This window comes from Mchenga conophoros, linkage group LG4, assembly GCF_057382185.1.
Source record: "Mchenga conophoros isolate Kocher_MC1m ecotype Shallow Benthic linkage group LG4, M_conophoros_male_GT1.1, whole genome shotgun sequence".
NCBI lineage: Eukaryota > Metazoa > Chordata > Actinopteri > Cichliformes > Cichlidae > Mchenga > Mchenga conophoros.
The window spans coordinates 34,158,265-34,284,700 of NC_140529.1; the positions used below are offsets into that span (position 1 = coordinate 34,158,265).

The 126,436-nt window shown below is 39.9% G+C and overlaps 8 protein-coding genes and 1 long non-coding RNA gene across 13 annotated transcripts; 6 read left to right on the plus strand and 3 right to left on the minus strand.

The window, feature by feature from the left end:
- The first annotated feature begins 548 nt into the window (after positions 1-548).
- On the plus strand, positions 549-11,766 carry ccdc47 (coiled-coil domain containing 47). The gene is made up of 13 exons (XM_085271988.1): positions 549-678; positions 3,153-3,445; positions 3,544-3,645; positions 7,125-7,299; positions 7,405-7,526; positions 7,611-7,676; positions 7,792-7,893; positions 8,074-8,184; positions 8,311-8,396; positions 8,470-8,528; positions 8,628-8,737; positions 8,811-8,978; positions 9,840-11,766. Exons 1-13 carry the CDS (start codon positions 627-629, stop codon positions 9,918-9,920), a joined length of 1,527 nt encoding a protein of 508 aa, XP_085128114.1. The 5' UTR covers positions 549-626; the 3' UTR covers positions 9,921-11,766.
- Positions 11,767-12,819: 1,053 nt separating this feature from the next.
- On the plus strand, positions 12,820-35,569 carry setd1a (SET domain containing 1A, histone lysine methyltransferase). 3 transcript variants are annotated; one of them, XM_085271990.1, is made up of 21 exons: positions 12,820-12,861; positions 13,894-14,038; positions 14,127-14,225; positions 14,317-14,587; positions 14,896-15,026; positions 15,136-15,386; positions 16,460-18,131; positions 18,450-19,442; positions 19,772-19,939; positions 20,732-20,816; positions 20,902-21,044; positions 22,567-22,603; positions 22,689-22,881; positions 22,970-23,010; positions 23,105-24,396; positions 25,845-26,199; positions 26,394-26,575; positions 30,587-30,697; positions 31,691-31,810; positions 32,072-32,209; positions 32,323-35,569. In XM_085271990.1, the coding sequence occupies exons 2-21, from the start codon at positions 13,901-13,903 to the stop codon at positions 32,494-32,496; spliced, it is 6,594 nt and encodes a 2,197-aa protein (XP_085128116.1). In that variant the 5' UTR covers positions 12,820-12,861; positions 13,894-13,900; the 3' UTR covers positions 32,497-35,569. The 3 variants fall into 3 exon arrangements, with proteins under 3 accessions (XP_085128116.1, XP_085128115.1, XP_085128117.1); XM_085271989.1 differs by lacking the exon at positions 12,820-12,861 and adding an exon at positions 12,884-13,202; XM_085271991.1 differs by lacking the exon at positions 12,820-12,861 and adding an exon at positions 13,321-13,372.
- A 2,260-nt stretch (positions 35,570-37,829) lies between these two features.
- hsd3b7 (hydroxy-delta-5-steroid dehydrogenase, 3 beta- and steroid delta-isomerase) lies at positions 37,830-46,629 on the plus strand. The gene is made up of 6 exons (XM_085271992.1): positions 37,830-38,023; positions 39,223-39,378; positions 42,214-42,322; positions 44,264-44,363; positions 44,819-44,981; positions 45,481-46,629. Exons 1-6 carry the CDS (start codon positions 37,864-37,866, stop codon positions 45,891-45,893), a joined length of 1,101 nt encoding a protein of 366 aa, XP_085128118.1. The 5' UTR covers positions 37,830-37,863; the 3' UTR covers positions 45,894-46,629.
- A 19,527-nt stretch (positions 46,630-66,156) lies between these two features.
- Positions 66,157-77,670, plus strand: tbc1d10b (TBC1 domain family, member 10b). The gene is made up of 10 exons (XM_085271993.1): positions 66,157-66,633; positions 67,545-68,460; positions 69,177-69,276; positions 69,550-69,657; positions 70,172-70,278; positions 70,966-71,080; positions 72,346-72,411; positions 72,496-72,685; positions 73,527-73,681; positions 73,831-77,670. The coding sequence occupies exons 2-10, from the start codon at positions 67,559-67,561 to the stop codon at positions 74,758-74,760; spliced, it is 2,673 nt and encodes an 890-aa protein (XP_085128119.1). The 5' UTR covers positions 66,157-66,633; positions 67,545-67,558; the 3' UTR covers positions 74,761-77,670.
- A 237-nt stretch (positions 77,671-77,907) lies between these two features.
- On the minus strand, positions 77,908-81,884 carry mylpfa (myosin light chain, phosphorylatable, fast skeletal muscle a). Its single transcript, XM_085271999.1, has 7 exons — positions 81,732-81,884; positions 81,030-81,128; positions 79,760-79,835; positions 79,560-79,664; positions 79,309-79,387; positions 79,168-79,216; positions 77,908-78,752 (listed from the first exon to the last, which is right to left on the minus strand). Exons 1-7 carry the CDS (start codon positions 81,732-81,734, stop codon positions 78,651-78,653), a joined length of 513 nt encoding a protein of 170 aa, XP_085128125.1. The 5' UTR covers positions 81,735-81,884; the 3' UTR covers positions 77,908-78,650.
- Positions 81,885-86,055: 4,171 nt separating this feature from the next.
- Positions 86,056-88,911, minus strand: pheta2 (PH domain containing endocytic trafficking adaptor 2). Of its 2 annotated transcripts, XM_085271997.1 has the most exons (4): positions 88,592-88,910; positions 87,525-87,613; positions 87,132-87,432; positions 86,056-86,842 (listed from the first exon to the last, which is right to left on the minus strand). In XM_085271997.1, exons 2-4 carry the CDS (start codon positions 87,603-87,605, stop codon positions 86,439-86,441), a joined length of 786 nt encoding a protein of 261 aa, XP_085128123.1. In that variant the 5' UTR covers positions 87,606-87,613; positions 88,592-88,910; the 3' UTR covers positions 86,056-86,438. The 2 variants fall into 2 exon arrangements, with proteins under 2 accessions (XP_085128123.1, XP_085128124.1); XM_085271998.1 differs by having other exon boundaries at positions 87,525-88,911.
- cd2bp2 (CD2 (cytoplasmic tail) binding protein 2) lies at positions 87,620-96,935 on the plus strand. Its single transcript, XM_085271996.1, has 7 exons — positions 87,620-90,096; positions 90,428-90,506; positions 91,483-91,612; positions 94,600-94,757; positions 94,955-95,519; positions 95,596-95,681; positions 96,395-96,935. Exons 2-7 carry the CDS (start codon positions 90,432-90,434, stop codon positions 96,503-96,505), a joined length of 1,125 nt encoding a protein of 374 aa, XP_085128122.1. The 5' UTR covers positions 87,620-90,096; positions 90,428-90,431; the 3' UTR covers positions 96,506-96,935.
- Positions 96,936-98,947: 2,012 nt separating this feature from the next.
- Positions 98,948-111,253, plus strand: prr14 (proline rich 14). 2 transcript variants are annotated; one of them, XM_085272000.1, is made up of 11 exons: positions 98,948-99,080; positions 100,169-100,197; positions 100,296-100,485; positions 101,910-102,072; positions 102,156-102,221; positions 102,889-102,929; positions 103,218-106,070; positions 106,150-106,291; positions 106,457-106,566; positions 107,548-107,616; positions 108,950-111,253. In XM_085272000.1, exons 3-11 carry the CDS (start codon positions 100,343-100,345, stop codon positions 109,242-109,244), a joined length of 3,882 nt encoding a protein of 1,293 aa, XP_085128126.1. In that variant the 5' UTR covers positions 98,948-99,080; positions 100,169-100,197; positions 100,296-100,342; the 3' UTR covers positions 109,245-111,253. The 2 variants fall into 2 exon arrangements, with proteins under 2 accessions (XP_085128126.1, XP_085128127.1); XM_085272001.1 differs by lacking the exon at positions 100,296-100,485 and having other exon boundaries at positions 108,950-111,252.
- A 3,954-nt stretch (positions 111,254-115,207) lies between these two features.
- On the minus strand, positions 115,208-118,178 carry LOC146576604 (uncharacterized). The gene is made up of 3 exons (XR_014892345.1): positions 117,899-118,178; positions 116,822-117,048; positions 115,208-116,266 (listed from the first exon to the last, which is right to left on the minus strand). It is a non-coding gene; the product is annotated as an uncharacterized LOC146576604 (long non-coding RNA).
- Between the last annotated feature and the right edge of the window lie 8,258 nt (positions 118,179-126,436).

Below are 126,436 nucleotides of genomic sequence, written 5' to 3' on the forward strand. Positions count from 1 at the left end.
CCATATGCAAAGAACAACTCGAGTAAAACAAAAGCCTCATTGTTATGTTGATTATACTTAACTGATAAGTATTGATATGTTGTAAGTTGTCACTTTAACACAAACTTTTACCAAAATAACTGAACGAATGGGACTGTGTTTCGACGACTGTAAATTAAAGGAGTATTTTTTTTAAACTAGTCTTTTTAGGTACAAAAGCCTGCATGCAAATATAAATTACGCTTGCCATATTATCTGAGGATCTGATGTTTTTATGTTTTATATTATATATTTTATGCTTATATATCTATTTGTTTATTTGATTTACTTTTTTATCGTTTAGAAATAAGAGCGTTTTATTGAATCCGTTAAGATTGACGGTAAACGAGAAATATCGTTAAGATTAACATGTGGTGTATGACAACTCAGGTTTTAAGTGTAACTGTAGTTGCGCGCTGTGTCCGCCAGGGAGCGGCAGTGTCGACAGACCTTAATGTAGACATGCAAACACTTCCGGTTTTAACAATCAAAATAAAAGTTTCATTTTGGAAATGTACAGAAACAAATCCACCACATCCGGTCGCGATACTTTAATTTTGAAAGGTTTTTCTTGATTTTCAGGTGTACCGTCACCACAAGGGCAGTTCATGCTATTTAATCTACACGAGCACTACTTTTACCGTCACAGGTCGACTTCAGGTGAGCTGTTTATTCACTAGTTTATGATAAGTGGGCTTATTTTAAACGTAAAGGAAGTTTTGTTTTCCTCAAATCGTAAGCGGTGTTGTTAGAAACGTGCTGTCATGCTAGTTAGCTACCGTTAGCATGCTAATGTCAGATTTGCTAGCGGTTAATGAGTGAGTGAAAGCTGGGCGGCGGGGGGGATGGGTTGGGTGATATTAATACTGTTTATGCTGTAATTATATAGCCATTACTAGATAAGGCCGCATTTATAGTTTTAACACAAATGTCACTAAAAAGTCAAAGACTTAAATCTCTGTTTTAGCTGTTAGCGAGTGTTTAGCAGAGATTGGGTCGGTGGCTAAAAGTTACTTGAGCTAAAGAAAGCTCATAGGATTGAAGCTGCTTAAGTTACTCCCGGCTGGCATGTGTGTCTACAGACGTCTGAAGGTGTAGTTTTATAAGTTTTCTTTAATGATAAAGCGGAGATGCGACAATTAAAGGTACTTTTTTTTCATTAGTCCTTTCTGGTTTCTCTCGCTATACTGGGAGCGCTTCCTCTTTGGGAATTTGTCACCTTAATATCCCACTGTGTGACGAGATTAAACTTCCTTAGAGTTTAATCTCAAAGAAAGATGGTGGTTTTAGATTAATACTTCAGTCTTTGGGTTAAAGATCTGCTAAACGTAAGACGCATATGTAAGTTCCTGTGGTCAAGTGTTGCTGAATCCTAGTAAGTTAGTGGATCTTTTTCTGCTTATCTTGTATTTTTGTTGTTGTTGGAGCTCTGTCTTTGGCATCATTAACTTGATGAACTATACACTCGTCAATAATTACTTTACCACACCTGTCCAAAAATATTGTTCTTTATAATGTTGTTATATGCAGTTATTAATTTTTAATGTACAGTACAACAACCACATAAATATTTAATGTCCGATCTCATCGATATAGTTCTCAAACACGCTGGTCATAAAGAATGACATTTCCATACCAGATTGGGGTGCCAGTGGAAACTGCGTTACTGTTGGCTGAAAACAAAGGAAGAGGAGAGAGGGAAGGAATATTAGGAGACTGCAAGAGAAGGAAAGGCAGGACTGTAGATGTGAGAGTAGGGACTTGACTGGTTCATAGATGTAGTGAAGGGGGCAGATGTCAACCCCTAAAGGGAGTAGCCAAAAGAAGTATGACCCTTGTCTCTTAGTGGGTGTGGATGGGGATGGTCCTAGGTGGTTATAATTAGTGTTATGGTTTTATTTTCTATGCTTCAGTATGTCTGTCTTTATATCTTAACTCTAAAGTTCTCAAGTAAGTGGCCTTATGTTCTTCTGTTGGGTGGAGTAAGAGAAAGAGAGAGTTAAAATTTTTAGTATCCGGTTGAGGATATGGTACACTTTGAGGTTGTAAAATTTCCCTAAAGCCACAGTTCAGTTTATTTCTCACAGAGAAAGAATTAAAAAAACAAAAACAAAATCAGGTTATCTCTTTTGTGTAAATCATTCACGGCGGGCAGAACTGTGCAAATGACTTATTTTATTTTGTTGTTGTTTGCTTGGAAACCTGCATATTTACATAGCAGTAGATATCAGGGGGAAGATTTCTTTCTTTTGCATGTTTCCACATGAAAAACCAAATCTGTCCTGAGAACCAGCTCCATGCATAACATCAAGCTATCCTTAAGAGTAAACCAGCATTATAACTTATAAGCGTATCACTAATAAAGCTCTGACACTGCATGTTAAAAGTATAGCACTGTAAGTGTAGTTAGTGATGTATGGAGCTTACAGTTTTTGGGTTTTGTGTTGATGCTAAACAGTCTTCTGCCTGAGTGGAGGGCAGGGTGTCATAACAGTTTATAGGCTGGGTCAGTGGGTGGGTGGGATCCCTCATAATACAGACCATGAAGGGGAGGGAGCTACAAATGATCTGGGCAGCTTCCACTATGCTCTGCAGCGGCTTCTTCTCAGCAGCATACCAGGTGGTGATGGGGTGTTGAGGCCAACCTGCCTCAGCCTCTTGAGGAAATGAAGTCACTGGTAGGCGTCCCTAATGATGCTGCAGGTGCTACTGTTCCACGTCAATTCCCTGGAAATGTGTTCTCAGATGTATTTGAAGCTGTGGACTGTTTCTACAGCTCCTCCTCTGATGAAAAGGGAGATGGAGTATTGCTCCTCTTCCTGAAGTCCAAGACCAACTTCCTTATCTTCCCCACATTGATGCAGAGGTTGTGCTTCCCACACCCATCTATTATATCTTTCACATCCTGCAGATATCATTCTTTTCTACATTAACAAAGGATTTTGCGTATAAAAGTTTGGCTTTTCACCAGAACTGGTTTTATAAAATGGACAATGATTAAAGAAAAATGCACAGATTTCTGTTAAATGAAGTTACACAATACTCTTTGAGTATTTACAAATAAGGTGACATAAGTGGCTTTAATGTTAACCCTTATTTTCCTGTTTGTCGCATCAACATTCTCTCTGATGCAGGTCCCACCATGCAAAGCCTCTATCTCCTCCTGATACCTGCTCTGCTGCTCCTCTTGGCCATCCCCGTCTCCAGGGGGCGTTACAATGATGATTTTGACGATGGAGAGGACCTAGCAGACTTCGATGACAATGACTTTGCCGAGTTTGAGGACATGACCGATGATTCAGCAGCTGAAGCAGAAACCGCCCCTCCGCCTCGGGCTTCACCATCCTTGCAGCCGGATGAGGATGAAGATGAAGCCACAGTGGAGCTGGAGGATGGACAGGATGGTTTTGAAGACCCAGACACACAGGTTCATTACCTTCTAACTCTTTACGTCTCAGTATTTGAACACAGTTTTCATACTAAATCATGTTTGTTTTGATTTATTTTGTTTTCGTATTTTACTAGGATCAAGATATATACAGCAAATATGACCAGGAGGAGTTTGAGGGGATTGGAGACATGGAGAAGACTGGACACTCCATGAAAGACCCCCTGATAATCCACACGGTAAGCCGGGCTTACTGCTGAAATCTCCTAAAAAGCAAGTCTGGCATAGTGAGTGGAGCATTCCTAATCTTTAAATATACTTTGCATGTTTGTGAGTCCACTTACTCCTGAGAAATAGGACTGTGAGTGCAAGGGTCCATGCAGATCACTAATTTGACCACACATAAATTCTCCATTTATATGTGGAGAGTTTACATTATTGTGCAACAGCTTGACATGCTCTCCAGTAGGGATGGGTACCGGTGTCCGGTGCCATGATGGCACCGGTTCTGACATAAACGGTAGTAACCAGACCGAAAAGCAGCGCACATTTCGGTGCTTTTTTTTCCTGAGCTGTGATACACTTCTAGCCAATCATTTTACGTTTCCGAGGATAGTAGGCGGGGCCAGGTACGTAAGTTCTGTTAGAGCAGAGCTACAGATTAAAAATGTCCAAGGCGAAGCGGTCAAAAGTCTGGCTGTACTTCACAGCAAAATATGCAAACTCAGCAGCCTGCAACAAGTGCTTTAAGCTGATACTGTGATACTGTCAAAGGAGGTAACACCAAGAATCCGATTAAACAGCTGGCGATGCATAGCGGTTTTTTTAAAAGCCGAGAAATGCGCCGTATTTGGTAGCTTGCTGCGAGACCTCACACCGTGCACGTCGGGTGGGTTGCCAGTTATCGGACCCGGAGCAACATCCCCCAAAAACCCGAAGAATAGAGTCCTGGCCCCTAGCCCTGCCAGTGTAGCAGAAATGATGACGGATGATGATGGCAGCAGCAGCCGTTCTTCTCTGCGTGAGTAGCTTAATTCGTGTGTAATTTACGTTGAGTAGGCTAACCACGTTATTACATTAATGCATGTAAGGTGAACTAGCTAACATCATCATAGCTACATGCGGCTGTCTTCTTGTTTGATGGCAGATACTCCCTTCACCCTGGCCAAAAAGGCTAAAATGACCAAAGAAAAAGTGGGAAACAGCTAAACATGAGAGGTTTAGGACAAAGTTTGTGTTTTTTTTCCATTGTTTAAGCACTGCTTCCAGCCAAGAGTGATGCCATATATGCCACATGGCTGCAGAAAAGGCACACATTGTTATCTTTTTACAAAAAAAAACAGCTGAACATGAGAGGTTTTTGGACAAAGTTTGTGTTCTCCATTCTTTAAGCACCGGTTCGAGCACCGTTTAAGCACCGGCACCGTTTCAAAAGTACCGATTTGGCACCGGTATCGGATAAAACCTAAACGATACCCATCCCTACTCTCCAGTCTGTGGACTTCAAGCAGACTTCAAACAAGTAAAATGGGGATGATGACTTGGATATCTATTGCTAGTCATATAAGTGAAGTGTCCAAATGAATGCATAGATGAAAGAGAACTCTGCCTAGATGTGGTGTAGCAAAACCTTCCACAGGGGAACTTGTTCTGCCATCAATACTAATCAATGATCATTATCATATGTTAAAAAACAAAAACACTAAACATGATGTATTATAATACAGAAAGATCAGCAGTTCAGAAAAGGTTTATGCCAGTCATAAAACTCGGTCAGTCCTAAAGACACAGACATCAACTTTAATAATCCCACACTGAGGGAATTTACATGATACAGCAGCACAAAGAAGAAAGAAAAATCAATATTATACGTTTAGAAATGGAAAGAAACGACTGTGTACAAATTAAAAAATAAAAAAAGCCAAAATACTGCACAAGAGTAATTTGTACTGTATATTAAAGGTTGCTTTATCCAGTAAAATACACTCAGATTTTATTTTTATGTGTACATAAAGTGCAGTGGGAGTGATGGTGTATACACTCATACAGTCCCGATCAAAAGTTTAAGGCCACTTGAAAAATGTGGAAAAAAAACATATTTTGTATTGTTGGATCTTAACAAGGTTCCAAGTAGAGCTTCAGCATCCAACACGAAGAAATGGGAGTGAGACTAAACTTTTTTTTTTCGAGAGTGCAATTTATTGAAAACAACTCTTAAACTGAAACAGGCTGTTTTACAGCTGATCAAAAGTTTAGGACCACATGCCTTTAAAAGGCCAAATCTGTGCAAAAAATGTGGATTCATTGTAATTTTCTGTCAGGTAGTCACTGTCATGACGTTCTGATGGCAAAGGCAAAAAACTTTACCTTTTGAATGTGGATTGTTTTTAAATTATTATTATTTTTTTACATTTTTCAAGTTGGTCTTAAACTTTTGATCTGGACTGAGTTTTAGCACACGTAACACACCCTATTATGTGTGTGAATTGTACCATCTAACTACTGTCAGGAGGAAGGAGCTATGGTGCTCTGTCCTACACAATGGCTGTAACCATTTAATGCTCAAGGAGCTGCTCAGGGCCTCCACATTCTCATGCAGGGGGAGAGAGAGGAGCTGTACATCGACCATAATCCTCCTCTCACCACCTCTATGGAGTCTGGGGGACTGGCCAGGACAGAGCTTGCCCTCCTCATCAGTCTATTGAGTAAAATAGTCTCAGAGTTGCACTGATTTGAGCTAGATTACTAAGTTAGTCAGACTGATACCCTGGCTGTTATTCACCTGTTTCATACACAGTAGTGTCTGTGTATGTCTGCAAAGGAATGACCGATCTCAGAAATGTCAAACCAGGTTTGGGGTTATTTAGAAACAGTACAGTCATTCCAGAACAAAAGTAGCAACCTGTAATATCCCTATTATGTTACAGTCAAAAAGAAATCAACCAAGTTTTCAACCTGAAGATTGTTTTTGTTTTTAAAAATTGCCATTGTTTAATAGTTCAGAACATCTTAAAAAAACAAACACAAACTTCAGTAATTCAGGGCAAAAATCACATTTAATCATTATTTTAATAAACAAGCCTCATGTAGTTATTGAACTAAAAAATTAAATTTAAAGTTTAAGGATAGATTAATTTAAATAAAACATGTACGGCTGAACAAGTGGATGTGTTGGAAGACACAAGGTCATTCTGTAATCATTAGGCTCAGACTAGCAAGTGTTTTTTGACTGTAAACCAGTCTTTCCAGGGCTGCAGTCAGTCCCCCGCTGGCCCACAGCATGCCTGTGGGTGTAGATGGGGGCAACAAGAGCCCCAGGCAGCAATGAACTAATCCACCTAGGGAAGAACAGCACAACATCACTGGGGAAACAAAAGCAACAACCAAATGGCACAATGTATTAGCAAACAGCTGCAGGCTAATAATGATCCTAAGGAAGGACCACCTGCAAAAACCTTTGACTCACTTCAAGATCAGTGAGGCTTCCAGGTACTTTTAGGAGTCATTTTGTAGTGAAGTGTAATAAACCTTTAATTTAAAATCTTCTAATTTTATTAAAGATGCTGTTAAATGTTTACATTAAAAACAAGGATAATAAAAACAGGCCTTAGAGTGAGAAATTATAAATTAATCTTTATTGTCTTTTTTTTTTTTTCTTTAAATTTAATCTTCATTCCTGACTGAGCTGCCATACTCTTGGCTGTTTGCTTCTCTGCAGGTTCCTGCACATCTCCAGAACAGCTGGGAGAGTTACTACATGGAGATCCTGATGGTGACGGGCCTGCTGGCCTATATCATGAACTACATCATTGGAAAGAACAAAAACAGTCGCCTGGCTCAGGCCTGGTTTAACTCGCACAGGGAGCTTCTTGAAAGCAACTTTGCACTAGTGGGTGAGTTCTTTCCACACTGCCAGAAAGATGACTCAACAGGCTAGATCTGCTTCCTTGTATTTAGTGTTAATGGTTAGCATGAGGTTAACTGTTGACACTTTGTAGGTGATGATGGCACCAGTAAAGAAGCGGTAAGCACTGGGAAGCTGAACCAGGAAAATGAGCACATCTACAACCTCTGGTGCTCTGGACGTGTGTGCTGTGAAGGCATGCTGATCCAACTCAAGGTGTGGGCAATGTGTTCTGATATACAAGTATGAGTATTAGATATATGTATGCTACATGTATCATGTTTTTATTGTCTTTTAAAGTTTCTTAAGAGGCAGGACCTGCTTAACGTTTTGGCCAGGATGATGAGGCCCGCCTGTGACCAAGTGGTACGTTTTCACTTTTTCTTTTCTCTCCGCTGTATATTGCTGCAGATACACTTTCTAACCAGCCGCATCTGTGGGTTGGTTTTTGTTGTTATTTTGTTTTGGGGTTTTTTTGCAGCAAGTCAAAGTGACTCTTAATGATGAGGACATGGATACTTTTGTATTTGCTGTGGGCACCAAGAAGGCCACGGCCCGGCTTCAGAAGGAGATGCAGGACTTGGTGAGTTTCCTCCTCAAATTGGACATGCAATTTTGAAATTCACTGTTTTTATGCAAATACTGACTTGTGTAGTCTGGATTTTTTGAATTTTTACCAGCTATGCATTAATATTAAAATAAAAGCCTTGTTTTTATGTATTCCTTTATTTTTTTATTTTATTTTTTATCTCTTTTATCTCAGAGTGAGTTCTGTGGTGATAAGCCAAAGTCTGGAGCCAAGTATGGGCTCCCAGACTCCCTGGCTATTCTTAGTGAGATGGGCGAGGTTACGGATGGTGTGATGGACAACAAGGTGAAGTCTGGCTCTCATATCAAAGCAGTGTCATAAAAGAGACTGAATATTCTGAGAATACTCTCTTTAAATCTGTTGCTGTCATTAAAACTCTGTGTTGCCTCCCTTTTTTTTTTGTCATTTAAGATGGTACATTATATCACCAATCATGCTGATAAGATTGAGTCCATCCATTTCTCGGACCAATTTTCTGGTCCAAAAATTATGCAAGAGTAAGTAATCATTTACTTTTTCAGATTATAGTTAAGAATTTCTGTCTACTGATGGATTTATTTGATGCTTCAGGGAGGGTCAGCCCTTAAAGCTGCCTGAGACCAAGAAGACACTGCTGTTTACATTTAATGGTGAGCATGTCATTTCTGCTACTGTCTTGGACATCGTCATTAAACCTAATTTGATTTCACTGGTGTTTATTTTAATATATTTTATGTTTTTATATTCAGTGCCTGGCATGGGCAACACCTCTCCCAAAGACATGGACGCTCTGCTTCCTCTCATGAACATGGTGATCTACAGCATCGATAAAGTCAAGAAGCTTCGTCTGAACAGAGAGGTGTGTACAGTGCACCCACTATTGCAGTGTTTTAATGTTTTAGCTTCTTTTTTAATCATTCTTGTATGTTTAGGGCAAACAGAAAGCTGATAAAAACCGTGCCCGTGTGGAAGAGAACTTCCTGAAGCAGACTCACGCTCAGCGTCAGGAGGCAGCCCAAACACGGCGGGAGGAGAAGAAGAGAGCAGAGAAGGAGAGGATCATGAATGAAGAGGACCCTGAGAGACAACGTCGTCTGGAGGTCTGCAACAAGAACTTTTCAGACTGAATACACTCAAAATGATATGATATGGTATGCAGTAAATGTGCTGATGGCTTTAGCTAAAAGAAAAAGAAAAACTGACCAAACATGGTAAAATCCACTAGTAAGTGAGTAACTAAAATATTTATATACCACTTTTCATAGACAAAAAACACACAAAGTGCCGGACACAATTAAAAGACAATATCAACAGAGAACCATGTTTTAAAAAAAGAACTTAAAAAACATAAATGAAGACCGTGAGAAGAAGACTCCACAGAGTCAGATAAACAGAGCTGGAGTGGTAATCTGCTCCAAAGCCTTGGTGGCACAGACGGAAAAAGCTCTGTACAAGGGAAAACTAATAGATTTTGCGCTTGGGAGCAAAGACAATAAGCAGCAGTGTGACAAGAAGTCTGGACCTTGTCCATTTGGTGTTCTGGTATGCAAGTGTGATTAAAAAGCATGACCTAATGACTGGTTGCAACATGTTTTCAAACTAACTGTCTGTTATTGTAAATCAGATTGGTGAAAGTTTGGAAATAACAGCAATCTGAGTGATTGCAGTTAGCCTGAGTTTGAGATGGGTTGCCTCCCATCAGGCAACATCTGCAATCAAAAGTGGCCAGAGGTTGAGGGAGTTTCATGATCAGCAATTGACTGCTGCAAGTCCATCTCTGAATGCAATCGGCTTTGAATATCTTTTAGATATCTTCAGTTCAAGTGACTAATATTATCAGTTATAATGTACATTGATGGTGTTGGGGTGTCACAACACTTTTAATTAAGACACTTATACCTTAGCAAGACAGCAAGTGTGCAAAATCTGCAAAATTCAACTCTCTCATGTGACATTTTCAGGAAGCTGCCCAGCGGCGTGAGCAGAAGAAGATTGAGAAGAAGCAGATGAAGATGAAGCAGATCAAAGTCAAAGCCATGTGAAACATCACCACAGGGATGAGGATACAAGCACACATAAAAGCAGTGCTCAGCTCAGACCGTTTTCTTCCAGCTTGTCTCACCACGTCCACAGCTCTTCCTTACAAGTCGCTCAAAGCTTCAAACAGACGTTCTGCACCTCTGGATGTGTCGAGCTTAGCTGTTTGTATCACCACCTGCTCCATGTCAGTGGCTAAATCTTAAAGACTGTGAGTGAATATGAGGACTTTTTTTCACCATTGAATCTGTCACCACTTCTCACGTCAAGATTTTTCCCTGAATTTCATGAACGTTGCGTAGCTCAGTGAGCTTTTTAACCTTAGTTTGCAGGGAAGGAATACGCTATTTGGTAATACTCAGACACATTTTTTTAAAGGAATAAAAGGATTGCTGTGGTTTCATTGGATATATATTAGCATTAATATAATAAATGATACTGTCAAGGACGTTTTAATTTATATATGCAATGTGGTTGATTTCTTGCAAGTTGTTTCTAATCTTTATCTGAGCAAAAAATAAAATGTACTGGAGTCTGTTGGAAAACTTTGTTTTTAATGGTAAATGACAAGGCAGCTGGTTATGGGTGTTAGTGTGGTGTGTGTGGGTAATAAAATAGTCTCTCAATATTAAATTGATATACTTCTTTGGGTGGTAGTTGTTGAAAGAGTGAAGGAATAAAATGGGCACCAGAATACGGGTGGGGCTTAGTGCTAAATTTAACTAGTAGACTCTGTCAGCAGTCTGAGCTACATTTGGTAACATCGGCATGGTCGTGTCTTAACAGGCTGAAATATTATAGTCCTGTGAGGCTGGAAGTCATTTGTAATCATGAAGGTGTTTAATAGTTTACTGAATCTGGAGAAATGAAGTGCAGAAATGGACTTGTCATTTTGTCAGCTAAAATAATTTAATCCTTGTCTTTGGTAAAATGTTAGTTCCTTTTTTTTTCTTTTTCTTTTTTAAAGTGTGACAGTCCCAGATGTTTGTTTAATGAACTCCCCTCTCTGGTTAAAGTAACAGAAGGCACTTGTTAGTATTATTGGCAGTTTATTGTTGCCCTTCTTTTAAAGGTGAACTAGAACTACATCAATTTACTAAATATACAATTCAGCAGCACAAACCAGTTCTTACATACTTTGACAGGTGAGTTCTTTTTCATCTCGAATAAATCAGAGAGATAATAGATACTCGTCACACTCTAACACAAAGTCGGTTAAACTTCAGGCAATTGATCTGTCCAGTTAGAAAGCTAGAACCAATATGAATCCATTTCACCTGCTTTGGGACATTAAAAGTGACAACTGATGCAATGGAGAGTCAACAACCTTTGTGTGACTCTGCCAACCTGGCACAGTCACACAAAGGTTCTGGTTCTTGTAGCAGTCTCAAGAGGTTAGAGGGGCATCAGCCCAGCAGCAGGAATAATATCTGCTCCTTTTTCCATAGAGAATCAGAGGGATCCCTACCAGAACTCTGGAAAATGCCCTCCAGCCTGGTTCATGTTTGTGACTGGACTCTGAACCTGGCTCCATGGTGGTGACATGAGGTCCTACTAAAAGATCCTGGTATCTTTTAGTAAGATCTGCAATCACAGTTGTGCCCCATGCAGCTTGATAGATTCACCACTGGCACCCTGTTCTTTACACAGATGAGAACAAGCTCATGCTAAGCACCTTGGTGTGTTCAAGTGACGGAGTCTAGGAACACCATGGCAAATGTTATGCTGTCCCCAACAACATGGATTTGCAACAGTTTATTCTTCATAACCGGACAGATTGATATCCCTGCAGTGTAACCAACTTGGTGTTAATCAACTTATTTAATAAATTATGGAATTTCCTATCCAAAATGTCTTAAGACCAACTTTATTGTCACACTATTCAACATTACAAGGCAGGTACTCCAGACAGAGCTTATAAGCATATTTTACATCTGGTTAATTATTGAACTAGGGACAAAAATCTTGAGTGCCCACCTTGAAGCTTTGGAGATTGTTTAGATCTTCTGTGCCTAAGGTCAGTCCGAATTATTTGAATTTCATGGTTTGTAGCTTATTTACAGCAAGTTGCAGCATCAATATTCCAAGTTGTGCCCACTGGCTGCTGTTCTATCAGAGATGACTTCATGATAAGGAAATCCCATCATTGCTTCTCCTACTTTAGATAACGAAAAAGGATTTCAAACTCCTGGCTGGGATGCTCAGGGACTTCTATTCTTACACTATAGAAAGCATCCTTAGTCGGAGCATCATGACGTTGATGGTGGCCCTCAGGAGTGTAGTTACTTCAGTCAAGAGAATGAGGCAGAACTTTTACCTTCAAGCCGCGAGACTGCTAAATGAGACTGCAACTCACACACTGCCTATCTGATACTCAGCTACTCAACTGATAGCTGTTAACCAGCTATCTAACACAATGGGGGGGTGCTGATTGGAATACTTCTCTATTTCTCTTTCTTTTGTACAGCCAGTCTGGCACTTAAGCACTTCACTACACATTATAGATGTGTAATTGTGTATGTGGCAAGTAATTAAATTCTTCAAGATGTAGCGGTATAAATACACTTAATATGTTGAAATAAATTCCTTTAAAGTGTTCACTACAAGTATAATATGAGCCTTGAAAGATTTTAATATACAATAAATTATATTTGACAGTAATTTTGAGGTAGGTTTGCTTATCAGCCGCTAGAGGGACCTTTGGCCATTTTTTATACTTGCGAATGTAGGAGCAGATTCAAACCAATTTTTAAAAATGCGTAAATTTCACGCTGAATAAAACAAATGACTTTATTTACATTAACAATTTTTAATGCTGTTGTGTGTACAGTGTTATGTGTCAATGTGAAAGTTCCCTGTATTTAGTTTCAGCTTTGACGAAAGTGCCGGTGAGTAATCGCAGGTTGCATTTTGAACACACTGATGGAGAACAGGCGAGGCTTTCAGGTTAGTTACGCGATGGCCGCTCTCTCAACAATGTCAGGATTTCGAAGCGAAAACAATGGCTCCGTTGCTCGAACAGGCGCGTTGCTGTTTTGACTAACTGTCGGAATGGTAGCGGTATCGTTTTAGCTCGTCGGTTTTGCGTTAAAGCCGGGCCGGAGGTGAGCCGTTTCTGTTAGGAACTCAGTGTTTTTCTTGTTCGTCTCCCGGGCCTGGCTGGAGCTGCCTACACTGTAGCGGCGGGTTGCTACTTTCGGATGAGCGGGCAGTAGGTGTCGAAGAGGAGAGGGGTCTGAATTTAATTAAACTGAAGGTGAAACGAGTCTACAGATCCTCGTAGTGAGGCACGTAACTGGTAACATTTTATCGCTGTGGGTTGAGGGACATGAAGAGCACAGTTTTAACTCCTAACGTGATGTTCTTGCTAACTAGCATTAGCTTACCGTACCGTTGACTTGCCCTAGCTAAAACGAGAAGGCATAACTAATTTACAATCACATCGCTCTGATCTGAGGTGAGAGAAACGGATAGGTGGGCGTTTTACTGAGTGTTTCTGAAGCCCGATTCAATGCGTGGAACGTGAAATCTGTCATGATGCCGGAAAGCAGCAGTTTGCATATTCTAGGTTAGCCGTTGCTAACAGCAGGTGGCTAGCTGAAGTATATGGTCAGTGACGTAACGGTGATCATTGTTTTGACAGCACACGGCATCATATCCGCGGCTAAGAGCGTCCCATTTGCTAGTCTGTTTAATTTACTTATTTTACCCATGCAAGAAGAACTACAACTGAAATATAGATGTCCGAAAAGTTGATCGTTAGCAGCTGATGTGACGCAGCTCGCTAGCCTGACAGGTTGCCATACAGAGTGCTCATAGTCTGTAATTACTGCAGCACTTTGTATCTGTTTGGCTTAATTCCGCAGGGATTTTTTAAAGCTTACTTCCCTGTGCTGATGCCCGGTCTTTTTTTTTTTTCTTCTTCTATCAGTAGCTTCTGCACTGTGTGTGTAATGGTGGTCTTTCTTTGTGTGACAGTTGTAGGATGGATCCAGACGGTGGGGCAGATTCACAAAAAGCTGTCAGTTTGCAGTGGAAAAGCTACAAACTCGTCCAGGACCCAGCCATTAGGCGTGTCACCCAGAAGATCTACAGATATGATGGAGTGCATTTCAGTGTGCCAGTGAGTTAATGTTCACATTTATTTATTTTATCTTCAATCATTTCGACTATTGTTTGTATGTTGCATGCTGTTTATTTTTCGTCCCCAGGACTCTGGATTTCCACCTGTGGGAGAACTGCGAGATCCAAGACCCCGGAGACTGTGGTCCAGATATACAGAGCTGTCTCTGCCAGTGCCAAAGTTTAAGGTGAGAATACTTGGATTAGTGTTCATTTGACACGTCTCGGGAGCTTTCTGTTTGATTATCTTTTCACTGATCCTTTAATTTGTTACCGCAGCTTGATGAGTTCTATGTGGGTCCCATACCTCTCAAGGAGGTGACCTTTGCTCGACTCAATGACAACATCAAGGAACCCTTCTTGGCAGAAATGTGTGCCAAGTTTGGTGAGGTGGAGGAGATGGAGATTCTGTTTCACCCCAAGACTAGAAAGCACCTAGGCCTGGCCCGAGTATTGTTCACCAGCACCAGAGGAGCCAAGGACACAGTCAAGCACCTGCACAACACCTCTGTCATGGGGAACATCATTCATGCTCAGTTGGATATAAAAGGTAAGTTAAAATGTCTCCTCTTTGCCATCTGATGCACATTGTTACAGTGATGCTTTGGGCAGTTTCTTTATATGCAGTTTGCAATTTTAAATCAAAAGACAAAGAGAGTCACTTTTTCATGTAATCTTTTGAGCAGTTCCTCAAAGGAAGAAGACTTGCTAACAAAACAGTCAAGTGACACAGAAAAAACTTAAGCTGCAGTTAAATCTAAAGTTTTTCATACAAACCATGTTAGATATAAATTGTTTGTCTGTTGATTCGGTTTGAGAGCTTGCATTTAAATAGCTGTGACTTTTATTTTTATACAGGTCAACAGAGGCAGAAATATTATGACCTGATAGTAAATGGGTCCTACACTCCTCAGACAGTGCCTCTAGGAGGCAAGGCTTTGACAGACAGGCTTCAGCCTCAGGCTACAACACAGCCACAGCCTGACACGGTATTGTGACTGCACAAACATCTCTTCACTTATTTAGTGATGTCATGCTTGAGTGGTAATCTGAATGAAGATGCATTTAATTTTATACATTTTTACTCTGTTTCCATAGCCATCAGAAATGAGGCGAAGGCTTTCCAGTGAGCTTGCAGTTTTGGCAGCAGGGGTCCAGGCCCTCACATCGGGAAATGTCACACCTTCTGTAGAGACTGGCTATGATCAGCGTCTAGACACGCCCCCCTCCTCCATGGCAGGTCCTTACACCCCAAGCTCCTCTGCGTCATCTCAGGGTGGGGGAGGAACACCTTACAGCTCAAGATCTGGGACCCCTTTTTCACAAGACTCGGGCTATGCTGGTGGAAGGTTAGTTTCTGATAATTAACTGGAACAAAGCATCTTGAATTAAATTTACCTTAAGTGGTCTTACTGTTGTGGTTTGGTTCAAAGTACTGTGGAAAAGACTGAGGCACCCCTTGTTTCGATATATTTTGCTAGGAAAATGAGAAATGGATGCAGCGATTTTTTTTAAACATGCAGTCATACATGAAAATACAGTATATGAGGCAAAAAAACAAGATTTGTACAATTCTAACAAGTTCGATAGTCTTGAAATATTTGTTTTGAAAACCTTTTATTTTTCCACATAGCCTGAACCTTCTGAGGCAAGCTTTCTTGTAATTTACTTAAGTAGTTTTCAGAAATAGTTCTCCAGACTTTTTGAAGGTCATATCTAAGCTCTTATTTGGATGTTGGCTGTCATTTGTTCCTTCTCTGTTTCCTCAGTAATGTTGAGGTTTGGGCATTGGAAAGACCAGTCCATGACTGATGGTGTCCATTTTTTGTTATTGCTTTTATTGTGTTTCTATGCTTTTACTGGATTGGCAGTATGCTTGAGATCATTGTCATGCTGAAAAATGAAGCTATTGCCAGACACTTTCTAGATGATACTGAGTGGTGGATCAAAATCTGATGGTACTTTTCTGCATTAATAATTATAAATACGGTCCCAAACCATAACCGAGCCTCCACCATATTTTACCATATACTTCTTTCCTGAACTTGTTGGTGCAAATGATATGAAGGGAAATTTTTGGTACAAAAGACCTGGTCTGGTCTTATCATCTTTCATCATTTTTTTTGTTTTTGTTTATTGTGTCCTTTGTTAGCTTGGCTTGCACAGAGGAGGGAAATGCTCTCAGGTTGTTTGTTTCAGTTGTGCGACATTGAGTTTCCAATAGTATTTGCCACAATTAGATTTCACTGTATGTATGTATTGTATGTCAACCTCAAAATCCTTCTCATGTCATCCCTTTTAAAACAAAAACATTTAAATGACGTTACAACACAAACCACATTTTACCTTTTCACATAAAGTCAAAAAGCATCATTGATTGACTTAGTGGTTCATATATAAATTCCTCATTTCTGCATTTTAGGCATCCTGGTTACAATACTGGCACAATGGGCAGCGGCTACCCTCCCCAGGACATGTTACCTTCCTCATCTTCGTCTTCTGCAGTCTCCTCGACGGTTGGAGGATACAAAGTGTCACGCTACTCTGATGATGCACAGGAACCTTCAGTGTATCACCGGGGTCGTCCTATGTACCCCCCAACAACATCATACCGTCCCAATGAGCCACCATGCTACCCCCCTTACCCTAATGTTGGAGGACCTGGGCCACACATGGCACACCACTCCTCAATGCCCCCACCACCTCTTGCCAACCAATATGATCAGCCCCTAATGTCAGAAAGGGAGAGGGAGCGTGAAAGAGACTCAGGGGGACGGTATGGGCCAGCGGGGATTGGTTCCAGGAGGTCATCTTATCATCACCAGCAAGACACAAACTCTTCCTCAAAGTACCATTCCCATCATTCCCACCACCATTCAGATCGCAGGGATGACAGGGGGTACAGGCGAGACAGCCTGGGCTCTCGGTCAGGTGACCACGGCCACCAGAGACACCGCAACCACCACCATTCTCACAACCACCATGGCAGCAGCAGCCGCAGAAGAAGCAGCCATGACCGGGACAGAGACAGAGACAGAGATCGAGATAGAGACAGGGACAGTGACTACTCTAACAGTTCGGATCCCAGGTACAATTCCAACTCGTACCGCTCTTCATCTAACAGCATGTCTCCTCCCCCATCATCTTACTCTACATACTCCTCCAAAGAGCCTGCCCCAGCCCCTCCTCAGGGATTGGACGTTTCCACTCGCCTAGGGAGCACAAGTCTCACAGAGAGGGGTTCTCTGCCTTCATTAGGTGCTGAAAAAGACTACCATGGTCACCACAGTGCTCTCCCTCCACCTCCTACACCTCCTCTCCCACCAGCTTCTGTTATTGCAGCAGCTGTAGCAGAAACACTTGGAACACTGGACTTCAACCAGGATAGTCCTGCTGGTGAAGAACAATGGACAAAACCCAAACGTCGTCCCAGCACCCCACCTGCCCCACCCAAGACACCCCCGCCTTCTTCTCCGCCCCACCCCACCATTGCTTCCTCTTCTAATTCTCCTTCTTCTACTTCCCTTCCCCACCATCTTTCATCTTCTTCTAGCTCCCCTCCACCCCCTCAAAGGGACTCGTCCTCCCCAGAGCCAGATTCCACCAATGAGAGTTTACCGTTTGTCTACCACAGCAGCAGTCTGGACTCTCGTATTGAGATGCTTTTGAAGGAACAAAAAGCTAAATTCTCTTTTCTTGCCTCTGATGAAGAAGATGAGGAGGATAGGAAAGAGGAGAAGCATGGAAGTGGAGCTGGAACAAGACGTGGGTCAAGTGATGCGAAAGGGGAGCGGGAACAGGTGGGGGACAATGGCGAGAAAGACCACAGGAGGAAAGGGGAAAGAGACAGAGATGGCCACAGAGGAAGAAAAAGGGGAAAAGGGGGAGAAGGCAGGAAGAGCCCCACAGTACTTACAGCATCTACACCACCCGTTTCTACTTATTCTCCCCACATCCCACCCCCAGAGGAAACTCAGGCCCAAGTCGGCCCAGCTGGTCCTGGAGTATTGCAGGAAGAGTCTTCACAGGCTGGATCTGCTGATGCACAGAGCCGGACAGGAGCGCACACACCACCTTTTAATGGACAGAGTCAGGTATGATCTGTCCTGATTCAATTTATTTTTATAAATAGAATCAGTTGTTTTGATAGTCACCCAGAAATACCTGTCTGTGGGCAGAGAAATAAATATTTGGTGGAAATGAATAAAAACCTCCTCAGTACCGACACAGTGATTAACATTCTGAGTGCTGTCAAACATAATGTTCATGTTTTGGTTTCTTGCTTTTAATGTGCCCGTTTCTATGTTAGAAAAGTGGGACAGAAAAATAATTCAGTAAGTGTTATTTTGAGAATTTGCTTCAATATGTGGGTGGTTTCTCAACTTAAGACAGTAAATTCTGTTTTCTTTCAGGCCTCTCCTCATTCCTCAGGAGAAGACATGGAGATCTCAGATGAGGAGGAGGAGACTACGACCATAACAACCGTGACCACCCACCAGCCATCAGTCACCTCAGGATCCTCACCTTCTTCATCTCAGGCTGCCATGACTTCACAAACAACAGACCCCTCATCTTCACCCCCACCCATCTCTGACTCTGCACAGCACTTTGGCACCTCCATGCACCCTCCCATACCATCCTACCCCCCTCATCTGCCCCCTCCACCACCCCCTGGTTACTCCCTACAACCCCCACCTCCACCAGGGATTCCTCCCCTTCCTCACATGGAGCTGCATCCTGAGTATCCTCCCCCCATGCCTCACCACATGTATGACTATGCCAGCTCCATGGAGCTGATGAACCAGTACAGTGGTGGAACCCCTATGTCTTTCCAAATGCAGACCCACATGTTAAGTCGCCTACACCAGCTGCGCATGTCCTCATCCAATGGCACCACAGGCCCGGGTGAGGCAGCTACTGCAGACTACAATTCCTACCATCTCCACTCTATTCCACAACATCACACACACCACCCCTACATGGACCAAGAGGGCAATGGGGCAGGCACTCATTATGACCAAGACCACCGATACATGCCACCCCACATGACCTATCCCTACCCCGATCCCCACAGCACTCAAATACCACCCCATCCACACCATGGTATCCCGCCTCCACACAGTGGCTGGCCTCCACATGTCTTACCGCCACACTACCCATCTTATATGCCCCCACCTGGCTATGGCACGATGCTGCCTGGGGATGGAGATGAGTACAGGGCTCCAGGGGAGGAGATGTCCATGCTGGCAGAGAATCCTCATGAAGCCACAGTGCAGATGGTCTTGGCCACTCTTATCCAAGAAATGAAGAACATCATGCAAAGGGACCTGAACCGCAAGATGGTGGAGAATGTAGCCTTTGCCACCTTTGACGAGTGGTGGGAGCGGAAAGAGACCAAGGCCAAGGTAAGGAAACCCAGCCTCAACAATAATGAAGGTCATCTTTCTAAGGTTGCAGTTAATTTTTGTGCATGTAAAATAAAATAAATAGGCCCACCCTGTTACTTAATAATTTTACTAGTTTATGTATGTGCTTCCTCCATTTAACTGTAATTGATTTTTTTTATAATTAGCATGTTTTTTTGTTTGTTTTTTTTAATGAAAGATGTCATTCCTGTTACTATTTCATCTCAGTTTAATGATGCTTTTATTAGTCAGTTAACTATATAAAAGAAAGACTGTTGTTACGAGGCCAGAAAAACGTAATATCTTCTGTAAATGTCTACTTTTTGTAGCCATTCCAGACGATGGTTAGGGGGGTTTCTGCGTTACGGGATGAAGAGAAAAAAGAGGAAAAGGTCAACCGTCCACGGGAGCCTCTCATGTCTCTTGTGGATTGGGCAAAGAGTGGTGGCATGGAGGGATTTTCTCTCCGTGGAGCACTACGACTGCCTTCTTTCAAGGTAACAGTACTTTATTGCTGCAGATTTTGGTTTCATCTCCATGTTACTGTATGGAATCTATACTGCCTTCATATTTTATGTTTGTTTGTTGGAGTGTCTCATTTGCCATTACACCACCAAAACACTAGGTGGCAGTGGTGCTTGTATGCCACCTTGTTGAGGCACTTTGTTGATGTCACTAAATGGTAACTGAAACTGTTCTCCATGTTGGACCTAATAAATACAGAATTTATTTAGTTGTACTGAACTCTGTTTTTACAAGGGAGACCTGTCCAGTGTCAGGAGTTAGAAAAGACAGTAATTTTGTTCATACATGAACTGAATGTGACATGAACATAATAAAACGGCATAAGTTTCACTGCATTATCATCATGCTGTTTTCCTGCTTATTGTTTCTCAGTCAATAGTGCAGTATTTACAGTGCATGTTAGTACCAAATGGACCAATAATAATGATTGTGTTGGTGCATTGTGTAGTTGGAATTCTTATTAGATACTCTTCAAGCTACATTTAAGGCTGTCACAGGTAAACCATACTGTATAAATGTTCAGCACAGTATATGTCAAGCTTAAGTCAATAAATGGTGTCAAGAGTAGTTTAAAATATCTGATATTGTCATTCTAATATTTTGAATTTTTATGTGGTACCACAATATTCAAAAAGTGCACAAGTGTTTGGTGTTGTCAGTTTGTGGTACTTCCTCTAGTTCTGAAAAATAGTCAGACTTTGTAAAGTCAATTTTGGGGTTTTTTGGGGGGGTTTTATTCTTAAAAAACACTTTGAACTATGCAGGTGAAACGGAAAGAACCTCTAGAGTTTGAAGAGGGCGACATGAAACGGCCACGGCCCTCAACACCACCGGACGAAGATGATGAAGGTTTGCTCAGCTGTAATTCAGGCTTTAAAAAAAGGTTGGATTACTTGATCTGCTCCATGTAAGTCTTAAATTATCCTGTTTTCAGCTGCTGACGAGAGATTACCAGAGGCAGACAGGCATGGAGCTGAAAGGGACAACAAGAGGAGGAAAAAGAAGCCAAGAAATCGGAAACCCTGGGAGCTTGACAGTGAGGGAGAAGAAACATCTGATGGTTCTTCTACTGAAAAGGTTTGTCTGTTTGTTTTAAAATTGTGATTCAAGATTAAAACACAATTTTTAAAAAATGACTTTAGATTATTAGAATATATGAATGTGATAACATGAGTTTATAATTCATGTTGTCATTTATTTTAGTTGGCTACAGATAAGAACAAAATTATTAGCCTCGTATGAAAATTAAAGTTGTTTTCAAAACTTTCCAAAGTAGTTTCTACCTCTCAGCTGTAAAAGGCTGATGGGATGTTGCTGTCACCCCATTGGGCAGGCAGGCGGGCATCCCAAGTTTGCGACGTCAACGAGGCAGCATAGGATTTTGAAATTCATACCACTGGTGCATCAACTAAAAATCTCACATGAGTTTGACTCCCGGTGACCTTGATCTTCTGAAACTCCTGTGAATACAATAACTCAAGAAGGAAGTCGCCTAGGATTTTCAAATTTATGCTATATGTGCATCTATTAGGAGGCTAAGGGGTAGAACTGGTGATCACCATTATTTTAAAACGTACAAGGGATTTTTAACATAGCACTTGTAAGGATACTATTTATTTAAATTTTTTTAGAAACCATAAGTTAGTTGTTTCTTGATTTGTTTTTACACACAATAACAATTTTTTGAGAAATCAAAAATTACCAGTGTCACCTTTATAAGTCGCCAGAAAATGAGACCTTTTTATTGAGCCATAGCACAAACCACTGCTGTGCAATGATGTGCTTTGACTTTGTGAAGGTTCAAACTGAAGGTTATTTTCCAATTTGCATGCAGTACTAAAACAAGCATGGGTTTGAGGTGTCTAAAGAGCCCATTAACAACTGCCAAGACACTAGTGAATGACTAAGCAAAGTTGGAACCAAAGAAATGTTTCCTTTGGTCAGATGAGACAAAAGTAGAGTTCTTTGGCCATGGAGACAATGCTTATGTTTGTAGAACATAAGCTTTGTTCTCCAACTCAACAACACCCAAGCATGGGTTGTTCCTGGTACAGAAAGCCAAGTTAACATTGAGCCTTGACTTGAGTCCCACTGAAAATCTGTGGGGTGAACTGTAGACTGAGGTCTGTGCCAGAAAACCCATTAAATCTCTGGAGGAGTTTGAGAGATTTGCCAAAGAAGAATGGGCTGCGATTGCTCAGTGTGTGTGTGTGTGTGTGTGTGTGTGTGTGTGTGTGTGTGTGTGTGTGTGTGACTTGATGAAAACTATAACAAACAACTGCAGGCTGTTATCCAGGAAAAGGATACGCAGTTGATTATTAATATCAAGGGGGGTAATAACCCTGGTAGTTTTTATGAAATCTGTGTGCAAAGTAAAATAATGTAAGCATCCAAAAAAAAACAATATGTTTGGAAAAGCTGTGTTTAAAAATTCCATGCTCTCTTTAACACCACTTAGGAAATAGTTCTGTAGTGAATTGAATGCAATAAAAAGAAATTTTCATAGCAGGGTTACAAATTCTGTCCTCACCTGTAGATGGCAGGATGTCACTGTGATTATATTGTTGTGATGACAACTTTTTTTCCCCCCCATGTTTAGGAGGATGAGGAAGACGAAAGTGGAAAAGAGTCTGATGGTAAACCACAAACAGGAATCTCATAACTTTGTTCTTATTTTCAGCTATCATGACTGTTTACATTGACTTTTTTTTATTTTTTTAGATGATGTCCTCAGTGCAGACAGTGATGACGAGAGCCTCTCATCCTCTTCTGAAGGCTCTTCATCTTCAGGATCTTCATCTTCATCCTCAGAAGAGGATGAAGATGAAGAGGAAGGAGAGCGGGCAGAGAGTGAAGGACCAGACAGCATGGATGAGTCAACTATGGATAGCACAACTGAGAAAGACAATGAGAGGTACATCACTTGTACTGCTGTAATCAGAATTATATAACAATGAATGTTGTACTTTTCAACACTCAAATGCTTGTTTTGTTTTTCTCAGGGAAAATAATGCAGCTGTTCCAAAGGCAGAGGTCAAAACAGGTTAGTCAGAAGTTGTTATAAATCACCAAAAAGCACCAGTAACATAATTGCTTCAGTTCGAGTTCAATCTTTGAAAACTTGTATCTTTTCTCAGGTGATACAAAAGATGGCAAGGCAGACACAACGGCGCCTACCAAACATCCCCCCTCACCACCATACCCACGCCCTACATCCCCTATCGTTCTTGTGCCCCCTCTCAAGAAGCGCAAAAAGACAGTCTCCTTCTCTACAGACGAGAACGAAAGCAAAATGCAATTGCCAGCTGCACCACCATCTCCGTCTCAAGTTTCGGGTGAATCTCCCCTCCTTTCAGGCAGGCTTCCAGACTCACCCATCATTGCAACCTCACCCAATTCATCTCGTCCCAGTCAGGGCATCCAGCTGCTTCCCTTTGCCTCTAAACCAGGCGAAGGGAATGCTCTCATTGTGCCCCCATCTGGACGAACCCAAGATACCGAGGAGACCAAGAGAGGACCCCTCATTTCTCCCCAGACTACCCCAGTCAAATCCCCTAGCAAACGCGGTGCAGGCAAAGAGTCTCCCAAATCTCCTGCTCCTCCTGTTATGGTGTGCCGCACTGTGCAGAACCTGCCTTTGGACCATGCCTCTATGTGTAGGATGGCCTTTGAGGAGGCCCCAGCACCACCATCTGTCAACAAAAGGTCCAGAGGCAGACCACGGACATCTAGCCTGTCTACTTCTTCCTGTCACTCTCTCAGAGAGGAAGATGAGGATGAGGAAGAAAGTGAGCAGAGGTTAAGACTAAGAGAACAGGTTGGGGCCTCCAGCCTCCTGCAGCTGGCCTCTGCTTCAACAACTGACCTTTCTGTGTTAGCTGATGTGGCTTTGAAAATGGACCCTGATCCTGGAGACTCAGAGGAGACAGAAACATCTGATGAAGCAGAGGAGCACAAGATGGAAGGAAATTACTTCGCCCCAGAGTCACTGGCCCTCCTTATGAGTCCAGGGGCTGTAATCGTCTTTATGGAGCACAACTACTGCAAACCCCCTGTTGTACCAGTACCAACTGGTGCCAAAAGGACTTCCTCCAGACAAGATTCTTCTGTTTTGCTCCCAGCTGACCTCAACTCTATTTCTGGCGTGCTGGAAGCCCCAGAGGAAGTCATTGGAGATCCACTTACGTCACGGGGAGATGCAGGAGAATTCTTTTCTGCAGTGGGAGAGATGTGTGACTCTGAGGATACGGGCCAGGTTACGCCGGTGTCTCCATCACCAAAGAAGAAGAACCTAATTGGCAAGGGTTTTGAAGCTGAAGAGGAAAAGAGCAAAAAGAGGAAGAGAAAAGATAAAGAAAACCTTGAGGTTCATCACACAAAAAAGCAGAAGGAGCAGCCAGGCAAGAAAAAGAGGAAGCGGAAATTAGAGGTATATTTGTCACGTTTGTTCCTGTAAATGTTTGAGATTGTCATAACCGTAAACATGCCACAGGCAACAATAGCACTGACTCATTACCAGTAAGCCCAAAGTTGGAATTTTGAAATTGGTACAGTTGAAGAGTTTTACATGTCTCGAAAGAATTTTCAGAATCAGAATCCGCTGGTAAACCTTTGGGCTCTCCAGACCAGGAATATATTTCCAGTGTAGACAGAAATGTAGTTTTTTTGCATTTACAGAACTGTGTGATACAGTTTTGTTTTTTTTATTCTTGGGTATGTTCTGGCTGAAAACAGATGGGGTAACAACAGGGTGTACCCTGTAGAAGCGCTCTGCTCTCAGTCTTACTGGTGCAATCACACTAGAATTACTGACATTTCCTTAGCATTGCTTAAAGCTAATGTCAGCCAGGTGCTTTGCATCATAAAAAACTTCTTTTACTTGCGCAGATGAGTTTTCATTAACCATAAACTTGCCACCTGCCAGTGACACGTCTAATGTCCGATGGCGCTTTTTGCAAATACAGCAGGTAACAGTCCAGAGACTTCGTCTGAATTAAACTGTCTCAACTCGTGCACTATATATGAAAAAGTACCAATTTGGATGAGTTTCTGATTTGTTTTTGAGTCTCTGCTGTTTTCACCCCCTGAACTTAGTCAGACGGATTCTGAGGCATCTCCTCTCTAATAGGTATTTGAAATACCAGATGGTGCTCCACACAATAGGTTACCTCAGGTTCAGGTTTGGTCTTTGCAAAAATTTCTGGCACAACTTCACCTGCTTCCAAAGTGTGTGGAGAGGATGAAAATAATCACAATGCAGGGACTCCAGCAACGCTTAAAGGGAAGATGAACAACTTTATTGACTGACCAACGCATTTTGGCTTGTGGCCTTCATCAGGGTCATAGTAACACATAGTAGAAGTGTGCTTCAATAAAAGGCAGGAAACAGAAAAAAATTCAAATTAACCAATCACATCTTCATAGGTAAACCAGCTGACACATAACAGGTTGGTATTGGTAAATTGGTTAAGGCATGCCCAAGTAAACACTGGACTAGATAATTAATTTAATTTATTTTATCAACAAAAGAAAGAGAAGCTTTCTAGACATCTCGTTTTAAGTCTACATTTTAGAGACATAATTGCGAAATGCGTTGGTCAGTCAATAAAGTTGATCCTCTTCCCGTTAAGTGTTGCTGGAGTCCCTGCATTGTAATCTTTGATCTTTACTGCATCTTGGCACAACACCTGTGCCTTTTTTCTAAGAACACTTATGTTCAACCAAAATGTCAATGACATTCAGTCACTGAATATAGTTATGAATATTGTTATGGATTAGATGACTTTAACTGGCCAGAGAAATGTCCAATGTGTCAGTCTGTATTAGTGTAAACACTGCATAGACTAGAAACTAAAAGACTGTTTTTCTTTCCTGCAGGACTCAGATTTGGACAAAGATGTGGATGTGGAGGAGCTTGAATCTGGGGAGCTGTCCAGCTCAGACACTGAGGAAGAGTTGGTTGAAGAAGTGAGAAAGAGTGAGCGGCTCTTTTTGCAAGAAGCAGGAGTAATAACATCCCAGAACTGGTCGAAACCTGTCCCAGCGCCTGAGCCATCAGCTGTGAAGTTTGACAACCGCAGTGAATTTGAGCAGATGACCATCTTGTATGACATCTGGAACTCTGGTCTGGATGGTGAAGACTTGTCGTTTTTGAAGAAGACTTATGAGAAGCTGCTGCAGGATGACCATAGCTCCGACTGGCTCAATGACACTCATTGGGTCAACCATACTAATATCCTTTTCAGTGATTATCTTTCACCTCAAAGATGTATGGGCACTAGGTTTGATTTACATGGAAGTGACACAATATCCAAAAAGTCTGACTGTTATGAATTTACTAAATTGTCTGCATAACGTGACGTTTTTAAATTGAGGAATGCTTTGATATTTGGTGCCCTGTTGTCAGCCTTGACCTTTGGGCTGCACTAACCAATTTGCCAAATCCTCGCCGCAAAAAGAAGAACACAGATGGGCAGCTTCGTGAGCATGTGACCGGTTGTGCCAGGAGCGAGGGGTACTACGCCATCAGCCGCAAGGAGAAGGATGTCTACCTGGACCTTGACCTACCCGAGCAGGTCATACGGGAGGTGGAGAATGTCGACACCTCGGTAGGCAGACTCCAAATCTTTTTGGATGCATCTTCTTTTATTTCTTTTCCATTTATTGAATCTGTTGTTCTCACATCAGTTTGATTTTGTCTGTTAAAGCAGTTGAGAAGCTTTGCTGAAATACTTGAGATATCTTGCGAAACTTGTAGGCCGACGCACTTGGACAGTTCAATGTTCATGTTCACTCGCTCACAGATAACGTTCACTCTCCTAATCTAATGTTTGTGAGATTGGAGATTCTGTTGTGCTTGATCCTTCATTCGTTGTTGAAAGAACAGGATAAAATGCCCGTGAAGTGAATCTGTGCGTGCAGCACAACCTAAAGTCAGTAAATCTGATTGGCAGTGGAGACGTTGGTGTGGACGTGCTTTCGATTGTGTGGAAAGTTGAAGCCGGGTTTAAATGGAATTTTAATGTGATATCCAGTTGAACCTTTTTTTTTTTCCAGGAAAAATATTTTGCTGGTCTCCACTGCCTCAGTAATCAATTATTAGGGGTTTGTAGCTGTTTCAGGGTATTATTATAAAGTCAACATTTGGCTAGATAGTGCCTCTCAGGCATTTGGAATGGAGGTGATTCATATTTGGCTTAGTTGAAGTGGTAATTTTAGGATTTGAGATGGAAAAAGGTGAGGGTTTTCAAATGACAGAGAAGTAAGATGATGAGTATGTGGACATTTACAATACAGAGGTTTTAGGCATTACATTTGTGCTGTCTGGTGGTTGAGACAGACTCATGCAGGAAAAACAAATTATATTTAATTTCAGTCACATCACTGCTCATATGTTTAAAGCATGGCATGTATTCTTTGTCAGTAAAAAGAACATTAAATTCAACAAAACAACAACAGTGCTATAAGGGCTGATAATAATCAGTAAATTATTGATTTATAATCATGCTTAAAAAAAAAAGAAGGACAATACAAACTGAAAAACTGTGTGAAAATAAGAGTCATGGAGAAACGTGCGAGATGCGTGTCGTTTCTAGTCGGGCTTCCTGATTTATCAGGCTTGTATGAGTCAGAATGTGGTCGTTCACAGGAATAATGTGATGTCTGAAAACATTAGGCTTTTGTTTTTCCTTGCAAGACTACTTGAAACAAAAATATTTCTTGCTGACTGACATTTTTTTTTCTTTTTTTTCTCATCATCTTTGCTGTTAGAAGTGGGTTTAGAGTGGGGATAGGGTGTGATGAATTTAACAACAGACGAAACAAGTGCGGCAACCTTGAATGTAAACGTGTAGTTTTCCCTTTGTTTTCCCGTTTTGTTGGCAGCCATAATTGTAACATACTTGAAATTGTATGTTGTGTCCACTGCTTTTGAGTTTAATGTTCATATCACGTATCTTATCGTCAGTATTCAAAAACAGTACAAATGTTATTGCATTTCGAGAATGTTGAAGAGTGAATTCTTCCTCTGGGCCAGTGGCAGGATGTTTCAGTCCAGGCGTTATTTCACGTAAAGCACAGTGATCATTCCCGTTTGTGACACAGGAAATCCATAATTCTTTTTTCCTGATGTAGATCCGGATTTGTCACATGTGAATTACTCCTTCCTGAACAAAAGATGATGAATCCAATTTACGTCAAAGGATCCTAACGATCACAAATTCTTATGAAGTTCCCTGAAAAGTTTGATCATAGTGAGTGTCACACCTTTAAAGTGTTTTGGAAAGAATAATCAGAGCAAATGTGCAACTCCAATTTTCGTCAAGCATGGTTGAACAGCTCTAGAAATTTGCACAGCACATGTATTCCCAATCCAGAATTAAACCAATTCTCCTTTCTTAAAAATAAAGGAGAAAATATCACACATTCAAAGATTGGAGGATTTGAATACATGTTTTATGTGTTTTTCATTAAAAAAGACTGGGTTCAGTCTGTAACTTCCATGAAATACTGCTGAATTGGGTGCCTCTTAGCTGGAAATACAAACAGGAAACATGAGCGCAGCATTTATTACACTAAACACACTAACCACTATGTCTTCATTAGAATTTACTTAGAAAAAACAAAAATAGTAAGGCTAGACCGGTTGTGCACTTATCACTTTGTATTCCAAGGCACGATTTGCTCAAGTATAGACATCTCCCAGCCTAAAGCAAACACAGACATGCAAAAATAATTTATTTTTTTTTTTTTAAGTCAGTTTTTTTTATTTACAGCCAATTAATTTCAAAGACCTGGGGCATGAAGCCACTGAAGGAGGCGTGTGGACAGAGAAAATAAAAATGTTTGAATGAATTTAGGGAAAATAAGTTGGAATTGCTGATTGTATTGCGCTAACCTTTAAATATAGTTCAGCTTGGATGATTTTTTTTATTTTTATTTGTTAGTAATGGCTGATTTAAAAAAAATGTGTGAGAACCATTTCCTGTGTGCCAGGAGTAATTACAGTTGCACTACATGCATATAGTCCTACTGCATATATGTTCGTGTGGTCAGCTTTAACCTACAGAGCTATGGTTGCCCGGTGCATAATGCTGGGCAGTAACATAGTATGTGTCCTGAATGCGTCACAGTATTTTTAACAGTTATTTTCAGCTCTTTGTGAGTATTACTTTGGTGTAAGTGCAGGGAAAGCTTTCTGATAAGTCTGCCTAGAGTCAAAAGCAGAAAAAAAAGGAGTAAGAGGGGTCACAGAGCCCCACACATTTATCATAGGCCTAAATATGGCTATTACTGTGATGATTCTATGATTTCATCATGCAACGTTCCTCTTTTATAATGCCTGCAAATAAGGTTTGGGTCACTTGGGGGTGATGATCTTGATGCTCGTCAGACACTCATATGATGCACCGTCATTGGTCCCATGTGCAGCCAGTTATCCTCCACACAATGCCAGATTGTCATGGAACGCAGGAACATTTGAAAAATCAGCTCACTTAGTGTTTGTGTGAGTTAAGAGTGGAAAATCCACGTTATCGTGTTGCTGTGCAAGGTTTATTCCTCCGTAATGTATTTCCCATTTAGCTGTTGTGCTTTCCCTTACTGCTTCCATGGACACAAGCATAGTTCCTTAGAATAATACACACAAATTATTATATTTTACTGTGGCATGTTTTATGCAGTCTTGCTGTTTCTAGAGTTACAGACTAATTCAGACTCCGCACAGAATGAGATGTAACTGGGGCACCACATCAGTCTGCGTCTTTTATTATCTGATCAAAGTGTCCCAATAACTGAGATATGTCTGCTGCTTTGAGGTTTTTATGTGCTTATATCAGGAACAAAGAGATGTGTCGTGATGAATAATCCCTGTTTATGTTTTCAAACCAAAGATTTGTGGCAGGCTTAAAGAGTTACTGATACTCAGGAGGATCTCTCCCCCCTCCCCCGCACACAGAGCAACACAGACACACATGATTTAACTTCATGGTGATACATTGAAACAGCTGTTTCACTTAGCTTTATAGGTGAAACATGAAATGTAATCTCATGGATTATTATCTTGATTGTAATATTGATCTGTTTAGTACTGAAAGCAAAGCATTAATTGGTTGTAAAAACACAGAAGTTGCATAGTCTGACAAAATCTAAAATGATGTTTGAGACGTAGCATGAGAACATGTCAGTTCATTTTGTTTCAGTTTGAAGTTTCTAAGGAAGTTTCAGCTGCTTCATTTTTTCCATAGATTCCTTTTCCTTGTTTTTGGAAATTTGTGCTACAGTTACACTGCTGGGCTCCCTTTAACACTCAAGTTTTTTTCACAGTAGTTATGAGAGTAATTTTTGATATGTATAAGGAACACAAGTTAACATCTGAAGAATTTAATTATTGAACCATAATAGAGGGAAGGCAGTAGTTGGGACTGAAGTATTCGAGGGCAGACTTGCTTCTATTCTTGCGTAATAACTTTTCCAGTCATATCTCTTTCGCAAATGAACCTCTGCTACAAGAGCAGGGGTATTGGAAATTGAGGTTCATGCTGTTACCCGTCAAGGCCATCTGATGAAGTCTTAGTGTAACCGTTGCACTCTCTGAAGCTCTTTTGTTTGTTTCCTGGCAGGGTGCTAACCGAGTGCTATCAGAGAGACGTTCAGAGCAGCGCCGCCTCCTCACTGTCATCGGCACCACTGCTGTCATGGACTCTGACCTGCTTAAACTCAACCAGCTTAAGGTACAAGCAGTACTATATTCATGTGGTCACTTACAAGCTAAAGGACAAAGTTAAACTGCAACCTGCGACTTGTCAACAGATTTAACTTTAAAAAAAAATCTTTGCTTAAAAAACAAAAACACTGTAAGTTATGCCACCTGACACAATAAATTAAATGGTTTACAGTTCACGAGTGTAATCAAAAGGTCATCTAAGGAATAAATTTCCAGAGCCTGAAACTGATTCCATGCTTTTAGAAGCGCATAGCTGAATTTAGTAGGATATATACCAACATGTTTTACAGTCTAAACACAATACAAACAAGACATCTGTGAAGGTTCTCAGTCATCCAGGTCATCGTAGCTTGGAAAGAAAAGCATCTGGACTTCTTTAAGTCCAGACTTAGACTACAAACAAGACCAATTTTGACACGAACTCTGTGGTTTATTAATCAAAACTCGCAAAAGGTTTTTTCCAAGCTTCACAAGATGAAACTCAGGGCTGAATGCAGAAATTTTACCTTCACAATGGTGGGTTTATCTTTTGGTTTCAAGATGAATTTGTTTATTTGTTAATGCAATGTCTGAATAGGCGTTTTTTTGGAAGGTGGCTCTTGTCTCGTTTTTTGTGTGCGTGTGTGTGTTTGGTTTTGAAAGAGGCTGTATCTCTGGCTTTCATTGTTACACAAATCCGGGGTCGAGGTCACAGATCTGCCTCTGTGCTAAACGTGCAGAAAATCTGCTCACTACAGTAGGTCAGTGGTCAAACTTTTGGGTGTGGGCCTTTTTTGCATGTTCTTATTCTAGTCAACAATTTATTTTTTTTCTGGTTTTCACACCAAATTATCAACTTGGATTAGTTTACCTTTTTGAATTGTTGAAGATCCAATTATAAAACAAAGATATAGCCTGTAAATACTTAAAGCTGTCTGTTAATTCAGGACAGGTTAGTTTATAAAAATATCTATTGCTAGTAAGGCTCCTCTTAAATTACATCCGCTCTGTCCTGATGCAGTTCCGAAAGAAGAGGCTTCGTTTCGGACGCAGCCGAATCCACGAATGGGGCCTGTTTGCGATGGAGCCCATTGCTGCTGATGAGATGGTCATTGAGTATGTGGGTCAAAACATAAGACAGGTATGACTTATAAGGAGTTTTGTGTTTAACCAGTGATGGTTTTTGAAACTTTTCAGCCATCTTGACATCTAAATGTTTTCATTATCCACTGTTGCCATCTAAACAAATCTGTAAAATACTTATACAAATAATAAATCTCTAAGAGTCCTGCTGTGTTGGACCCTTACTCTTGCATTGTAATATTGATATGACTGTATGTGAATTGCAGTTTTTCAGACACTTTGAGGGTGTGGTCAGTCAGAAAATGTTCTTTATGCGCAGATGGTGGCTGACAATCGAGAGAAGCGTTACGCACAGCAGGGCATCGGGAGCAGCTACTTGTTCAGAGTGGACCATGATACGATTATAGATGCCACCAAGTGTGGGAACCTGGCACGATTCATCAACCACTGCTGCACTGTAAGTCTGAAAACACTCAACAATGATCTGCCTCTTACATGCTTTAGATATGGACTGATGTTAAGTTCTGCAGCTGTCGCCCATCAGTCTGTCGATGCTTTCCCCCCTTGCAGCCAAACTGCTACGCCAAGGTCATCACCATAGAGTCCCAGAAAAAGATTGTGATCTACTCAAAGCAACCCATTGCCGTCAACGAAGAGATCACGTACGATTACAAGTTCCCACTGGAGGAGAACAAGATCCCTTGTCTGTGCGGAACGGAGAACTGTCGTGGGACGCTCAACTAGTCAACGCACTTCTCTACCACACTTACCAATGGCCAGCCATACCCGTAAACAACCTCCCTTTCCCCATGAGTTCGCTCTCCTAAATGTGTAACTTGAACCACCCCAGTACACTATGCTGCCCCTCCTCATGGCCTCATAGCCGGCCTCACAGTACCTAGGACGTAGACACGCACACACTTGGCACTTTTCACACGCAGTTTTCATTCTCTAGGCAGTTCCACAAGCTAGTGGGTGATGGATTGGCGTCATCTGGCTCTCGATGCATGACAAGGCCTTTAGCATCAGCTCGTTAGTGGCAGTATTACTGGACAAAACCGGGTGCTCCAAGGAAGTTGTTGCGTCAGTCAGGGCATGAAGGATTTGTCTGATTCCATGCCGGCATCCGTTTGAAAGGAGACAATGTGGAGAAAAAAATAGAAAAGGACAAATGTTTATTGGCACTCTCTCAGACATGGCTTCATTACTCTTTTAAAGTGACGGCATCAGTCAGACATGGGTCATTTTTATGTTCCTCATGACTTACTTTCAAAAGGATTATATTTTTGTAAATAACTATTGTTAGTAACGACTTTAGTCAAGTGAAACTACAATTTCGGTGTTCATTTCCTTTGCCATTATCTCTAAGAGCAGCACTTGTTCACGTGTTTGCATGCTGCTGTGGAAGTTGTATTGTGCGTCTCATAACCAGCCTCTGAAATATTGTTTTTTTCTTTATTGGGTGTAGCTGAAACAAATCGGTGGGGGACGCTTTGATCTTTAATAAAAGCAGTCGGTAGGAAAAATGCCGTCCAGAAGTTACTGCTGATTAGGGCACTTAATAATTCACAAACATGCACAAGACGTGCAAAAATAATATTGTGCATAACTATCTGTAGACTTGGCAGCAAGCAGAGTTGTGCCAGGCTCCTACTCTCTAAGATTTTCTTTGTGACAATTACAGAAGCCAGGGTGTTTATCCAGATGTGAAGCAGTGCATTTGGATGCCGTCACGTTAATGATAAGGAGGTCATGTCTGAAAGGGGCTTTCTTTTGTCGGCGTCGTCCAGGAGTCACTCCTCTAGTGTCGAATTCCTTCTGTAACCACGCACCCATACAAATCCGCACAGAGACGCACACGAATACCAGAAAAATTCAGGGTTTTTAGACTCGCTCACTAAGGGCGTAACTTTTAAGATAAATCACTTCAATCAATTTGGTCTTCAGTTATGCAAGATTTCCAAGCCTGAGGGTTGTTTTGGAGCTTTTTTTTAAATTTCATTTCATAGTATTATATTATATTACTATTGCTGTTATTAATGGTATTGTTACTTATTTGCATTAGCTGTAAGTATATTACAGTGAAATGAGCTTCAGTGTACCCATCCACTGTCCTCAGTGGCTTTGTGATCCACCAGCCCTATAAATCCTTTCTCCTCTCTCCACTGTGTGTTACTCTCCTGTTTTGCAACAGTCTGTATGAGAGTAAAGCCGTTTTAACCCACTGTGAAAATGTGTAATTTAGGTTTCAGCTTACAGTGTGCGTGTTTTTTTTTTTTGGTTTTTTTTGGTTTTTTTGGTTTTTTTGGTTTTTTTAAATGCCACTGCTAAACTTTTATATTCCCCTTTTTATGTTTTTTTTTTTTTTTTTTTTTTTTTTTGGTTTTTGTTTTTGTTCTTCTCCAAACTTATGGATACTGACATAGGTGCTTTTAACAAATTATTTGTGCGCTCTTTGTGGGTTCTTTATTCATCTACAATAATTAGGGCTGTGCTTGTGAAATGCAGTTGAGCACATGTCCAGTGGGGGTGGGATCAGAAATTGTCAATGACTGTTTCTATCACCAACACAATGGAGGGGGAGTGTATACGTTCATAACTCGAATCGCTTGTTTGTCAGCGATGATTTGGCACGCTATATCTGCTGTGTCAACAGAGAAGTCGCAAAAGTATGTTTCGTTGTCGACAAGGTCACGTCCCTGTTTGTGGGTGAATTCTAAAGATTCACAAAGGACGCAATCCTATTAGCAATGACGCTGGTTTCACAGCCGTTGCGTTTGTTGGTTAAAAGCACGTATGTCAGTGACGTAAGTCAAGAAAAGGTTTTGTTGCTGCTTACAATATATCACCCTGTTTCGTTTCAACACGCGCACAAATTCCTGTTTAAACAATTGACAAAAGCGTTTTCTGCAAATCCTTCTCCCTAGTTGCTTTGTTAAGTTCTGAATTACACAAGTGAGTTTGTGAACAATGCTGCTGGCTTTGCAGCCATTTGCTACAAGTTTGCATTTCTAGCAGAGCCCCAAGTCAAATAAAGTTATAATAAGAAGAAGAACTCCTTCGAGGTAAACTTGGCAGATCTGTTTGTAAGGCACATTTATTTGATTTGGTTTCTGTTCAAAGACTTAAAGTTCTTGTTTTCCCCTTGTGTTGCAGATCTTTGCAGAATTCATGAGAATGCATTATATTTTACTTCAGTCATCCCTTCTGAAAGATCGTAACTCAAAAAAAAAAAAAATCCTGCTTACAGTCTGTTTGCATTGTAGATAGGTGAAAGTGTCCGTGTCCCTGCGAGGTTAACAATCCTAGCCAGTTTCTGATACGTTGCAGACGGGGATTTCAGTGACCTTTTGTGTTGTCTTTTTTTTTTTTTCATGGCTATGGCCGTCCAAAGTTTAACTTTGATGTTGAACTTTTAACTAAACTCCTGTTTTTTGTTCTTTCCCAAACAGGAAAATGTGTAAGATATTTCTTGTTGCAATGAAAGCCTTTCAGTACAAACCAACCCTCTTTAATAAAGGAGAAAAAGATGAAAGGAAAAAACAAAAGCAAAAACAAAAAAACAAAGAAGTACATGTAAATATTGTAGAGGTGTTTGTTTCTTGTAGAAACACACTGATTCCAAGCTGTAAATATGTTGTTCCGTTTCCTTACTCAATGAGGAGGAAACATGTACATACCTTCCATTCATTTATTTTTTATTGTTTTTCCTTTTAATTTGATGATTATTTTAATATTATTTGCAATATTTCTCTTGTATTAATGCGTTGGACCCTTTATTAATGGTGCATTAAAATATTTTTTAAATAAATGAAAATCTTGGTGAGTGTGTTCAAGAGGCAAACATATTAAAAACATCAGCAGAAAAACATGGACCATTTTGTGTAAGTGATTACTTTTACATTCACAGGTCTCCTGATCCACTTTACTATAACAATATATTCATGACAGAAGGAAAGTAAAGGAAGCAAGATGAGGCCCCCGTAGCTCCCCTCATCACTTCTGAAGCCATTAGCTGCTGGTTAAAAGTTATTGAGGGCAATAAAGGCACCAGGTTCAGAAGACTCCTAGCCCTGTAACTCATCTGGAAGCAGTAAAAAAAAGAAAAGTTCTTAACCTTTAACCATCAAGTCATTCTTATCTGCTTCCTTTTGAAATGACACTATAGAAATGTGACCAGTTTTCTTCCCTTTTTTCTAATGACGTCCTCTGTTTAAGTATGGTGCATAAAGTGTGGTCTTAAAACTGTTAATACATTTTATGGTTCATGGTTGGGATCAATCCTAGCTCCCCTCAGGCACAAGGATGGGTATGCGGTGTTCCTTGGTCTATCACAACAGATCATTTTTATGTTCTTAAACATTAAACATCATTGGTCACCTTAAAATCATCAGTTAACCAAACAGGCATGCCTACAGACTACTGAATTTATTAGTACACAGTGGGTTCGAACACCCAAGTTGAAGAAGAGGGCTGTAACAGTGCTAACCACTTCAAAAGCCTTTTCTTAGTAAACTTGAGAAGCAGTTGTGCACTTAAAGGTAGATGTAATCAAGCAATGCAACATGCTAAAACAATTACAGAGCAGAAGATTTTCCAAAGTGTAGTCCGCTGTCCAGTGGAGATCCTTTGTAACATTTAATGAAGCATGGTGAACACAAGAAGGACCCGTTTCTGTCATAATGCAGCATAAATGCCTTGTTGTTGTTGACCCAAATTACCCTCACTAATGGTTGCCAACCAGCAAAAAATGGCAATGACTAAAATAAACCTATGGTTTGCAATATTGTATAATATAAACTAATATTTGTTTCCAAAATATAGTGAAATAGAAGCAAAATGTAGCATAATTCTTATATTTATTTTATAAACAAAAATATGGAACTGTCTCCATGTTTATTTAAAGCAACATGTTGAAAAAATATTTTTTAAATAAATGAAAATCTTGTGTTTTTCTTTACCAAGTCAGTGTCCTGCTGGATATGGATGTTCAGATTGGAAACAAGCGTGAGAGTCTGACTTCTAGTTGATCGCTCTCTTATGCCACTTTAAAGGCATGTTGGTTGAGCAGGAAGTTGTGTGCCGGAAATGAATGCATCTGCAACTGTCATAGACTGTAAGAGGAAGCAGTGAAATCTGATGAGAACAGATGGTGACCTGAGTTGACGAGGCTACAGCTGGCTAACATGTGCCCCTATATGCATTTCCAACTCCCATCTTTTTAGTGCTCTCCCTATAAGGCCAACTTTCTTCTGATCCACTGTTCCTCACAGTGAAAAGTAGGTGAGTGTGTTCAAGAGGCAAACATATTAAAAACATCAGCAGAAAAACATTGACCATTTTGTGTAAGGCATTACTTTTACATTCACAGGTCTCCTGATCCATTTTACTATGACAATATATCAATATATTCATGACAGAAGGAAAGTAAAGGAAGCAAGATGAGGCCCCCGTAGCTCCCCTCAAAACAAAGTTGGTTACATTACACAAAAAAATTGAAATCTTGGGTCAAAGTAACAGAACTCTACTCAAAGTTGACAAACAATACTTATAACTCAAACAAACTGACCTACCTAGAGAGACAAAGGGGAAACTTAAAATAGTGGCTGATCAACCCACAAAAACACAAAAAGGGGTCAATCAGAATCAGAATCAGAATACTTTATTGATCCCTAGGGGAAATTATGTTGGTTAGAGTGTGCCAGTACAAACAGTAACAAAAACAGACAATACAAGAAGTACAAGAAGTAGCACAATATATACATACAAATAATTCACTTACTGATAAATAAAGGAATGATTTCCTGTGTCGTGCAGTGGTGCTTTTTGATGTCAGTCTCTCACTGAACATGCTCCTGTGGCTAGCCAGCATGTCATGGAGTGGGTGGGAGGAATTATCCAACATTGTCTTTATCTTGGACAACATTCGCCTCTCCAACACCAAATTAAGAGAGTCCAGCTTCATCCCTAAAATAATGCTGGCCTTGCGGATCAGTTTATTGAGTCTGTTAGCATCAGTGTCAGTGTCTCTGTGGGCGGGAAGGGCGGGGCGAGTATAGGCAAAAGCTCCAGCTCGCCGCTGCAGAGCACAGAGTTCATTAGCGTAACACGATGTCGGAACACCAGCGGGGTCTTGTGTATCTGCTCACCGGTGCCTGTGGGTTTCTCGGCCAGCATTTACTGAGAATTCTCCTGGAAAAGGAGGACAGTCTAGAGGAGATACGGGTGTTTGACAAACGCGTAGATCCGACCTTGAATGATCTCAGCACAGGTAAGACGAGCAGAAGCGCTTCTTGACTGTTCGTGACTTATGTCATGCAATGCTGTTTCTGTTTATAATGCGGAACTTCGTTAGCTAATATACCGATTTAACGTTAAATCTTTCACCGGCAAACAGACATACGCGCAGATATATTGTCGTAAATCACTCGAGCTGTTTGTTTTATTCGGCAGCATTTTCCTTTTCATGGTAATTCTCCAGAGAAAACAAAACTGTCTTCATCACTTCGCCACCGCATTCCTGATAAGAATCGTAACTCAAACCTTTAGCGTGCCAGCTTTATGTCATCTTAATTAGAGTCTGTTTGAATGAAATACCTCGAGCAGGTACAGCATTACTTATAAGGAAAAAAATGGCATACCCTGATGTTTGTGTCTCAGATATGCTTTTAATCACCTTGGCAACGTAAAGAAAGCTGTGTTTTGAGCGCACCCTAATTTACCTGTCGTGTCTTGTTGTTGCACCTGCCGTGACTTTCAGCACCTTCTGAATAATTTGAATGCTAACCTGTTGGTTTACATAGAACCAGAAGTCGTGACCAAAGGTGGTTCACATGATGTGTTTGTTTTTGTTCCCTGCTTCCTGGGAAACATTACTGAAATCACTTGGAAGCCAAGATATGTTTTATTTCCTTGATTGCTGGTCTGCTTACAGTAAAATACAGAAGTTAAGCAAGACAAGACCCTCAAAGCTGTGACTAATGCCCCAACAAAAAGACTAGTGATCCATCTAAGAATCAAAACCCATAAAACAGAGTTTGAATTTCAGCAGAATCTCTGTGTGAAAGTCCAGGTGCAGAGCTATCAGCGTTTCAAGGACAAATGGTAGATAATTTATAGGTTCAAGGCCTTCATAATATTTTTGCCATGTCAGCGCAACAGTGGAGACTGATCTCTTATATTGTTTTAAACTTCTGTGGAATTTAAAAATAAGACATTATCACTTTGGATAAAATTGGACTTGCCTTGATGATTCGGAAAGATGCAAATCACACCTGGAAATAACACTGCTATTATGAAATCAGGGCGGGCTGGGAAAAGAATGAGGTTGTTTTGAAGTTGCTTGGTAAACAAACTGTTTGTTCCTCAGTGTATTTGTAACATCCTTGTGGAATTCTCGGGAGAATATGGACATTATTTTCAGGTTTATTTGTTTGTTTTTAACTTTGTGTTTTCATGTTTTTTACCCAGAGCGGACAAGAGTGGTTGTCATTCAAGGAGATATCACGGATTATGAATCTGTGTTGGAGGCCTCCCGTGGAACCGATGTTGTCATCCACACAGCCAGCTTGGTTGATGTTTGGTACAAAGTCCCAGAGCCCCTCATCTACTCTGTCAACGTAACAGGTGAGGCTTGGAAAGATCAAAGTGATAACAAGGAAAAGGGGTGGGGTGGAAACATCAATCAACAGTTAAACTTGAAAAACATTTTACCACAGAAAGATATTTAGAGGAGAACCTTGGCTACATTTACTTTGGATGACTTCCAAGGCTGAACGTTTCCCTTCAACCAAAAAATGGAAAAATAGTTATAGTTCACATATTCACATTTCTGGTCTGAGGTGTGGTTTCCTCTTGTTTCAGTCAAGGGTCATTTTGTGTGTTCAAAGTGTTGTTTCGTCTTTATGAAAGGATACTTTGTTTAAACACCAGAGGTCTCAGATTCTCTTAAACTTCAACTCTAATTGGCTGATGCTGTTAGTGTGGAATTTAGCGGTGAGTTTAAGTGTTACATGATGCTGAAGTTGTTATTGGAGATGGGTTTCCTTTGTGCAGACGAGAAGCGAACTGCTGGGGAAACCCATTTTCTTCCCCTCTACTTTTTTGGAACATGATGAGAGTAGTGTCACTATTCACTGACTGAAACTATGACTAAATAGAGTCGGTTGAATTATACATTTAGGTCAAGGTTTAACTGATCATATGTCACTGTAGAGCTCTATTTGCACATGAGAGCATCAGAGACAGACTCCAGATTTGTGTGTCAAGTGTCTCAGTTAAATAAAAACACCTTGTTCAAACCTGGAAAAGTTAGTGACTCATAAATGTATTGGATTGCCAAAAGCAGTCCAAAATAACAGTTAACCAATGAGTTTACTCTTGACTGGAAAACTATTTTAAATGCTTCCCAAAAGTATCGTTTCTTTGGGTCTGTGGAATTTACTGGGTTTATTTTACTATTGTTTCTAGGGGTTTTTGAAGGTGGGCAGGTTGTGTTCTTTAAAATCTGTCTAAACATTCCTTCTACTGTTTTATGTAGCAAAATGGCTCTCAAGAGATAAATTTGGCTCAAACACTGAAGCTTTTGCTATCATTAATCTCTATAATATTTTTGGTATTTGGACATTTAAAACAGTAGGTTGGCATCATGTTAGACAAACTCAAAAAATATTCAGCTAACTGAACCTTAAATCAAATGGTGTGTGGAAAACAGTGGAGCTCTGTGACGAAGAGGAATAAGCTATTCAGCCTTCTTTATACTTAAGAGGTATTTGTTTTCAGTGGACTTGTTGACTACAATAGGCTGCAGCATTTCCTGGCTGACAATTTTCCCCGAGTTCCTGAAATGTCTCTGGCGCTGACTTTCAAGTGACTAAAGAATTTTATTGACAGCAGCATGCCAGATGTGCTGCGATGAAGGAAAACACAAACATTTCATTGATCTGAATCTAAAACCAGATTGAAGACACTGATCACAGTAATAAAGAAGGGATGCAAATGTTGCTGGTGAGGCTTTGCTTTTAATATCTGTACCCCAAAAACAATCACTGCAGATTAAAGGCAGTTTTGTCTGTAGGCTCCCAAAGATCTCGTGCAGAGGTCAGCTTTTTTCCATATGGATGTTAATTATTTGGATTGCTAGAGTGTATATGAACAAACCACTACAGTTAAAGTTTTTCTTCTGTAAAAATCTGATAAGATCCAGTAGTTGCATCTGTCTGTTTTACTCGGTCCAAGGAGATTGTCCCATTTGGCCTCACGGACCTGAAAAATATTTCAAGAATTTTAATATTTCCCCTGTGTTGGCGTCAAGGGGTTTTCTTCAACACATTCTTGTTAGTTCCTCCTCCTCTAGTGTCTGGTTAAAATCTCTCTTCTTCTCATAACTGGTATAGATTTAAAATGCTAGTCTAACAGCAGTATATTGTAAACACTTATAGCCTGTGTATTTTAGGCTGTAGCTGCAATGTTTAACCTCCTTTCAGACCACATGTTGGCACAAAAGCTAGACAGCAGAGCTTGCAGAGGGTAAACATTACTGCATCAGGAAAAGCACAGATCAAACAAATTTAATTAGTGTTTCCTGTATTTAATTAGGTGTCCTAGAAATCATGCCAGTGAGCCACTATGCATAGAAGACTGTGGAACTGGTTTACCTAAATTGAATCTTAAATTATGGTCTGTTCCTCTGTCTTATCTGTGTCCTGTTCTATGTATTTTTGCCTTTAAAGTGAGATTAGTTTTAACTGTGCTAGCAGCAAAGCTGTAGGTTTGACAGTGCTGGTAATTTCAGTTCATCCCTTTTGCCAAGAATAGAGTATCACAACACATATTCAGCAAATTTACTGTTAGATTTTGTAGAGGTGTTTTTGGTCTGGCTTTTTCAGTTTTTCTGTAGCGCGTGAAACCTCTCGCTCTGTTCTAGTGAAATATGGCATACGTTCCTGATAATCTACTACCACATTGGTGCTGATAAGTCTGTCACTTTACAGGGAGTGGTATGGTTGTCTGTGCAGCTGTGCATGGTATTTGTGAACTCTGTGGGTTTCTTTTTTGTTTTGTTTTGCTCAGATGGCAAATTAAACACATCAGCACTTCTTTTTCTCATCAGCACTTTAACAAATGTTAACTATGCAGCTTGTCAAGTGTTTACTCCGTAGATTTTTGTTTTTAACTTTCAGATACGTAAACAATAGCCTCAATAGTGGAAGCCAGAAATATTCGTGGCATCCTCTCATACAAACAGAACACGCATGGGTCCCGTTTAAATTATTCACACGGAGATGTTTCATATAGTAATTTGAAGCAATCCATTAAAAAAATAAAAAATAGCAGCTTTCTTCAAATCTGCACTGATGGAATAAACTATTTCTGTGTCACAGTGTCCTTTGAGCTACAGTCTGCTCTATCAACACAAAAGTGAGCAGACTTGCTAAAAACGATGTTTTCTTTTCCTCTTAGGAACAAAGAATGTCATCAAAGCCTGTGTGGAGTGCGGCATAGAGTGCCTCCTCTATACCAGCAGCATGGAAGTGGTCGGTCCCAACATCAATGGAGATCACTTTAAGAGGTGAAATTCAAAAACTATAACATTGTTAGTTGTTTAAAATGTTGTTGTTGGTTTTTTTTAATTATTCTTATTTTTTTATGCTGACTGAGCCAACATAGTAGACATCTAAACCCATTTGAAGAAGTGCTTTAGCTCATCTAGTTCATTTTCTGTAGTTGCTGCCTTGTAACCACTCTTATCTTAAAAGCACCATCATTTAACACATGACTTGTGCAGCGCAAGATATGATGGGGTGGAGTCAAACGTCAATGACAAATGCAGTATTTAGTATTTTCTGTGTGTTATTCAACCAAGTGATCAAGGTAGTTTATTCTGATTAAAAGACATTAAATGGGAGCTACTGTCTGAGCTTTCTTTTGCCAGTGCTTTAATATTTTCCAGACTTATGTCACGCACTTGTTATGTAATGTTGCTGCAGTTAAACAGCTTTTAAATCTGGAGCTTAAAGTTCAAACTGTTTTGCAACCATCATTTGCATTGGCATGCTATTGACAGTTATGTCACTCAAGGTTGGTTGATACCAGAGGAATAGTTCTGAATTATTTAATAACAAATAAAAAATGTTATGTAATGTACATTTGCCAGGTTTTTTGCCTGTCATGAGAGGAAAAAGCAACACAATGTGATTTCTAAATATGGGCTGTCTCCGGGTTTTTCTGTGTATTCATCATTTTCAGTGACATCATTTGAGTGGCATGTCCATACCTGTGTAGCTATGGAATATTTTGGGTAAGAATGAGCAGAAACCAAAATAGAAATGACTCTTGAATCAAGACTGATGACAAATGGAAAGTTCACTCCTAAAGGCGTGAGTCAGATCCAGGTGTATAGTTCACCGTCATATTGTTTGAGTATAGGAATAGGAGACCCAGACAGACCATTTACTGGCATATGTCGGTTAGAGGGAACAGTTTTTGTGCTTTGGCTGAAAGCATTTCAAGGTAGGGTTTTTCCCATTGTCACCCATGACCGAAATGAAAAACCCTGGTGTGCAATGCTTGTATGCACTAAGGTTAAGGTGACGGTGCACAAGTGGGCATTCTTCAATATTTAAGTGTCTGGTTGGAAATTCCACCCAGTTCCTGAAGGTTTACGGTTAATCTATTCTGGCCAACCACTACCAAGGGTTAAAAACAAAAGAGTTTGCGCTGCAGAAACTCTGACCACATATTTAGCATGTGCACCCTTTACCCTCCAACCTGTACCAGTAAAATTCTGAGTGCTGCCTGCTAATCTCAGACTGGCTCCATGATCTTGAGATTAGGGCTTTACAGAGGCCAGCATCTGAGGCTGGACTCCTTGTTCTTTTTGTCTCTTTTGATGATTCTTTGGGATGTTTGATGCTACAGAAGGATCTGGGACCAATCAGGCACCTTCTTGTTGATGTGTGACGTAGAACACGTGCAAAGCTTTTTCACAGTACAATATGTTCTCAGATTGTTAGATGAAGATTCAAAAGAAAAATATTGATATAATCATTCCAAGTGGATGCCCTCTTATCTACTGAGATCTTTCTACGTCAGCCCATCTCCAGCCACTGAGACAGATTAGCTTTCTGGTATTTCCTAGTAGAATTAAAGTCGCAGCATATTACTATCAATATCAAAAATGGATTTAAAGTAACAAATGGATTTAAAGAATTCCACATAATGCCCTTGTCACATGAGGAAAATCACGCCCAGCAAACGTGCTTTTCCTTCTCTTGTTACAAATATTTGTTCTATTTAGACAGTAGATTTGGAAAAAAGATAAGAACAAACTTTGAAAAACTTGCAAATAAACATGGATATCAGGTTTGTTCTTCTTTGCCAAGGTTCATTTCAACACTTCTGTTTAGTACGCCATAAGCACATTCCTAACACACACAGCAAGGTCAAGAAAATACTAGGTGATTATCTTCTCCTGAGCACTTCTCTGAATGTTTAACTTCTTTCTTTGTAGGGGCAATGAAGACACACCTTATACAGTGAAACACAGCATGGCCTACCCCAAGAGCAAGTCAGAGGCAGAGAAAATTGTGCTTGATGCTAATGGCACCAAGGTAAGATATATTTCACAAATTAATGGTATGTTTACTTTGTGTAAAGAAAAGTGGTATACTGTTTGAACTACATCACAATGAAGCAGATTTAGTAAATGTACATTTGAACTGAACTATGATAATGCAGTGAAACCAGTAAAAGGATTAGTTTCTAAAAAGGCTTAACCTGGATAAACTCTGACTGGGCAGTTCCATGCAGAGGCTCGAGATATGCAGATGTTTTTGTTTTTTAGTCTCTTGCTGAGCTGGACTGGAGCCTTTAAAAAAACAAAGTCATAGTGTGTGTGGGGGGGGTGGTTTCTTGTGCAACTTTGCCACAGAATGTGAGAATTTCCCTTGTGGCTATGCGGTGGTACAATGGTGTAATTTTTGCTGTTTACAATTATATCTAAATCTTCTTTTATTTTATCTGCCTCCGGCCTGGAAACTAAAAGTTGTTTTTATTTCCTGTCCAGGTTAAGGGTGGTAAGCACTTATACACATGCTCACTGAGGCCAACGGGGATCTATGGCGAGGGGCACCAGCTAATGAAGGACTTCTATAAGCAGGGTGTTCAAAGGGGAGGCTTGATTGTTGGAGGCATCCCAGATCATGTTGAACACGGTCGAGTTTATGCAGGTAAAATTACCACTTCTGTGATGTTTCCTATGTGGCACTGAAAACTTGGTTAAAGGCGCCGTCATTTTTAAAGCAGATGTAGCATGTAGAAGCACTTCCTCTGCACTTCGCAGGAAGTTTACGGTTTTACACCTAACGCAATTCATAACATTAGAATTTCAGATGATAATATGATAAGAAACCCTGATGCTCTTAAACAACTTTTAATAGGTTTATAATAAATTCAATACCAGATGGTCATTATCGGTGAACATGTATACATGCATCCAATTCACACCACAAATCCTCTGATCTCCTAACAGAATATGATTGCATTTATGATATTAATACATTTTACAAATGCATGCATGTAAGGCATGCAGTATCAGCCACAACTGGATAGAAAGGATGTCACTTGGATGCAGATTAAATGACTAAAGTAGTATCTACAATTGATGTATTTTTGCACTCTTTACCATCACCATAATTAAATCCGTTACTTATCCACTTATCTACCTAGGCAATGTTGCCTGGATGCATCTCCTTGCAGCCCAAGCTTTGAGAGAGCGCCCAGAGAAAGTTGGAGGAGAAGTGTTCTACTGCTACGATGACTCACCCTACAAAAGCTACGAAGATTTCAACATGGTGTTGTTCTCAGAGTTTAACTTTCGAAAGGCACGGATACCCACAATGGTGTTATGGTTTCTGGCCATGTTTAATGATTTGATGCGCTGGTTACTAAAACCCATATACAACTACACGCCGCTGCTGAACAGTTACACCTTGGCCGTTGTTAGCACCACCTTCACAGTGCGCACCGACAAAGCTGAGCGTCATTTCGATTACCGCCCCTTGTACAGCTGGGATGAATGTCTGGCCCGCACAAAGAAATGGATTAGCACATTTCCTTCAGAAAACTCCAAAGACTGTTGATCTGAGCTCAACCACAGCAACATTTATTAGAAGCTGCTATGTAGACAGACGGGATCGCAATACGTAAATAATGCCTGTTGTCTATTAATGTTGTAGAGAAACAAGCAGTACTGTGCCTTACAGTAGGGACAGTGTAACAGAGCTTTTATACAGAGCATATAAACATAGTTTTATAAAAGATGTCTCAATAATTCTCGTCGTAGTAGATTAAAAGGTGCTTTCATAACATTTTTGAAACGGCATTCATTTCGACATTCAAGCTTTAAAAACTATGCAGTACCGATAAAGCAGTATTGTTCTTGGTCTTGTGTTGGTGTTTTCAGTTCTGCCAACATCCACAGAATGCCTTAATTCAAAGTTAAAATAAGCTTCATTATAAAATGTTGACCACTGATTCCATCAGAACCGTTAACTACATTTGTTAATGAACTAGTTCTAGATGGGGCAAATGGTGAAGACGACATAATTATTACGTTGTTGTTCTATCCATTTCTGTGGCATGTACTAATTTTAGATATGCATTTCACATTAAATATTATCAATATGCACAGTATTAATAGTGACAATGTAAACTCAATTTACATGCATTTACTACTCAGGTTACTAATATTTTATTGATTTAGCAGAGTTTATAAAATGTTTTATACTGTTTGAATAAATGTTTATTGTGACACAATTGGAATGTTTAATTTTTTTTTGTCATTACAAATAAAGATTTATTTAATCCTTTGTACAAGGCCTCGTGTGTTGTGCTTGGCATCAGGGCGGTGCCCTGATCTCATTGCCTGTCATCCCAGTCTTTGGTTGCATAACAACTCTGATACACATCACTACATCCCATCCCTGGAAACCACTTGCACAACTTTAAATCCTTGTTTTTGTTTCAGTATGCATATTTGCCCACACCATATCCCCATGGTTACATTGTGTCCTCCGGTTTCTATGTATCCAAGTGTTTACCCATTGCGGTAGGTAGAGAGAATCACTCCTTGAAGTCATGTGGAAACTTGTTGTCATGCTATATTAAAACCAGCTGGATTTGAACTTCTATGACTCAGAAGGAAAAGGGAGTTCCTTTAGAGTTTGCTAAATAGTGTTCCTGTAGACCTGGGTGTCCCCCATTTTGAGGTTTTGCATAGCAATCTCCAAAACACCACCATGCATGGTGCTAGGAAATACAAAGCAAAGACTAACAGTTTCCAAACAAACTCATAAATCCTTTTTTGCAAACAAAACCAAAAGATGTGGAAACAAGAATGTGGAAAAATTAAGTTGTGTGTGTGTGGTTTTTTTTGTTTTGTTTTGTTTTTTACATTTCCAGCAGATTGTAATATGGTCTGACACAAAGGCTAGGCTTTCTTATAAAATGTTTCTATGATGTAAGAGAAAGCATGTCTGTGGGAATACAGCAAAATATCTGTATGAGTTTAACTGATGTGTTTTGGTAGTTCACAACTGGAGTCTCTAGGTGTGTCAAACCTGTTTGAGTTCACAAGCCAACCAGGAGCTATATATAACAAATGGGGTGAACCAGTAAAACATAACCTATGTGAAAACAAACACCTATATCTTTTATGAGAAGTGAATAGATATTCTGAACATTTTTATATATACAAAAACATGAACAGCCTGAGATGTCTTAAAGTTTAATTTCAACTCTGTCTGAGAGTCTGCTGTCATAACAATCGACAGATCACATTGATTCTATAAAGAAAAAACAATATTATGCATCTTTGTGATTGAAACACCATTGTTGTAATACTGGCATCACATCCTTACTCCAGGAATAGCAGAAGACAAAAAATAATACAAATTTAAAAAAATTACAGTCTTTTGTCAGAAAAGCCACTCCGTAGACCTGTGGCAGGTGAGGGTCCTGTTCCAGGAAGCAGGAACTATGGAGACAGAGAAAACAGAGACCTCCACTCTGTGGACAGTAAGGGTCAGCCAGCTTCCTTGCACTGCAACATTTATTGTAGGTCACTGTAGCAATCATTGTTTAAATAAAAGACATCTGTTCTTTGTTTTGCAATCAGTCACACTAATGGAAACATTTTGTGTTACAGATGGAACCTTGGATATGATGTGGCTATTTGGGTAAGGAACAGAAATGATTTTTAAGACTAAGACTAAACTAAAGGAATTTAAAGGGGTGTTTTAAAAGCAGACAGACTGTCTGAATGTAATCTGATTACATGTAATGTTTGTCTTTGTTCAAAGATTGAGATTCACTTATTATGTCAAACAGCATTTGAAAGGTACAGTGTCTGTACCACTGAAAATCACATAAAGCAGACTCTGTGGGTCTGCCCAGAACTGGACCCAGCTGCAGGTATTAGAGGCTCCATAATGGATCAGCAAACCATGCCCTACAGAAAAAGATCAAGGACTCAAGGATGAGGTTCAGCATGGCCATTTTGCAGCTCATCCTGTCTAGACTGAATTTTTATGTTCATATTTCATTTATTTTGTTTGTATTCTGTTCCCCGGTCCTTATCTAAAATGGTTCATAACATGTTTGCCTTTACAGATAAAACTTACATTCAATAAAGACCTGTAAAGCTGCCCTGCCTTTTTTCAGTTAAATAGGAAACCATTACTATGCTCTAACTATGACTATTAACAATAACTCGATAAGACATCTCTCCTACGGCTACAAGAGAGGAAACAGTGAAGGCCGACATTAGATTAGATTAGGCAAGGCAAGTTTATGTATATAGCACAATTCAACAACAAGGTGATTCAAAGTGCTTTAGAGACATTAAAGAACAAAAACAAATAAAAAGCATGAGTTAAAATTGATTAAAAAACAGTAGATAAAATCAGGACAGTAGATAAAATCAGTAGTTAAAATGTAAGTTTTGAAATTTAAGCTTAACAGTGTGGATTTGGTGTTTTATTCAAATGTAGCTGAGAATAGGAGTCTTCAACCTGGATTTAAATAAACTGGGTGTTTCAGCTGATCTGAGGCTTTCTGGGAGTTTGTTCCAGATATATGAAGCATAAAAGCTGAATGCAGCTTCTCCGTGTCTGGTTCTGACTCTGGGAACTGATAAAAAACCGGATCCAAATGACCTGAGGGATCTGGAAGGTTCATACTGGGTCAGGAGGTCACTGATGTATTTTTGGTCCTAAACCATTCAGAGCTTTATAGGCCAGCATCAGAACTTTAAAGTCTATCCTCTGATGGACAGGCAGCCAGTGTAAAGACCTCAGAGCTGGACCGATGTGGTTCACTTTTTTGGTCTTAGTGAGGACTCGAGCAGCAGAGTTCTGAATGAGCTGTAGTTGTCTGACTGATTTTTTAGGTAGACCTGTAAAGATGCTGTTACAGTAATCAAGCCTACTAAAGATGAATGCAGGGACTAGTTTTTCCAGGTCCTGTTGAGACATCAGATCTTTTATCCTTGAAATATTCTTGAGGTGATAGTAAGCTGATTTTGTTATTGTCTTAATGTGTTTTTCTAAGTTTAGGTCTGCATCCATCACTACCCCCAAATTTCTCTCCGGGTTTGTGGTTTTTAGGTGTATAGATTGAAGTTCTCTGGTGACATGTAATTGTTTTTCTTTGGCACCAAAGACTATTACTTCAGTTTTTGTTTAGCTGGAGAAAATTGTGGCACAACCAGTCATTAATTTCCTCGATGCATTTACCAACAGCCTGTATAGGGCCTCGGTCTCCTGGTGACATTGTGATATATATTTGTGTGTCATCTGCATAGCTGTGGTAGTTTATTTTGTTGTTCTTTATAATCTGTGCCAGTGGGAGCATGTAAATGTTAAACAGAAGGGGTCCCAAGATGGAACCTTGGGGAACTCCACATGTGATACTTGTCTGCTCAGATGTGAAGTTACCTATTGATACAAAGTATTTCCTGTTTTCTAAGTATGTTTTGAACCAGTTTAGTACAGTTCCTGAAAGACCTGTCCAGTTCTCCAGTCGTTTGAGTAATATGTTGTGGTCAACTGTATCAAATGCTGCACTGAGATCCAGTAAAACTAAGACTGTGTTAAGAGATTTTCTACATTATACAATATTACCAAATCTCTATAATACAATATAATCAAGTGTGCCTTATATTCTGTGTGTTCATATATTTTCACATAACCAAGCTTATTGTTAAAGAGAACATAATGCATTCCTTACCTCAGTGTGTGATGTCAGATAAGCATGATATACTTCTGCATTGTTATTTTCAGTGTACTGTATGTGTGCAAGGTCAGATAAGCTGAGATAATGCCTGACCTCTCCCCTTTCAGTTAAAAGAGGAAGTACTATGTAACTTACTTTCACTATAAATAAAGAACCAAGCCTGCGCTCAGTGTGTGTGTCTTCTCAGAGACATTCACCCGTGTGCACGTTTTCTAATACTCTGAGTCGGTCTACAGTGTCTTATTTCTCTTACTTGTGTTTGAACAAATGTCAACCCCTGACAGACTGACATTTTTCCACTGTCTGTATTCAGACATATGTCATTAAACACTTTGGTCAGAGCGGTTTCAGTGCTGTGGTTCTGTCTAAAACCTGACTGGAAGGCATCATAGCAGTTATTCTGTTTTAAGAAGTAATTGAGCTGTTGAGAAACTGCTTTTTCAATGATCTTACTTAAAAATGGGAGATTTGAGATCGGCCTGTAGTTGTTCATTTGTGTCTTGTCAAGATTGTCCTTTTTCAGTATAGGTTTTATTACAGCAGTTTTTAGTGGTTCTGGAAACACACCTGACATTAAAGAAAAGTTGACGATCTGTAACAGGTCTGACTCCAAAGTCTTTGAGACCTTTTTGAAAAAACTTGTTGGCAGGACATCTAAACAGCAGGAGGAGTTCAGTTGACCTAAGATGTCTTCAGGTCTTTGCTGTTAATCGGGTGAAACTGTTTGATGGTGTTTAAACAGTTTTTCAGTGGACACAGTACATATCCTGAATATGCTGTTGATGTACCAATTGCTTATCTAATCTTTTGGATTTTTTCTGTGAAGAATTTGGCAAAGTCATTGCAGGCCATGGTCGAATGAAGTTCAGCTGCCACTGGCACAGGAGGGTTTGTTAGCCTGTCAACTGTAGAAAATAAGACCCGAGCATTATGACTGTTTTTGGTGATGATGTCAGAGAAGTAGGACCTCCTTGCACTCCTCAGTTGTAAATTATAATTGTGAAGTTTCTCTTTATAGATGTCATAATGAACCTGGAGGTTTGTTTTTCTCCATCTGCGCTCAGCTTTCCTACACTCTCTTTTTTCATTTTTCACCAGTGTGGAGTTTCTCCATGGAGACTTTTTCCTTCCAGAGATAACCTTCACCTTAATGGGAGCAATAGTGTCAATGACATTTAACATTTTAGCATTGAAGCTATTGACGAGCTCATTGACTGAACCTCTGGACAGGTCAGGTGTTAATGGGAAGACCTGGTTAAAGATCTCACTACTGTATTCAGTTATACACCGTTTTGTGATCACTGCTGTTGATTTGTGTGGGCTGAAATTAGATTAGAAATTACAAATGGCCACACTGGGGGACATTACAGCAGAGTTTTTCCGTAAATCTTATTAAGCAATACAGTCCATCCATCCATTTCCAGCCCCTTGGAGGCAGAAGTCTAACACAAAAGGGAGGACCTCCCTCTCCCCAGCCACCTCATCCAGCTCATCTGGGGGAAATCCTAGGCGTTTCCAGACCAGCTATAAAGATGTAATTTTTCCAGGCATGAGCAGCAAAATAAGGTTGTTAAATCCATCAGTATGCCGGCTTGTACACATACACGAGAGACACGAGAGTTCTTCTTTACTGATGTTTACTGTGCTTCTCTTAACGTACAGGTACACCGTAGAACTGGTGAATACAAATGTACAAGAAAATTATATTTCAGCATTAAAACATATTACAATATAAAATTCACAAAATATAAACAAACATACCACTTTGGCCTGCAAGTAGACAAACCGGTGTAACTGGAACTTAGGGCTTATTTCTTCTTTCTTAGCTTGACTTTTACACGGCTAGACCGTCACCATGCGCAGCTTCTCTGACTTTTTTCCAAAACAGGAAGTGACCTCTGCCCTTACCTTATATTTACAAAATTAACCGGCTATTTTCCATGTATCAAATTAACTGTACACCAATCCGGTAGGCAAAAAAGGAAAATGTTAACATGCTCAACACAAAAATAAAACATACAAAATAAAATGAGTTAGTTACATTATCATTACAAGAGCTCCGCCTAGTGGTCAAATACTAACATTTCACCAACTGTTACACTCCCACCATCACACTATCGCAACAGCATGTGTGATCCTAAAGGAATTTGACCCAACAATGAACTTAGCGAAGGTTAACCAATAAACATTATGTTGAGTCTTTACTCTGCTTCAAGTAAAAGTATAGTCTTATGTATGGGTCTCTCTAAAATCGTCTTAGTTGTGTGCTTCCCCTTATTGTCTCTAGTAGAGTCACCGATGAGAAGCTTAACTTGTCTGACTCTGCCGTCAGCTCCTGGAGTGACTTCCACAACTTTGGCGAGTTTCCATTGATTTCTTGGAAGACAGTCTTCTTGTAATAACACAATGTCATTTATTTTTGCATTTCTTCTGTTTTTATTCCATTTGCTTCTCTGTTGCAAGTTTAACAGATATTCCTTTCTCCACCTTGTCCAAAATACATTCGCCAAATATTGTACTCGTTTCCATCTTTTCTGGAGGTAGAGATCTTCTTTAGCGAATTCTCCAGGTGGTGGTGAGATCACTGCTGACTTCATCGTCAAAATATGGTTGGGTGTCAACGGCTCCAGTCCTACAGGGTCGTTGATAGACTCTACAGTTAGTGGTCGACTGTTTACTATTGCCATAGCTTCATACATGAACGTTCTCAATGATGAAGTGTCTGATCTTGAAGCTGACTGGTCAAGAATGGATTTCAGAACATTTCTTATTGTCCGAATCTGCCTCTCCCAGACTCCTCCCATGTGGCTAGAAGCAGGTGGGTTGAAAACGAAAGTTATTCCCAGCTCTTTGACTTTCTCTTGAGTTGCTTGCGTTAGAAGCTCGTTTCTTGCACCGATAAAATTGGTGCCTTGATCACAATGCAGCTGACCTACGTTGCCACGTATTGCTATGAAACAACGGAGTGCATTGAGAAAACAGTCTGCACTGAGATCATCTAGAACTTCTATATGTATAGCTCTCGAGCACATACATGTAAACAAGAGTCCATATCTCTTCAAGTCTTTCCTCCCTTCTTTTACACAGAATGGTCCGAAGCAGTCCATACCGCTGTATGTAAATGGAGGGGTAGCTTCCAGTCTTTCTGGTGGCAGGTCTCCCATCCTTTGTTCTTGATTGCCTTTCCTGTACTTTCTACATTTGACACATTTGTATATAAATGACGATACTTCAGTACTGCAGCCAATTACCCATATGCCATTGGACCGTATCTCATTTACTGTCATCCCTCGGCCTTGATGATGCGTCTTCTCATGAAAATGTTTGATGAGCAGGTGCGACACATGATGTTTCTTTGGCAGAATGGCTGGGTGTTTGATGTTGGGATGGATTGATGCTTTTGTAAGTCTTCCTCCTACCCTCAAGATATTGTGTTGATCAAGGAATGGACTTAACTGAAGTAGCTTTGAGTGAGATGGTCTGACTTCCTCCTTATCCTTTATGATCTTAATTTCCTTTCCAAATGCTTCTTGTTGAACTGTCTGTATGATGAACTCCTCGGCTTCTTTCCTTTCTTCCAACGTAGTACTTTCATTGGACATTTACTTTGAGTTCTTTGCATACTTTACACGTCGTCTTAATCTTGCTATTGCTTTCACAACTCTCGTCCAATCTGAGAATTTTTCCAGTCGTTCTAAAATGGATTTCTCTTCTTTTGCCTTAACTGCGAATACTGTTGTGACTTTGAGTTCTGGATCTTCGATACTGATCTCTTTCACTTTAGCATCTTCTTGTGGTAGTTCCTTTTGCCATAAAAAACTTGGTCCTGTGAACCAGTTGGACTGTACTAGTTCTTTTGTCATGACTCCACGTGATGCGTGATCTGCAGGATTTTGTTCAGAGGCAACATATCGCCATCGACTTGGTTCTGTACTTGATCTGATTCTCTGTATTCTGTTAGCAACGAATACATGAAAGCGCCTTGCGTCGTTGTTAATATAACCAAGGACAACTTTGGAATCAGTCCAGTAGTACACCTGAATATTTTGGATCTCCAATTCTCTCTTTAGAAAGTCAGCTGCTCTCGTAGCTACTACAGCCGCAGAAAGCTCCAATCTTGGGATGGTTGTCACTTTAGTAGGAGCGACTCTTGCTTTACCCATCACAAGAGTGCACTGTACTTCTCCAAACTTGGTCACTGTTCTCAAGTATGAGCACACACCATAACCGGTTACACTGGCATCAGAAAAGCTGTGTAACTCATACTGCTTCACTTGGTCAGATGTTGATGGGACATAACAACGTGATATCTTTATGGAGGACAGGTTCTGGAGGTCTCTGAGCCAAGCTTCCCATTGAGGCTTGAGATCTTCTGGAAGCGGCTCGTCCCAGTCCAGCTTTTCCTGACACATTCTTTGGAGGAGTTTCTTACCAACTAAAATGAACGGAGCGACGAATCCAAGTGGGTCGAATATTGAGGCCACTGTCGAGAGCACTCCTCTTCTAGTGAAGGGGTTATTCTTTACAATCACCCTGAATTGAAAGGTGTCTGAGCTTACACACCATTGGACCCCTAAGGCTCTTTCTATCTTTGGCTCTCCTAGTGCCAGATCCAGATCAGTTGCTCCTGCTACACATTCTTCCTTTGGGATAGCAGCAATCACTTCCTTGCTGTTGCTAATGAACTTGTGCAGGTGCAGCTTACCGGTGGCACACAGTTCTCTAGCTTCCTTTACAAGTTGAATAGCTTCTTGCACTGAATCCACACTCACCAAACCGTCGTCCACGTAGAAGTTGCGTTGCATGAACTTCACCGTGGCTTCACTGAACTTATTTTCACCTTGCGCAGCGACATGCTTGAATCCAAAGTTTGCGCATCCTGGTGAAGATGCTGCACCAAACAAGTGGACTCTCATGCGAAACACTGATGTGGACTTTTCCATGTTACCATCCTCCCACCATAGGAATCGGAGGTAATCTTGATCTTTTGGGGCAACATGAAACTGGTGAAACATGCGCTCCACGTCACACATGACAGCTACACGTCCTTTCCTGAAACGACACAGAACTCCAACAAGAGTATTTGTGAGGTCAGGTCCTGACAGGAGATGCTCGTTGAGCGATGTATTCTGGAACCTTGCAGAGCAATCAAAGACGACGCGGATCTTATTTGGCTTCTGCGGATGGTAGACGCCATGGTGAGGAATGTACCATGCTGGTTGATTATTTAGCTCAGCCTCTGGCACTTTCTCTGCGTCACCTCTCTTTATGATGTCTTGCATGAAAGTCACGTAGTCCTTGTAGTAGCGCTCGTCTTTTCTGAGACGCCTTTCTAAACACTTCAGTCTGTGTTCTGCCCAAAGTTTGTTGTTTGGCAAGTCAGGTCTTTCTTGTCTGAAGGGTAGTGGCATTTCAAAGTGGCCATCTTGCCTTTGTTTTATGCCTTCTTTTACTTTGGCTAGAAACAGTAGATCTTCTTGTGACATTGACTCTTCTTCAACACTTTTTTCAACAAAGTCCATCTCTAGCACATTAAGTATCTCGGCTGGAGTAAGTATTTCTTTGACTTTGTTTCTGCTTACAAAGTGAACTTCCGTTTTGAGCTTGTGAGCTGGTCCTACAGCTGGCAAGACTTGTCTAACAATAACACGATGGCTTACTCCTATTTCATCTTCACAATCACCTTCAGAGTCACTGTAGCCAATGATGCTCCAGCCAAGCAGAGATTTCTGTGCAAATGGCTGGTCTCGATCACCACTGACCACCGCTAGAGGGAGCAATGCTTGAGGACAGTTATATCCGATCAGTAGTCCAACTTCACAATCAAGCTTGGGAGCCATCTCCTTTGATAAATGTTTCAAATGTGACCAGTTCTCTGCTGTTTTGTTTGTGGGAATATGTGATCTGTTAGCAGGAATGTAGTCTCTGGTATAGCTTGTTGGTAGTTTGATTCTCGTTTCAGAGTAAATGCCTCTTACTTGTAAGTCCTTTAACTTGCTGCTTGAAACAACTTTTGTTTTGGACGTTATAGTGGAAATCTTGAGTTTAACTGGCTCTAACATGGCGTTGAGCGACTGAGCTGTGTCTTTCAAGATGAAAGTGGTGTCACTTTGAGTATCGAGCAAAGCATACACCAACTTTTCATTCTCTGGTTCATCCACAGTGGATACATAAACTGGGACAACTGAGGAAGTACAACCTTTTGACTTTTATTGCACAACTCTGTTGGATGTAACTTGGTTAGATACTTGCTCTTGTACTTCAGAAACCTCTGTTTCCTGGTTAGCCTTAAATTGTTGTTGGCTATTCTTTCTTTGTTCCTTGTCTCTTTTCTCTCTGTCTTGATGTAGACAAGTTGGGTGAGGCTTTTGGCATTTGTCACACACACTTCTGGAAGTGCAGTTCTTAGAGTTATGACCAGTCTTGAGGCAACCAAAGCACAGTTTTTCAGACTGCACAAACTTTACTCTCTCTTCAACTGACTTGTCCATTATCTTGCGACATTTCTGAAGCGTGTGACCAGGTTTCTTACAAAAGAGACATGTGACATTTGTCCTTTCACTAGAGCTTGTACTAAGTGACTTAGCATTCAGCATGTAGTTTCTTTTGGGCTTGTCTTTGAATGCATGCTTGTCTTGTTCAGTCGGCTTTATTGCAGGCAGAGAAGTGATAGGATTACATGCAATTCTTGCTTCTTTATTCAGGAATTTGACAAAATGACTAAAATCTGGGAACATTCTGTGTTCATCTTGAAACTGTCACCGTTCTGTTCCACCGTGCACTTAGCCAATCAGGCAGCTTTGCAGCTATCCTCTGATTTTCCACGCAGTCATGCAAAACTTGTAAACCTTGAACATAAGGTATGGCTGACTCAACACTGCTTAGAAAATCTGCAAACTCACGTAGATCTTTAGTGTCTTTGTTGTTAATTTTTGGCCATGACTGAATCTTGTCACGATATGATTTGCCTATCACAAAGGGATCTCCAAACCTGTCGTTGAGTATCTCCCAGGCAGCATGATAAGCGGTGTCTGTTCCAACCAGAAAATGTCCTTCAATAGCCTTCTTCGCTGAACCTCCAACATACTTTCTCAGGAAGAATAGCTTTTCTTGAATTGGCAGATTCTTGCGGTCAACTAATGTTTGAAAAGACAACTTCCAGTCATTATACTGCAGTGGATCACCTGTGAAGACTGGAGGCTCTGGGATTGGGATTCTGTTTGCAGTGATAGCTTCAGCGAGCATCCTTACAAGATCAGTGGAGGGCGTTTCATTTGCACTACGAATTGCTGTTTGAGGGACAGAGGCTCGGAGAGGTGCAATTTGTTGCGGAGCTCTAACTTGAGATGGGATGAATGGTTTCGAGTTCACATTTGGAAAGCTTGGTTGCGGGACGGAACTATCTTGTCTTTTTTTTTTTTTTTTTTTTTTTTTTTTTTTTATTTCTAAATGACATCAGAAACAGCAGTATGCGACATTACGTGATGGCAGAGCTTCAGTTCATCCTTTGTCTTTTTTTTTTTTTTTTTTTTTTTTTTTTTTAATAAATAGGACAGGGGGAATGAATGAGAGAGAGAGGGGGAGAGAAAGAAAGAAAACCAAAGGGGAGAAGAGACGGTGAGAAGGGGGGGGAAGAGAGACAAAAAAAAAAAAAAAAAACCTCCTGGGTCACCTGTATGGAGAAAAAACAAACAAACAAACAAACAAAAACAAACAGAGGAGACAGCAAACAACAAAGAGCAACATAATAATAGAGAAAACAAAGCACCATCACAATAAACTAGCTAGTCATAGATATCAGTATTTACTAAGTAATAAACGATATTGTGCAGCACGCAAGATAGACAGCGCACAGTGTGCTTTGAGGCAGCAGCCAAGAAAGCTTTAGTCCGCGTCTGTGAATACCCATGTGTGCATACCTGTGTGGATCAGCATGCTTGCATTCCAAAGGTTTCTCCATGTAATGATCTGCTAGGGAGTGTGGGGGGGCCACAGCCCCGTCCTCCAGGGTGTGAAGCGGGTATGGAGGAGATCAAAACTCCAGACATCCAGAGGCCCCCAGAACACAAGAGACCATGGAAGACCAACAGAGGGGCAGCCGCACCACTGTCCCAGTAAGAGCTGAGGAGAGTCCCAGATGAGGGCTCGCCCAGCAGCCGCGGAGCAGAAGTCAGGGGGAGTTGCAGTGACGCGCCCGTGAGCTCCGCTGGCCCCCAGCTGCGCCTGAGTGACCGAGCCCTAGGCCGAGAGGCCGGGGGCACCCCACCTCCAAAGGGGCCCGAGCGAGCCCCAGGCCCCAGGCCCCGACAAGCGGCCGCCAAGGAGTGAGCCGGTGTGTACCCGGACGCCCACCCCCAGACACAAAGAACCACCAACACACCGACACCTGAGGGAGTCCGCCACCGGCAGGGGAAGTGGTGGTGGGTGGAGATAGGCCTCCAAACCTTGGAGGGCCTGAGGTGTCCCCAGAGAGGTGGCGTCTGATACCCAACCTGACATATAGACACAGACATACAGGCACACACAGACACAAACATCCATTCCCACCCTCATGCTCTCATATGCACTCACTCCACACTCAACCAACGTGGAGACAGACATAAAGAGACGCTGTACACACAATCACACTCCCCAAGCGTACTCTACAAACCGGGTCTAGGTACCCTTGCCCCTGGAGGGGGGAATTGCACCCAGACCCAGGTGGTGTTACCCTTTTCCCTGCGGTGGGGAGAGGCAGACCACCCCGACTCCGCAGCAGCAGGGAGGCCCCACACCCCAGACCGCAGTCGGACGGCCAACTCCTCCTACTAGCCCTCCCGCTCCAGCAGGCCGCAGAGAATGGGGGTGGGAGAAGACTCCAAACCTCCCTCCACCCGCTCATTGTAGTGTTGATGCATATGTGTTCTAAGGTGCAATTAAAACCCAGGAGGGCATGGAGCTACCTGCCAAGGAGCAGCAGGTAAGCGCATAGTCCCTCCTGCTAACCCTCAATGACTAAGTGTATTTAAAATTGAGAGGTGGGCAACGACGTCAGGGGTGAGGTATACACCCTGATGGTGATTTGGACTCCGTGATTGTGCCCACCCCCAAGATCCTATATGTATGTGTAATGAGAGTGTGAATAATGTGAATGTCTAAGTTGTGGGATAAAATTGAGGCAGAGGCAGCCAGAAGGGGACGGGGGGGGGGGGGGGGGGGGGGGGGGTAGCCTCCTCTGCACCCTGGTGACATACCCCCACTCCAAGGCCCTGCATGTGTGGGTGGTTGTGGAGGAGCGGGAAGAGGGAGGCAGCTGGAGATGGGGAGGGAAGGAAGGGAGGGGCTATCTTGTCTTACTTGGGAATGAACAGGAGATTTGTCTTCATCCTCACTATTCACACTTTCAGCATACACTTTCAATCTTGCTTGTGCTGCATTACGCTTTTGCAATTCTCTCAAAAGTTCCACTTCCTTTCTCTTTTCATCTAACCTTGTCTTTATTGAGGTGCTCTCAGTTAGAAATTGAGCTCTTTTCCTTGCATCCTCAACTTCAAGTACTCTGATTTCTTCCTCACACTGATGCTGTGTTTTCATTATTTTAATGACTTCTTCTGTAGCTGCTACATCAGCTGCAGCTTCTTGTCTTTGTTGTAGTGTGACCAGATATGATTGCTTTGACATCCCAGAGATAGACCTTGACTTATATGTGATCCTTGAAGAAGCACTGGATGAACTGCTGTCATACACGGACTCTGAATCAGGCCAGGGTATACTATTTGGATCACCATCTTCTTCTAAAAGGCACCGAGCCTTTGCTCTGGCAGTTTCACTGATAGCCATGCACACATCACATCTTCTGCGCATTTCAATATCAGGACTTTGTATTTTTCTGATCTCATCATGAATGTTACAGATGTCAGTCATACTAGTGTCTATAACACTTACAGCTTCAGGTATTAACTCAATGTCTTTACTCTTCACCATTCTTTTAAATAAGTTTATGTGGTATTTCCACTTCTTGTAAACTCGCTCAAAATTGTTTGTCAAGTCATTTAACTTGGCTTCTTGTAAGGATTGTCCCTTTTCAGTGAGAGTGCGTGTGCGCTGGCTTCTGCGTAAGCTTTCTGACTGTGTGCCTTCAGTAAATACTGAGCACTGTGGAGTTTCTTCTCCATTTGTCTGCTCTTTACTTTCATCATTTTGAAAATTATCCTCAGCACTTTCTTCTTCAGTGGGCTGTATTGCATCTTCATTTTCATCTGCCATGTTGTCTTAATAGTATTTTCACTTGACTTTAACATTTACTTGATAAATCTTGATTTTAGCTGCTCCTTAATATGAAAGGTCACTTTGAATTTCAAATGGAACTGAGGCTTGATAACAATTTACAAGTGCTTTGTTACTTCCAAGACACGGACTTTTGTGCTTGCTTGACTATCTTTCACTTGTTAGCTTGCTTCTTTACGTATTCAATGCATTTGCTGGAGCATGTGATACTTCTCTTGCTAGTAACTTCTCTTGCTAGTAGCGTCTCTTGCTAGTAGCGTCGGTCCAACCATCTCGTTGCCTTCTCCGGAGCAGTGGAGTGTTCTACTATGCCGGCTTGTACACATACACGAGAGACACGAGAGTTCTTCTTTACTGATGTTTACTGTGCTTCTCTTAACGTACAGGTACACCGTAGAACTGGTGAATACAAATGTACAAGAAAATTATATTTCAGCATTAAAACATATTACAATATAAAATTCACAAAATATAAACAAACATACCACTTTGGCCTGCAAGTAGACAAACCGGTGTAACTGGAACTTAGGGCTTATTTCTTCTTTCTTAGCTTGACTTTTACACGGCTAGACCGTCACCATGCGCAGCTTCTCTGACTTTTTTCCAAAACAGGAAGTGACCTCTGCCCTTACCTTATATTTACAAAATTAACCGGCTATTTTCCATGTATCAAATTAACTGTACACCAATCCGGTAGGCAAAAAAGGAAAATGTTAACATGCTCAACACAAAAATAAAACATACAAAATAAAATGAGTTAGTTACATTATCATTACAAGAGCTCCGCCTAGTGGTCAAATACTAACATTTCACCAACTGTTACAATCAGGGTTGTGGATTTCTCTATTACTATGGGTGTGACGATCACAGGTTCATAAATAAACTGTGTCCCCATATGTTTTTATTTCTTTCACATGCAAATTTTTATGCTACGATGTTGACAGAGTGGTCCAAGCTAATCAAAATGACTTTCCCCACCTCCCCTCCTGCTTTCTAAGACAGTAATCCTTACTTGAGTGCTCTGAGACAGACGGTCATCACTGACACGCACATTCCTGGGCCCACTGGATTAAAAAGGAGACGCTCCTCTTTATTTTCCCGTTGCCATGGTGATATCTGCATCTAGAAACTCAGACTTAATCAACTCGTCGCAATAAAATGCAACTGCGCCATCTAGTGGCGCAACTGAACACACCAACAAAGTTTTTTTAAAAAAAAAAACGATAATAGATTGATTTCATTGACCTAACTTCCCATCATTATTTTGATGTGGGAAATCTTGTGGCCTTCTCCTTTTGATATGACCTATTTCTTTGAAACTTCCCTTTAGTTCCTTACAAAGTATAAATAAATACAGTAACTTATTGATTTTGATTGATTGATTTTTTGATTTTATTGATTAGCATTCAAATAGAACAAAGATCTACTACAAAGCAAGAAAGCACGAGACAAGGCTAATCAAAAGGTATTGGCTGAAGCATTTGCTTATTACGCCAACCCTTTTAACACAAGATCTTTTTGCATACAGCTCCTGTACACAGGGCTCGAAGCAAAGAAAAAAACAAAGCAAAGCAAAAACAAACAAATAAACAAACAAAAAAAAACCTTTCCACCCTAGATAAGTAACTACATCAAAGAAAAACAGTCAAGAGTTTCAGTATTATTATTTTTGCTCTTTTCATTTTTGACATTTTTGTTTTCACATGGTTTATATGAGACTTCCAACTCAGCTTATCATCAATTATCACTCCAAGAAATTTATTTTTGTACACTCTTTCAATTTCAATTCCATTAACCCTGAGTTTAGATACATTTTTTATGTGTCTAGTGTCTTTAATATATTTAACTCCTTTTCCGCTGTAGTCAGAAGCTGTTCTAGGTTTTTACCTGAGCAATACAGAGTGGTGTCATCAGCAAACAATATTTTAACGGTTTGGAAACACTACATATGTCATTTATATATAATATGAATAATTTAGGGCCCAGCACAGAGCCCTGAGGAACACCACAAGTTACCTTCAACTGCTTAGATTTTACATTATTGATTTCGACATATTGATCTATGATCCAGGTAACTTTTCATCCACTTGTATGCTATCCCTCTTATGCCATCTCTCTCTAGTTTATTCATTAATATAGAATGATCAATTGTATCAAACGCCTTTTTTAAGTCTATAAAAACACCAACAGTATATTCCTTATTATCTATAGCATTAGATATCCCTTCTACAAGTTCCATCACTGCCATCGAAGTGGACCTTTTCACTCTAAAGCCATATTGGTTATCACTTAGGAGATTATGCTTCTCCAAGTCTATTAACAAATAACTTTTCTAAAATTTTTGAGAACTGTGGGAGCAGTGATATTGGCCTGTAATTGGTAAACTGACATCTCTCTCCGTTTTTATGGATTGGAATAACTTTTGCTATTTTCATTTGTGAGGGAAACACACCAGTTCGAAAGGAAAGTTTACAAATGTATGTGAAAGGTTGCACTATATATTCTATAATACTTTTAACTAATATCGTGTCAATACCAAAACAGTCAGTGGACTTTTTATTTTTAAATGCCTTCACAATGTTAATTATTTCTCTATGAGTTACAGCACCAATAAACATGGAGGACACATGGAGGACACAAAAGAAATTCCAGAGTCAAGAAATAATAACGACTTAAATAATTAAGTCGTTATTATTTCTTGACTCTGGAATTTCTTTTGTTAAATTAAAGCCAACATTTACAAAGAAATCATTAAATTCATTTGCAATGTCTTTAGTTTTATCAAGCACAATGTCTTTATCTTTTTTTGAAATAGTCTGGATAATTCTTATCTTTTGAGCCCTTTTTGATTATATTATTTAATATCCTCCATGTTTCTTGTGTGTTACTTCTACTTTTCTCCAATAATTTGTGGTAATATTCTTTCTTACTTGTTCTTATAATATTTACTAATCTATTTTTGTATAACTTGTACTTTATTTCAGCATCTTTTGTCCTCTGTTTTATGAATCTCTTATATAGATTGTGATCCATGGCTTATTTGATCTGTGATGCTTTCTAGTGATTTCCAATAAAGGACAATGTTTTTCATATAGTGAGATTACAGTTGATAGGAATGCATCATATGCACTATTTGAATCTTCATTTGCAAAAACCTCATTCCAATTGTGTTCCTTTAAGTCCACCTGGAGGGCAGCAATGGCTCTTGTTGTTCTATGTCGTATCATATCAAATGTTTGATTCTTTTGTTTAGTTTTAATCCCAAAATAATTTTGGAAAATTGCAAAAACAGGAAGATGATCGCTTATATCAGTTATAAGAAGTCCACCTACTATTTCATGGTCAATTTTATTTGTGAATATATTATCTATCAATGTAGCTGTATCAATTGTTATTCTACTTGGTTTTATAATTACAGGGAAAAGGGAGTTACTATACATTGTACTGATGAAATCTGTTGTTTTCTGATGTCCAAATTATTTGCACTTTTTTATCATTTAGGTTGCTAAACATAGCAGCAAGTTTTTCATTTAAACTGACACTAATGACTAAAAACAGCTATGAAGCAAATGAACAGCGGAAGACATCTGTGTTTATCTATGCATTTGGAGGTATGGAGATGTCTGGGAGAGAGGGAGGTGGGCTTTTAATCAGATTGCTTAACACAGTCCTGGAGAGTGAGAGGATGTCTGATGAATTAACTGATTGGTACTTATTTTAGAAAACAAAGATGATGTTATTTTTTTCAAAAATGATGTGGCAAGAGGTTCACAAGAGCTGCAATCTCTCCCCATACTTTCAAAAATATGCACCCCTGTGGCACAACTCAAAAATAAAAATAGGTAAACAAACAATTTATTGGCCACAGTGGCACAAAAAACGCATAAGATTAATAAGTGATTTATATGAAGATAACATGTTTATGTCCTTCAATGATTTGACAGTAAAGTTTAATTTGGAATGACCCGGCCATTTTTGGCGATATTTACAAATGAGAGACTGTCTGAAAGATAAAATAAAATTGTCTCAGGAGAAAAATGTCATAGAGAATTTCTTTGTACTTCCACCCTTAACTGCAAAGGCATCAAAATGGTATCATTTATGTCATTGGGTTAAAAACAACATATGTAAAAGTCTTAAAAGGGCTTGGGAAAAAGATCTGGATTGTTCCTTCGATGAGGGAACATGGGATTCAATTGTTTCTGAAAATGGGTTCTACATTAGGGAAGCTAGAGGCAAATGTATTCAATATAAAATTCTCAATAGGTACTATTATACACCAACGAGACTTTGTAAAATGGGAATCAGTAAAGACGACCTGTGCTGGAAGTGCCAAGAAGGAAAAGGTACGTTAGTACATGCTTTATGGGAATGTCCACTGGTCTCCCCAATATGGGAAAATGTTTTAAAATATATGGAGGGTTGGGTGAAACTTAAAATTACATAGATCACCAAGACTGTGCCTATTGGGGGACAGAGGTGAGGTGCCAAAGTTAGACAAAGCAGGATTTAGAGTGTTAAACACTGGGATTGTGACGTGTGTTCGTCTCATTTTAACACTTTGGAAAGACCCTCGGACTCCAACCCTAAAAAAGTGGAAGGAGAAAATGACTGAAAATGCCGCATGTGAGAAAATGCTGGGAAGACTGAGCAGTAAGACAGAGACTCTAACAGAACAATGGGACAGTTTTTTGGTTTATATGGGCCTACAACATGAAGACAATGTGAGATACAGTATGAATTAAGACTTAACTGTGTGTGCAACAGTTTATCTATTTATTTATTTATTTATTTATTTTATATATTTATTTATTTTTCTTCGCTGAGTGTGTTTTTTTGTTGTTTTGGGTTGTTATGTTATGGTTTTCTTAATTGTTCAAAATAATAATAATAAAAAACTTTAATTATTAAAAAAAAGAAAACAAGGATGATGTGCAGACCTGGAATAATTACAGAGGGACAAAAGTGATGAGCCATACCATGAAGATATAGGAAAGAGTTGTTGAAGCTAGGTTGAGGACAGAGGTGATGATCAGCGAACAGCAGTATGATTTCATGCCAAGAAAGAGCACTGCAGATGAGATGTTTGTTTTGAGACTGCTGATGAAGAGTAGAGAAGGTCAGAACGCCTTGCTCTGTGTGGGTGGGACTACATCGGATATTAGCTCTGAGCTCTTTCTTGTTTGCATTGGTGTTGGACAGAATGACAGATGAGGTCAGGCAGGAGTCTCTATGAACTATGATGACAATGAAAGTAGGTAAAAGGTGGAAGAAAACCTGGAAAGGTGAAGATATGCTGAATTAAACTCAATAGAAGCAGAAAGGGGGCATATATCCTACTAACCTGTAACAATTGTGATACTTGCTTCTAATAAAAGATATATGAAACATAAACTCAATAGAAGCATAGCAGAAAATGTGTGTGAATGAGACCGAGACAGGTGTAATAGTAAACATGGAAGGAAATTGCAGGCCAGGTGAGTTGAAGCAGGTGGAGACAAGCACCAGGGGTGATTTTTCACAAAAGGATAGCAGCAAAAGTGAAAGAAAAGATTTACAAGGCGGTAGTGATGTATGGTTTGAAGATGGTGACACTGACAAAAAGAACCATTCAGCCATTAGTGAAACACTTCCCATTAACATAACAATCCAAAGTAGTAAACAGTGCAGTGGGGGTGTTTAACATAGATATATAAGAAACAAACGTCATTGTTCACAACAATAAAAAATTAGACATATCTATTGATATTATCCCGAATTTCTAAATTAGTTTTTATGGAAGCAATGACAGTGTGTAAGCAGGGAGGTTCCTGTACGTGTGCGTGCTTGTCGTCTTTTGACGCGAACGCGCGCGTAGCTGTCAGTAGGAAATACAGGCTGTTCGTGTCTGCCGAGCCCCTGCGGCTGTGCCTGGACATCTGATCACAGAAAGTCGGCCTATTACAAAATGAAACTTATCACTTACAGACTCGCTTGACTTTGGTGAGAATGCGTCGAACAAGTGCGCATGTGTAACCGCGGTACCGAGGCATCCCGCTAGCTAGCACGGCTAACAGAAACAGAACACTATCGGGGCTAATGCTAATAGTTAAATAAGCTAACTTAGCTAGCTGTTAACTTAGCTAGCTAGCTCACGGATTGCGGGACGTTTGTTCTCCCAGCTCATCTCCCCGTTCAGCGGTTCCTGCCCCTGTGTCGCCTTTTCGTGTTCTCATTAATTGGATAAGGTTACGGAACCGGAGCTGTGGCGGGGGGACGAGACGACAGGAACCCCCTGGCTGGCTATCCAGGCGGACCGATCACAGTGACACGCCGGTGTGGGTGAGTTGAAGAGTGGAGTTGAAGTTATAGTTGATAGGGGGGCAGCGGGGTGGACAAGGCCTGTGGACGTTGCTCAGCTGGGGCCTGGCAGGGTGGGTGTTAACTATTAGCTGCTCGTAAAATGTTGCCTTAGCGCGCTGAATCGGGAAGTCGAGTCGCTTGTAGCAAGGCCTCTTGAGAGGACATAACAACAAAGTGACTGTGACTATTGTGGTGGTGTTATTAGCTGCTAGCTCGTAACACATAGCTGTCTGGAGAAGCCACCACAAACATGAACCTGCTCCATCAGCAAAAAAGCTGGATCACCATGGTTGTCCGTCCGCTTTGTTGAGTACCAGTGCACTCGTGCATGTAATGAGGAAATTGCATTTTCTGGGACACTGGCTTAATCATCGATTAAGTACATTTCTGATGTATTTGTTAAGAGTTTTCATTTTTGTGTGTTTTTTGCCGTGAGCCTTTGTGTGACTACAAATAAGAAGTTCCTGAATTATGTAGACACACCACTATCACTTCACTGTACAATATAGGCTTTCGTGGCAAAAGAGGAAATGTAGCTTCGTGTATCTATTGGTGTTAGGTTTATGTTGATAGCACACTTGATGTTATGAGGGAAATCTGGGATGGGCTGTGAATCTTTTTATAGTGAATGTATTATATTAGTTTAAAAATAATATTAATTAAAAATTTTGACTCATTCTTAAACTGCTTCTGTTTTAAGAAGAGTTGCAAAGGAATTGTTAGAAGTCTGTTTTCATACACTTTCACACCCATGTTTTATTTTATTATTGACCCGTTGCTGTTAAGATTTGTGTCTTTATCCCTCTGTAGAAGCATTATTTGTGTAGCTGTGAGTTTAATATTATTACAATTAAAATTCAACTGCTTGTCTTTCTTTTCTTTTTCTAAAGGAGAGAGTGGAACCATGGCTGAGCTTTCCACCTTATCCCCATCCCCACCTGCTTTGGGTGATCCTCATGCAGCTCCATCTATCCCTCCGTCATCACCAGGGCTTCCTCCACCTAACAGCACTGCTACAGAGTCTCCCAGGGAGGTGTCCATACCCAAGTCTTCCCTTTTTAATGACAAAGCTTTGAGTGGAAAAACTTCTGCAGTACTGGCAGGGGGGTCCCCCTTGATTCCCCGCCGATCCTCAAATCCTCCCGACCTCACAGCTGAGGCTTCCCTTCTATCATCGGTACAGGAGCCTGCTCCAGGGAATGAAGAATCAGCAGGAAAGCCACCAGCTCCAAGCGAAGTGGCACAGGCGTCCCCCTCTCCTGATCTAAATCCTGGTCCTAACCTATACCCTAACCAGCAAGTCACCTGTAACCCAAATCCTGTTGTAGAAGAAGCTCAACTTAAAGTGGGACAACCCCAGACGACTGCAGGTCCCAATCCCGCACCTGCTCCTCCAGTCTTATCATCATCATCAGCAGCAGCAGCTGAAGGAGAAAAACCTCAGCCGCTCCAAGAAGCACAAAATGCTCCAAACGAGCCTCCACCTTTGTACCCAAAGCCTGGTACTCCCAATGAAGCCAGGATGGGAGAACTGCCTGCTACTCCTACCAGAGCTGAACCCCACAGCCCACCACTCCCCCTGATCCAAGAGCCACCGTTGTCCTTCGCTCTACCCAAACCCCGGCCGGCACCAGACACCCTCAGTTACCTTGAGTCAGCCAGTCTGATGTCTGGAACTTTGGAGTCTCTGTCTGGACTGGGAGAAGATGGCAGCTCCGTGGGGTCAGATTCAGAGATTAATGGCCTAACTGTCAGACGCACTGACAAGTATGGCTTCCTAGGTGGGAATCAGTACAGTGAAGGGGGGTAAGTACACATTAACCAGTCACACACACTCCCAGCTACTGTACAAAAGCATGTGCTGTGCCGCTGTGTAATATTAATATTTTAAACAAAGCATAGCAAAAATCTGCTTTTTCATGCTTAGCTTCACTGCAGGTGGATCACTATTTGTAATATGAGACACTATTAAATCATGACCACAGAATTGGTTTACTCAGAAAAGTGTAACTCTTGCTTGACTGTTTTCCTATGGCCACTTTACACCATCTGACTCACAGAGATCCATCCCAGCCTCCCTTTCCTGCCTTCCTCTTCTTCTATGCTACTCTAAACATATCTGTCTGTCCTTTATCTCCCCTTGGTCTGACTCAGATAGTGCTGAGAGCGCTTTTGTGACTCATTATGTACTGACTCTGTCTGTGTTGTATTTCCCATCGCACCCATCTGCTCTCTTCCTCCCCTTTTTTTGTCAGATTTGCTTTTACTTTTCTGGCAAGCTAATTGCTCTTCCTCTGTTGAATAATTAAAGTCTTATTGATTTGCCCTGGGTGTCAGTGCCAGTCAATTCCTGCCATTGTTCGTGATTTTCTGTGAGTTAGCAAAATGTTCTGCAAATTGAGGCAAGCCATTCGTGTCGTTAGATTCAAGTGCTCAAAGTGTAGTTTTTAGTGGTATCAAAAGAACAAAGAACTTCCTCATTCTGTCAGCATAAAGTCATTTTATATTACTCACTATTGCAGTGAAAAGGAAGTTCGAATTGAAGTTGCACGACAGCGGGAGATGAAATGGATTGACATGTTCTGCCACTGGGATAAGTGGGTCAAACATCGCTTCCAGAAGGTACACACACAGCAGCCTTTCAGTATGTGATGGTAAAAGTGAGAACAGAACTGCTAAAAAATTAAATAACAGAACAATCAAGTCGCACATCTGATCTTTATTAATGAAACATTCAAGTTGAAAATCATTATTTATAACGTCACTGCTGCCAGTAAAAACTAGAATCACACACACAGGAACCCCCCCCCCCCCCCCCAAAAAAGAACATATAGTATGAATTAATGATGGGTAAACATTATGTCAGAGCCGATGGCCTAAATGTCTGCCTTACAGGTGAAGCTGCGCTGTAGGAAGGGGATTCCATCCTCTCTCAGAGCAAGAGCCTGGCAGCTGCTGTCCAACAGTGAGGAGCTTCTAAGAGACAACCCTGGGAAATTTGAGGTATCACAGTTGTCATGTCATTTTTAGCACTAATGAACTAGTTTTCATTTATTCAATGTAGAAAGTGGAATAAATACAAATTATTTGATCTCTGTTATTCAACTTAATTCTCTTTCAATTTAAGACAATTGCAGCTGGTTTGAAAACATTTTGGGAGATATCTTTAGTATTGACTAAGTGGCTTGTAGTGGGGCTGAGAAGGCCACTTGCAGCTCCAGGAGTGCTAAAGGGGCGCAGGCGCAGGCCTAGTGAGCAATAAGCCTCTTATCAGGACCAGTAATCCTGCCTGTTGATGCCCTGCCCCTCTGAGAGGGTCTGGCCTTGACTAGGCGGTGTCCAGCCATTTACTAACTTATTGTTCCTCTTATCTATGAAAGAATTTCTTTGCCAGCTTTTTTATTTTTAGTTAATAATTAAACGTCCTGTATAATCCACTTTTATGGCTAAAAAATAATTTCCAGAGAATTTATTGATAACTTTTTTGTTTGTTTGTTTGTTTTCTCTTTCGCTACAGGAGCTGGAGAGAGAGCAGGGAGAGGCTAAATGGTTGGACATTATAGAGAAGGATCTCCACAGGCAGTTCCCCTTTCATGAGATGTTTGCTGCTCGCGGTGGCCATGGGTAAAACAATAAACACAAACACAGTCTATTTTATACCAGAGGAACCATGGCATGCAGGATTGATTAAAAAAGGAACACCATGCACTCTGCACTACTTGGAAATGATTTGATCTTTGTAGCTGCGTATCAGGGCAGGGTCACAGTAGGATGTTACTATATCTGTCGGTAAACATTAAGGCTGTGCCATATAATAATATCCTGAATAAAACACAGAATCACAATAGCTCATTGAAAAAGGACTAATAAAAGCTGCTGGCTGTGGGTCTGCAATCAGCAATAAAACATAATTTTTTTTTTTTTTTTTTTTTTTTGAGGCTTTATCAAAAACCTTTGTTATTGTTTTTTAGGGAAAATTGGCTTCCACAATAAAACAAATTGGATTCGATTAAAGGCAGAATCAAAGATAGCAGTAATAGTGATATCAGACATTCAAAGATGAAATGAAAAAAAAGGGTAACGTGACAAAACAAAGCCAATGAACAAAACAAATGTGTACTTTAAAAAGATGTTTGAAGTAATCCTTGTATAGAATAATTAATATTCTTTCATTTTCTTTCAAGTTTATTGAAAGAAATTATTTATTATTATTTATGTAATTTTTTTTTTTTTTGAATAGCTCATGAACTGGAGGTAACACCCAAGTTCCCCTCGTAAGCCACTGAATAATTGTCATGCTTGTTCTTGCAGGCAACAGGATCTGTACCGAATCCTCAAGGCCTACACCATCTACCGGCCCGATGAGGGTTACTGCCAGGCCCAAGCGCCGGTGGCTGCAGTACTGCTCATGCACATGCCTGCAGAGGTGAGGGGTGGAATGGTTAGGGTACTGTTTCTCATTAGGTTTTGAGTGTTAGTTTCACAATGATGACTTCAGAAGCGTGATTTCTTGAGAAAGTCTCATAAATATATGAACAATGACTTGTGGTGAAAGTCTGTTTTTACTACAAAAGAACTAAAATAAATGCAGGTACGTTAAATACCGTCCAGTTTACTTTTGTCCTCCATATCTAAACATGTATCATTTGAAGCAGTGTTTTAAATCCGGTGTGCAGCGTTTGTTTTCACATAAGAGAAAAAAAGGAAACTGGATGAATTGACGCATTGGATGATGAGTTAATCTTACAACCTTTAGCTATGTGTGTGGTCAGACTTTCTTAGAAATCAGGGATGTTTTGTTTTAGCCTTGGTCTTTCTATTTATCCCTCCTCTGCTGACACGTTAATAAAGAGAGGGCGCGTGACAAAAGAGAGTAGGCAGAGCGAGAAAACAAAACGCATCTGAAACGTGACTTTATTTGGTTGCTATTTCACTGGAAAGTCTTCTTAATTAAAAATAGGAGACTGAAGAAGCCTAAAATGCTTATTGCACTGCCCCTAACCCATATTACAAGGTGACATCATTTCTTTCTGTGACCTCACTTCTGTCCGCGATGGAAACAGCGTGGGCTGATGTTTTTACAGTATTGTGACCACGCCTGCTTAAATGTTACTGTCGCAGTGTGAAATCTAAGTTTGCTCATTTCTTTAAATAAACAGGTGAGCGCGAACTGTGTTATGTAAGGCTTGTTTTCTCACGTCAGTACCTCATAGCAAACTGCACCTTTATCTCTTTGTCACAATTAGACTTGTAGATTCTTTTTCAGATAATGCTTTCTTATGAAACCAACATCTATTTAAAGCTGGGCAAGCTGATTTTTGTTTGTTTGTTTGTTTGTTTGACATAAAAATATGTATTCAGGAAATGATTGATGTTGTTCAGTCGAGTTTTGCTCTTTGTTTTAGTGGTTAATGCTTTAATAACACACTTGCTTAGCAAACACATGTAGCAGCAGAGGGCATAATAATGCACATATCTGCTTTAAACGCACTCGGATTATACTCAATTGTGGTTACAACACTGATGAGAAGTTCTACTTTTTATATTGTTTCTTAGTATTTTGCAATCTACTTGTAGTGTAGTGTCCACATAGTCCTCTCCCACACTATAATAAGTCAGAATATATTTGTTTTTCAATCTACAATTTATTGTTTGCTGTGCAAGCCTTTAACTTTTCTTTCTCTTTCACAGCAAGCGTTTTGGTGCCTCGTCCAAATATGTGAGAAATATCTTCCTGGCTACTACAGTGCAGGGCTGGTGAGTGAATAAACATGTATTGCTAGTCTGTTACACAGTTATCTCAGTTTTAATAATTTTGTTTTATTTATTTTTTTCCTTTAGGAAGCGATTCAACTTGATGGCGAAATCTTTTTCTCTGTGCTGCGTCGCACGTGTCCAATGGCGTATCGTCATCTTAAGAAGTTCAAGATTGATCCCATTCTCTACATGACGGAGTGGTTCATGTGTATCTTCTCACGCACTTTACCATGGTCCTGTGTCCTGCGTGTATGGGACATGTTCTTCTGTGAAGGTACCGTTAATATCTACAGGTTTCATAGCCAGTTGGCAGCGCTTTTGTCTGTTTAGTGAATTTGATCCATGTACCTCTGTTTAGAAATTACTTGCAAATGTGCATGAAACAGTCTGACCTTAAATATCCAATCCGATTTTATTTATAAAGCGCTTTAAAATATTAAATAAGTTAAGAACAATAGAATAAAATAAAACGGCAAAAAAATAAAACCCAAATGCATCAAATTAAATTTAAAATGTAAATAGCAGGTACTTTACGACCAGCAACCTGATTTGATTAAATGCAGGAGCTGTAAGAATGCAGCATTTTACTGTTTTGTTTTTTTGTTAAATAATTTTTATTTTAATCCTGTGGAAAAAGAGAAAAAGGGTGTTTTTTCCATCTCTGTATTTTCGCTATTGGATTCTGCTGTAGTAGTTTTTCATGATCCACCATTCAAAGTAACCCACGTTTATCTGGCGCTGGGGCTTTTGCAGTCATAGTGTTCATCCTCTTCAAGCTATTGTAGCTCCCCTTTCTCCTCCCTTTAAAGCTGCTCTATTCAAAAATGCTCGAAACGTGGCGGTGTGGCTGCAACCACAGATGCCCCGCCCTCTTCTGTGGTCGCAGCCAGAGCGGTGTGCCTGAGATGACCATATTAGGAATATCAGCCCTCATTTACATCGTACGCAACCAAGAATAGAAAATGTCTGTGTCCTCAACTGTATCGGTGTTTATGACTTGTGAAAATAAGAAAATGCATAATTATCCCCTTTAACAGAACTTTGAGAACTGCTTTTTTTTTCTAGATCTAGTTTTTCTAGATTGAAAGAAACCTAACTTAAGTGTCTGTGTGTAGGAGTGAAGATAGTCTTCCGTGTCGGCCTGGTGCTGCTGAAACAGATGCTTGGTTCTGTGGATAAACTTCGGGAACTTCAGGGCATGTATGAGACCATGGAGCGTCTAAGAAACATCTCACCCGACACTATCAGAGAGGACATATTGGTACAGGAGGTCAGTGCTTATGGAGGCCGTGTACATAAAGCTTGTTTCTGTTTTTACTCAGAGACACGAGTTATTAGTCATTTTATCCTGTTGTGGCTCATCTTGTTATCCTCACTTCCTCTGTCTGTCTCTACTTTGTCTGATGTTTTGTTGTCCAGATCGTCGCTCTCCCAGTGACTGAGGCACTCATAGAGAGAGAGTGCAACATTCAGGTGAGGAAGTGGAGGGAGTCCAGAGGGGAACTTATGCACCAGCCGGGACGCCGCCTTCACGGTACAAGAGCTATCTTTGAGTACAAACGCAGAGCTGCTTCCATCAGCTCTGGTGGAAGCTTCTCTTTCCTAGGAAGCTCGATCCCACCACCAGGACCCCTCAGGGCCTCTTCCAGTTTGCTGTCACTCCCTGGCTTCCGCAAATCTAAGGCTCCTTTCCACTCCCACGCCAAGAAGGGCTCCTTCTCAGGGCCGTCAGGATTTGAGGGCTTTCCACCTCCGTCACCACCCGCAGTAACATCGAGCTCGAACCGAGGGCCCAGCCAGAAACCACCTATGCCCCCAGGGGCAGGTCATAAGGCAGCACCGCAGAGCCCCTTAGTATCAAAGGTGGCTAGTTCATCTCATGGTCCTGCTCCAGCCTCAGAGAGCACATCAGCACAGGGCGAGCCTGCTTCTTCGGCCCCAATACAAAGCACACCACAACCCCCCACTACTCTGGCCCCCTCTCCTAAGATCGTCTCGGAGCAAATTACTCCCACTATCCCGTCTCCTACTGCAAACAACACCCCTCTGCCCCCATTACCAGATTCAAAAAAAGAAACTGCACCTCCATCAGCCGATGCCGCAAATGTGGAGGAAGAAGGAAAGAAGAAGAAGAAAAGCAAAGAGGACAAGAAGAAGGAGAAAGAAGACGAGAAGAAAAAACAGAAGGAAAAAAAGGAAAAAGAAAAGGCTGAAAAAGAGAGGCTCAAAAAAGAGAAAGAGAAGCTAGAAAAAGAGAAGAAGAAAGGGGGCAAGAAAAAAGACAAAGGAGGAGGAGGAGGGGATGCAGAGGACAAAAATGGAGCTGCAGCAGCGAAAGAGTCGGCCTAATTTTCCACCTCCTCATTCCAGGATAACAAAAAAAGGGAGGCTGAACAAACAAAACAACACAAAAAAGAGGTCAGGGGAACAAAAGATCCCCAAAAACAGTGACTAATATAAAAATGGGATGGCTTCCTATATAATGCATCATTTCAAGGATTTAAAGTAGTGTAAGGACTATGTTGGAGAAAACTGGATCATGGTTTCAACAGCACTTTTTGCCTCTTGTGAGATGGGACAAAATTTCCTTTTTTTCTTTCTTTTTTTCCCCAACTGGAGCATGGACTGTGAAACTTTTTTTTTAATTATTATATATATAAAGGATTGCAGTCACTTTCTGTTTTAGTTTTTTAAATTCTTTTTTTTTCCTCTTCTTTTTTTAATTATTTTAATTAAACGGATGGCAGTGGTGTGAGGGGAAAATCATCTCAAACGCTTGCAGAAGTTGTTACGGTGCCATAGAAAATGTAAATAAAAGGTCTACCTACGATACATAGGATCGTGTTAACACTCCAAATGCCCCGTCACGTCTCATCTGATGAAAAGGGTTATTTGGGGGAGGGGAGAAAACGGAAATAAATCATTTAAAGTCTCAAACGCAGGCACTGAAGACAGAAATGCTAGTAGTATTGTTGAGGATGTATTTATTGTCACGTTTAATGTTGTCTGTGCCTTAGTAGTGTAGTGAAATGTGTCAATGTGCTTTGTGTGGCCTCCCTTTTTTGTTTTAAGTCAAACTACCATTGAACCCCTTCTGTGTTTTCAAACTTTTACTAGATTAGATTAAAAAAAACAACAAAAACAAAAGAGGGGGAAGTAGAGGAAAAACCATACCTTGTAGTCTGTTAGTGACGGCAGTGTTTTAATGGGTCACTCTTTTTTTTTGTTTGTGTTTTGGATAAGCAGGTAATGTTTTTATTTCAGGTTTTAGGGGTTTTTTTTTGTTGTTTTTTTCAAAGGTTAAAAAAAGGAGGTACAACATTATCAGTAAATTGCTTGTGTGCTAACATGCAAGCAGTATCTGTGCACAACTCCTGCAGACCAAATATCCTTCTGTGAGTTTAGTATTATTTCAGTTTCATTGAACAAAATAGTGTGCACAGGTATGGGGTCCTTAACTCATTAGAATGTGATTTCAATTATCGTAAGAGAATGAAGAATTTTTCTTGTTTTTTTGTTTGTTTGTTTTGGGTTTTTTTGCACTTGTCATTTTGTCACAAAGCACCACTGAAGGTGACCACTCCTTTAGTGCGGTGACATGGAGAACAAGCGTCTCAGCAGGCTGGTTTCAGCCTTGTGGACCTATAGGAAGCCACTTGACTGGAGGTGCCAGGTGTGCCAATGTAGCATTAACCTCTGATCTTTGACCTTTTGGGCTCTGATGTATTTATGTAAAAAGTGGTTAATTTAATCAAATATAGTATATTATGAATTATTATTATTATTTTGGATCTGAGTATTTTTCTATCTAAGTGAGAGACACCTGGTTGACTGGAATAGAGGCTGACTACACAGCGTAGTTGCAGAGGAACTGTTCAAAGTCTTTTATTTTTATTTCATTTCTTGTTTTCTTTTTTGTTTTCTTTTTGCACATTAAGTCTTCAGCTTCAGCAAACTCAATGCATGTCTTTTGGTTTACTTTCACTGTTGGTTTGGTCAGCTTAGGTTCACGAGTCTCCAGTTTACTGAAGTGCAGTATTAACAGACTTGAGTGTGGGGGGAAAATGAGCCTTAGATTGAGAGAACAACCTTTAGAACGATTGACTTTGGCAGAATATTTAGGAACTGAAGGTCTTTGTACTGTGTCATATACTAAAAAGTGGTTTTTAATTGAACATCTTAAGTACTTCTGTCTCACCAAGTTGTGTTGTAACATTCATAATGACTTATGGACTAACTCCCTAATGTATTTACACTCAATGTTCTGTACTGTAACATATTTATGCATACATTAAGTGGCGCTGAACCCTGTCAGTATATGATGAATAGTGCCAGGTAGTTAGTGTAAACCATTTGATGGCAAGAAAAACAAACATTGATGCTCTTTAGCTGTACTGTTTGGTAGTTGATGATTAGAGGGACTTTCGTGTACTTGTAGCCAACATGTCCTCCATATTCATCGTTTTCCCACTTGTTTCAGGTCTTCACAGGGCTGTCATTTATATATGAATATGAATATCACACACACACACTCTTTCCCTCTTCTGTTTCGACGGCAGCGCATTATAGGCACAGATTAAGTGTAGTGTTTAGTGTGGATAATCTGAACACATCTATGCAAACTTTGCTTCATCATGACTGTTGGCGTGTGTCTATGTGGTGACAGCAGCACTGATTTTACCTCGTGCTGATCTGAGTGGTGCCGTCAGGGGGTGGGGGAAAGGATTTTGTGCTTCACCACATGTTTTTTTTTGTTTTTTTTTTCCTTTCCTTTAACACTTTCAGGCCCGCGGATTATGGTATTTATGAGCAATATGTCCTCGCAGCTCACATCTGGATGATGGTGTCGTTTGTCTTTGTTCAGGGAGCTGGAGGTGACGTGATGATCAAATGAATCTGACACTAGCTGCTCTTTGCTCTGCTCTGCAATAGTGACAAAGCCTATTTGTATCAAGTCCTTTGTGCATTTCTCCATTGACCCTGAAGCTGTAATTCTTAAGTACATTTCATTGGGAATAACTCAACTGATGCAAACATTTCAAAAAAGGAAAATGTCTCAGCTGTGTGGGTTTTTTTTTTTTCCTTTCCTATGCCGTTACGTCTTTAGTGTCTTTAAGTTTACATGTCACTCTCTTCTCTGGCGAAAGTGAAATAAAATCATAGCTAATTGAATTCATTCCTTCAGATCTGCAACTGTTGTATTTATAATTAATGATGATAATGACATTTGTGATGAGTAATAAACCATAATATATTAAATCACTTGGGTAATGTTTTTCTTTTTTGGTGTGTGGCTTACATGTTTGGAAAGATTAAAAATCTAGGCTGGATTTAAATAACCAGCATTCAATTTTGAAATTAAGAGTCGTCCTCGTCTGTTTTTATTTATAATTGTTTCAGCCATATTTGGCAGGACGAAGCTCCACCAGATGTTACCAGATGGGTGACTTTTGCTGCTCAAACCCTGCCCCACAAAGCCACTGAACAGACACACTATTGTACAAAAGAAAAGAGATTTTATTCAGTTTTTTTCCCTTTTATTCATTACAGGAAAGGTGAGGAAGAGTCCAGTCACTGGATTCAAGTCAGCTTATGGAAAAAAAAAGGTGATTTGTTAGTTGCTAGAAGGAGGGGAGGGAAAGGAATCGAAGAATTGAATGTTTTCTTTCGGCCCTTTCTCTCCTCTCCTTCAACCTTTTCTTTCTTTTTTTTTTTTTTTTAACTTTTCAAATAAATTAAGTTTCCATCACTTTAATGAGGTAACTTTTTCCTAATCTAACCTGCAAATTCTCTGTCCCCACCTCCTCTACTCAGAAGGACATCTTCAAAATTTGGAATGAAGTCCTCATGCTTGGTGTGTCCCTCCAAATAATGTGTTCCTCTCAGATACCGAGGGAAGCGATTCATTCACGCTAAAGCACCTTTGAGGCTAGTGACCGGCCACACAGAGACGAAGAGGTGAGACGACAGAAGCTGTTTGCACGGAAAGAAAAGTTGGAAATGATGTTACAGGATAATTTTTATTATTAATAATCATCCTTATTCCCCATAAGCAAACATAGACATCCCTCGGGCGTCAGTCATCTCATGTGTCAGTGTGACAAGTCTTTGGTTTAAACATGAGCGGCTGTGCACCTGGGCTTACACAGAAGGTGAGTGGGAAGAAAGGAGGAAAGAAAAGGACAGGGAAGGCAGAATAGCAAAGGGATTGTTGTCTTTCTTGTCTTCTAGCTTTTTCTTTACTCCTCCTTCTCCTCTCCGTGTGTGATGACATAGCAGATGTTCTTGTAGTCTACGTTGCCAGCAACATCAGGGGGGAAGGCGGCCCACATGTTCTTAATCTGAGGGAGAAAAGCAAAGTTGGAAATTCACCACATTGAGAAAGTAGCATGGTCCATAATTAAATATTTGGTCCATCAGTAAAATAATCTCTCACTGAAGAACAATAATAAATTATATGTTTAAAGGAACAGAAAGGATTTGTTTTAAAGACTACAAAAATCGTCTATAAATAGACTTGGGTGTACATTTTTGTCAGTAAAGGGAAGACCCATCCCAAATATCCAAAGAAATAAGGGCACTACCACATCCCAATCTAGATTAAAAAAAATAGAACTTTTTAACTTACTTCTGTTAAATTATTAAATAATTTCTTTAATGTTAATGAATTTTATTTCTTAAAGATAGGCTGAGTAACAGTATACAGTAACAACATCAAAGGGCCATTGTGCCAAAATGTGGAATTACTGATTTTACCTCCTCGGCGGTGAACCTGTCGCACTGAGTGGTCAAGAGCTCCTCAAGGCTGGAATAGGTTAAAAAAAAAAGATTTTAATCTGAATTCTTTCCACTTGGATCAACATAGAGGATAAAAGAGATTGTTTTAAAAGTCCTCACAATTCCTTCTTGATGCTTCCAGAAGCCTCGGGGTCCAGGACTTTAAAGGCGCTAAGAATAACGTCTTCGGGATCAGCACCTGGTGAGGACAGGGGGTCGGTTACACAGTGTTAGCGGGAAAATATGCTAGCATTAGCACATAACTGTGCATCATGTGTTGGCACCCCTTTATCTGAAAGCACTTAAAAGGAAATCAGGGAACTTTAGAGGCCAGTGTAATATAAGTCATTTGGTGAAAATGGGATTCCCACCCTTCAGCTTCTCTCCGAACATGGTGAGGAAGACGGTGAAGTTGATTGGGCCGCTGGCCTCTTTGATCATGGCCTCCAGCTCCTCATTCTTCACGTTCAGCTGGCCTGAAGAGCACAGAAATTAAAATAAAGATGAGAGAGAGCGTGAAGTGAATTCGCACATGCTTTCTGGGGTGTGAATTGCTTCCATTTGGACTCACCCATTGAGGCCAGCACGTCCCTCAGGTCATCTTTGCTGATGATACCATCTCTGTTCTGGTCAATGATTGTGAAAGCCTGGAAAGAAACGCTTGGGTTTAGTATTGGAAGGAAACACTTGGGGCTGATGCGGTCTGTGTGGTTGGGCGGGATCAGACCTCTTTAGGCATTTACGAACTCCTCTGTCAATAGTTTGTTCATTAAAGTGGCGGCTGGTAAGAATCTTTGACACACAAATGACGATAGACGATACTGTGTAAGAAAGAACCTTAGTGGGCTTTTGGTGGCAGGAGGGGGTGTTTAATCCCCCCACCCCAGTCTTTTCTTATATGTTAATTTGGGAAAGTATCATTAGAGTACAGCTATCTGATCTGCTCTGCATCTTACAACCATGAAACTTAAGATAACCCCTTGGACTTGGACTTGAACTTCACTCACCGACCTTTCTTTCCACCTTCTCCCCTTGCTCTCCTTTTCCTTACTCTCTCTCTCACACACACACATTTGTACTGATAGTTACAAATACATCCTGCTGCCTGCTAGCTTTCCATCTATGCAATGTGCTAAGATCATCCTAATCATTATTACATATGTTCCCTGTGTGGCACTTAAGAAGCCTGTATCACTTATCAGGGGATAAATATGGTCTATTTGGAGCTCACATCACTTGGCAACACACTGAAAACCCGGACACCATCGTTATCTAGAGTCGTGTCGGCGTGCTCTTCTCAAATCAAGTCTCCCTGACCTTAATGAACTCTGACACACAACCTTTAATCTTTATTTTTTACACTTTTTCCTTTTGCTCTTTGTCTTTTCTTTCTAATCTTATCAAATGTTCAGTGGCATCTGAAAAATAAACCTTTAAAAATATGTCATGCCCAAAAGTGAGTCTAACCCCTTTGTTTTTCTTTTCTGCATCATAACAGGGGTTAGTTTAATCTCTTTGGCATCCCAGACTTTACCCAGCTGTGACAGCTGACAGTAGCTAGGACGGGGGGAGTCAGAGGATCAGATGGTGTCGAAATTTCAGCGCTGCTCCTAACGACATTCCTATGATTATTAAACTGTCAGGGGAGAAGTGGAAGCATGCAAAAAAGCAACCGCTGTGAAAACAGATCCTTAGAGTTGCTAAACCAAACTCAAATTCTGCACAGATTCAGATTCTGAGGCTATTTAAATATCTTTGACAACTAATCGGAAACTGTCAAACGCTTCCAGGGCGTTCAGCCATCAGGGATGCTTATGGAGTAGGGATGAAGACGACCTCACCTCTTTGTACTCCTGAATCTGGCTCTGCTCAAACATGGAGAACACATTGGAGGAGCCGCCGTCTCCTGCTGCCTGCCTCCTCTTGGCCTTCTTTGGTGCCTGGAGGACAGAGACAAGCACATCATCTTCAAATGAATATGGGATGCTGATGAGTGCGGAACAAGATTCGGTAACCCTTACTTTTATCAATCTATGTCAATAGGATGTTTAATAATATTAACCTTTCTAAGCTATATAAGATTTATAAATTATACTAAAATCATAAAAATAATCAATTTTGCATAGCATCTCTAAACTTGTCTGATTGGAAATCAATGCTCATCCAGATTACACTTCAGGTTCAAGTTCAGGTCATCACTCAGGCTTGTTAAAAAAAACAGGATTTTAACACAAGTTATGCTTGTGTGAAATTTTATAAACTTGATACTTTTTCCTCAATTTAGCTTTACCGAACTAATCAATTTGGCTTGCAATGTATCTAAAAACTTGTATCAACTAATAGCAACAATTCATTAGAATCCAAGCCTCTTTACAGCTGCATCATCAAAAATCCAGTTCTCCAAAATCCACACTTCTATTCTGGAATTTCTATTTCAAAATTAGACCAAAAAAAAAAAAATTGTAATCCATGGGGTTGGTTCAAACTCTCCTGTAGATATTTCCACCATCACTGTGCAGAGATGTGGGAAGCCTGGTACTCACCATCTTGAGAGCTGAGGTTTGGGTGATCAAGAAAGGGAAGACACCGTGTGTGAAGCCGCGTTATACGTTTATTCCCGGGGGCTTATATACTCATCCACCAGCCAATCTAACTTTAGCCGCAGCTTCAAGTTTGGATGGGAATAAAAAGAGAGAGAGCGAGAGGGTGTGTGTGTGTATGTGAAATAGAGAGAAAGAGAGAGAGAGGATGGCCAAGGATGAAGTGATGGCAAAAGTGAAGGAGACAGAATGGCGGGGCAGCGTATCACCTTACAGGAGATCAAAAATAGACCCGGGAGTCTTGGAATTAAGTAAACTTGATAGCTGAGGGACCTTGTTGCAGGTTTGCAGTCCCACGTGGACTAATAAGGACATTCAGGACATATATACTTGTTGGACCACTGGACACTGCCTCTCCTCCCCTCCTTCTGTCCACCTCCATCCGTCTGCAGAAAGGCACAGAGGCCACTCTGACTTTATTTTTGGTTTGTCCATTTGCGATATTACAGTTTGACAGGCATTTTATATGCTCAGCAACTGATGCAGCTCTTACCCTGAATGTGCACAGCGCTGCTTTCTTTTTTTAAGCCGTGACAAAGTGACGATGCTGATGTCAAATCTGGGATTTTCCCATGGAAGTTATGATGACAGGAGCTGCTTAGCAGGATCAAATACGTAGTACTACATAAAAACATGCAGCCATTAATAAAACGAGCAACAGCAAGATATATAAGCAATATTTTTTTTACTTAATCCTTACACTGAAATACTTTAGAATCGTGCTGTAGAAAAGGGAGCGTGTCTGAGGATATTCATGCTTACAGACTTAGTTATATAGAATTTCTATTTGTATTTTACCCCCGTCCTTTCTGGATGCATTAATGCAAATGCAAACTGGTCTGTTTTGTAAAAAGAGCTTTATGTATTTATTTCCTCTTTCTTTTTCAGTCTTTTCAAACCTATTCCATCATGGTGAAAAGGAACATTGCCAAAACTGAATTAAATTAATAAGGATAAGGTGTAAACAAAGAGCTTAAACAAATTATTTATCCAACAGTCTTATTGTTTAATAATTAAAATGTTAGTGCAAACAATGTAAACGTGTTAGGGATGCAGATTAGTGCCACAACAATGAAACATGAACAAATGAAAAATAATAAAAACAACATAATTGTTATGTTTATAATAATTAATAATGTAATTGAAATAATTAAACAATTTCTGCTATTGTAGGTCACAGATATACAGGGGGTGATACATGAAATGCCTGAAACATTTATTTAGTAGCAAAAGAGCAATGTACGAATACTTCCTGCATTCGGAAAGTAATTTTAAGAAAATGTCCTTAAATTATTAATAAAAGTTTAATCCTAGAGAAAAATGAGATATTACATAATGTGTGGCTTAATTAGATACTTAATACCTGGCAGGGATAATTTAACTTCACTTAACTTTCAATATTTAACTTAGTTTTTTTATTGGACTAAACAAAGACATCATAGTCATAAGCCAAAAGGTTTGCACACCAGTAATTTAATTTTTAAACATGTACATTTATATGTTGTCCCTTAGTTAAATACAATTTTGATTGTGGAAGCAGATAGTCGCTTCATATATAAGATTAATTTTGAGGCCTGAAAACTACAATACTACCTTTTACAAGCAGAATGGCAATTAATTTGCAATGTGTAGTGTGAGTTGCTCTTCTGTGTAAGTCGTTTTTTTCTCATTTTTTGTGTGTTTGTTGTTTCTGAAGGGGTGTTGCGAGCCTTAAATGTACGACAACATGCCAGACAATTGAAAGCACCATTAATCTCTGTCTGAGGCTCTGCCTTCTCATCACTACAGAGGTGTGTGTTTTCTGATTGGTTACAGTCATGAACACTTTCCCACCTGTTTGGCCCCCTCTCACACCGTCTACCCCTCAGGCTCCCACCCCCTTAAATATAAAGGGATTACTTGGCAGGGTGATGGCAGCAGACATTCCCAGAAGAGCATAAAAGGGACAGCTGAGTGCGACCAAAATAGCTAAATAAACCTAACAGTCTGTCGACGTGCCGCCACCCCCCCCCCCAAATAGCAAAATGCTTTCCTTCATTTGCTCTTTCAGGTTTTATATCCAAATCTACTTCAGAGATAATCTGTTTTCATTTCATTAATCAGGCACATTTATTTTTGTTCTGTGGTTGAGACTGTTTGTGTTTCCACTTATCTCCCCACCAGCCACCGATGAGTCACATCTCTGCTTTTCACTGGTTTCCAGTCCCTCAGTAATCTGAATTAGGCTGGTGTTTGTTTTCACTGGACGTGCAGGAATTCCAGGGTCTGAGTCTCAGTACTTACTTTGTATTCTTGTTGACCTTTGACCTCTGTTTCACTAGACCATCAACATCTCGTTGCAGGAGTTATATGTATCACACCACATGGTGTCAGTTTTTACTTTTAAGAGGAAGAAGTGGATAAGATAAGATTTGCCTGTATATATTTTTTTCTGTACACTTCATTTATCGCTCATACATGAGACGAAATGCACTGTGGGAGGAAACTGAAGCAGGCAACTCCACGCAGAAACAATGATTCAAACCAGGAACCTTTTTACTGTGAGGTGACAGTGCCAACACGTGCAGCGCCATATTAAACTACACTGAAACTCTGTGTTTTAGCTTTAAAAGCGGCTCCATAATCTGCTCCCACAATAATCATTCACTGCTTTTACACTTTAGGATTTACTTAAACAAGTTAGATCTTGCAACTTACTTCAGTGGAACATTTTAAAGTATTACAACAGATTGCATTGCTTCTAATATCAGCATATGGTGACCACTGTATCTGCTTTAAACATCATTTAGCCTGTTGTTTTAACACTGTGTGTGTTTGGGTTTTTTATTCATGTTCTTTATGTGATTGAAAATAATAACAACAACTCAATGGCTTCCTCATAGATTTGTCTTTTTGAAAGGGAAAAGTAATGACTTTAAAATCGGTCTTCGGTAAAAAAAAACTAATAAATCAAAGTGTTTTTCTTCAAACTGGCCCTTCTAGTTGGACACGAGTGTCAAGCACTTCTTAAGAAATATGCAAACGAGCTGTAACATCTCAAACTTTTCACAGATGTGTCAACTGCTGCAGTTTACTGACTTCACCGTCTGCACAATGTGTTTAATCGCCGCTGTGGCGAGGGAATGCTTTCATACAGATATGTGTGTACATTGCAGGTGCCTGTGCTGTAATGTGATGCATCCCACCACGCTCTTGAGAAGCCATCTATCATTTCTGGATGATTGGTATGTGTGTATGTAGGGTCTGGAATGTGGAGAAGCTCCCTGCTTGACCTATGGGGAAGACGGTCTTGGCAAATTGGAGTGACACGGGAGACATGAGAGTTTGTAATGTCATAATGTGTGTTTGATCACCGTCCAGTCTGAGGTTACTCTATTTGGTTATTTGAGTCCATCTGTGATTGTGTTACATCAGTCGCCATTCAGTGAATTTCAAAAGCACTTCAGGTGTCTGTTGTTGTTTTTCAAGTTGCAGGACAGCTGAATTGTGGACGCTGCTGATAAAAGTAAGCAGCAACTAACTTAACTAAATCCACTAAATTTTCTTAAATATGTAACACCAGCTGCATTCTTTGTGTCTCTTGCATGCGTCTATAAATCAGTCAGTCACACACTGTGCCTGCAGCTCCCTCTACTGTTCATGTTCCTTCACTGCTTCTTCTTCTCTGTGCAGGTTCTCAGTCATCCATCCACTGCTTGTTCTTCTTTCGGCTGCTCCTTTTAGAAATCACCACAGCGGCTCATCTACCTCCTCTGTCACAGAAACCCTCCTTCACTACATCCATGAATCTTCTCTGTGGTTTTCCTCCACCCTTTGTCCAGTGTATCCACAATCCCTGCTCTTTACATGCCCAAACCACCTCAGCCTTGCCGCTCTGACTTTCTGATCTGTCCCTCTGATGTACTGATTTCTAACCTGCAAATGAAAAGCTTAACATCCTCAACTCTGTCACCTCTTGTATTTTTGTCAGTGCAACCATCTCCAAACCATACATGGTAGCCGGTCTCGCTACCATCTTCTAAACCTTCCCTTTCACTCTTGCTGCCATCCTTCTGTCACAAATCACCGGTGACACTCATGCTTGCACTCTCTCCTTTCTTTTGCTTTGGATGGTATTTAAGCTCATCTTCCTTCAGAACATGGACTTTCTTACCACCACTGTTAATCACAGGCGTAGATTTAAGAAGGGGCTCTTAGGAGTTATGTTTATTTGTATTTTGTGCATCAAAGTTGTGTGTCAACATGCCAACGAACCAGTTACAAGTCATAAAAAAACAATAGACATGTTTTATTTGATCGTACAGTGAATTTCATATAATACTCTTTTATTTAACACTGCATCATGGTGGGCATCCCACAGCAAGAAAATCACAGGTGTAAAATATTGCCATAAAATATAAAAAGAAAAGGCCCCTTTGAACAGCATCTACCCTGCTTTACATTCCAGTGTGTTTTCTTCACAGAATCTAGAAAATCTGAACTTTCTGCAAAGAGTTTAAAGCTAATCTAAAAAATGACCGGCGTTGATCAGACAGATGTCAGGTGTCTGCCAAAAATGTCAAAATACTAAAACAGGCTCGCTTCCTCTTTGACACACATGACTCACCCCATCTCAGTTCCTCCTAAGGAAACACTAAACTCTTTTTTCTTTCACCCCAGGTCAATAAGATCTTGATCAGTGTGGTCCTCTTCTTTTTGACGACTTTTCAGCCAGTCCTCTCGCACTTTCTTCACTTCCTGGCCATAATAATCATGGAGTTTGCTAAAATCCTCGAACAGGTCAAATCCCACCAAAGGCCACTCCCCATACAAAGGTGCTGGTCCATTAAGAGGTGTGACACAAGCATGTCTCCTGGTCCAGAGTTTGGGGGATTTTTTTGCCACTACTTTAGCTGGTATGGAAGGTGCTTGTAAAAGGGTGCTGGCACTGAAGCTCCTCCCCTCTCTGACTACTGCTGTTTGCTGCATTGTGGTGAATAAGAAGCTGTTTGTGGGCAGCTTGAGGGCACTGACAGAGGGGTGGGACTCACCCAGGCTTTGCTGCCGCTTAGCTTCTGTGAATAGAAACCAAAATATGAACAGAGAACCCTGCTTGTATATATAAAGTGTAAAAATTTCAACAGTTAAATTTTACATTCAGGTTATGTGCTGTGATATTTCAGGACTAGGGGAAATAACTTGCTGTAATCAAACCAGACTATTCTATTTTTATATTTTTTTTAAAAGCTCAGTGAGCTGTTTAAGTGCTGGGCAAACCATAGATTAAAAACATATAAAAATGGCTGATTGAAAGCAAAAAACACACGAGAATTTGATGTATAGGTGGCAGTACTCCTAACACACCTTCATACTGTCTCGCTAGGTCTTTCACCACCATGGAGAGGTAACAGTGGCTGGCTGAGTGGAGAGCTTTCACCCAACTCTCTTGACCCTGGCGATCTATTGCTGCAAATCTGTAGGTTTTGAGTCCAGGCCCAAACACCAGGGAGAAGGTAAAATGTCCATCGGTCTCCGAGTGCTGAACAGCACACCCTTCCAGCACAATGACACCCAGCAGGTGTCTGTCAGCTGGGCGCTCCTGGTAAAAAAGCAAGTTTGCCTTCAGGACAAACCACCGCCGGTGGTAGGTGTCATTTCGTTTTTTCTACGGGGACATTTAAGATAAATGAAGTCAAAAGATTGTATTTGCACATGAAAAGTGATTTCACATTGTTTATGATGTATATCATCTCAAACCCTTTTGTTGAGATATCCCTCTTTATCCACTGGAGATGTGCACGAGAGGTAATGGGTTAAAATCTTCTCATGAAGCTTCATCACAACACCTGAAAAGGAGAAAGCGCTGATGCATTCGGATGATATTTATACCAAAATCTGCACTAGATGTAACGAACACATGACAGAAGAGTGATACGGCAAAACATGCATGGCCCTTAAATTACTGTACTTGTTTTATGTGTGTCAAAGCAAAATGGATTTGTTGGTATGATACAAAACATCCATGAAAGTTAAAAAGTAAAGGCAGGTGTTCAAGAAAACAAATAAAAATGAAAAAATACTTGATGAAAATTATGAAAAGTATGTGTACTAATAAAACTAACATCATTTTTAGTCAGTGTCAGGTTAGTTACATTTATTAACATGACCTGCCTGATTTTACACAAGGCTTTGATTTTTCTACATGACTGTGAGTCGACCGCATCCACAACGTAGCAACACAAAATGAAACATTTTGAAACAATAGAAAAAACTCAAAAAACGGACTCAAAACTAAATAAATAATTCGAAAAAATTAAGCAATGATATTTCAGGTCATCAGAGTCAAGCTTACTCTGTTTTCCCTATTACAGTGAAACCAAGCAAGGCAGATTTTATCTTCTGTTTCTAGTGAAACAGTCTGCAAATATTAAAAGTGTACAGATTATTTAACTTTAATTGGTTTGTGTACCTTTAACTTTTTGCTTTTGATTTTAATGTCTTTTAAATGTGATTTGAATGAATTTTAAGCCATTTAAGCCACGCTAAATAATCTCGCCATGTCATGTCACGGAGGAACCGAAAAACTGCAATACTTGCATATACAGCAGTAAAAACTAGATCCAACACAGTAAATTTATTACTGCTGTACTGCTGTGTTCATACTGCTATTTCAACCATTACGAGCTTTTTCTATAAGTAAGTTACAGTCACAGTGAAAACAGGTGTATAGCTGTGCAGCTAAATTGTATCGACCAAAATCCGACACTCTTGTCTAGTAACTATAAACAACAGTGACATAATAGAAAACGGTGTCTCAGACTCACCCCTGCCAATGATAAATCGCTCACGGGGTCAGTTTGCCCTCTCGCGTGGACTTTACCTTAATTACATTCGCACATATTTTCTTTGATTCCTGTCATTCCTGCTCGTGAAGCCGATTGTTCTCCTCCAGATCCAGACAATGTTTGAATGTATAGTTTCAGGTTACTACCACCGGTTCTCCCTCATGAACAAGAGGACGAGCGTTGAAATATAAATAACTCGACCCACTTCCTGGTAACAAAACCCTGGTAACATTATATTCTCTCGCCTCTGCGCTTGAGTCTGCTTTGAGCTGATGGGTCATACACCGGCAGTTGAAACCAACCTTACTGACAAGAAGTGCTACCTGGAAGTGAGATGCTCAGCCCTCTCACTTCTGCATTTTCTGTCACTTGATCTAAACTTAATATCAGTTAAGTTTAGATCAAGTCTCTCATTGTATGTGAGGCAAATGTCCCTTGTATCTTGAACTTTGTTCAGAAAAAGTATATATTTATCCATATATCTAAAAGCAGAAAAACATTAAATGGCCTCCTGAAAATGTAGCTCATCGTTTCTTTGCTTGTGTCTGTTTTTGACATCCACTTATCCTTTTTATCCTTATGGCCCTCAGAGAATTTAGAATCTAAAAGGCTCCAACGTGTAAAGACATCAAAGGCCTTATACACTGAGGAGCCCTTTCTTGGTATATAAGGCCTTGGATGTCTTATATACTTTGGATATTCATCGCTGCCTCCTGTATTTTTGTAAGTGCCACAGTCTTCACATCATGGCATCTCTCACTACCACCTTGTAAATCTTTCTTGCTGCTTTTTTTCTGTTACTCATCAGCCCTGACACTTGTATCCACCAACACTCCCCTGCCTGCACTCTCTTTTTCACCTCTTTAGAGCATTGTCCTTTAGTTTGGATGGTTGATCCCAGGTATTTGAACCCATCCACTTTCACAACCTCTAGCATTTGGAGCTTCACTGTTACACCCGCCTCTGATTCACACACATGTATTCTGTCTTGCTCCTACTGACTTTCACTAACTATTCTCCTATCTCACGCATTTTCTTCCTTCATCGCCACCTCTAAGTCTAAGAACTTTCTCTTTACTCATTAGTACTTTTCTATCTCTATCTTTAACAACTAAATCCCATCCAGCCCGACCTCTCTGCCTAACCAATCGTAACAAGTTCTTTTCTCCTTTCTAATTGTCCAGCCTCACACACAACTCACTATATACGTCTGTAATACACGTATTTCTGAAATATACGATCCAATTCCCCAAAAGCTGATTCTGTTCATCTAGCGTTTTCAGTGGATGATTAAGTAAACAGAATCAACTTTTGGGATTTTTACTTACCTGGATGATTGAGCATGCATCAAGACAATACAAGCCAATTCATACTCCTCGTCAGCTGGTGGCGGTAGTGCGCCGTATCGCTGTTTGTTAACGACAACGTGAAAACATGAAAAGAAGAAACTGAGTCGAAAACGAACGTCGTTTGAATAATTTTCGGCAAGTTTTTACATCATTTTACAGCAAAACATTATTTTAATAGATTCTTTTTCATATTTCACCTATAGCGTGCAAACATTATACTCAGTAAATGTTATTTCACATCTACAAAGGCGTTTTGAGATGTAATATTTGCATGTGGTTTGTAGCTCATGTTTTTGGCTAACATGTTAGCCACAGAGCTAACCTGAGTTGCATGTTCAGGGCTAATTATTACAACGTTACAGGGCTACGCGCCTTAAAAGTTTAATAAAACTGCTCAAGTAACATCACAGCTCACCTTCACCTCCACTTCACGGGAATAAAAGAGTCACTGTTTTTCCTCCTGTAGCACCATGTCGAAAAGAAAAGTAACATTTGAGGATGGCAACGGAGAGTTTGACCTCGAAGACGATGTCCCGAATAAAAAGGTAATGCTGTCTTCTTTACACGGTTATTTAAAAAGTATAGACTGCTGTGGTGGCATAGGTTAGCAATAATTATTTTGTAGTGCAATTAGATTCTTACTAGTTGTTTACAGCCAAGCATCACACACGTACTTTCGATATCTCCAATGTTAAAATGGCACAATAATGCGCCAGTATAAGTCAGTTACCGAAATTTAGCTCTGAAGTATTTGTCAGTGTCATGCATACAGTTGTGTATATAGTCAATAATAATAGAAAGTTAGGTGGTGCTAACACTAACTTTCGTAGAGTGAAATAATCTGATGTCAACATATTGGCCTGTGTTTATCTATTATATATTTAGTGTATTGAAAAACGCAAATGTGTGGTCATTTAGCAGTGTTTCAGCTTTTGATGTAACAAACTAGTTAGCAACATGTTCTAAAGAGACAGCTTAACGCCACATAAGCATCTGTACCAGAGATGCTCAAAGCAAGTGCAAAGCTGCAGATGTTTACATACAGTCAGGGCGTGAATGTCATGCTAAATTTGGGCTTTTAACGGCTTTTTTTGAGCTGTTCTTTCCCAGGATGGAATTATTGTACAGCAAATATAATTGATGACATTAAAAACCTCAGTCATTTGTAGTTCATAGTCATCCTAAAAACACAGATGCATCGTATAAGCAAATAACCTTTACTCTAGTAAAGACTATATTTGGTGGCCGAAGAATTCAATTTGACCACAGCAGAAGCAGCATTAACTGAGAGAGTTTTTCGTGTGCTTTGGCACATTTAATAAAATGTTAGAGCCTTTTTATTTATTTTTTTCTTTGGACGAAACCATTAAAAGCACACTACTCTGTGTGTGTGTCTGTTTTGTTTATTTTTCAAAAACGAATTGATGAAATAGGAGTAGTCAATACATCTTTTTTATGTCATTTCAATTCACTTGGTGAAATATTTGTGTTATTTTTATTTTTCTTCTACTCTCGAAATAGAGTTGTGAAGCTGTCAGCGGACCAGGCTCCAGGTTTAAGGGTAAACATTCCCTTGACAGCGATGAAGAGGATGAAGGAGAGGACACAAACAGCAGCAAATATAATATTTTAGACAGTGATGATGTTGAGGGTATGTTGATTATTTAAGCTGTATCTGTAACTCTTAAGTGGTCCTGTTTACTCTTCACATGTTTATTTCCCCCACATTGAGTCAAATTTAGAACTGTCCCTTTATTTCTTTAAAGGGACAGTTTGATTTCTTAGAATTTGGATTTTATGAGATATTATGATTCCTTTTATTTCCCCCTGGAATGTTTTGCGTATAGTAGAGGTAGTGCCACTTTGGAAAAGTAATTGCTGAAGGGGATAACATATCATAGGTCTGTTAAGTTGACAGTAATTTTTGGCCAAATGAGTTTTAGTTGACTGGTGATTTCAGTGTGTCTTTGTCAGCTGAACAGTTACAGAGACACATCGTACACCCTTGTGTTATCTGAGCAAATTTTGGAGGATTCACTTGAGCATTGCCTTGTTTTACTTGGCCTTCATGCATTGGTCGTACTGTCTTTTTAGTTAGTTGTGTTGCTTTAAAGTGCAGACACACAGCACTTTGCATATAACTTCTACTTTGTTAACATTAGTTGCTAAACCCAAAGCATTTCGAAACACCAAATGATGAGTCACTCTGAGGGACAAGCGGGACACCTTCTAGAATAGAATAGAATTCAACTTTATTGTCATTGCACATGCACAGGTACAGGGCAACGAAATGCAGTGCAAATGCAATTCTACAGTGCCAAACAGTTTATTTTTGTTGTATATCTGTCTTTTAACACAGTTTTAGTCATCCACACTACATCTAGGTAATTTCAGTTTGTGTGGTACATTCACACATGTGGTTAGGTAGTCAAGGTTTTAACTGTTGGAGCATGTACAGGGTGGGCCATTTATATGGATACAGCGTAATAACATGGGAATGGTTGGTGATATTAAAGTCCTGTTTGTGGCACATTAGTATATGTGAGGAGGCAAACTCCTCAAGATGGGTGGTGACCATGGTGGCCATTTAGAAGTCGGCCATCTTGGATACAACTTTTGTTTTTTCAATAGGAAGAGGGCCATGTGACACATCAAACTTATTGGTAATGTCACAAGAAAAACAATGGTGTGCTTGGTTTCAACATAACTTTATTCTTTCATGAGTTATTTACAAGTTTCTCTGTGTTCGCAGCCATTGACATGTCGAAGAGGTTAACACGTGAGGAGCGGATCGAAATTGCGTTGATATCTGGTGAACGCAGTAACCGGGTCATTGCAGCAGATTTCAATGCAAGACACCCTGCGAGACCACCCATCTCCCATGCTACAGTCAGCAAACTGCTTGCTAAGTTTCGTGAAACTGGTTCAGTGTAGGATTTGCCAAAATGTGGACGCAAGAAATCTGTCACTAAAGAAGAAACATCAGTGGCTATCCTAGCTTCATTCAGCAAGAGCCCACAGCGTAGCACTCGCTGCATGTCACTGGAGAGTGGCATTAGTCAAACATCCCTTTGGCGGATATTAGCTACTCACAAATGTCACCCTTACAAACTCCAGCTACTGCAGCATCTCAACGAGGATGACCCAGATCGGCGCACAGAATTTGCAGAATGGGAAAAACAAAAATTGGAACAGGACCCTCAGTTCACACAGAAGATTTTGTTCAGTGATGAGGCAAACTTTTATGTGAATGGTGAAGTTAACAAACAAAACCAACGCTATTGGTCTGACATTAACCCACATTGGATGGATCCCTACAAGACTGTTGGACCAACAAAAGTGATGGTTTGGTGTGGTATATGGGGTACAACGATAGTGGGTCCATTCTTCATCAATGGAAACCTCAAGGCCACTGGATATTTGAAATTACTACATGATGATGTGTTTCCCTCTTTATGCACTGAAGCTGGCACGTTCCCTGAGTTTTTCCAGCAAGATGGTGAACCACCACATTATGGGTGCCAGGTCATGAGCATTCCTAGATGAACAGTTTCCTGGAAAGTGGATTGGTCGTCGTGGGCCAGTTGAATGGCCCCCAAGGTCTCCCGATCTGACCCCCTTAGACTTTTATCTTTGGGGTCATCTGAAGGCAATTGTCTATGGTGTGAAGATACGAGATGTGCAGCACCTGAAACTACGGATACTGGATGCCTGTGCTGGCATTTCTCCTGCGGTGTTGCTATCAGTGTGTGAAGAGTGGGAGAAGAGGGTTGCATTGACAATCCAACCCAATGGTCAGCACATTGAACATGTTTTATAAGTGGGCAGAAACTTGTAAATAACTCATGAAAGAATAAAGTTACGTTGAAACCAAGCACACCATTGTTTTTCTTGTGACATTACCAATAAGTTTGCTGTGTCACATGGCCCTCTTCCTATTGAAAAAACAAAAGTTGTATCCAAGATGGTCGACTTCTAAATGGCCACCATGGTCACCACCCATCTTGAGGAGTTTGCCCCCTCACATATACTAATGTGCCACAAACAGGACTTTAATATCACCAACCATTCCCATGTTATTACGCTGTATCCATATAAATGGCCCACCCTGTATATCTGTCTTTTAACACTGTTTTAGTCATCCAGACTACATCTAGGTAATTTCAGTTTGTGTGGTACATTCACACATGTGGTTAGGTAGTCAAGGTTTTAACTGTTGGAGCATGTATTCTAAATATCACAGGATTATACTCATTTAATTGTGGGAATCCAAAGTCCTGATCAAGATTAAAGTGCTTAATTATGTGTCCCTACCTAATCCCACTTTAAAGAAATCAAACCCATTTTAGCGAGAAGGGGTGCTGAATTCTCTGATTTCTGTCCTATGCAAGTGAAAGATGTTGTTTTGGCTCAATCAGGGGTTTTCCTACATAGAGCGAATTTTGGCAGCACCCCAGTGGGTTTTTAGTCACAGCCAATGGAAAATCACAAGTGAAATAAATGGTCATAAATAACAAAATGCAAATATAGCAACACATACATACTGCTTTGCCAAAGACCCGCTTTAATCCAGGAAAAAACCCGTAAGCATCATTTGTGAGTAGTTGGTTAATACGACTATGCCAACTGTGTTTTCAGGTCAAGAGGGAGCAACCATTGACTTTGATGAGGGAGTTTCTATTACTCCTTTCAACCTGGAAGAGGAGATGCAAGAAGGACACTTTGACTCAGAGGGGAACTATTTCATCAAAAAGGAGCAACAGATTAGAGACAACTGGCTTGATAACATTGACTGGGTAATTGAGTTCCTTTGTATTACACCACTGTTTATTCTTTCTCTCACTGTTTTTATTTTTTTGTCTGCTTTTTTCAGCCCGAAATCTGCTTTTGAGTGTTGGTGTCTTTGTATTTCACGAGTTTGTAATCTCATTTTGGTGACAGGTGCTTCATATTTTAAACAGTGTTCAGTAATAAAAGTCTCTTCTTTCTTCAGGTGAGAATAAGAGAGCAGCCTTTCAAAAAAAAGAAGAAAGGTCTTGGAGCCAAAAGGACACGCAGAGCAGGTGATGAGGATGAGGCAGAGGAAGAAAAACAGAGAGAAGAACAGCAAGCAGACCAAGAAGAAGAGGAGGAGGAGGAAGAGGCAGAGCCTCCAGAGGACCCACTGGCATCCTTCACACAGCACCAGCTCACTGAAGCTGTCATCGAACTACTGCAGCCTGGAGAAACAGTCGCTACAGCGCTCCGTCGGTTAGGAGGCCTTGGAGGACGGAAGAAGGGAAAGCTGAGGGAAGAAGAAAAATCCACAGAGGAGACCAAAGGGGATAAAGAAAAGCTTGATCGGCTCACAGCGCTAGCTGACCGACTGGTTGGATCCGGGATGTTTGAAATCTATCAGCAAACCTACGAAAAACTGGCCTACATGTTAAAGAGCATGACTAGCAAGCGGCCAGCGGTGGGGGGTGAGGAGGAGGAAGGAGATGAGCTTGACATGTTTGCTGACAAGTTTGATGAGAAGCATGGTGAAACAGCTGAGGACAAAGATGACAATAATAGAGGTAATTTAGTTATTTTATCTGCTTTAATTTTCAAAGACTGTATTTTTGGTTTAATCCCATTTTGCCTTCCATCCAGTGAGCGATGAAGTGATGTGGGAGTACAAGTGGGAAAATAAGGATAATTCAGAAGTCTACGGCCCTTTCACAAGCCAGCAGATGCAGGTACTCTCCTAAAACTACTTGAAATTGAATAACAGGACTTCTGTTAAGTGTTTGTAGGTGACTGTTTAAAATAATCAGAAGGGAAATGGTTCCCTCTCTGGCCATCGATAACGGTAATCGAATCTTTTTAGACCAAAAATCTTTTCATCCTCTAAATCTGAGGCCTGGGTTTCCAACTGGGAATGGGTGGAGTGTCCATTCCGTGTTGGGGAGGTGTTGCTGCTCGAAGTATCTCAGACTGTTGCAGCATCTGCAGTAATGCAGACACTGTACTGATCGATTGTGTTGAAGACAGAGTGTGAAGGTGTCGATTCTCTGGTCAGTCTATGCTCCTAATCTCAGCTATGGTTTTGGGTAGTCATTGAAAGAATGACATCACAGATAGAAGTAGCAGAAATGAGCCTTTTTGGAAGGGGGCTGAGATAGGGTGAGGTTGACTGTTTGGGAGGGTTTCCCCCCTAGAAGTGCTGGAGCAGGTGGCTGAGAAGAAGAGGTCAGGGTGTCTCGGCTGATAAGAGGCAGAAAATTAATGAATAGATTATAGCATCTTATACTGTACATTATCCTAATTGTAAAGGTGTTTGTTGTGGATCTAGAGCAATGTAATAATGAACCTCATAGAGTTAAGAGCTTTTAGGTTTAAGGAATTTTAAAAACACTAATGACATTCAGCTTTGAAATTTGAAATATCTTATCTTCTGGTGTCTTTCCAGGACTGGGTGGATGAAGGCTATTTCAGCAGTGGTGTTTACTGTAGGAGGGTGGACCAGGAGGGATCGCAGTTCTACAGCTCCAAGAGACTGGACTTTGAACTCTATACATGATTTACATCGAGTATTGAAAACTTTGAAGATAATATTATGTTTCAGCTACAATCAATTCTCAGCCTTTTCATGTTTTTTTTTAGGGCTTTGGTTTCAGATCTGCCATTTTAACACTGGTTTTGTTTTCTGTACACTTTTTTTTAAATAAATGATGTATGTGGTGAAGTAATCTGACATGTTTCTGTTAATCTTAGAATCAGATGACTCAATTTTAAGCTCACTGTGTTTTATTTCTTTCTTGACATGTGCTGAAAGTTTAAATAGCCTTTCCAGTTGACGGTACATGTAGCACATTTTGAGAGACTGAATTATTCAGTTATTGTAGAGTATTTTACACTTATAACCATGGTAAAAAAAAAAAAAAAAAGGTACACCCTCTTTAAATGATAAGGTTTTACTGTCTGGACATAATAAAAAAAATCACATATTACAGAGTGTCATTATTTAAAACAAGCCAAAAAGAAGAAGCAGTGTGTGAAAGCATCCTCACTGGTTCCACAGATGGATACAGTTGTGGTCAAGAGTTTACATCCACTCATGGGTGTGAATGTCATGGTAATTTGGGGATTTTAATTGATTCTTGGAACTATTCTTTTTCCAAGGTCGAATGATTAGACAGCATACATCTTTAATGTCTTTGAAAAAGAACAACTGGGTGCACATGTTTGAATTTATTTTGGATTTTGTCTAATCCACACAAGGTCAAAAGTATACATACAGACAAACATACATACAACCCACTAATATTTTGCTAAACTTTCCTTAGCAAGTTGGACCTCAACCAGATGCTTTTGGTAGCCATCAACAAGCTACTGGAATAATTCTGGCTTGATATTTGACCACTATTCTTAGCAGAATTTGTGAATGTTTCCAGGCTTTTAAACAGATGAGGTCTGGCTTTTAATTGAATGTAAGGGACTCAACTTTTATGCATTTTATGTTAAAAAAAAGGGAGTATAAAGAAGTATAAGCTATAACCCTCCCCCTTCTTATTGTTAAATAAATGACTGCAACATTCATCTTCCTTTCAACAAAACTTATGGCCTACATATATCGAGATGTAAATTGCACCAATGCATTAATATGTATACAAGCTATACAGCTCATTCATATATACATACATTGACCTATATCTACACAAACATATGTACTCATAGATGTAGTCACGCACAAAATCACTTATGTAGAGTCAATGTTTCGACTCTTTATTCCAGAATGAATAAATTAAGAGGGTAAGTAACAGCCCACTGCTGACTCAAAGCAGAACTTTTTGGCAGTTTTGCTGGTCCCCAAGTAATTCCATGGAGGAAATACATCTGCAAATTATTTAGAGAAACAATCGTTGCGTGCCAGTCAGTCTGGGAGGGGATATATGACTGTTTCCAAACAATTTGAAGTTTATTATTTTACAGTGAGAAATATTATTCACAAGTGGAAAACATTAAAATATTCACAGTTATGAAGCTTTCCATGAATCAGGAGTTAGTCACTGAGTGGACCATGAACACTATACACTAAAGTTTTCTAGAGACAAATCTGAGGAGAGTTAAAGCTTAACTGGGTCATACAGCAGGACAGTAGTCTCAATGCAGCCGCAAATCTATCACCGAATGGCTGAAAAAGAAAGGAATCAAGGTGTTGCAGTGGCCCAGACAAAGGCCAGACCTCAATCTGATTAAAATGCTAAAGCGTAAACAAATCTGGCAATCCTCACTGAACTGAAAAGAAGAGTGAGCCAAAACCCCTCCACAATCATGTGCAAGACTGATAAAGTCACACAGGAATTTTTACAGGTACTATTAAGATACTTCTGCCGTGGAAAATGCACATTTTCCATACAGAAGAATATACGTAGAAAGTAGAAAAACCAAAATCCAACTCTGATCAACTTGCGTGCATGTAACAAAAGATGGTGAAAGATGGTGCAGTAACTGTTCGATTAGCTGAGTGAGTATTTAGTAAACCTAAGAAAAAGAAGCGGTTTGCTGTTAGATGTCACACGTTATACTAAACTGAATATTTTTTATTAGCATACCCCCCCGTATGCTAATATTTGGTATTTTTATGAAATTATGCGAGCAAAGCTACTTATTGTTGCATTAATAAGTAGTGAAAAAACAGCAACCATTCATAACTATCAGATAAAGCATAGGTAAAAGAAAGAAATTAATTAAACTGGTTAAAAACGTATTTGTTAAATATATTTTTTGACCCTGAAGAACAACATTCTGATTCGATGCCATATTCATTTTATTCAATTTGGCCGCAATTGTAGGTTTTTAAGATACTGGGTCACCCGAGGACGTTAAAAATATAATTTTTGCAGCCATTTGTCTTTGCGTTCCTATTGGTTGCCCTCAAACGACGACCCTTGTGATCTTCTTCTGATTGGTCAAATTTCAACAGGACTTTCCGGGCGGAAAAGAAGTTGAGCTGTGATTGGACAATCCGTCTGCCTAAGATGTTTGGTACAAACGGATAACATCTTCGAGTCACTGCAGGGCGCCGTCGCTACTGCATGTCTTGTTTACGGTGAGGTCAGTTCGCTACGCTGCGGTCCAGCTTATCATTTCAGGTAAGTTTCTTTAATCCTGTTTAGCTGCTATAACAATTTGCGGCTAAACTACGAACAGAAGTTTAGCTCCCCGATAAAAAATGGTCGAACCTTTGGAGATGACAGTTCTTTGGCTACGACTATTGCCTGGTGCCGTAACTGACTGCCGTACACTGTGAATATCGGCGTCAGCCAAGGCATGCATTGTTGGCAGAGTAGTCTTAAGGCTCCACTTCAGATAAAACGCAGTATTTTATTACGACAACCATTTCAGTGGTTGAGTCAAGATTTGCTGTAGTTTTCGTTCGTTGGCTCATAAATAAAAAGTTCAAATGTGAATCTGTGATTTCCAGCAAGTAGACCTCACCCAATTTTGATGGTTTCCATTCGATTAAAACCGCTGACTGGATTCCTTCGTGATGGAATAGCAATAAAACTACGGTGCATTTCCCTTTTACTGCTTTCTTGTTTCTATCAACTTATGTTAGATCTAAGCTTAGACAACTTTTCTCTAACGGACTCGAGGCGCAAGTGAAAGGATACGGAATGCCAACCACAATGACTGGCATAGATTGGGAGCTGAAATTCAAAGGTTGAGAACCGAGGGTTTGCCTCCAATTGTACTTTTTATTATAATATTAATTGCATCGTTGCAATTTCAACTATTATAATTGGCGTTTATCAATTTTAAAATGATGTACTGTGAGCAAACGTTTATTTGCACGTCTGGCCAATGCTGCACTTAAAATCTAATTATTTCTGCGTCATAACTAAGCATAAAATTACTACGAGAAATTAATCTTTTTTTCACCACGTTGATAGGAATTTTTATAATGCACAATAATCAATTATTGTTTTCAGTGATTGCTGTATTGTATTAACGTTAACTATATTATTTGTACTTGCCCCTATCTACGTTTTGTTGCTTTTATTTAATCATTTAGTAGGCTATAATATCAAATATCCAAAATTTCTGTTTAACTGTGTTTTTTCCTGGCCTTATATGATATTAAATCTAGACTTCTGCTGTGATGCTATGTTATTGTCAGACATTTTGTGTATATATTCTAAAAACTTATGCTATTATTTTTTATTTTTTTCAATTGCAGAATAAAGTCCCATCTCAGAGTTTAGCAAAGTAAGTGAAAAATCCATTTCAAGACTTACTTTCAAATGATGATGTGCTGTTTTGGTGCCCCGCATGTTTGTTTTATTTTCCATTATTGTTATTTACAGAGAAGGCCAGACAAGGAGAGGGAAAAAGAGAGCGAGAGAGCAAGGGGATGTTGACTTATCCCTCTGACTCACTCACTCAGATAGTTTGTCCAATGGATGAAGATGATATCCCCCCAAACCCTTTCTGTAGTGCACCTCCCCACAGTGAACCTGCACCACCTTTCCTCTCCCTTTCCTCCATCACTCCCAGGTATAGTTGTCCTGGCACCTCTTGCTTTATTTTGCTCTTTGTATAATTTCCCCTTCTTGCATTAGGGCACTTTTTTTTCTTTATGAAACAATGACTTTATGATCTGTAGACACATAGTGGGATTACGCAGATTAAAATGATGACAGATTCCTTTAATATCTTTAAATGTTCACAGTTTTAGTTACTAATAGTGTTAATGTTCATCTTATATGTGGCATTTAAGGGGCTTCTATACAGCGATGCATTTTGCAGATTTGAGTATCCTGATGTTTTTTAATCCAAGTGTCTTCAGCTGCCACCTGGGATAAATGGCACAATCTGCCTAACCTGAGGGGTGTAGTATGAATCAAAAGCAATGGGTTAAGCTTCCAGTTAGTCTTCAATGTCACGAAGTTGGTTCCTTTTTTTTTTTTTTTTCCTAGCCAGAGCAGGTTATGATCAGAGTTGTAGTTTAAAATTTCACAGATTCAAAGTGTGATATAGATTAACTTATGAAGGACTTCATCTTATACAAGTAACCTGTTGAACCTTACCTGCTAATACCATCTAATAAAGCCATGCAAACCCTGCCCATACTCTTGACTGAATAAAAAAATTTCACTCGGATGAGGTGATAGTTTAAAGTGATATCCATATCACCTTCATCAGGACATGGGTCTGAATCAGATCTAAACACATTGAGCAGCCTGTAATTTCAAATGCTTAAAGTTTCAGAATTCTAATGCACTGTTGAGTGGAAAAGTAAATATAATAAACCATTCATTCACAAGATTATTGATTTTTTTTTTTGTCTCATCTTTTGCAGCAATATCACTACATTTTGTCATTTTATATGTACTTTTAAAATTATCTTGATAGAAAATATATTTTCTGTTCATCATCACTTTTTTGTGTGAAAAAAGGTTGATCAAAATACATCAAAAGCCTTCTTTTATGCGAGCTTGCACAGACCGTGAAGCACGAACCTTGGGTTAACAGACCGTTCATACCCACAGTTGTGATGCCTGTTGTTTCAGCCTTAAGTTTTAGGTTTTGTCAAGGCAGCTAATGCAAAGAGAGCCTGGCTATAGTGTTGAACTTGCTTTGTCGCACCCTAAAGTGCAGACAACCACTAGTGTTTAGCTTTAAAAAGCCTCTCCAGACAGCAGGTGGATCTGTGGAAGCTTGCAGGTAGACAAGCTTAGGTGGGATTATCTGTGTTTTTATACGTATTTAAATGGCAGAATCTGTTAACCTGGTTTGGTGTAAAATTTGTTTAGGATGTTGAACTTTAATTGTCAGATGGCCTTGTAGCTATCATATTTATGCAGGCTGGATTTCGCATCTTTTCTATTCCCGTGACACTGCATGTCTTTCATCATAACTTGGATAAATGGGTTTCTTTTCTTTTTTTCTTTTTTTTTTCTTGTTTTATCCTTTCACAGCCGTCCACATGATGGAATATCTGGCCACAGAAGGAGTGGTCGCATTCAAGGCATCCGAGCTCAGACTCCTAAAAAACAAAGTAACACAGACAGTCAAGCGGCTCAGAGACCGATTAAACAGAATCCGTCCCCCACAAAGAGACAAAGAGAGAGTGGGATTATGGTAGGACTCTTACATAAAGTCTTTTTGATGGTCTTAGGTAATGAAATAAATCACAGTTAACACACCATCTCTCTCATTTATAGGTGCAAGTGGCACAATCTAAGCAGTCGAGAGTGGAAGGAACAGATGCACACGACAGCCAAAACAAGGTAACTGTCTGATTCTCTGAGATACGTTTTCTTATCACATAGCTCTGTAAGGAATAGATTAAAAGACAAACTGAGACGGCCTGTCTGCATGTCCTCGGTTATATTTTTTTCGGTGTCTAATCTCTGCATACAGACGCTGTACAGTAGATCTGTACAGTGAATTGGGTGTGAGGGTTAATTGAGCGATTTAATCCTCCTTCATGGTCTGCTGCATTCGACATAGACAAGCAATCGAGTGTTATAATGTGACCTAATACTGTGCAGACCGCAGATTTTTAATGTAACAATGTTTTCGTTGCAGAAGAGTATTTGTATTACAATTAAATCCAGAGCCAACACTTATAACTAAATAGGTTACTGAGCTACCAAACTTGGTCTCAGCTGTTTACAACCGATTTTGTCTCACCAAATTTTTAAAAATGAGCTTCTCTTAATTTTAATCTACGCAGTGTGATTTTATTTATTTTTATGAAATATGAAGGGAAAACTGGGGAGGAAGGAGGGACATGAGACCCAATAATTTGTTATAGTTATGCAAAACATTATATGGAAAATCTTTCCCTCTATAAGGAGCAGCTAAATGTTAGCTTGTTAGTATAAATGCTCAGCCAAGCACACCTTAATGTTTACAAATTATTTCTAAAATATTTATGTTCTTATTTTGCAGGATGGATTTGATTTTGGCTTTACAGCAGCTTGGCAAAATAGGTAAGTGTGACTGATGATTTTTCACAGTATGTATAGTGCATTGCCATTTAGTAGTCTTGATTTAGGCCTTCTTTTTTTATCTTATCTTTTACAACTTCATTAAGTGAATAATAAAATATTTGTAGTGATTTTCCAGGGGGAAAATCACTGATGACATGGATAATGAAATGCATTTATCTGTACTGTAGAAATCTCTATTTCTGTGATTATTATGTTATTATATTTGGATATTATACAATTCCTGACTTTCTCTGGAAATCAAAATTGACTTTTTTTTGTTTGTCATAGGCAAAAGGACCAAAAACTCCCAGAGCAGAAATTAAATCTGTCTCCAGGAGAAAATGTTGTTAAACTGTTGGATGAAAATGTCCCAGAGAGTCTTGATGCCGCCAAATCTGACATGGATACATGCGGGGATGTGGCTGCTGGACACACTGTTGAAAATGCATATTCCCCAAAGGGATGGGTGATCGGCCCATTGTTTCAGTCGTTCAAGTCAAAGATGGCCAGTTTCACAGAGATAGTCATGAGTCCTGTTAAACTTTTCCGAGCCAGCAGTCCTCCACCGTCAGTGGACCATTCTGACAGACTCGATGAGCTAAAGGCTGATGGAACAGCTGATGTTGAGCGTTCAGAGCCAAGCAGTACGCTTCATCCTGAAGGACAAAGTGAAAATGAGAATCAGCACTGCAGAGCTGATCAAAACGAGCTCACTAATGTAGGAGATGCACAAAACACACAAACTGTTTCTCCTAAATATTCTAAAACATTAAATTTTGATGAGGATTCAACAATAGGTTCAGAAATCGTTGATGAATTTGCAGTACACCAGAAGGAAAAAACCTCACCTGCCTCAGTGCCTTTGCCACACTGCCCCTCACAACTTGATGTTTCAGAGTCTGTTGGCTCCTCTGTCGTTTTACGGTCCTCTGCAAGTGTAAGTGCCTCTTGTGAATCCAGGTCAAAGATGTGCATTGTTTTGGTGGACCAGAAATTCAAGACTTCTGTTCGTCTAAAACCACTTTCCAGAAAACGTGCAGGAAATAGATCTGGCTTGAAGAGGGTTGACTTCAAGGAAGAGTCTGACCCAGAGGTCAGTAAGAAGCAGCTTTCTTACCAGAGCCTGGACTCAGGTGACACTGAAAAAATGCTGTCTTCATCTTTCTCAGTTTCTTACCCTCAGCCTGGCATGGACTGTTTTCAGCCCGATGGTGATGAAAAGAAGGAGACTGAAGAAAGCTGCCGCTTGGTTCAAGAAAACCTCCAAAAGAGTCTCGATGACAGTGTTAATAAAAGGACTCTGAGGTCCACTTTAGATCTGCAACAACAGGAGTGGCGGCTAAATCAGGACAAGTGTTCAGTTTCTGGTTTTGTGAGAGAAAAGAGAGGGTTGAAACTGAACTGTCATTCCCAAGACTCTGTAAAAAGAAAAAGACTGACACCAGATACACATACAAAAGTTACACAAAAGCAAGAGTTATCAAACACAGCTTCAGGGAGAGAAGAAATCGAGTTAATTAATGAAGAAGCACTGAAGCTTGGAAGACAGAGACAGTCTGTTTTTGTGTCAACAAGAACGACTAGGAAAGGAAAATCTGGTCAAGAAATGCTTGGTACAATCAATGAAGCTGTGTTGCACTCGCAAACTGAAAGTTCCCCTGATGCTATGTTGGTTTGTTCACTGGATAAAAGCACTGGTGTGGCAGAAGACAACCACATGAGCTGCCAAATCAAAGCAAGCTCTACTACTTCATGCAAAAGGCAGAACAGAATAGTTATTAGTAATTCTGATGTAAATATTGATGCCAGTATGGGTCTTGAAACTACTGTAGCAATCACTTCTACAAACCAAGATGAGCCGTCGTCCAAAGCGCTTGTCCGTCCTTGTATAAAGCAGCTCCAGAATACAAGTGAGTGCAGGAATATTAACAAGAAGCCACAGAAACGGAAATCGGCAAATCAGATAAGTTCAGTGACAGAATCAGACAGCTCTTTGGTGTCTACCTCATCGGTACTGTCAGTGGGCCTAATGGAATTTGTGCCTAAGGATTTTAATACCTCTCAACATGCTGAAAAAGGAAAGGACTTGATAAAAGGGCTGAGCCAGCTGTCTAAGAGACCCAAAAAGGGTCTTAGAGGTGCTACTCAATCATGTGTATCAAGTAGGACTCTAGAGACACAGCAATGTGTCATCAACCTTCAAGAGAGTCGGTCTAAAGAAAGGAAAAGTAAAAACTCAACGGAGACTGTATATTTTGAAATGACTCCCTTTGAAAGTAATTTCCAACCCCTTCCTTCACCTTCACAACTTCATGTGGACTCTCCTTTAAACAATGATATTGATAATAGGCATGCTCAGAAGAATCTAAAGAGTTCAGCTTCTGTGGCAGAAGAAATATTTCACACGGACTCTGAAGTTTTTAATGATGGGGGTGTCAGTCTCTCTAAGCTAAGGTCTAGCACAAGAAGAGCTAACATAAAGCCCAGGCAAGCAGATAACCAAAGGAGAAAATGCCGAGTTCTGCACAGTAGGACACGCAAAAGTGAAGAGGTGACAAACTCTGTCACAATGGATGATGTAAATCTAGCAATGTCAGGTGCACGCTCATCAGAAAACGACTTCTCACACCGCCTGTTACGCAGCTACTCTTGCCCAGAAATCCTCTGCCTCCATCCCCATGACACAACTTGGACCTCACCACATCCCAGCAGGGCTCTCACATCACACCAGTCCTCCCACAGTCCTTCTGTCTCTCAGGCGCAGAAATCCCTGCGGCGGGCTCGACGACACACAGTCTGCAGCGTGGAGGTGGAGAGGGAGATCGCCCCCCTGTGTCTTCGTAAAGAGGTGTACCCATCTAGAAGATCTACCCTGTACGACCCTGTCACTCATCACCTGTCTCCTAGTATTGCACTTTCCCCCAGCACCTCCATCTCTGCTCTTGCTTCCTGCTTCCTTTCGAGCCCCCTGGCTTTCCTTTCTAAGAGGTTTGACAGCAAAGGAGTTGCTGGCAGTCTCAGCACTTGTAGCCATGTTTCCGCTCCCTCCTCCGCTTCATCTCTTACATCCCCATTAAGCTCCTCTACATGGCACCATTCAAGAACAGATTCCTCTGGTGCTGCCATGGATTCTAGCAGCAGGTAACATTGTTCGTTAAAGTCTGTAGTATGCTCGGAGGTGTTAATGCCAAGCTAATATTAACTCTCAATTTCTCTGAAGTGGGAATCCATTGGAGTGTGAGACTGAGAGGAGACAACAGAGTGAGGAGGAGGATGATGGCGAGGAGACAAGTTCTTCCAGTCAGGAGTTTGAAGATGGTGGGCTAAGAGAGGAAAAGGCTCACTCTGATTCTGAAATTAAGGTACACGTTATTTAAAATAAGGTGACGGGGTATTTACAGATGTGTACAGTACAATTTACAGTTTGTTAGTTGCCACTTTCAGCCATACTTTTCTGAGATCACTGCTGTTATTTGTGCTTTATTGTATTTTTAAATAATCGTTAATCTCTTTGTTTATCTCAACAGATGGAGCAAAAGCATGAGGAACGAAGAAAGGTGTCTTCTATCAGAATTCGGAAAACTTTACCCAAGCCTCAAAATAACCTCACACCCATGGGGCTGCCCAAACCCATCAGGTATGTGCTCTATATAAATAGGTATCAGGTTTTATTTCACTGTTTCAAGCATCACTAGGCATCAGTTATGTTACACGTTTTTATATATGTGTGTGTGTGTGTGTGTGTGTGTGTGTGTATATGTGTATATCTTCAACCCTAACCCATATACTGTGTGTGTGTGTGTGTGTGTATACATACACAATGTGTATATATATTTTTTAATTACATGGTGCTATTTATTAAACATGTTGATTAAGACACTAACAAATTTAATATTTTGCCAGCATTTTTCTTTTGTTATGTTGTGCGTTTTTACACTTGAAGGATGGAAGCTAACTGTGGGCACAAAAAGCTCAGATGATGATTTATTTATTTATTTTGCAAGCTTTGATTTCAATTAGCATGTAGCGTGTATCTTGACTTAAGCGTGTATCTTGACTTAAGCGTGTATCTTGACTTAAGCGTGTATCTTGACTTAAGCGTGTATCTTGACTTAAGCGTGTATCTTGACTTAAGCGTGTATCTTGACTTAAGTATATGTGTGAGAAAGTGTACTTGAAGTAAAACTTGCAGTGAAAGGGGTAGCTCGCTATAAACGAGCAGTATGTAATAATGAGTGAAATGAGACTGGGGTAAATGCATCGCAATTTTCATTTTATTAATTTTATCCTTTTTTTTTTTTTTTTTTTTAATATGTCAATATCAGAATCAGAGAGACTTTTTTTTTTTTTATCCCAGAGGGATTTATTAATCACAGAAGAAAATTGATATATATATTGGTAAATTCAGGATCTATGGTTTGCTTCAAAATCAAAAAAACATTGATTTCTCCTAGCTCCAGTTCAGTTGGGACAAAAAAGTAGGACAGATTCTGACTGATCTACCACTGAAAGGAAATTTATGTCAGTGCATTTCAGTACATGTGAGTTCTATTGATGTCTCTTTGATCAATAGAGATGCTCCAGCAGTGGTTTGTCTTTTTGTTCTGTTACATTACAGGCTGAAAAAGAAGGAGTTCAGTTTGGAAGAAATTTACACCAACAAGAATTTCAACAAACCCCCTGAAAGGTAAGTTTGAGAGAAGCAACCACTGTTCCCTTAATTATTCCGTTTCTGAATATGTCTGCTTCACGTCTTATCGCCACTCTTTTCCTTAAGGCAAAGATAAGATTCTGCTGTGGTCCTATTCACAGCCTACAGGCAGCTTTGCAGACTTCTGTTGATTTGTAGCAGCTGTTTACTGTCACCAGGATGCAGGATCTGCAGCTCTGTGCTACGCTTGCTTGTCCTGTTGTTGGTGCTTGCTTGCCGTGGAGAAGAAGGAATTTATAACAAATAAATGGCTAAAGTCAAACAGAGTTTAAAAACAGTCAAATTTAGGGCTGTTAGATATAACGATATATATCGGATGACGATATTAAAACATCTATCGTTTCATTTTACGCTATCGTTTGTTTCGTTGTGTCGCAAAATAAACTGTTTACGGCAATATTTTTTTTTCATTGTTTTGATGGTGACTGCAGTGGCTATATTAATTTCTTAAAGTTCTCTCTTTCTCTAATATTTAATATAACCACACTACTGACGGACAAGCGTCCGTTTTTATGCTTTGTCGTTAGCAACAGCGACGGTAAAACGTCGCGTGTCCGCTTGTTTATGTTCCACATAAACCTTTCACAATAAAGCTCAAGATCCTGTTGAGACTTTTCAAAATGAACTGAATCGCATGAAAGAGTATGCAGAGTGTTTACGGATGAGAAGCAAAAAAGAGCCGCCAGGTGCTAAAAAATAAACCTTAGACTCAAACGTTAGAACAGGCTTTTACCCGCAGCACGCCGTGTAATAAATACTCACAAAAAAAACAGCAGCCGTTACAACTTATGTCTAAAAATGTATCGTTTCATGCATCGGTTAAAACACTCTACTCCATGTACACGACGCCCAGCTGGAAAAACTTCACGCAAGTCGAGCTGCCCGAGAGTCACAGAATTTACAGAAAATGTTCAATTTTTGTGACTTATATCGTTATTGGGACGATAAATGTCTTATATCAAGATATGAAATTTTGGTCATATCGCACAGCCCTAGTCAAATTTGTACTACTTCTCAGACTTTCATATTCTTTGTGTATTGCCTAATATTTGAAATATCACTATCAATCTTGTATAAACTTGCTGCATTAATCAAATCCTGCTTGGGACACAGTATAGTTTAGTAAAGAAGCTTAGTCTAACCAGAGGGTGGCACCACAGGAAAAGTCATATAATCTAAATCAGCTGAATCATTCTATTAGAAATTAATATAATTATTAGAAAGGTGTGGTGAGTGTGTTTGTGTGTGTAATCAATTTTCTGCTGCTTTACCTCAGTGACCTGACTGGAATTTTTCACTTGCATTTCAGCCGGTTGGAAACCATATTCGAGGAGGTGCCTCTCAATCGCAGGAATGGCTCTGAGTCCTGGTTTGGTCAGAGGCGTGTGAAACGATTTTTAGAGTTCCTGGAGGTCGGCGAGGTCAGAAAACCAAAGAAGCCACTTGTCGGAGTGAGTAAAGCAGGTATTTCCACTTCCAGGACCCGACGAGGGGGCTTCCTTAAAGACGAACCGTCCCTCAGCGTGCAGGATGTGGACTCGCTGCTCTGTGCGAAGCTGGATCAGCTCAATTTGTGGCTGATTCATGATCAGAAAGACAGCTGACCGATGCCTCTCAGGTGACTGTTTTGGCAGCCATTAAAAACCAGATAATACTGTCTATATAAATATTTCAACATGAAGATTGAGTGTGCCAGCAACTCTTTTTGTCAACACAGTCTGTATAAATGTTTTGGTGGCAAGTTCTAAATGAAGAATGTTTATTCTGTAGCGTTTGTAGCCTGAAAGTTGAAGAACAGTACATGATAGCGCCGTTAAAAGTATTGCCTCATAAACGTGGTTAAGAATGTGTAGAGTAAGTCGTTTTTCAATCATTGCCGTCGCTGTCCCTTCCTTTTAGTTACGATCCGTCCATGATGGATGAAAACTGTTAGCATCAGCAAAAAAATCAGCAATATGAAAAGCCAAACTCCCTGTCAGGGTGACTCAGTGCCATTCACTTACAGTAACTGTGTGTTTGACAAGTGATAATGCACGTTGTGTCTGATTTCTTCAAGTGCATTTGGGCCATTTGAGGTGCAACTTAAAAAAAAAAACAAAAAACCTGAGATTTAAATTTTTATGTTTAGGGGGAAAGGAGATTAAAGTGTCACAGTTTTAAGAAAATTGAAAGCCTGAAATCATAACCTCAAAGGAAGAATGGGCTACGTTTTTACACCAGAGATGTAAAGAGCGAATCTTAGGTGCAAATGTCAGTGAGGAGGTGCAGCAAAACCCAACGCATAACTGCGATCAATTTGTATTTTGTTTTGTTTCTGTCTGTCTGGGTGATGGATGATAATATGGTTCTCGACTTAAATTGCCAGCATTTATATAGTTCTTAATTATTCGTGTCAGTCTGTGATATGATGAAATTGATCCAGCCTTAAAATTTCTTGTAAATTTATGAATTTAATCTTTGGTGTTCTTGTGGATTACGACTTCCTCGCTAGCCTATTCACCGAGAATGGCCCTAATACACAGAATCCTAATCAGCTGTCTGTTTTTGGAAGAAAGCAGTCAATCACCTTAGATGTTGTGACCTTACCACATCATTGTAAGTGGTTATATAGGCAGCTATTGTTATTATTATTATTATTATTTTTTTTTTTTTAATTAACTAAATGCCGAATACAATTTACTCAAGGTGCCAGGTGGAGATTCATAGTCACTGGACTCGGTTTCACAACCACATTTTGTACAATCAGTCGTCTACATGTAGTTTGGACTGCATACGTCATTGTACTCAGCTCAGGGCAGAGCCTCAGTGAAATGTTTGTGTTCGTGATTTCATAACTGTGGAGGTTTCTTTTGTATTAAATGTGCCATAAAGACAATATGACTCTCCAGTAAGCATTTCTAATGATTACTGGAAGTGTCCACTGCTGTTTTTCCGTGGTGTTTATATTTGCATTGCAAGTATTAACTTGTCATTAAACAGCCTATATGTGTTTATTATATATTTGCCAAATGTTAATGGGGTTGCCTTAACTGTAAAAATGTGTTTAAATAGGTGTTTTGTCTGCACATTTGTAATCATTGGTGGGGGTTTTTTCTGTGCGTGTTAAAATGTTTCCAGCAACTCAGAGCACAAAAGTCATTTTATTATAAAATTGTTTAATGTTTGTATAAAAGTGCAGCATATATACATTTGACATTAATAAAGCGAATACAGTAACAATGCAATAATGCCAATGTGGTACACCAAGAGCAGGACCTCATAATGTCCTGATGAAACACTGCCACGATCACTGCCACGCATTTTATATCTGGTAGAGACTCAATCCTGAAGTTATTCTTTGCTATAATTGAGTGGCTTGTTGATTGATTCATTAACTTTCTTAATATCTGTAGTTATCTACAGTAAGGAAGTTAAAGTGTAATGGAGAGTATTAAAGTTTGGGTAATTACTGGAGCGTAACAGGTGTAATCTTTGATTTACAAATGTATATGTGTAATATTGTGTCATGTTCTGTAACTATAGGCAATGCTGGATTTTTACATTTGCAGTTGGAATTGTCCACATGTCCATATAATGTCAAATAAATATTACAGCATATAACAAACAGTTTTAATACATTTAATACGATTTTCAGCTTTGTTTGTTCTTGTAAAGGCTGATTAGAGCGCATTCAGCACAAGCTAAACAAAGTCAGTATTTTTAAGACTATTGTAACTTTTAGTTACTCCATAGCTTCAGTGATCTAGTTGATCAGAATCTTTAAAGACACTCCCCTGGATGTGCTCCACTGAGGTTTGTCAATCAAAGCCCAGGTTTGATAGGACCAGCACCAGTAATACCAGTGTCAAAGACGCTGACACCAGGATGGAAACCCATGTCACGATGGAGATGATGCTCCATTTTTTGGCCTGTCTTAAATACTTTGCAGCTCTCCTTTCTCTTGTCCGCTTGGCTTTCTCTGCTTTGTCAGCATTCTCAGCCTGGTGAAGTAAAGATGTGACAATACTTTTGATTTAAAGATCATGCCTAACAAACATGATGAATGACTAGTGTATATAGTTGTAAAGAGATGTAGCAGATAAGGTGTTTGTCAAATATAAACATGCTTATCCTCATAAGAAAGTTTTCAAATGCTGGTTTGCTGCAGGTTGCCTGCCTGCAGAGAAAATAACTTACCTTTACAGAATAAATCAAGGCTCGGACTCCGAAGCAGGAGAACCCGCAGATGATACTAGAGATAGCCAGCTTCCTGTGGTACTTGTCACTACAGCAGGACGCAGGAGAGTCCTCACCGACACAGATTACTTGATTGCCAGTGTCCTCAGGTTGTTGAACACCTGTTCCTGGTACAGAGTTCAGCGGGAGCGCTTCCTCTATCGGTGCATCTAACTGATATGACTCTGACATCACTGCAAAATATGCCGTCAAGTTAGAGAAAGTTTAAACTCAAAGACAAGACGTGGTAAGCTGTGCGAGACAACTTTAAGCAATGTAAGGATTCTGTGTGCACAACAGCACTGGAAGGATAAGTTAATGGTTTCAGTGGCTGCTTGATAAGAATGTTTGTTTAAAGGATAAAAAGGAGTTTTAAGGAACTGGTTTCATTCTATCTGCTGGTTTCACCCTGCTTAGGTAAATGTTTATTTTGTTATTGCTCTGGCTTTTTGACTTATACATCACACTGCATTAATAGTCAGACAGAACAGTCCAAATAATCATCAAAGGGTTTTATGTATTAATTCTTTTAGCTATATTGTCCTTAATTTTTCAAATCAGTCTTTCCTTTGTGAAACTGGAGCGCTCGGGGTGAACTGTTGTTGCTGACCATGTGGCTTGTGTTACAATGAGTTGGCTTGGGGCAGCTTTAATAATTAATTTCCTACAAGGCTGTACAAAATCCCACTTAAGAATTTTATATGAAATGCCTTCTGCATGTCTAAACATCCCTCTCCGTGACCACCTCTTCCCTGGGAATACCGAGGCATTCCCAAGCCAGATGAGAAATATAATCTCTCCAGTGTATCCTGGAGCTGCCTCCACCCACTGGGACATATCCCAAACATCTCAGCTAGTAGACAGTCCCTCCTGAATGACTGAGCTTCTCACTTCATCACTACAGGAGAGCTCAGATAAAATTCAAAAAGGAAGAAGGCTCATTTTGGGCACTACCCACTGGTGTGTCCAAAGCTGAATAATAACCTGTAATAATAACACAAGTCAATTCATGGGGGTAGATTTCATGTTGCCCGTGCACATCTCTAACTACTTTGGTGAACTCAGCCACAGTAGTGAACGAGCCATCCCTCTTGTTCCCAGACTCTCTTTCCTCTAAGCAAAATTTGGATATAGGACATTAAAAGTACTCCTTCTACTTTCTCACCATATGCTCAGTTGAGGTTCTCCTGTCCATGCTCTGACCAAACTCCCCCCACACCCAAGTTTCTCCTTAAGCTATTGATAGAGCTGCACTGGCTTGGCGTGCTGGCACTCGTTATCTGCCTCCTGAGTCCCACAAACCAATCAGATTTGACCCTTCTTCAGCTTGACAGCTCTCTTCACCTCCATCTGATTTGGGGTTTCCCCCCAAAAGGCCACAACCACCTTATGGCCACAGCTCCATCAGCAAAGAAGGAGCAGAACAGTATCTATTTAGACTTAATGCCTCCAGCCTCCTTTGAAATTTCTGCTGGAGGTTTGAATTGAGGATTTTGTGGAACCAGGTGCTCCCAGCACCTCCCAGCACCCTCTTGCTATATGTTCGTGTACACCAGGTTAGTCCAGCATCCTTTCCCACCATCAGATCAGCACCGCTCCTCTCTTCACCCTAGTCTAAACATGTTCTGCAAAATATGCAAAATTTGTAGTGTATTTTCTTAAGTGCGTGTGAGAATTTTTTGGGGGAGTGGGTATTTTCACAGGAAATAAAAAGTATCCCGTGAAAAGTGTAACATGAAGAGGATGATAGGTATCCATGTTCCCTGTTACCTAAAAACAAAACAAAAGAAAAACACTCCCTCCTCTCTAAAACAAACCAAAAACTTGAAAAACTTGATTGGCTGGTGCAATCAAGAAAAAGTATCAGCTGAGTGTTGGACTGTAATATTACACAGTTCTGTGAATAAACAGCAACTAAATTATGGCCTGTATCTTCAAATGTAGTGAAATACTACAGTAAACATGAGTTGATTGAGAAGGTTTTAAATAAAGTACAAACCTGATTTCTTCGGTCTGATGTCACTCCTTCAGTGAAGCAAAGGTTGTCTGGTTTCTTTTTAGGGTGATATCGAAGTCTTGATGAGATGATAAGCAGGTATGTTCTCTCCTCCTTCTGTAACCTGACGTGTCTTCCTTTAAAACGTGTCAGTTGAAGTTTAAAAATGTCCACAAATGGTCATTCAAACACTGTTCACCTGGTTGTAGGATGACGACATAAACCTGTGCTTCTACCATGTACGTTTCTGAATGACAGGACTGTGCATGAGGAATGAAGCCGCGCCTGATAAAGACTGTAACTGGTTGAATCTGAAGGTGGCACCAGAGGAAAGGTCGTGTTATCTGAATCAGCTCTATCTAAATTGCTTTATAATAAGTAGGAAAATAAGTGTGTCATTCATAATACAGTCTGTACTATATTACCTTACCCCTGACTGTAACCTGTCACTTGTGTTTCAATATGCTGGATATTCGAGGTGCATGAATGGTTCTGATTTGGCCAGAGGTCGTGACATTTTGAGGTAGTTCCTTGAGTTCGGTCTAGTTTGTGTTACCAGGTTTAATAAATCGGCACAAACAGATTTCTGGTGACTGGGACGTTTATATTAAATCATAAAATGTTTTTGTTTAGGTTTTCTCATCACACCATAGTAAACAGGAAATGGAACAGCTGAGCAGGAGGGTGCAAACCTTGTGCCAAGCATCAGCAGGAGCTCGGTGTTCAAGATGGATGCATCGTGTGGGGTTCCAGAGTCATTGTTCCACCCCAGGATGAACACAGATGATCGAAGTGCTGCATGAAGCTCATCCAGGCATTTCTTGAATAAAAAAAACGTTGCCAGATCATTAGTGTGGTGTCCGGGAATGCAGAGCTCTTTGGAGGAAAAAGTAAAAGTAGGTTCTCAATTTCAGAGAAACCAAATACAGGCACCACCTCCAATCCATCCATGGGAGTGGTCTAGCCATTCATGGTCCAGACTCCACCTAGGTTTTGCTGGCCAATATATGGGTCACATAATGGGTCCAGTCACTACTGACGGACTCCCGGGAATCTTGGATTGCATGGACTGGTTTTTCCTGTTCCAGTTTCTGATTACACCTCACACAACCACAGGCATGAACCCCAGATAAATTGTTGATGAGGAGAAAGTCCTCCTTCACCCAAATGTGGGAGCCAAAGTCACCCAGCCACATGGGTGACCTCTCCAAATGCCCTGATAGACTGAACTATTAAAAGAATGTGGTCAGTACAAGTAACACTATACATTAAAAAAAAAAACTTTGTCAAATGATAATGAGATACTGTAAAACTATTAAAATATTTTGTTTTGTACGCACAAATACTTCAATCAAATCAAAGCATAAAAAATCTGTCATTTTATTAGAAAACAGCTTGTGTTAATGCTTGTATAAAAGTACAACATGTATATATATACATTTGACATTAATGAAGTAAATATTGTAACAATGCAATAATCCCATGGCAACGTTTTTTTAATGAGTACATGTTAAAATGTTTCAAGTGGATGAAGACCATAAAAGTTTCCTCATTTTATTATAAAATTGTTTGTTAATGTTTGTATAAAAGTGCAGCATATATATACATTTGACATTAATAAACTAAAATAGCAAGAACAGGACCTCATAATGTCCTGATAAAGCACTGCCCCAATCACTGCCTCGCATTTTATCTCCAGTAGAGACTCAATCCTAAAGTCACAAGTTGCCTCATTTTAAAGTGACTTGTTGATTGATTGATTAACTTATATAGCATCTGTAGTCATCTACAGTAAGAAAGTTAAAGTATAACTGTAAGAATATTAAGGATTGAGTCTTTACGGGAGCAGCTTTACATTTAAGTAGCTTTATATTATATATAACAGCTTTAGTCTTCAATCTATAATATATACATGTACATTCGTATAGTCCACGGGTCAACAGATGGTTTAATAAATATCACAGCATATAACAAAAACAGTTGTTAGACATTTAATACTATTTTGAAAGATGTTTGTTCTTTGTGTAAAAACTAAAGGAGCTAGAAAAGTATAAATTAGGACAGCACCCATTTCAGCGTAAGAAAAACCAAGACAGCCTTTTTCCATTTAATGTAACCTGTAGTTTCTCCACAGCTTTGGTGTTCGTAGCCATTGATTCAGCAGCTTCCTGCTCTCCACTGTCCGTCTCCTTAAACATCAGCAGAGACACTCCTCTGGCTGTTCTCCTTTGAGGTTGATCAGTCAATCAAAGTGGCGAGATATGAGCCCAGTGCCAGCAGCAATGGAGCTGACACTAGAACGGAAACCCACGTCACGATGGAGATGATGCCCCATTTTTTGGCCTGTCTTAAATACTCTGGAGCTCTCCTGTCTGTCGTCGGCTCGGCCTTCTCAGCTTTTTCAGCATCCTCAGCCTGTTAAAGTAAACACATGACAATATTTTTCATTTAAAGATGAAATCAAAAAGAAGAAGCATTTTATTTCAGTTTCTCTTATTCTAAGGGAACATAATAATTGAATATGTAGATCTGAGGAGATGTGAAGGTTAAGATGTTTCTCATTAATGAGCTGTGTGTAAGTGGAAGCTGTGTTTTTGCTGCACACTCTGATGCTGTTCTCATAGGATTGGAAACAAATCCAGAGTGCACATTATGAATAATAACTTCCGCAGAACATTGCTTTTCTTACAACATGAGGATCATACCCTCATTCACTGCACTGTGCCTGGTTTAGGGCAAGTTTTTTAACACACCTGTACGAACAGGTGATTGTAGAGCTGAAAAACTCTTTTAAATTGAAGAAGAGCTGCATGAAGAAATCTGGTTTCCAACAGGAATTACTTGCCCTTGTCTTGTGTCAGATAAAATTTGACTAAAGCATCCCAAACCAGCCATGACAGTTAATCTAAGTATGGTTATTCTCATAAGAGACGCCTGCATGTACTCAGAACATGACTTAAAATAAAGTACCTTGACAGAATAAATCAAAGCTGGGACTCCGCAGCAGGAAAACCCGCAGATGATGCTACAGACGGCCAGTTTCCTGTGGTACTTGTCATTGCAGCAGGACGCAGTAGAGTCCTCACAGATTACTTGACTGCAGGTTTCCTCGGGTTGTTGAAGACCTGTTCCTGTTACAGTAGTCAGTGGAAGACTTTCAAGGTTGTTTAGATGGTTCTGGGATGACTCTGACATCTCTGCAAAATATGACGTAAAGTTAGGGAAAGTTTGACCCAAAAGACAAAAAACGAACATCTCAAACACGCTTAAACATTTTGTGTGCACAGAAACACTGAACGGACAGTTTGACGGCTGCTTGATAGACATGTTTGATTTTTCAAGATAAAAGCAACTTTAAGGAACTAGTTTGTTTTCAAAGGACAAACCCTGCTCAGGTAAACCGGTTTTCTCCACCACTGAACAAAACTATTTCGATTCAGATTCAAAAGAATTTAAAATAAATGTTTCCCACGGGTTTAAACACGCTCTGCAAAAAAATGTAGTGTATTCTTGAGAATGTGAGTGAGGACTGGGTATTTCCATAAGAAACAGAAAGTATATTTTGAAGAATGTTGCAATACAGTGAGCAGCGTGCGTAACAGTGTTCCCCTGTTACTAAAAAATAAAAAAATAAAGTAATAGCTTGAAAAACTAGCTTGGTGGGCAGGTTGTTACGGCAAGTTGAAGCCTGAAGTGTTACTTATCTAGCCTCTGATTTAAAAGAGCCGGGCGGGTGACACCTACATTGTGCATTTTTTGGTAAGAGATGAGAAAATGTATGAGCCGAGTGTAATATTACACATGCAGGGCTGCGAATCATTTGTAGTGAAGAGGGAGAAAACTCCGTCCTCCACCCTTCACATGAAGTGGAATACAACAGTAAACATGAGGCGATTAAGTAAGCTTTGATCAAACACTGCTGTACACCAAAATCTTAAAGGTGGTTCTACAAGGCAAACAGAGTATTAACAACTAGGGAGCTAAGATTTTTTTAATCACTATGACAACCACTTAGACCGCATTCAAAGACTGAAATCAAGTACAAACCTGAGCAAGTTTTAAAAGGCAGTGTCCTGAATCCACTCCTCAGTCTGATCTTTGTTCAAAGTTTGTCCGGCTTCTTCTCAGAGTGATATCAAAGCCTTGTTGAGATGGTCAGCAGGTCTTTTCCAACTCGAGCTGCCTTCCTTTAATATGTGAAGATTTCAGTTAAATATTTACAAATGGACATCCAAAGAGCGCTACTGTGATTGTAGAGAGACGACATAAACCTGATCTGTTCCTGTTCTACACAAGCTGTTGAATGACAGGAAGAATAGCCTTTGGTGAAACTCTGTTTGCGACTTCCACTCCCATTTCCCCTTTACTGCCCTGCCCTCTTTCCCCCCCGTCTCCACTCCCACTCATAAAATGTGTCAGCTTGTTATTACCTCACAGTGTTGCGTTAGTTCTCATATTTTATTTCAGTTTAGATTTTCCTTTCTCTTCCTCAGTTGTCGCACTGATACATAATGCACAGACTTACAACTGTTTCTTATTTCATACCAGATTCCAGAAGAGCTGAGAAAGGTGTGTCAGAACTTGTAATGCCTTCAGGTAAACCTGAGATTCCAGTCTGCTATCTATTTTTAAATTGCCCTTTCCTCTGATTGTACACTTGATTTTCTTTCTGCTCATCACAGCAGAATCAACACACCCTGCTTTTTTCCAGTCTCCTGACCGCCCCTCTACTCTCTGACCTTCGCATAAGATACATTCTTAAACACTGATGCAACCTGAGAGCATTTTTCCAACATTGACCCCACCCACTGTACACAAATACGGCTGTTCCCTGAGACTAAAAAACCTGCCGTGACGTTACAATCAGGGTGCTGTTTGTTTTGTGTCATAGTGCCAGGCATTTCAAAAAAAAAAAGAAAAAAAAAAGACTGCCAATATGTTACAACGGGGCGATCGTGGCTCAAGAGTTGGGAGTTTGTCTTGTAATCGGAAGGTTGCCGGTTCGAGCCCCGGCTCGGACAGTCTCGGTCGTTGTGTACTTGGGCAAGACACTTCACCCGTTGCCTACTAGTGGTGGTCAGAGGGCCCGGTGGCGCCAGTGTCTGGCAGCCTCACCTCTGTCAGTGCGCCCCAGGGTGGCTACAATGTAGCTTGCCATCACCAGTGTGTGTGAATGGGTGGATGACTGGTTGTGTAAAGCGCTTTGGGGTCCTTAGGGACTAGAAAAGCGCTATACAAATACAGGCCATTTACCATTTACTACAGTTAATGTAATGACCCTTTCATATATCTAAATATAGCGACAGCTGGCTGTTTCAAAGCAATAAAATTGGTTTACAGAGTTGTAATTGAGCAAACCTAGACTGGGGAAAGATCACTGAATAAAATATTCAAATGAAAGTATACAAACAAACTACAATAAAGTTTTATGACATAGAATTTTTGTGGTAAATTCTGTCCTGTTAAAAGAAAAACCTCTGCTGTGTCTAGGAGCGGAGAAACAAAAACATACAAGTGATGCAGTCATCTGCACTGCCCTACATCCACAAATAGCTTCTGGCAGGAATATGCAACTCTGTAACACAAATAATGGAAAACAGCCAGAATCTGGAGACAAGTAAAGGTACCCCACAGAAACATTTAAACACCTTGAACTGTTTATTCTTCAAATTTGAAAGATCTACGTAAGTAAACTGGATCAACTAAAGCAGAGAAGATACATAAGATAAACACTGCTGTTATATGTAAACAGTAACTTTATTGAATGATGGCAAAACAAAGTCAGAGTAGGCTTTTTATGATTTTTGCCATCAGCAGGGTGTGTGTGATTTCTTCTAATTTTAAAGGTAATTAAGGCAGGATGCAGGGTTCAGGACAAGCAGCCTATAAGTCTGCTGCAAAATAGCAGTGAGCAAATATCCTGTAGTGGCTGAGTAATACTAGAAGAATGCGACTGGTAAGTTTCTTCTCCAGGTGAATCATTTAAACCACCTGTGACCTGTTACCGCCCACATTCCTTGACCTTTCCTGCATCAACAATACGACTGCAACTGTGTGCGATAAAACAACAAATGTTTTGTAGATGCACAGTTACAGTTCTGTGCAATAAAAATGTTTAGGTGCAAGTTGTACAGTAAATATATTTACATTCTCCCCAAAAACTGCAATAAAATGATGACATATAAGAATAGTTTGAACCCTATGAGATCTAACTCACCTATGGTAATGAATCTAAACCTTAGCCTTTGCTATCTGAATATATCATTCTCATTTATTTATTTATTTATTTTTGACACTAGGTCAAACTCAGTTTTACTCATTGCAACTAATTTTACAGAGGTCTAGGCTGATTATCAGAGCATTCAAAGTCTTAACAGTTCCACGTCTTCACTTGAACCCACCCTCACCCCCCTTTTTTGTACTTTTAGCTGTTTATAAGGGCATTTTAACCACTGTAAACACCTTGTGACAGTCTGGTATTTTTCCTGCCTTACTTAAATCTTGTTAAACCACATTTAAAGAAAAACAGTCTAAATCTGTCTGTTATTAATAACTGCAGACACATAACTAATGTTACATTACTTTGTAGAATTTTAAGGGAAAAAAACCCATCCACGAATTACCACTGACACTAAACTATGAAGATTTCTAATGATTTCTGCAATGTTGTAACTACAGAGGTGGGCAGGCCAATGGAGGGTGGGATTTTGGTGTTTGTCTTGGGAATTTTAGCTCATGTGTCATACCCCATGACAATTATTAACTTACACCAGTTACCATGGTCACTTGATTAACAATCACAATACGTGGTTGTTAATTGAGTGTGTCATAAGCATGTGTCATCAACTATGCTCCTGACACAGCGTTCCCAGTCTGCTGACTGACACACTATCAGTTTCTTTTTTTTTTTTTCTTTTTTTTTTTTCTCTTTTTATTAAACAACCTATATAAACACAAATAATCCAAAATAAACATATAATCAAGAACAGACGTAAATAATAAAACAATAAAAAAATAAAAACAAGAAAAACAGACGGGTGTACCCTCTAGTGTGTATGTACTCGCACACACATATTCACTCACACACCCATATTCTTAAGCATACATACACATACCTACTTACATATGTGTTCACTTGTAGTCTCATACATACTAACATATACATATAAACACATAACGATTCAGAAATGTGGCATATATAGTTACAGAGATTCAAACAAGATCGGGTCTCCTTAACCGGATGTAGTGTTTCCATTTACCCCAAATTTCACTAAATATATCAAACTGGAGTCTTTTAATGAAGGTAATTCTTTCCATTTTAAACATCCCATGTACAGTCTCATGCCAATCACCCAGTGATGGAATTTTCACACTAAGCCATTTCTTGGTAATAATTTTACGGGCAGCCAAACTCAGGATACCATACAACTGCTTAGACATTTTATCTACATTTACTGAGTATAAATATCCAAACAAAAGTTCGTCCCAATTAAAGGGAAGCTGCATACCAAAAATAATCTGCAACTCAGAGTGGATCAATACCCAAAAAATGTTGATCCTTGGGCAAGACCAGAACAGATGAAAATGTTTTACTCCTTGGGCCCCACAATTTCTCCAGCAATTAGAGTGATTAAAATAATGTTTACTTTGTGCAGGGGTAATAAAAAACCTACAGATACTCTTCCAACCGTAACATCTCCATGTATTAGAACTAGAAATTCTCCACTGAAAAGCGCACTGCTCATACCAAATGTTATCTGATATTGCTATATTTGTTTCATTTTCCCTTTTTTTTTTGATGTAGGTAGTATTCCACTTCTTAACCTCTTGTATACCCTTGTACAATCTTGAAATCACCTTAAGGCCTGTGTCAGCCTGATAAGCCTCGACAAATATACTCAGAACAGGTAAAGAAAAAAGATCTGTTCTCTTAGGTATAAAATTATATAGATGATGCCTAATTTGTAAGAACCTAAAAAAGTCCGTTTTACTTAACTGGTATTGATCTTTTATTGATTGGAAGTCCCTAAGAATTCCCTTATCGTAAAACATACAATATGCCGTTAAACCTTGTCCAGACCATTTTTTATATCTTACGTCTAATTCATTAGGTAAAAAATCACTGTCAAAAGCGCACCATCTTAAAATCCTAACCTCTTCAATCCAATCATTCTTATTAAGAAATTGTAACCAGAGTTTTAAAGGTAGGTTAATCCATTGGTTTCCTTGATGAATTTGTTTTTTAATAAGTGTCACACCCCCTAGAATTGCCTGAATTGGAGAATCTTTTAAGGTCACTGTTTCTAGTTCTTTCCATCTCGCTTGATAATCTACATTACACCAACACACTAATGTCCTCAATTGAGCAGAAATATAATAGTCTTTCAAACATGGGAACCCCAACCCTCCTTTGTCTTTAGCCAACTGAATAGTTTGGTACTTAATCCGTGGTTTTTTCCCCTGCCATATAAACCTAGAGATTATTTTGTCCCATTCCCGAAATTGTTTGTCAGTTATTTCTACAGGGAGTGTTTGGAATAGGTAGAGCATCCTGGGCAAGATATTCATTTTAACTGTATCTATACGTGATTCAAAATTTAAAAATGGTAATAAATTCCATCTTTTAATATCCTCATTTATTTTATAACTTAAAGGATTAAAGTTTGCATTGTATATCTTAGACAGATCTTTAGTAATATTTACTCCAAGATACTTCATCTGCTCCGTTTCCCATTTCAAATTGGCTTTAGCCTTAATTTCATAATTGGGCTCATAGTTAAAAGTTAATATCTGAGTCTTCGATATATTTAGTTTATAACCTGATATTGAACTAAAGATCTCCAGAAGTGACAATAGCTTGGGGAAAGTAGTGTTTGGATTTGTCAAATAAATCAAAATATCGTCAGCAAACAAGGAAATCTTATGCTCTCGACCCCTAATCTTGACTCCAGTAATAGTATTGCTTTGTATTACACTTTGACTCAGGGCCTCTATGAAGAGAGCAAAGAGTGAGGGGCTTAGAGGACAACCCTGACGTGTCCCTCTCTGTAGGTTAAAAACATTTGAAAGCGCCCCGTTAACTTTGATTCTTGCCTTTGGTGATTTATATAATGCTTGTATAATCCTGATAAACGATTGATGGAATCCGAATTTATCCATGACTTTGTATAAAAATTCCCAATTAACCCGATCGAAGGCCTTTTCTGCATCTAAGCTCATAAGGACCATCTGAATTTTATTTTTCCTAACATAATCAATAACGTGTAGTGTTCGGCGAACATTATCTTGCGTTTGTCTCTGCTTAATAAAACCAGTCTGATCCAAACTAATTATCTGAACAAGAATATTTTCAATTCTTTTGACAAGAATGTATGTAAATATCTTAAAGTCCTGGTTAAGAACACTAATGGGGCGGTAATTTCCACAGTCAAGCCTGTCCTTTCCTTCTTTAGCTATTATAGAGATAGAAGCCTCATTCCAAGATGGGGGAATTACTCCCGTCTTTAAAATATAGTTGAATGATGTTCTCATCAAAGGAATCAGTACCTCTTTCATTTCTTTATACCAGTCTGATGGGAATCCATCTGGGCCTGGGCATTTATTCGGTTTCAATTTTGTAATAGCTTTTTTAATTTCAAATTCAGATATGTCCTTGATTAGGGTTATATTCTGTTTTTCATTCAACTTTGGTAAGTCGAATGAATCTAAAAAAGATATCATACCTTTAATATCCACTCTAGGTTGTGTATATAGTTCTTTGTAGAATTTTAGGAAGGCTGACTGTATATCTTCAAGTTTATACACAATGTTATTTGTTTGAGGGTCCTTTATTTTATATATTGTATTTTCTAATTGTTGTTTTTTTAATTTATAAGCCAGTAATTTAGCAGATTTGCCTCCTACCTCATAGTATCTTTGTTTAAAAAAAAACATATTTTTTTGTATTTCACTTGAAAAAATTTCATCGATTTCGTTTTTCTTCTTTTGTATTTCTAATTGTAAGTTTGTAACTGCGCTTATTTTATGGGCATCTTCAAGATATTGTAGTTGTGTCTGGAGTTTTCTTAAATGCTCATTTCTCTTCTTTTTTAAATTAGCGCTGTAACCTATGAGTTTTCCTCTTATCACTGCTTTTAGGGCGTCCCATAGAATACTTGGGGAAACTTCTTCATTATTATTTTCCGCTATATAATCTATTATATCTTGACTAATTTGTTCTTTCATCGTGCTTAGAATACTTGTATTTAATCTCCAGGATGTAACTCTTCTTTCGTATCCAAGCACTACTTCCAGGTACAATGGGGCATGGTCTGATAAATCCATCACTCCTATCCTGCAATTGATCACCCTGCTAAAATCTTTTTGGTACATAAAAAAATAATCCAATCTAGAATAAAATGAATGAGGGTGAGAAAAAAAGGTATAATCCTTCTTGTTGGGGTTTAGTTCTCTCCATACATCTATGAGCCCTACGTCCTTTAAGATTAATTTGATGTTTTTGGTTGTTTTATTCAATCCCGGAGCGTGTGGGTTTGATGAGTCCAAGGACGGGTTGAGGCGAACATTCCAATCTCCTCCCAAAATCAGAGTACCTTGTGCCTCTCCAACAATCAATTCAAAAACCTTTTTGAAAATTTTTATCTCTGATCCTGGGGGCGCATATACATTTATAAGAGTAATCAGTATACCCTCCAGGTACCCTTTGACTAACACAAACCTCCCCTCCTTATCACTGATTTCTTGGATGCATTCAAAATTTAACCTACTAGAGATTAGAATTACCACACCCATTTTAGGACTCTGAGGGCAGGAAGAGGAATACTGATTAAATTTCCATTTCTTTAATTTATCATGTTCGAGCTTCGATAAGTGAGATTCCTGTATAAAGGCAACTTCTATTTGTTCTCTTTTTATTTTTGACATAATTTTACTTCTTTTAATATGGCTCCCCAGACCATTTACATTAAATGACACTATTTTAGTTACCTTACAGGGCATTGATGTACGACCTTATATAATTCCAATCTCTGTACATAGCCAAAGATCGAAAGGTACTCCCCCAAAACTATCAGTTTCATTGATGTTGATAACAGTATGGCTAAAACCGCCTTCAGTTTAACTTTGATCAGAAAGCGGTCCTGACCACTGGAGTCTCACAGATGCTGACCTCACTTTACAGATTTCCTGGGCCACATCATGAACATTGTTAGAATCTGATTTATCACCACAGAAATATAATAAAGATTCAGTGGTTATCATGTAACTAAATAACTCATCCATGTATCTCTAGTTTGCTGGATGATTGCAATGCACTGCTTACAGGAATCTTAAGAAACTACCTTGAACAACTAAAGCCACAGCTTGCAAAATTATAGGTAAATATTTAACTATGTAACTACTATAACTATTTATTTATAATTGAAAAAATATATTTATCTATATGTACTTCTGCATCCAAAGTTGTATAAATCACTTTCCATCCTGTATTAAAACTTTTAAAGTTTTAATACTGGATTTTATATTTCAGTAGCTCTCTGGCATGCTCATAAAAATGATGGATGAACTATGAACCCAGGTCTTTATGAACACTAGACACGCTTTGGCTTCAACATTTTTACTGGTCTACTGCTGGTTAGTTTCTTGTTGAATTTCTATTTCTTTATCAGTTTAACTTCTGTGCTTCACATGAAGCAGGTCTTTCTTACATCCGCAGGCTGAATTATATTAGGCTTACAAATGTCCTTTTTGACAAAGCATATAGTTAGGGCTAGATCAGGTGACCCTGATTCTTGCCTTAGAATTGGCTTAGGCTACTAGGGGCTTCCAATGATGCATTACTGTTTCTTCTTCACTGTGTGTTTACACACCTGCATTTAATTCTGCATTTAATCATTAGTTAATATTAAACTCTGGATCTCCTCCACAGTCTGTCTTTTGTCCTGTTTCTCTTCCCTCACCCCCAATCTGTCACAGCATATGGTCACCCCTCCCCAAACCTAGTTCTGCTTCAGGTTTCTTCTTGTTAAAAGGGACTTTTCCCTTCTCACTGTTGCCAAGTGTTTGGTGAAAGGGGGTCATTTGATTGATGGGATTTTCTCTGTGTTATTGTACGTTCATTACCTTGCAGTATAAAGTACCTTGAGGCAACTGTTATTATATTTGGCACTACATAAATGAAATTGAATTAAATCAATTTTAAGTGTCACAGCTATAACGTTTGTGGTAGTCTGAGTATCTTGACTTGACTTTAATACCAGTAAAACAGGAGTAAATACAGCAGAGCACAGGTGGGTTTGCAAGATAAACAACTGGAACTCAAGAATTAACTGGTTAATAAACTGGTTGAAAAACCATTCGTAGTTAAGCAAATGGTCCTTAGGTGCAAAAGTTCGATTACTGCTTTCTGCAGCAGTGAAGTTTGTTTCCTCAGAATGTGGGTTAACTCCCCAGTAAGGACCAGGAAAACCTCCCACCAACTTCCTGTCTTTGCAAAGTACTGTGATTGGGCTTGGCTTCCATTAGGCAGGTTATTTTCCAGCTGGTAAAAGGGGGAATGGACAAGGCAGGTACGTGGATTAGTCCAGA

Bases quoted from the DNA above. Each gene is read 5' to 3' on its own strand.
- setd1a (XM_085271990.1), top strand. From the start codon at position 13,901: ATGGATCCAGACGGTGGGGCAGATTCACAAAAAGCTGTCAGTTTGCAG. The intron at 19,443-19,771 runs GTAAGGAAACCC...TACTTTTTGTAG, and splicing joins GGAAAGAGACCAAGGCCAAG to CCATTCCAGACGATGGTTAG. The intron at 21,045-22,566 runs GTTTGTCTGTTT...CCCCATGTTTAG, and splicing joins ATGGTTCTTCTACTGAAAAG to GAGGATGAGGAAGACGAAAG.
- pheta2 (XM_085271998.1), bottom strand. From the start codon at position 87,605: ATGAAGCTTCATGAGAAGATTTTAACCCATTACCTCTCGTGCACATCT. The intron at 87,433-87,524 runs GTTTGAGATGAT...ATGTCCCCGTAG, and splicing joins AGGGATATCTCAACAAAAGG to AAAAAACGAAATGACACCTA. The intron at 86,843-87,131 runs GTGTGTTAGGAG...TTCTATTCACAG, and splicing joins CCTAGCGAGACAGTATGAAG to AAGCTAAGCGGCAGCAAAGC.
- prr14 (XM_085272000.1), top strand. From the start codon at position 100,343: ATGTTGACTTATCCCTCTGACTCACTCACTCAGATAGTTTGTCCAATG. The intron at 102,222-102,888 runs GTAACTGTCTGA...CTTATTTTGCAG, and splicing joins CACACGACAGCCAAAACAAG to GATGGATTTGATTTTGGCTT. The intron at 106,292-106,456 runs GTACACGTTATT...TTATCTCAACAG, and splicing joins ACTCTGATTCTGAAATTAAG to ATGGAGCAAAAGCATGAGGA.
- tbc1d10b (XM_085271993.1), top strand. From the start codon at position 67,559: ATGGCTGAGCTTTCCACCTTATCCCCATCCCCACCTGCTTTGGGTGAT. The intron at 72,412-72,495 runs GTGAGTGAATAA...TTTTTCCTTTAG, and splicing joins GCTACTACAGTGCAGGGCTG to GAAGCGATTCAACTTGATGG. The intron at 72,686-73,526 runs GTACCGTTAATA...GTCTGTGTGTAG, and splicing joins GGACATGTTCTTCTGTGAAG to GAGTGAAGATAGTCTTCCGT.
- cd2bp2 (XM_085271996.1), top strand. From the start codon at position 90,432: ATGTCGAAAAGAAAAGTAACATTTGAGGATGGCAACGGAGAGTTTGAC. The intron at 91,613-94,599 runs GTATGTTGATTA...CTGTGTTTTCAG, and splicing joins AGACAGTGATGATGTTGAGG to GTCAAGAGGGAGCAACCATT. The intron at 95,682-96,394 runs GTACTCTCCTAA...GTGTCTTTCCAG, and splicing joins TCACAAGCCAGCAGATGCAG to GACTGGGTGGATGAAGGCTA.
- hsd3b7 (XM_085271992.1), top strand. From the start codon at position 37,864: ATGTCGGAACACCAGCGGGGTCTTGTGTATCTGCTCACCGGTGCCTGT. The intron at 38,024-39,222 runs GTAAGACGAGCA...TTTTTTACCCAG, and splicing joins CTTGAATGATCTCAGCACAG to AGCGGACAAGAGTGGTTGTC. The intron at 42,323-44,263 runs GTGAAATTCAAA...CTTTCTTTGTAG, and splicing joins AATGGAGATCACTTTAAGAG to GGGCAATGAAGACACACCTT.
- mylpfa (XM_085271999.1), bottom strand. The intron at 79,836-81,029 runs GTGAGGTCGTCT...GTTTCTTTCCAG, and splicing joins AGATTCAGGAGTACAAAGAG to GCTTTCACAATCATTGACCA. The intron at 79,665-79,759 runs GTGAGTCCAAAT...TGTGCTCTTCAG, and splicing joins GGACGTGCTGGCCTCAATGG to GCCAGCTGAACGTGAAGAAT.
- ccdc47 (XM_085271988.1), top strand. From the start codon at position 627: ATGCTATTTAATCTACACGAGCACTACTTTTACCGTCACAGGTCGACT. The intron at 3,646-7,124 runs GTAAGCCGGGCT...GCTTCTCTGCAG, and splicing joins ACCCCCTGATAATCCACACG to GTTCCTGCACATCTCCAGAA. The intron at 7,894-8,073 runs GTGAGTTTCCTC...CTTTTATCTCAG, and splicing joins AGAAGGAGATGCAGGACTTG to AGTGAGTTCTGTGGTGATAA.